Source organism: Pecten maximus, chromosome 6, assembly GCF_902652985.1.
Source record: "Pecten maximus chromosome 6, xPecMax1.1, whole genome shotgun sequence".
NCBI classification, from domain to species: Eukaryota; Metazoa; Mollusca; class Bivalvia; order Pectinida; family Pectinidae; genus Pecten; species Pecten maximus.
Window position 1 is genome coordinate 41,405,694 of NC_047020.1, and position 144,179 is coordinate 41,549,872.

Sequence of the window (144,179 nt, forward strand, 5' to 3'; positions counted from 1 at the left end):
TTTTTTGTCCTCGATTGACAGCCATATTTAAACTTCCATAATTCTGAGGAATGATGGTTCCCACTTTCATCGCATCATACGGTATCTATATTCTTTTCTGAATCTAATAAGGCAGCCGATTCTTTTGTAATTTCTTGTTAGACCGGTTTAAAGCTCAAAAATATATATCGTGTATAAACGTGCCTCCAATTGCTGCAGAATTCCTTGAAATAAGTCGTTGTTCATGCTAATGCAATTTAACGTGGTTACCGGAAACATCGCGGCCTTTTAAGCAAGGAATGTAATGGTGTTAAAGTAAAGTTCGCGTCACTGTTAGACTTAAGTCCATGATATATGGGCGTTTAATGTGGTAACGAAAAGTTTGGACGAAAGCGTCTCCTCTGTCGAGAAAATTATCAACGTTTCTCTCATGTTTGCGTGCTCGTGCCTTATTCAATAGAATGCAAGAACTTACAAGACCACGATAGATAAAAACGAATGCCATTGAGGAACAATAAATCTTCCAAATCTGTCCAATTAAAATCCAGTTTGTGTTGCTATTGTACATTGTGACAGTCCTTCCCCCCTGCAGGCTTCATCGCCAGACGATATAATCAACTCACCCCATCTCACGGTCAGGCAACAAAGATGGCGTCCGTAATATCGCGTGCGAATACACTGTAAACTGTCGGTGTGAAAGTATCAACAATTGAAAACGATGACTTGAAATTATAAAATAATAAATATACATATAATGTAGGTAAGCCTTTTTGAATCGACATATCTGTATAATCTTGCACGACCTTGCGTTCCCAATATGACCCCGTTATTTTGTTTTCAGTATTTACATAACAATATGGAGAATCTAAAGTAGTCGAGTGTTCATTGATCTCCCCCCAAAAAAATGTCAATTGCTCAACGTAAAGTTGACTTAAAAAAATGTTTATGAAAAAGCAAGATTTTGATGTTGAAAAGGAGATGACAAGTTGACTCTGCAGCATATTGGATTTCCGCTTTATTGTCTGTCCATTTCCTACAACATACAGCGGTTATATTCGGCGTTTCAATTCCTCATTGGGAATTCAATGTTATTTATTTGTCTGGGGAAGTCGAAAGATAAAATTAATGTGTTCTACAACCAAAACATTGTTCTGAAGTTAAACACATCCGTATTTGTTTATTGCAGGTTTAGAGACAGAGTACGGCCTAAGTTTGTATTTTTGTGTGATGTTTAAAACGCAAAAAAAACTAGCATGATCAAATCCAAGTACATAATCAAATTTTAACACATTATTGCGTTGGTGAATTGATGCAACAAAATACTCATTGCAACGGTATTTTTTTTCGCAGCTTTGAGCGTTGGGTTTTTCAATATTTTTTTAGATTGTTTTACAGTCCATCGACAATTTGAATCTCTGAGTCGCAAAAAAAAAAAAAAAAAAAAATAAATTAAATAAATAAAAATAAATAAATAAATAAATAGATAAAACAAAAGATCATTAGAAATAAAAAAAAAAAAGCAAATTAAAAGATTTTGTAAAGATAAAAAAACATTCTCACAAAGCATCATATCTAATGGAAAAGACAAATTGCGCGCACAATAATAACATATGCATAAATTGGTTTAGATTAATATTTATTTAAGTGAACGGGTGACTGACCTGTTTGAAGTCAGAGCATTCAATCATACAATGTCGAAGTAAAAGGTTGATACAGGCATGGCAAAAATGATGGTCAACTGATGCGTAAAAACGGGTTATTTGAAACAAAAAAAGTCTCATTAATCGAATGGATATACAATAATTATGTCAGTTAGTTTTTTTCAATGTATTCATGTTTTGCGTCTTTTTTCGGTTCCATTAACATATGTACATTTACAGTACATTTAGATAACAGCTAATAGAAAATAACGACGTGTACAGGAAATCACAATAAAAATTCAAACTTGATAAAAAGAGGATATATAAACATCTATGCAGAAGAAAATTGGAAAAGTACAAGGAGGGTTAGATGAGGGGTTCTCCCACGATTTATCTCCAGTTTTAGACGAGAGATTTCTCTTTCAACCCCTAGGATATGACAGATTGCAAGTGTTAACCTTCTGAACCGGAAGTTCTTTCGGAACTACTTTTTGAGTGACGTCACTTTAGTTCCCGCGTTGTTATCTAATGCTAAATATGCGTAAGAGACACAAAGATTTATGAAATGACAATGTGTACTGTTGTTAACATCAGACTAGTATCACTGATGCCTTATTCTGTTTTGATAAATGTTATGAATTAATTTTAGACCATGTTTTCTTGAGTAATGATATTGGTACGTAAGTTTACAAACAAACATTGATCACCGATGGGACATGTAATTATTCAAAGAAAAATAATCGTTCTCTACCTGGGGAGTGTGACAAACAAAGGTTGGACATTCATGAATTCCCCACGGGTTGAGATTTCTTTGTCACAGCCCCAAGGTAGGGAAATATTCTATTATTCCTAAGGACATCTGTCTTCTGCTTCATATAAATCTAGGTCAAATCCAGGGAATGTAACGTCTTCAAGATAAGAACCGGGGTAACGACAACACGAGTACTACATACGTATAGCCAATCGACAGCTCTCTTTGAGGGCGTATGTACTTATATGATAAAGAGAACTACAGGATATTAGCATCTTTCTAAAAAAAAACTGAGAGTTACATACAGTTAGTTGTTTCGTACGTCTAGGACATGTCATTTGTTTGCTGGGTTTATTGCCTCGAGAACAGCCAGGGTCATTTTTTGGCGGGTTCTTCTTGTAATAGTTAGTGACTTCTTCACTGAACAACAAGCAGGAGCCGATCGCATGCGAACCAGAGCAATTAGTGTGTATAGTGTCTTGCCTATGGACACAACTATGACAGCACAGACCGGAATGTTTCTCAGCTTCTCGGGAAACACAAACCGAAACAAGCAGGGAGCGTTGATAAAAGCACATCAGATCTTCACATGAAGTTAAGTAGCCGGCGCTTTAACCGACTAAGATATCTGAGTCTGGAGTGTTAGGTGTAAAAGACCAACTATTTAATAACTTTGTGTATTTGCCATACATTAAATAGTTTTCAATGTTGCATTTCAAAATACTTTAAATACATGTGAATATTATGTAATTTTTTAATGAATTAAAACGTGACCATTAGGTCACGATAAACATGGGTGTCTGAAAAAAATCCACCTATATTGTCTATCTCCTGTAAGTAAGCAGTAATTGATAAAATGTCCATTTTTAGCGACCTTTGTACTCTTATCGCTTTCATAACGAGTAGAGGAATTTAGAACGACCGGAAAGCAAAGCCGGTATCAATGTCAGTTTAAAGTGACACTGAAAGGCTTTTCTGCACTCGAACGCTATGCGTTAAAGGGATCTGTTTGTTTCAAGTGTTAGCTGTACTTCTGCAGAGCTGTCAAATCCTAGACTGCGCTGTTGAATGGCAGACATCTTAACGTAAGAGGTACATTCTTTAATATCGGGGCCTGATAGTCAAACCTCTTCTACCGAGGACTGAGATGTATTTGTCTTACCTCAACATAGATTTAGATTAACCTGCAACCCCGTAGCGATTCTAAATTCTCTCATTCAATGTAACAGCCTCCTAGTTGTCAACCCTTTAAGTCCCCAGGATCACCGACGAGGCCTGGAAGGAAAGACAATTTTTATGGCGCATTTTAGTTTATTTTTGGCACAGTTATATCTTTACTTATATTGAATGGTGCTGATATTCTATGTGTCTTTTGTACAATCCAGCTGCTGAATCTTATCATGGGAGGAAATAGGTAAAGTGGGACCTTCTGCCGGATAGGATTTCTTCTGTGATTTCGACAAGCTAGCCATATCGAAACACCTGAAGACATTTTTTTCTTCTCGATCCTGTCTACCCTGCATGAGGTTTTCTTGTGTTAGTGTCCCAACCAGACACTTTTCCTCGTATGAATCTAGTTAGTCCACCCTGCAGGAAAGGCGTTAGAATTGTGCCTGCTGTCCGCATTGCATGATCGTTAGAGGCGACTGAATTTAGGATCTTACCTTTTCTCTTCTTTACCAACAATTTCTTCTGCATAATGTCTCCCTTGACAGTGCCTCACTTTTAGCCTTTAGTTGAGCCTTCGCCCCTGTGAGTAAGGCTTTGGGTTCTTTTCCCTTGCCGAGACATCCCAGTGTCTTGAAAATAATGATAGTTGCTGCGCCTGCCTAGCGCTGAGCATTTTGGAAGTGGGACGACTGGTTTGCCCGTTATCAGTATAATGTGACCAGGTGGAGTATCCTGCTGGGTATCTTCGACAGTATGCTTCAGTGAGGTAGCACTATAAATCGGGAAAAGGCCTGGACTATTACAAGGAGACTTAACACCAACACACAGCCTCCCAAAACACACATACGCACTCACCATACGCATGCATATCGCACGCACGGGAGGCCGTCCTTAATTGATCTTATTACTTGTTGATAGGACGATAAAAAAAATTAAACCGGAACCAACTCTAGTTGGTGCGATGACGTTTTCATCACACTAGTAAATGATGCTGACACTAACGGAAGTTTTTATAGTGTCATCACATTGAAATATTACACTTGGTCATGGAACCCACTGTCACATTGTAATGATACCGTGTTAACCAGTCCCAACTGCAACCTGAAAGCCGACAGCCTGGCAGAGAGCAGTGTTGCTAATTTTATAGACTTTGGTTTGTTTCGGTAAGGTACAGGTAACCATAACCTTCGTGAACTATATTGATTTTACAGTAATTACAAAAAAAACCTTTAGAAACTTCAAATAATTCTTGTTTGCCCATATAGAAGCGCGCTTACTGTAGGAGGAAATCGGTGTATCAAAAAAAAAAAAAAAAAAAAAATCACGTGACCACATACCTTTTAATGTCCGATCGGGGAATAAAACCCCAGTCGTCTAGGAAAAAGGCAAGTGTGTTACCACTCAGCTACCCGACAACCCATGGCGTTCCTCGCCTTGATTAGAATTATTCAGTGTTTTCCATTTGTCGGAACATTCTAGAATGTTTGATCTGGCCTACTTAATTAATTAGTTTGGTTCCATTCATTTTCGAGAACGTACAAATTTAATAATGAAATAGGGAAAAGAAACACTTTTAGCGATTCCGTCATAATATCTGAAGGGCAATACTGAGAACTGCCTTTATTTTTAGTTTTACTCACTAAATCACCCCGAATCAATATCAGCCTGATAGAGATTAGCACATCTTTGCATTTACCAATACGCAATATAATGAGCATCCAAAACGAACATTTATATATGCTGCATCCAACTTGGTTGTACTCCAAAGGTTGGAAAGACAGAAATTGTCTCATATATGCATTATCTACGGATACAAATACATAGACATATACTTCTTCATAGAGTAGGCTGTAGAGACTTGTGTCCCCAATAACTAACCAGAAAATCCGGAGATTCTTTCAAAAATGCGCCAGCGATTTCCCATCACGTGTAATTTTCAATCACAGTCTTAATCACTATTTGTGTAGAGTACTGAACATCCCTTCTTTACCAAATTGCTATCATTGTACTTTGTAACCTGACCCAAATTCCCTGCATCATAAGTACGTGACAGAGTATGCTATGTACAAAATGTAATTACAAACTATTTCAGTGGCCATCCAATACTGTATGTATACCAATATTCAACTTTCGCAGGGTTGACATTTTTAGGCTTTCTGTTCGGGACTTGTTTGCGAGAATTTAATTTTGCGGAACACCGTCCTATTGAAAATGTTCAATACGGAGGTCAAAGTACCTGCGTTGATATATATTAGGTACATGTACAGCTACAAAGTATTATCTGTGTTTTTTTATCGTTGATAGTCGCTGATATAAAAAAAATGTCGATAGTACATGTATATACATATTTAATTCATTTTTTTTCGTAATGTTATCGTACAATTCTACGCATGTCTCGTAATATATCGTAGTTGCTTGTTTATCTGTTTGTTTGTCCAGAATTGTATTTCCCTACATCCTTCTTTTAGGATCGGGATGGTATAAATTATGTTTGTTTAGATAAAACAAATTACAAGAAAATATAAACCTGTAGTATCACATTACTAATATGTAATAGCAATCTTAGCGTGCAGTATTTCCTTACAAAGTGCGAGATTTTCTTCTGTTTCTTGTACTAATGTATTGTTTTCCATTGTCGTTTTACATTGCTGTTTTCCATTGTTGTTTTCTATTGTTGTTTTCTATTACTAAAACAATTTGCTGTATTACGTCATCAGCATGATACAGACATCTTGGATAATACATTCCCCTAACTATGTAATGGCTGTTCGATCTGGTCTGGCTTTAGCGTCTTCGCTGACCACCAGAATAAAATCTTGACTATTGACATTAAACCAATTTCTCTTATAATTTTAATACTATTGTTATTGCTTGCATACGTATGACTAAATAAGACAGGTACGATGCTGCGTTCCTTTATCGGGTTTGTACCAGTTGTACCGGTACGGATCATCTGTACTCGTAATGGAACGTGCTGTACCATTAGAATCGAACCTGTTCTTGTGGATCGTATTTAATTTTGCAAACGTGCCTCTTGGTCCAAGATGACGGAAATGTGATTTTTGATTTGTCGTGCAAAATTACGTTTTGTTGAAAACGATACCGGGACTTTTGCGATGAAATTGTTTAAATTATATAATGTCAATGTTTGAGGGAACTATTCAGGTATTGATTTTGCATCCGTTAGTTGTAAAAAAATAAATAAAAAAAATAATCGGTTTTTATGTTTGGAGCGACGCAGCCATCTTGGGAAACTCACGTTAGATTCAATTGCATTCCGTTATATAATACCGTACCTATATGGTACAACCGGTACGAACACGATAAAGGAAGGCACGGAGGCAATATTGTTTAAACGACATCTTACCGTTGTCGCGTTGTCATAAAATGAGATCCAAGTTAATCACTGACTAGAAAAGCAATCATATTAAGTAACAAGTGCGCAGACAGATATACCTACAGAATAGCGACAACATAATTTGAATAACTTCTGCTCAATCGTTTGGAGTCTAGCGATGATTTATTATGGTAGCTAACGAAATTTAATTTACAATGTTTACTCGTTGTGTTCGTTTCAATTATTGCGGTAAATTGGCCGTCTAATATTACTCCGCATGAGTACTTTCTTCTTGCATCCAATCTTGATATTCTTCCGCTGGAGTAGGCACTACAAAGCTCTTAGGATTTATGAGTGTAGAATTTATCCCAGCGGAACGATGAAAACTTATGAACGTTGTTGATCTATTGACGTCTTTACAAAAATGCATAGTTAGTGTTGTCTCACTTCTATTTTCTTTTGATATATGTTTCAGTTCTTAGAAAATGTGGTCATTGACGCCTCTGGATACGTGCGCTCTGGATGGAAATGTGCTATTTATACGAAGCGCAGTTTCAAGCAGTACCAACAATCATATGTATCAATAAATAAAGATACTATGATATGATTAATTGTTTATTGAAATACTTTCTCCAGAAATTTTAACACTATTATCATTATATTAAATACTGCATGACCACACCGAAAAATATATTATGATACCACTTTGTAAGATATTTCCCCCATTTACAACTAACGCTTTTCACAACAATAGTACACACTAACGGTTGTATTAGTTCGAAAAAACACTTACTGGCACAAAAATAAACCATAATATTGTTGAACTGTGTTCAGATATTGTAAATCACTTATGTTTCGAGTGGGATTTATTTTCGTGTTCATACGCGAGGATAACCAATCGCGTATTTAAAACCTTCGCGGTTATTTGTACGAAACACACACATTGAGATGGCGATCAAGCTATGGCTTACCGATATAGGGGTCTCGCAGAGTCCACGACTCTAGCAACCAATCATTTGCGAATTGAAAATCATTCCTAGGTCAGTGTTCGCAAAACGTATAATCGCAAATTTGTCTGAAGAGTTAAGTTCGAGAAATAAGGTATTCGAGAAATTTAAGAGTATATCAATTTAGTATATCGCGACTAAGAGACTTAACTTGTATCATGACGGAGAATGCTCCGAAAGCGAGACAACCCCCCCCCCCCCCCCCCAAAAAAAAAAAAAAAAATCTGCCCCACTCCCCCTCCCCCTCAAAAAATAAGAATAAAAATAAGAATAAAAATCAGATTGATCTACACTTACCACAATTGACCTTTTCCAGTGTTGATTTATTCAGTGAAACGTGGCCTTTACAGTGGTTTCAATAAAAATGCACCGTCATTAAATTTCATTGCTGAGTTGATATGGCTATAAGTAATCGATATGCTTATATGATAATATAAGCCATTGTATTCAGATGACACCCAAGGTATTCGTTTTCATAGAATATACATTTGTGAAAAATATTTTCTTTTCTTTTTGTACCTTACATAGCCTATATTACAGATGTATAGGTTTGCTTTCTAAATGACCATACTGTTCAGGCGCTGTTATTCACTCACCTTTGTACAAAGCTTAAAGGGACATTCCTTTGTTTGAATATAAAATTGTTGATATGTCTTCATAACAACATTCAGGAGACTAAGATGTACAACGAAGATTTTGTTTACTCGAAATGTTCCATATATATGTATTTTATGACATGGATGTAGACGATGGAGACGACTTACCCCACCAAACGAGAGAACATTATTGCGTCTTAGGATGAATGAAGATATTTTGTTTGATTCTATCTCCTCTTTCATGGATCAATTCCAGGACATTAGAAGAACTAAGCTATGCGATCGCCAAGCCATTAGTTGATTAGGAGCAATACTGTTTGGCGGCTGTGTAAAAGACATTGGGCTATGACCTTGTCTGTTGAAGAAGAAGACCTTTACACGAGTTCATCTGATCACGCTGCTCTGAACACAAAGGGATGTAGAAGAAACTTTACAAAGTCCATTTGACGCGAAGAACCCTGGCGAAATAGACAGCTGTAAATGGCTTTATTTAATTGGCTTTTTGTATTTATCGCCCGGTACAGGTATATAACCATTGAGATTTGGAATAACCATCTTTACTGTGTTCAATTCCGCAAACGAAGAAAATCCTTTTTATTAACCACTGGGCCTACTATGTTGATAGGATTTGCTTATTCCGGTAGATCATCTCCTTACGAGTCTACGCAATAAATGAACTCCTCAAACTGTTTTACAAAAGTACACCATTGACTTAACAGAATTAGGCATATATAGATTATCTATTTGGCTACCACCGAAGGAACCACTCTACTAAAATGCTGATTATATATACTGTACATATATATATATATTGCTAGATAAAAGACATTGCTTGGTTATTCAAAGACTCTCAACAAATGTGACTACAAGTTAAAAATAACATTGGCTCCTGCAACTCTGGTTATTTTGTGGCATCGCTTTTACAGTGTCATCACACCGAAATGTCATTTTCAGAACAAGGTAGCATACTATCTCAATACAATATGATGATATCGGGCCAACCGGCCCTTATATCCAATTTATTTAAAGGTCATGGCATGCAGGCTTAAGCGTGAGAAATTCACATTGAGGAAAATTATGATATAACTAATGTCCACAAAATCATCTCATGTAGAATTTTGCAATCATTATCAAAGTTATTAACGGTACAAACATTATGTCTGAGTTGTTAGATATCTTTGTTGCCGTTAGAGCTACTTTCTCTGTATGTAGTATTTCAAGATATTTTTAATGACGATTTATGTTAAAACTGACTCCTTTGAACACAAGTTATTATAAATGGTAGATAATTGATGCATACCTCAATTGGCGATTCAGCAAAAGTAAGAATGCAGAAAGAAAATTAAGGTTGATTACGCAAACCATGTAACCAGAAATAACAAGAGGCTTAATGATCCTGTATAGCTGACTAGTTCTACTCCTTATATGGTGTGTAGTATTACAATAATTTTTGTCGTTATAAAGTGATGTTCTCTCTGATAAATGATATGAAATACTCGTCATTGATATATGTCATCTTGAAATCGACCTATTCTGAACAGTAAACAACGCATATTGATTCTTATTCGTTTCGGACCGATTTTACACCAATAACTTAAAGTGACGTCATTATGAACTGTTTCGCGAGATGTGGTGTTTGGCTCTATGACAAATAACTAGGTAAACGAAGACATTTTATTTAATATACTTAATTAAGCAGCGTATACAAGAAAATGTCAGTTGTATGCATTTTCAGACACAAAGTCCCGTTAAATCTACAATAACCCAATGTGTATCAACCCTATAGCAGAAGTCGGCGTCGCATCCATATACATCACTGATTGAGCAGAAATTCGTGTTTACGTGCCGTCCGCCAATGTTCGATCAACGTTTCGGTAATTGACCGACCATAAATCAAGTGTTTCACCCCCGGATGGACACACGTCTGCGTGCTGTGATTGGTGGGGAAATGATTTGTGGTCGCGCAGTGATACATGTGGCTTCTGAACCATTTGAGGTCAATGTAAACATGCGCCGACCACATCACACTTCACATGGGTTTCACCTCTCCGCCGTCTCAACATCTTGAGTAATTGGCGAGTGTAGCAATTTATCGAGATGTAACAAATTACTTATTGACCAGTAAGGAACTGCTGGAGGCTACATCAGCTTGATGACACGTGAAATAGACAATTAAACCGGCGATATTTTCATACTTTACCTGGAAACAAGCATGTTCATGTCCTTGCATTGGAAATTGTCAGTTATATGTCCTTATATCCATATTTTTTTTATATGTTCCTCAAATTTTGATTTTTAAGTTCACATCCCTTTGGTATCTTTACGTTATAGTGGTGGATGGGGGTTTGGTAAAGAGGTAATGCATATATGCAAAAAGGGAAGACACCATGCGTCAGGTAATGTTTGTTAGATATTCATATCGTGAGTATTGAGCTGATGGATTTTATTTATATCTAATTAAACGCATTAAGATTAAATCGTTTTTAAGATCCTTGTTCTATATCAATATGGGCATTTAACGTACTTTGAAATGTGAATCGTGCAAGAAATACTAATGGGAAAGATGACCAAGACAAAAGCCAAATATATGGAAATGAAACGTTAATGAATATGACTTCATATATAATGCAATGCAATGACTAATTAGGTAGAATGTTAAAGGTGCGGTACCATTAAAATCTTCGACCATTAGGGACATGAAGCTGTAGATGACCACTACACAAGACAGAGGTCCAAGAGACCCTACTTTGCCTGTCGCAGCGGACACGACCTTTGCGTGACTGGCACGAGAAGCCGGCTTGACAGATCTTCCTGTCAAGTGACAGTGGTTTGGTCAATTCTCTTACAGAAATTAAATGGGGGAAAATAATTATCGTCGGCTGGCTGGAAAGCTCAGAAAAGTACACCTTACCAATGAATTAAGGCGCGGGTTCTGCTTAGATTATCTGGAGTTCCTGTAGCATTTAAACCGAGATATACTTATGTTAAAAGTTACTGAGACAAATTGTACGTATAGGGATATATCTTTTAAACGCAATATCTTACACTCGTTCAATTAATTATATATTCCTTATAGTTCTGATGTAATATTAAATTATTTGTCTTTCACTAAATCCACGTAAATACATTAACTCTTAAGAGTCATATGCGTATATCAGTAGAAAGTAAAAGCCTTGTTATATTGTCTCTAGCAAAGTGTCGATTTCTATAAGAATCTTCATGAATACCTTACTCTCCGAATTTCCAAGATTCTTCCGATAGATATCAAATATTGGCGACAAATTTTCCACCACATATGTCATGAGATGTAGGTTGATGCTACATGTACCATATCATTATTCTTCAGCCAATTAAATAGAAAATTATATAAGTTTTAACAAATTCAATAATATTGATGCATTCATATTTGTTAAAGAGTAATTTTTCTAGTGATGTTTGAACCAGTAAAACTCCAACTTGTAAAGGGTCGTAAAATAAATAAAAAAAAACCACACAAAAAGATATTTGCCTTGTCTGATTTTCATTATTGTCCCTGTCGTTTCGATTCATATGAAACATTAATTTACTTAAACATTGCGGTAAACGAACCGTTAGTAAAGCAGAACATTTCAAACCGGAACACCTGTACCTGAAACCTCTTTCAATTCCCTCTCTTGAAAAAAGTCTTTGCTACTATATTTTGAAAGTTTCTTCGATTATGTTTCCTCCAAAATTGCAGTGTTGATAATAATTCTGTATCATTGTGTTTTCGTCTTTGAGTTGATATGCAGAATATGTTTTTTCTCTAAAATTATCATGGATAAGCTGTCATAGCAGAGTCAACTGGAATTCCCGTGTAGACATCTTTTGTTGAATGCATGAATACATATTGTGTATTAACTGAATATTCTTTTATGGGACATTGTCGTCGATGTCATCGACGACGAATATGTTTATTTATTTTGAACCCTGTGTCATTGATTTTCCATTGATACTATTTATATTCACGGAGCAGCTTCAATGACCTACACTGTCAGATGATATGACGTGCCACAGGATGATGGGATAATTTAGGATCATTTTTGTCAGTATAATACATTATAATTGTATTGTTATTAGATGCATATTTTTGTACATGTTTTGTGTGTGGTAAAAGATTTGATGATAAATTTGCCTTTATATCATAATTAGTTATCCGGGAGTGCCAAAACAAACAGAATTGCAATTAGATTCTTTATACGTATAATGAAATGCATTATTGATCAGTAGCAGGTGCAGACTAACGCATTCTGTCATGTTCTGCTGGATGATTTGTGATCTATGTTTTGATAGAGACACTCTCTCTCATTAAATTACACCAAAAACATTAATGAGATTTACAAAGCTTTGTTGTTTCCTTATATGATATACAAGTTGAAGTCCAATTACTTTTAAGCGATGATTTACGAATATTTTGCACACTGTGACGTAACCGAAACATAGTCTTTTTGCTATCCGTTCATTCGTTCTGATCACGAGAGAAACCATAATATGCTTCTTTGCAACTTTATATGGGTTTACTTTACCTGTGCAATGATATTTCATAAGGTATTTTGCTAAGGTAACATTTTTTTATATTTTAGGTCGTTGATGAATTAGGTTGTACATATTTCAAGTTTAGATACCAAATGCAATATTTGAACTGTTTTAGCTCAACTATAGCACGAAAGCGCGTGACACTTCTATTTAAATCATTGTCTTTTTATCCCTGTTTTTTTTTCTGCATGCAAGGAATTGTTTTGTCAATAGTTTTCTATTGTTTTATTGAAAACAATGTTTTTTACTAGTCGGCATCCTTATTTGTATAGTGTTCAGCGGAACAAATATGTATATTTGTCGTGTATTTTTGTTTTTGTAGAAATAGCTTCATATAGTAAAAATGACATGTTGTCTAGACAAGCGTTTGTGATTCAAGACAATAATACTGATGAGACTCTGTATCTAGATAGGAAAATAAATTGATGTTTCTCCGGTTTCCCAATCAACCCCATGCTTCCCCGTCACATCTCACGTTCCGATAGTTCGTTTCCGGATTCTGTCTCCCATCAAATTAGATTGATCAGCAGAGTTTGTTATTCAATATTCCTCCACAGTTAAATAACAAGGATCGTATGAAACAAAATCAACAGATACGATTATTATTTTGATTCTTTTATTAAGAAATCCAGAGTAATATCATTTCTCAACATATTAGACTTTCTCTAATGTATTGGATCAATAAAAATAATTTGTACAACTACCATCAAGTTACGTCCACTATCAATACTCGGCTTTACATATCTAGCAAAATAACAAGAAAAAGAAGTGAGATCTGATTTATACCTTACATTCAGATGAAATGAAATATTACCGACAGGGAAAAGGGGAATTTAAAATTACGTAATTTGCGCTTGTTTAGACAATAACACAGAATCAGTTTACCAGATTTGTTTGATGGTGACGCAGTCAGATTCCCATAAATCACGTGCTTGTTACAATGTATCTTTGTCATATTCTATGATTTGTATTGGTTTGAGTTCTCAATTTATAGTTAAAGCACGCATGCTATTTTTCACTTTCACACCGCATCCATCAAATATCTGTTTCCAAACCAATTGATTTAAACGGTCAAAACCAGACGATCGAACCTTTTTCGCCTACTAAAACAACACCAATCCCCTGGTTTTCCATCATGTTGACTTATTTCATAACAGTACACAATTGTATCAGGCCTAGCTTGCAGAAATGCAGCATATATAATTTTAGTATAGCACCGGAAGCATGAAAGGATGAATGACGCCAGAATGCAGTTTTTAAACATTGCGATAATTATCAATTATGGACCTTTATTGAGGTCAGTATACAATATGTATTGTTATACTAATCTGGTTTAATCAAACATTGACCTACGCCTAAGACTGATGTCAATGTTTTAAATTCTACCAGATCAGTGTTTCTGAAAATAGAAACCTTATGTCAATATCTCAAAATACCTGTACTTGACCATGACTCTGCAAATGAAAATTGGGGAAAATGGGACCACATCTAGACTGGCCCCCTATCTCTACAATATTAAAATTATAAATAAAATTGAGATTCATTATTTTGGTCCCTGGGATATGTCTGATTATAAAGCTTGGCAATTTCTGATGAAAAAACTTAGGGTCAAGTATTGCAAACCATTTAATTTGTTGATGATATATAGTGATTTCCCGTTTAATATTATAGCTTTCATAGGTATAACAGAATATCTATAAAATATCGGTATATACTATCATGCGAGTGAAATATTCATGGAAATTATTAACGGAAAATTATTACATTTTCACTGTACTTACATATAATACACAAAAAAAGTGTGCGCCATAACAATATGCGAATCTTCGACGGTTGATATAATATATGGTGCAATGCGTAGTGAAAAGACTGCTTGTTTGAATTGGTTTCTTAAAACGATTCCAGCGTTTTCGAAAGTTACCTGTAAGACTTGATCAGTTATCAAAGGTGTACTTGATTAAAATAAGTCTTGCATACAACAACAATGCAAGGAATCAACCTCCTTTTATAACTTAACATCATTTTCATCTGAACAAAAAATCATCTTCACTGACAAAATTGTGAGCGAAAAAAAAGTTCTGTTTTGTCATACCAGCAATATTACCATCGCTAATTATGATATTAGCTGTGATGGCATACGTTTTCATCAAATTAATCATTTGTGATATTTAAACATGTATACATTGCTAAACATGTACTTAAACGACAAAAATACATTAGAATTGTAAGAGATAGATAGCATTTGTATAAGAAGGTCATCACACTTTTCCAAATATGGTTCAAATATTCACATTTTTATCAAAATTTTGTAGTAAAAGGGATGTTTTATGAAATTTGGAAACGGCCGAAAAAAATCATCGATGCTGATAATTTATCTCTAATTATGATGTTTTCAGTGAATCGTTGTCCCTATTGTCCATTCTATCTTTCCAAATATCGAAAAGATATATATTACCATCGCATAATAGATAGACCTGTACAATTTCTACTACAATACCCTATATTATTCCAGCCTCAAAAACTTTGTGTAAATCTGTTTGCTAGTTAACACTCTATTGATTATGATCTTTGTGTTTTTTATGCTGGGAAAATGAGTCCACTGTTGCTTTAAAGTAATTGATTGGAAAATGGCTTATTTTCAATTTTAAACGTATTTTCAATTTTAAACGTAAGTCCAACTAATATGCATTGACAATATGGATATTCTGAATGTAAATGCAAATTTTGGAATATGTCAAAGCCAGTTAATGGCATTTCATATATGGGTTACACTAATGTAACGAAATATTGTTAACAAGAAATTTTGTATTCAAATCAAGTAAAACTACCAGTCGTTATCTAATGGTATTGTTAAAAAAACTAGGTCACCTGACTAATGGCTGCGAAGTAGGTAGTTTAGTCCTTTTGCTAGTTAAAACTTTTACGAAAGAATACCAATAAAGAAAATAAGACCTCAGTCATTAATATAAAAAGATGGGTGTCTGTGAAATAGTCCAGAATATTTGGCACGAGGTACTAGTAATGACCGTTGTTCTATTGCATGAGGCCGAAGGCCAAAGAACACACTTAGAATCACTGAAATCTCGACTTTCCTATGGGCATATAAGTCACCATGACTGTCGCCTGGAAGTGTCGAAATCTGAGTGTCTCAGACGCTTGAAAGGGTAGGCCTAAATTCCGAAATGTCATTGGTGTTCAATAGTTCGCACGTGACCAAATTCCGAAACATCACAGGTGTTCAACAGTTCACACGTGACCATGCAATAGTTCAAAATAAACTTTATGCGTAGAGTTAAGGAAAATTAAATGCATTAAGTAATAAAATGAGATAATTGACATCTTCGATAATAAACTTATATTTAATTTAAATAGACATTAAAATCCCCCAAACACACACGCAAACAAATCAGTTAAACTTGGTTTTGCATTTTTTTGTACAACGTACAAAAAGGAAATAAGAGTATTTCATTTATTTTGGGTTGATTGAACAAAGATATCTTTTTGTTGACATCTTTATCCTCTTGTGAATGTTGATGACTTATGTTGATACATATATATGATTTTATATGGATGTTCATTCATACGAAAATCTCTATACACAAAGCAAAATTATGACTTAATATGGTTCATAATACATCAGATATACATTCAAATTATCATAACTATTTTGACACTTGTCAACAAGGCATTTGAGCAGTAAAATATGTAAACTAATATCACAGTTTATGCACATTTAGTCATCCAGCAATTTGATGCATGTTACACACGGTCAAGTGTTATTCACATATAAAACATAGATATATGTATAGTCTTGACATTAGATGAGAATAAGTTAAATGATTTGCTAAAATATTATTTAACGGTCAACATTTATTATACGTACATACATTTAGCTCTAACATTCCTAAGATTGTAATGGTAGCGTGGTGATTGACTGAATTGTACGTCACTATTACATGACTAGTAAATACACATAAATCAGTCATTTTAAATGTCATACTGAAGACGAACAGGTACCCAAAAGACTAAAGTAGAAGTATAATTCAGCAGAAGAGTCGCTACTCTCTTGAGATTTTTCTGTATTTTTGTTTTATATCTACAGCCCGACCTTATTCTACTTGAACTTTGTATATCAATGTCGTTGATTAAGCAGAAGACGCTTACCTCTCAGGAACACAAGGTCCAATTGCAATTGTATTTTTTAATAATACCATTGATTTTTTTCATCATATGCCTGTTCGTTTGATTAACTTTTCGTTCTTTTTGCTTGCTTGTCTATGACAAAAAAATGAAAAAAAAAAAAAATCTAATAGGGTCCTCAAAAAGAGAATGCCAACATAATAAACATGAAACAGAAGAAACCACAATTTTCACTCGTACCCGATACAACTATTGGAAATATGAACAAAACAGATTTGCATGGAGTCCAGTTAAACAGTTAAAATATTCCTGAAGAGTAAGACCATGAGTTCCGGAAATATAAGCGTCGTAGCAAAAAAAATTTCCCAGGATTTGTTTGCTTTAGCGAATTCACAGTACCTATTGACCAGAAGTTGGTAAGTCCCGCTCCGCTTCCCTCGGTTCTGTCCGTTTGGTTAATAAATGATTAATTAATTTCTTAGAGATTAAATCTACGGTATTCAAATCTGCCGGGAAGAAGATAAAAATTATTGTGTAAATTTCTGTTGAACTTTCCATGTTGGGATTTTCACGCAAGAAAATCAAATATTGGTTGGAAATGTTGTGGATGTTAGACTGTATCCTTTCCCATATTCTTTCAGTGTAAATTGATAAAAATGAAGCACGGCTAATACTTACGCGGGCCAATATATAGATTCATATTTGATACTTGATTTCTGTGGCGGTATTTGTTACATAACGTGAGCTCGCTTGCCTAGTCAATGCGGCTATGAGATCGCCTAAACCAAAACATCAACGCTTTATGATTGCTACCCTTGAAGCTGTGATTTAAACTAATGCGTTATTTCTCCTTTCCAGTGTCTTATCATCCACATGACGTGTGAAATCATTTTCTTTCTAATGATTTTTTTCTTCTGGAATATTCCTTATTTGAAAGTTAGGACAAATAAATAAGTAAATGAATAAATTCTTGTATGTAATATTTGTTTAGATCTGGTTCATGTTCATAGCCAAAATATGTTTGAGTTGGCTGTTTTGATGAGTAACGCATATTGAAATGATCAAAGATATTGTTAATATATATATATATTGATGGTAAAAAAAAAAAATTCAGAAAGGGGGGAAATTGACCATTGAACTCCCCCACTGCCTTGTCCTATTGCTCCGATGTGATTTATTGATTTGGTAATGGTATTATGTTAACTCTGCGATTTAAGCCAGAGACATAAAAGTCTCGCGCTATCCCAAGAGAGCGACAGTGCAAGTCAATATGTTTCAATGCATACAGCACTCTCTGTGTCAAGAAATGACATCTATAGCAATAATGTTGACATAATCGGTGAAGCTCTGACTTTCTCCAAAACGGTTTAAAATGAAATCGTTTTTTTTTTTTTGTATAATTCAAATTAATTGATTTTTACGAAAACACATTAGATGTCGGAAACGTTTCAACTAGGGAACACATGTACCAGGTAATTGAATTTAGACTGTTCTGACAAATTCACCAGACAGGACAACCAGTAATGAAAATAGCATATGCACCACGTGTTATCGAAATAGTACGGTCGTCTGCTGTACATTATTGGGAATATCCAACACAGCGATCTAGAAGTATTTTAAAATATATGTCGCCACAAGCATTTGGCTAGCTACCAATTCTTATATTGAAATACGTCAATACACATCAGCGTATATTTCCCTGTACCGCACACAATAATCACGTGATCGTGATCGGAAGTGATATGTCGTAGACACTCATATGACTGCGGGGTGACACCGTCACTCGTTCGTTTTGTCATTAAGGGTGTAAGGGAACTTGAAAAGTGCACCACAATTGTATTTTCCTGCAGGCTGTAGCCTCGGGTCTGTTGACGTGATTGCCTTTGCTTTTGAGTGAGCACAAGAAGCCCAAAGGGATGCAATACTGTTGGTGTTTTACTACTAAACCTGCTCACACAAGCCTCTTACATAATAACATGCATGCTAGATCATATGTACCATTGTGATGTGCATACATTATTCAAACTGTACGGCCTGTTCTTGTGGTTGTAATCATTCCATTTCTAATCCCTTCTGAGCTAATCACATTGCATTGGTACATGTTCTTCTTGTCCATTGAAACATTTTTCTATGTAAATTACTACTTTTTCCACGTCTCAGCTTACGGCACATACACAAAAAGCGTAAGGTTTGGTTTCCGTTCTCTGGAAAAATGACTAGTTATTTGATGTGAACTATACACACTAAATGTATAGCAGACTGACACACATTTCAGATAACGACAATTATACTGAACTATAATCCTATCTCGATGAACGACTTCCGCCGGAAGCAGTCGCCACACTTGTTGCATAGTGTATCTTTGGTTGAAGAGGAATATTCTTGTAGTCTTATATGCCTCTTCATGTTCTAAAGTTTGAGTTTACTGAAAATTAGAAGAAAACAATTTCATTAATGCATGACATTCATTTATGTTCATTAGGTTAGAATAACAATATTTTCGTCATACAGCGAATTATTTCAAAAATGTGTATGGATGCATATGTCTGTAATATATCGAGACAGTGTTTTTCCATACTTTTACATTCACCTCGAGGCTATACATGAAAGCAAGTAGATAAGAGTGTATTTATCTTTAATTTTGCTTACCAGCTTACCAGCACACCTATTATGCATCATATTTCCTACCAGGGCCCAGTTGTTCAAAAGGTGATGAGGCTAATCACAGTTTAACAGCAATATTAAAATCCTGATAAAATAGTTTCTGGTAAAACTTATTTGACAACATTTTCTGAAACTATAACACCTATCAGTCTCTTTATATCTGCTGATTTTGAAGAATATAAACACATAGGAATTTAGGTAAAGGAAAAATGAGATTTTCACTAATCAAGTGATTAAGCTAATCACCTTTTGAACAACTGGGCCCAGAAAGCTAGAGGGAAATATCGATACTTACTGTCGTAAAATATATCTCTTTTCATGCTACATAATCTTGACTGTAAACAAAACAGAATAATATGTTTAAATCATTTAAAACCCACAAAACGAAAGATAAAGTTATATAGATGTATCAGGTCAGTATTACGTATTAGTATAGAACACGGACAATCAAAATTATTCCCGAGTGCTTAAATTAACAGTTAAAACTTCTTTTTGAGCAATTATTGTATAGAAAATATCTTGATACTATACATATATACATAACAATATGGACAATTTTAGGAACAATTAAAATCGCCAACAGATTAAATCTTAAAACGTCTCTCGACAGACGAATGAAATAATAAAACGTTTTGAGTGAATTGTATTGTCTGTAATGTGCGAATGAACTCTTTAAGACATCCGGTGAGTAATTCCCGTTCCGAATTACATAATACAATGTACATATTATGTGTTTACAACTCATGCTTTCGATAATATGCACAAAACGTACGTATATGCCTCAGCTGTAATATTTTATCACAGACACACAATATCTATAATATATTTTTGATGTTTTTGCATGTTATAATTTTTGTGTTTGAAGAAAAGTTCATGTAAACCCGATATGAACATATAATTCATTTTACAATAATTTGCCTCGGGGTTTCATAAATTTCATTTGTCACCAGCGGGCCTTCGTTGAAATATGGTATCAATTAGTTTCAACAGATTTATGTATTTCATTAGGCACCAATGGGACATCTTCCAAGATTTATAGATTTTTAATTTGACATTTACATGTATAGACTTTCGTAGTTATGACATAATAAATTATTTCCTCTTATACGCAAATATAACGTTGCAGATTATTTCTATACTATTTTGCACCGCATAACTTGACAATATTATGTTCTCGCTTTTGATAAATGAATAATCACGCAATATAAAGACATTAAATATCGCGAACTTACTTGTTTTCTGGAATTAATATTGGTTCGAACTACTCGATGGTTGAGAGGCATTGCCGGTCTGACATTATCCCATGGCCAAGCCATACGTACGTTCCTTAACTCCCTCAACTGGAACATAAAAATACTATTAACGTTTACGAAAGGTAGTTTTAGGTAATTCTACTTAAGGTTGTTAATTTTACAAATATAACAAATACACTGATTCCACCTCATTAGTGGAATCATCACATGTATCTACGACACATTTGTTTAGATGTGACGGTGATTGTTTGTCTAGCTGTGATGTTGAATGTTTTGTAAGTCTGTGATGGTTTAGAGAATTGCTTTTGTTCGCTTTTAATGTCGTTAACCGGTGACGTGTGTTGTATTTGTTTATTTATGATACTGAATCCTTTTGTCTACCTGTGGTGGTAATTATTTTTGTTTATGTGTGACATTGATTGCTTTCGTTTAATTGTTACGCTTTTTATGCTTGTTTACACGTAAATCTGGTTGCTTTGCTTGCCGGTGATTAAGATTGTTTTTGTTTGTGTGTATTTACCTGCGATGAAGATTGTTTTTGCTTGTTTATTTACCTGTGGTGAAGATTGTTTTTGCTTGTTTATTTACCTGTGATGCAGATTGTTTTTGTTTGTGTTTATTTACCTGTGATGATGATTGTTTTTGTTTGTGTTTATTTACCTGCGATGAAGATTATTTTTATTTGTATTTATTTACCTGTGATGAAGATTGTTTGTGTTTGTGTTTATTTACCTGCGATGAAGATTATTTTTATTTGTATTTATTTACCTGTGATGAAGATTGTTTGTGTTTGTGTTTATTTACCTGCGATGAAGATTATTTTTATTTGTATTTATTTACCTGTGATGAAGATTGTTTTTGTTTGTGTTTATTTACCTGCGATGAAGATTGTTCTTGTTTGTGTTTATTTACCTGTAATGATGATTGTTTTTGTTTGTGTTTATTTACCTGTAATGATGATTGTTTTTGTTTGTGTTTATTTATCTTTGATGAAGAATGTTTTTGTTTGTGTTTATTTACCTGTGATAAAGAATGTTTTTATTTACCTGTGATGAAGTTTTTTTTGTTTTTGTTTATTTACCTGTGATGAAGAATGTTTTTGTTTACCTGAAATGTGCATTGTTATTGATTACCTGTGATGCTGTTATATATGTTGGTTTATTAAATATTATCCAGGTAACTGTTTCCTGACAACTTGGTTGCGTCATCGATCCGTCATAAGTAATATAATGGTCAGTACGGGGAAGTAGCTCCGCTATAGAAAATGAGTTTATCTGTACAATGGAATCTGTAAAAGAAACAAAAGTAATATTGATTATTTTAAAAAAAAGAAAAACTTTCAATTCTCAGAAATATCTTGAAAATATATTTGTTTTTGTTACCATCTGACATCCATAGACTTATTGAAGCCATGAATTAAGCATGATAATTTGTAAAAAATATATCAGATGTGTCCATCTGGAGATAAAATGGAGCATATCCATTGATATTACTATGCATCTTGTGTTCATTTGCTTGTCTAAAGCTACGCCTCCTTGAAACAACTTCCGTTTGTGGAGGGACACCAACAGAGGAAAATCAAACAGTGGTTTAAACAATAGAAAGGAAAACAGAGAAAAGGCATTCAAGGTTCCGACTGGGACACAAGATTATAAGTGATCTCTGAAATGTCCCCTAACTAGAAACTATGAAACTTCACTTCTGTGAGACCCCCACATTAGTCGCCTCCTTGATCAACCTTTGTCCGTGTACATAAGTCTTTTCCCTTCGATTCTGAAATGGATTTAAAAAAGACGACAGCTAAAAAGCAGTCCCTATCTTCCATTTGGCCAAAGATCAATGGTTCTTTAGTTTGAGATGTTTTAAATGTCTATCTATGATCAGTTAAATTCTTTTAGAACTGATCTTGATACTTTTTTTTTGGTCTGAATTTCATAGTCGGAGACCTGCTAACGGTATGCATCATTCCCGGACAAAGATAAATCCGTTGAAATTAATCAGGTCTCCATGCCCTGTTTTCTTTCTGATTAATTTTCCGAAGGAAATTACTTTTTCATCCATGTATAATACATGCATCATGTTCGGTTTAGTCTAATGGAGTTTAAATTAATTCCATTTTGACTACAACATATTGTCCCGTGGAAAAAATCGATGATCATATGATGTATTTGGGAACACAATCTCAAATTGGCATATTTTTGCCAACGCTTACAGCTGGATTGAACGGATTTGCTTTCGTTGAATATCCAGTGGAATTTGACTATTAAAGATCAGGGTAAAAAGCAGATCTACCATCTCATCCAGATCAAATTTCCGAGATGCAATTTCAATATGAAGACAATTGACATTAATGTCTACCTAAATACCATATCTGGAGACATTTATATCCGGTTCTGTAACTCCATTAACCATAAACCGTAAAGCAATGTATACCACACTCAAAACAATACTGGAAGTGCACACCACTGAATGTCTTACTGTTTTATATGTGATTTTATATGATATACATTGATCACAACAGAGATTTCAACAGAATTTCTTGTGAGATTCCACATAGAAGATCACGGTTCATGTTTTGCTTTGATATCATTGAATTGTTTAAAAAGGCCGCTTTGTCCAGTTTTGGATTCGAGATATGGAAAACAAAAAAATAATAAAAAATACCTGACCACTGTGTGAAGCTGCTGATTCGATATTAAAAGAGTTTTTTAATGTAAGTGACATATTAAGTTCAATCTAAGTAACATAAAGCTATTCAGCCTTCCTAAGCTGATGCTGAAATATGTGGAATTCCTTTTGCAAGGAAAACATTTTCGTTATCGAACACATCTTTCTAGATGTAGGTGATATCCAAATTTTGTAATGGGGCATACGAATTTGATATTATTGAATTTTACAAAGACAAACTATTGACTAGCCTCTAAATATGAAATTGGCAATAGAAACTGTATATCCATATATCCATTATATTGCATGTAAAACTGTCAAATACAAGTGCTTGTCAATAATGCCCAGAAATGGACATTCAGAACGATTGTAAGGTCTATAGATAAATAATATCGCATGAGCATACGGAATTTTAAATCATCGATCGATCATAATATTTAAAAGTGTATCCGAAGCTAAAATACGTTGGGTCATCAATCATCATTTCTGTCAATGCTGTTTTTTCTTGTTGGTTTTGGCATATCGTCCACTACGCCACAGTGAATGACCATACATGTCTTCAGAGATACCGACGGCCGTAGCTAAAATACAGGAAATGGAGTAGACAAACAAAGAAGAACAGGATCAGTCATAGTAATGTATATCCAAATGGGACAGGTATCTGGAAAGGATATCGATTAAACATCGTTTAAGTCCTTAATGGGCTAAGGCCTTTCATTTTCCTAAGCGTGTTTGAAACGATCCTGATTAAAAAAAAGAATCTTCGCTATGCAAGCTATGCATGCGTGATGCTGTATTCAATCTTATGATTAGAAAGTTTGTTTTAAACAATAAAAAAGAAAATTCGAGGTTTGTTATCGATCTTGTCGAGAGAAACAACCATGGATAAGGATTTGAATTCCCTCGTTATTGTTAGAGAGTATTCTTTTTTCGATTGTTATTCCCAATCATCCAATTTGGACAAAAATGTTGTGGTTGCAAGCTGTTTATTGGAGCAGCGAGCTCGTCCCGGGGCATATTTACTCAGATATCCCGAAAAGGCAGACGACACATTTTATTCGAAAATGGCGTCCTCGCGAGTAGCGTTCCATCCGTCTTCTTATCAAGAGCGGACAAACAATACCTACTGAAACTAGTAGGAAACAAAACTAATGTCACACGTTGTATTGCGTTTTAGAGGAAATCAAGAATCTTAAAAATTCAAAGTTGAAATGTCGCATAATAAAACATCACATCCAAGTAAGGTCCTTGATGTATGGTAATTTGAAAAAATATATATATGGACCATCCTGATAGAACTATTGAAAATAATTGACGAGGTAATTAGGATTTTAATAAGGATGAAATATATTAAAACTTAAATACGGTTGTCAGTACGGCGGTGCGGTTTAATTATTAGCTTCGTAGCAATCATACACTTTGTCAAGACCGGTATATCTATGTGCTGTATTCTAAGTGAAACTGTTAAAACTCGTGAGAAGGATTGCATAAATAGACGTTTTAATGATGGAATGAAGCAATAAATTTGATTTTCCAAGGACGGCACAAGTTAAGTTAGCAAACTCATTGAAAAAAACAAGATATCCTTATCTGCAATAAACTAACACCTACACGGTGATTGATAGGTTCGTTTCCTGAATACCGATATACATGCAGTAAAATCCAATCCCAGTTTAAAATTTCTGACGCGTAATAAAATACAATGTCGAACGTATGCATAGACTAACTGATAGAAAAATTCCCTTCATATCCGCCATAAAATGTTGTTTTCGCTTGGCGTGGTTTAACATCGAGTTCGCATGAGATCGGGAGTCGGGCAAACACAGGGATGAAAGGAAATGATGAAGACCCGAAGGATTTGGAACAGCCGGCATTTATCCTTTCTGCAATGGATTGTTCAAAGGAAAAATTGAATAGCATATTCAAATGTAAATTTATTTGATAAAGAAAACACTACATTTATATGCTGAAAAATGTGAAATGCCGTTGACGAAGCAGAAGACGCTGACTCTTCCGTAGCACCTGTTCTTAGTCTACTTATACGTTTTCATTGGTCTCCGTGTAATCTATATATATTTTGCACTCTTTGTTCCGTTGGTTTTGAGTTGAATTCTGGTTTCGATGATATGTCGGTGTATTATATTGTTTTATATCACATCATACCTCAGTGTCATCAATCAACAACACGGAATCAAAAAAGGTAGATATAGTTAAATAAAAATGAGACTAAACGAATTTTACCATATAGAGGTTAAACAACCCAGTAGTAGTTTTAGTCATATCATACGAGCAATTTGCAGTTAAATGCTATCAACCTTACCCTTAGCCTTTCACTGTCTCCTTATCAGAAGACACCGATGATACCATGTCACACCTGCAAGGTGCCTCCCTCCCAGTTGCCTCTTATGCTATGGGAATAAAGGACCGTGGTATAACGTGATTTAGTGGGGCAGAAATTAATATTTGTCTCTTCAATGACCCCTTGTAGTGAGGTAACAGCTCGATAATGTATAAGTCATGTTTGTGTTGACTAGTAAGGTTGCATTTAGTGGACGGAGATTATAATTTTGTGTTCTATTTCATATTTAGTTTGCAGAAGGATAAGAGCTTTTTCCAGCGATCGGAGAACGAGTTACATTTCTTAACCCGATACAGCTCAAAATCCAGTTCCCATTGTCAAGAGTGCAATTAACCGCTATATGTTGTGTTTGGCTTGTCTAATAGTGTGAAAAAAGGACCCGCTTAACTATAAAGCTCAACAAATCCCGGATGTTGAGTAAAGGAAATGCATTGCGTAAGCCTCGTTTAAGTTATTTGTTTTCCTCTTGCAAGGTCTTACATGTTACTGCTATCAATCAGGCGACGTATAAAACATTTATGACGCCATTGTGATGAGGTAGTAACTTTTCTCTCATAATGATAACTCGTTCAGCAGCCGTGGGTAAATGGGCTATTTATGAGTTGTCTTTGTTTGTAACAAAACAAAAAACAAAAAACAAAAGAAAGAAAAATCGTTAAAACGACATTCTGGGGAATTCTGAAAATATTTCTTACTATTTTGCTTCAAGAATGTAATACTTAAACTGAACAGTATACCTTTTCTACTGTTTCTACGTAAATGTATATTCCCCTGTAAACAGCGAGAAAAACCTAAAACAAAATAAAATAACAAATGTTTCTTGTCTTGCTGAGTTCAACGTACTCGCAATAGAGCAACAAACTAATAAATCACAAAGAACGAAAATAAAAATACAGGAAAGAATGGAAACAGACAGAAAAGTTCGGAGAAAGACTGGGATGAAAAAGAAAAAGATAGAAAAAGAATGGAAAAGGACAGGAAAGTACAGATAAAGACAGGAATAGACAGAAAAAGAATAAAGAATAAATTAAAAAGGACAGAAAGAGTAGAAAAACACAGAAAGAGCAGAGAAACAAAGGGAAGAACAAGAAAAAAACAGGAAAGAATGAAAGAGACAGGAGAGAAGGAAAAAGACAGAAAGGAAAGGAAAAGAAAAGAAAAGATGAAAAAAAGATGTGGAAGAACAAGAAAAGACAGGAAAGAAGGGATAAGATAAAGATTTGTTTCGGTTTTTAATTTTTTTAGAGTTTTAATCTTGTTATATAGAGTAAGGTAAGTTAACCACACTAGGAATTTCTTAAATACGTACTTCTTTCACTTATGGCTTCCAAATTACTTGTAAATATTTTTAAGGCTCGATTAGGTTCCAGTCCTTGTGGTTGTATCTGTAAGAGAAACAAATGCAACTATTGAAATAAAAAAAATTCACATGATTTAAATAAGGGTTGATACCTGTTGATATCCATTACCTGCCACTACACTTTATCAAATAAAATCGCCTATATGAACTACCCTGACTCTTAATTTGAGGACGTGAGGTAACCTGGATTTTACTGAGATTACCATGGCGAATGTAATCATGACGCGAAAGACGCTAGGCTATCTGGAACATCTGTGTATCAACATAAATATATATTTTGCTTATATATTGTTTAAGCGATCTTGTTTAAGAATTTCGATTTCGCCTACATATTCTGTTATTTCTAACCACTGTTAAAACGAAAATAATATCTCCTTAAAGCATTCCTAATTAAGCGGTGTCAAGCAGATCAATACTTTACGAATGACGTCAATCTTGTATATTGAAACACATTATTATCTCTGTAACGTGCTACTCTGAATTCCGCTAAGGAAAGATAAGTGTCAATTTACGCGTATAATTAAGTATCTGGAGTGGTAACTGTATATGTCAGATAGGTTGAAGAAACACAATGTAAATTACACGACAAACACAAATTTCTAGATTCAACGAAAACGTGATAACTTCATTACCATAGTGTGTAATTCCAATTGATTTAATGAGGGAAGTTATATATATAATTTGTTGAATTCTGGGAAATTCTATCGAGGGGTTCATAATGATGTCTAAAACAACCGCCTGACGTATTCTCACATGATCATATAACTTCCGCGAGAAGTTTACGGGGTGCATTGTTAAGCTTCTGTGTTTAGGGATTTGAAACTTTGAAAAGATGCTTCATTTCACTACATTAGAGCAACGTCACTTGACAATCGCTATCGTAATGTTATTAGTACAAACAAGAGTCTTTAGAAGTATGTCTAAAGGGAATAGGGTTTGATTTACGGAAAACTACCGAACAACCTTTCTTCTCGATCCGTTTGTTTGTTCCCATATGGGCTTTCATAAATGTTACTTAAACATACTACTCGTGGAAACGTCAATCTTTAATGGTGGCGTGCTGAGAACTATGGATTGGAGTCACATTAACAAAGAAGAGGATTTGTCTTTAGATGTACTTGTTAAAATTAAGAATAAAATGCAATTAGGAATGCAGACATTTTTTGCGCATCCCATATGGGAATATCTGGTCTTTGATTTTCTGGAGTGTCGGCTTGTCGTTAACATGGGATGCATGAGCGGGCCAATTAAGAGAAATAAATGTACACGGAAGGGCAGAATTTTCTACGTAGATGTTCAACATTACACCTAATTGTCTAATAAGATAATTTTGTTTCATTTTTGATAAGCTGGTTTTATGACTTTACGAGGCTACATCACAAAACCCAAACCTAATGGATCGGACAATTTTACACAAATCATGCGTGCAGAATTGAGCCATTTGGGCTACAGGCAGTCTGGCTTTAGAAATTTATTTCTTACATGTCTTAATATCACCAATTACTAACGAATGCCGAAGCTTGAATTGGAGAAAATATCCCCGATAGAAATGAAAAATCACTTTTAAATGATCTTGACCTCAGTTAATCATCTTAGCGAACATGTAATGCACGTGAACATTCCTGGTTCATTAGTAGATATATTGCAACACGCACCTACTTCACTGATCCGTCTATTAAAAACATATTCTTCAAATTGAAGCATCAATATTTTGAATATTTTGGGACCAACGGAAAGAATTGCACATGCGATATTTCAATCGCAATCCATCGTAAATACTGCGATATCATTGGTAGATACAATATGATATGAATTAGCTACATATACATCGTCATACAGTCACCTATAGGTAAACAACGCGCAAGTTGAAAAACCATCCGCGTTATGCAGTACTACGGCTGTATGTATGACGTCATATCAAGTGTTTATCTGATATCGCTTCGCAGAGGAGCGGGAGTATCTCGTAGAGGAGCGGAAATTACAAATATAACTTTAATCAGATTGATTTAATATCACTACGCGCGATACGAACAAGTTCTTTATGAAGACAGAACAACATATGGTATATTACTCCGCCCTAAAACGAGTGCTAGTAACAAAACAGAATAGTAAGAAATATCAATAAGCATGAAAATTCATTTAAAATTGTAATCAAAGCAATAGGTTTGTGTGTATCTCAATGTGGCAAATTAAAGATATGAATGGCTATCAGAGACACAATGACGAACCGCGGCAATAGCTTGCTTTTCTCCTATAAAATATCACTCGAATCCTGCTACATGCATGTACAATTATGATTAACGTAAAAGAAGCCAGTATTTATGATATGACATTCCATTTCAGATAGCATTGCCTGTAATAAATCATTGTTAGTTATAATACCAGTTGATAATTGGGCCGATTCACGGATTTTATGATTACCAGGGTTATTTATTAAGCACATACACTAATTATTAAGGATGGTTAACATGGAAAAAAAGATATTTTAAGCATGACTCATCTTTAATAATGACTGAAATCCAGCACCCACCGGTATGTCTTATGGATAAATGGTTTCACAGTTGACAACATTTTAAATATTTCATTCTCAAAGTTTCTATTTCAAGCGAGCCTAATATACGGGTACGCTATTTAATGAAATCAAATTAATTACAAAGCATCAATCTCCGTCTGAAAAATAAAATAACCCGATGTAACAATTTTCAGAAAATAAAAAAAACTAAAAAAAAAAACTTCCTGTTGCTAATCTCACACAGTCATATGCTAGTCTACGGGTAATTAATTGGCTCAAACTTGCAAGCATCTGTTGAGTTTAAATTTCAAACAGTTTTAGGCCATCATCTTGTTCAATGTCACTGTCACTGTCAAATTATTAAAGGAATACTGTTTATTCCATAACTACGTCCGTTTCACAACTGATATGTCAGGTGATAAATTTCGTATTGGTTGGTTTGCCCACCGTGGTGTGTGATCACTTTCAAAGCCTGCGATTGGTTGTCTCTAACCTCCAATAATTCTGATTGGCTAACCTTTGGCCTTTGACCACGGACTACTTTTATCTTCGCGTATTCTTTTTGTTGTCGTCTGTCAAACAAAACATCAACATGGCCACGTTTATGATTTTGCCGGCGGTCAACATCGGCTTAACTGGTTGAGATGATGTCGTCAAGGAAAGATAGAATAATCTGGGATTTGAGTCGTATTAAATCGAATTTGATGGTAGTGAAATAGGATTATGATGTATTAACCGAAATTCACCCCTCCGTGATTTTCGAAATTCAGTGTACCCCAATAGTTATGACTCATCAAAAACAAATCACAATTGTACGACGAAATGTTTCAGTCACTCACATCGTAGTCATTTGAATGAAACAGTGGCAATATCTAACGCTGGTAGGCCTGATTTTCCAGCTTCCCTTGTACAGTGCTAGGTCGGTGTCACTCGGTACGAATATTGTCGCCGAAGGAACACAACTTAAAATTACTTTCTAATCATTCCGCGTAGCTTAATATCCCCAACACACACACACACACACACACACATAAATCAATTTTGAACACATGTCTTGTGTCATTGAACTAATAAAGAGGGTTCATGTAAACACTACGATTCATGTGAAATACACATATTGCTCAGCACTCTAGCTCTGTTTCCGAAATACAAGTATTTGTTGAAATGTGTCGTGTTTTGAATGAACAAATTTTATTTAGAGTGAGCGTTTAACAATGATAGCATATCTGTTATATGAAGGAAAGGACCGATGATTGAACCTTTTGAATCCGACAGTGATTAGTCTAGTATTCAGCTGTAACGTTCGATGTTACAGTGTTGTCATTGAATATTTGTGCAGAATCATTTAAACAAGTGTTTTTCAATAAAACACACAAACGCTGTTTTAAGATTTTAATTTGGAAACCTACATAATTTACAAATATTTCATAATATACATTGCAATATTCATTAGTCTTTCATCTTGAATAGATATGTTTTCCTTCATTACGAACTATATTTTGTCGCGTAGTGATTCGGTTCACAATTTCAATTGCTACGTTGGGAGAACTTGGATTCGGTACTTTCGTAGGTAAAGAAGTTATGGGATAAACATGTTCCCAAAGGATGACGGTTGTTTCTCGCGTTTATTTAACTCTCGTTAGTTTATTTTTAGAAAAAGGCACGAGCTTTAGTGAGTGTCTTTCCTAAATTAAGCGAGTGTATTTCCTAAATTGAGAAGGTATCTTTCCTTAATTTAGCGAACGTCTTTCCTAAATCTAGCAAGTGCCTTTCCTAAATTTAGCGGGTGCCTTTCCTAAATTTAGCGGGTGTCTTTCCTAAATTTCGTGAGTGTCATTTCAAAATTTAACGAGTGCCTTTCCTAAATTTAGCGAGTGTCTTTCCTAAATTTAGCGAGTTCCTTTCCAAAATTTAGATGGTGTCTTTTCTTTTAGTAAGTGTCTTTTCTAAATTTGAGAAATAACTTATGAGAGTTAGATAAACATGACCTTCCATCGTCACTTGTTAATATCTATAGATAGCTGTTAAAAATCACAGGCCTAACACTTTGCAGTTGTTCTACTCGGATCTAGTTCACAGGTATTATATTTCTCCCATCCATGTTTTGTGAACATTTTTCATTATTTCGCTAAATCGGGATAAGCCTCAACGGCCTATCAAACAGGAGTATACATGTTATAGACGGATATCAAATACGATCCACTACATAGTTTGAAATAAAAGGAAATATTATTTGTAATATATTGTAGAGCAGGTTGACGGCTCGAATTTGAATTTTCCACAAAACGTGTTGAACTACGACTTACCTCTAAAAATGTGGAAATAATGACGATTCCATTTGAAGAATTTTCTGCACGAGACATATTCTCATATAGATCGCCGTTATATCCTATTATTTGCATCTGAAAAAAAAGAAGAATATATACAAGATTATACGTGTTAATATATTTTTTATGAAATATATGTACTTTATATTAAATACTCAAATAATTTCAACTTGTTTCATACAACTGTAAGTAACTGTTTCTGTGTGTTTTATATAAAAAATGCAGAATGTGAGAAATGGGCCTCTGTGAGGAAGTATTAAGGTATTAGCGGAAACATATATAAATGAAACAGGTACTTTTTGTCCTCTACCTTGACGTTCGACTTAACAATTTGTACTATGGACTGGTTTGCCCCTTTTCATAATAATGAAACCAGGTTAGGCGTTGTGATACCATGTCCAGGCGTGGCATTTCAGTATGATAACACTACAAAAGCGTTCACCAGAGTTCTTATAAATCGTAAAGAAGACCAGATTTTAATACGTTATGGTGTGAATAAGTTGTAAAACAATGCAAATCAAGCAGAAAAAGCCTGAGATGTCATGCCAGGCTAAGCTGTAAATAAACTTGCAATCAGATTATATTTTTCGTGATTTTTATTTACTGATTTTGTGAAACATTTTCCTGATAAGATGCAAAATAAAGCCCAGTGTATTATGACAAGCAGAAATTTCGTTAGTCCTTGATGTTATACAATATTCGTAAATCTTTTCTCTGGTCTGAACATACAATTATGCCGCTAAATAGCTAAGCCTACAACCAAGTTTCGATATAAGTATAAGATAAGCACACATCTGCTAGAAATAATTCCAGTGTAACGTTTGTGCCAGTCGCGCATAAATCTGATGACTTAAGTCTTTTTCCGGATGAATCTCGCTCACATTTATGGAGGTATGCACATCTATTCCCGCAGAATAACAGCTTACACGATAAGCTATCGGAAAAAGCCTTTCAGAATAACTGTAAGTGATGTACACGGTATGCGGACGTTTTCTGGACGTAATGTCCAATTTTGGACCATAAATACTTATTTATGATTTACGGGCTTGGACCAGACATTCTGCGTCTGTACAGATACTGTCAGTATAAGTATGATGGCGGTTACGTCTTCGGGGTTTATCTCGGATTTTTGCAGTACAAAGACATAACTTTTCCATATTTACATTCATAGAGTGAACACCAGTATACAATTATTTAAGCTACGGGATTATATTCCAATGAATTTTATCTCAACACTATTTATATATGAAGAAAATGTCTATCAATAATCAATTGTTTCATGCTTTATCATTCAATAGTAAAAAAATGGTCCATCTCGGTAAGTACCAACCATGTGCATTGATTACCGAGGCCGAACAGCTGTTTTGTTTCCTGAATACCTAATCGCTATCAGAAAGACGCTTCATCGCAATCATTAAAAGGCTTGGGCGCGTTTGGATGTACCTCCACGCCAGTCAATCGTTTTGACTGTTAAAAGGCTTAATAGGATTTCTAGCAATTATCCCGAGAAAGAGCCGCATATACTTAATACCGATATGCATTTGCATAGAGAGTCAGGTGACAATGGCGCGTGTCTTTGCTTTCTAATAATGCTCTTCACGTCATATGTACGCTTGAATTTAAGATTTTTTTAAACCATTAACTTTCTACCCGATGACTAATCTGATAAAATACTTCAATAATATATATATAAAATTAATAGGATACGTTTTGATTATTATGTAAATTTCATTATTTTCGATAGGTTCTCTCTCTATTTTCGGTAATGGAATACCAATGCAAGGAAAAACTCGACGAGAATATTGTAGACCGTTTAATAATTTTCAAACTTGAAAAAAACAAAGCTCGACAATTTCAACTATCAGAGATATAATTTTTCCCCTTTATATCGAACTTAAGACTATATATGACGATGGTAGCTAAGTCTGTACTATAGAATAAAGACTTATATTTTTGAAAATGCTCTCCATCCATTTTACATGTCGTTTCATACAACGTACAGATATCCTTATTGTTTTTGTTGTCCTTTTCCAGTAAGTGATTTCATATATCCTCATTTTTTTCAGATTATATCGTTAACTTGAAAATATTTACAGTCCAGACCGATATTTTCTTCAAATCTTGACTACATCAAAGAATATTGGTCGATCGATAACCATTATTGAAAGCGTCATTTTCAAGAAATATCCCGAAGAAAGATGCTAACAGTGGTTATTTACAAGTTAGTCTCCGGGAATGGAAAGCTTTACAAAGGAAACATATCAACACAATAGTTTGCAATGCACAAATTCTTATGTTTTTAAAGGTTTAAATTTTGGTTTGTTTTTGTTTAACGTCCTATTAACAGCCAGGGGCATTTAAGGACGTGCCAGGTTTGGAGGTGGAGGAAAGCCGGAGTACCCGGAGAAAAACCACCGGCCTACGGTCAGTACCTGGCAACTGCCCTACGTAGGTTTCGAACTCGCAACCCAGTGGTGGAGGGCTAGTGATAAAGTGTCGGGACACCTTAACCACTCGGCCACCGCGGCCCCTTAAAGGTTTAAAACCACAGCTAATAATAAGGATCATGGATTAAGATGTTTTTGTTGTGAATTTGAATAATTAAAAGCTACATGTACATGTATATATAAACTACACCATACAGATATTTCGTCAGTTCTAGGTAATGTAAGTAAGAAAAGGAACTGAAATTTCGCAAATATGGTTCGGATAATCAAAATTGACCTGAACAAAAAAAAAAAAAAAAAAAAAAAATAGAAACAGGTTGAAGTAGAGAAAATATGCATTAATCTACTAACTAAACTCGTGGATACAAGATCACTTAAAAGGAATGCGAAGAGAACGTAGTTTCTATATCAAATCACGTAAATGTTTATTTTTAGTACATTTTACGATTGGTAAGCTAACCAAATCCTACATGAAATAGGCCATTTTATATACTGTAACCCGTGAACTGTATGATGTTTTAAAACGTTTGTTCTTGGACAACCGTTAAGAAGCGACCAATTTAACACGGGCGCTTCGCACGCCATTTTAATTCAATGTAGCGAGCAACTGGAAATTAAGACAGAAAACGATAAACTCACTTCCGCCGGAAATGCCCGTCCAGCAATTCTGTGCTCTGATCCGTTAAAGTGTCTTTTACTAAAATGAAATTTGACGGCTGTCACGTGATAGACGTATGATAATGGTCCTTCGCTGATGTTGACGTGAGTTGGGAAAGAACTGTCCAGCATAAACGTGATGTCATTTCCGGTGTTCAGCAGTTTTCCATTTACCTGAATAAAATTAATACAATGGAGATTTATTGAATTTATTAATGGATCGGAAGATGTCCGTTATCAAAAGCTGATCTATCGCATTTGTACGATTTCAAATTCGATCAAATAATTGAAATAAAAGACTTATCATACAACTGATTACCCTAGAACCCAGTGTCTGGCCGTTCCTGACAGGAAAGACGCTAATTCAGACAAGAACATCAGTTTCTGTTGGCATTTATATGTATTACAAAGTAATTCTTTGTTTTTTTTTATTTTATTTTATTTTTATTTTTTATTTCTATATTCGAAAGTATTTTGCAACTAAAAATGTACTAAGGGTTTTGTCATCTTTTTACTGTATTTTTTTCAGAACATTACGGTCATTATTTGTTTTTTTGTATTTATTTCGCTTTATTTTAATTTTTTTTTTTTTTTGGCACACAATTTATTTGATATCAGTCTAGAGAGACTCGATAACAACCTGGAATAAAACAGTCTGTTGTGATCAGATAGACTTATCAATAACATAGACATGACAAGAAAAGGAGGAGGTAGAAAATGGATCCCTACAGCATCTACATCTACAAAGTGTTGAAACAGATGCACCCCGACACCGGTGTGTCCAGCAAGGCCATGTCCATCATGAGCTGTAAACTAGGAAATCAAAATTTCCAGCTAACATAGATTATGTTAAGATAATCTTCACAATGCGTTAAATTCTATTGACTGTTTAACGTTGAAAAAAAAAGAAGAAAAAAAGGTTGGTTTGCAAAAGTGATTTTTATCTTAATCCTTTCGTGAGATTGTGTAGTCCTATCTTAATTCTATCATTCTTAAGCCGTTTCTCCTCTTTAATTTTCACTGAAGCATACTCCAGACATCGTTTCTAGTTACTATTGATGTCTTGCGTGAACTAGAAGGAAATTTTCAATTTGTATTGTTTTAGGCGATTGCCCAGGGTTTGTTTCAACACTTCCGGTCGTAAAATTAATGATCATGCGCAGATGTCTCCTGTTGATTAGATTCCAATACCCGGATGACAAATAACCGTTCTAGATCGATATTAAATCTGTTTTCATCTCACAGGAAAGATTATTCCTAATCTGAGGAGAGCAAACAAAATGTTAAACGGATGTTTTATGAGTTAATTAATTGATTGTTTTTAATCTAATGGTTTTTTTTTGTTTTTTTGTTTTATTTTTGCGATAAAATGGTTTTTAAAATCTTTTTGATTATTGGATTCCTCTCATATAGTTCAGAGTGGAATTCTTTCTGCTTAAAGACAGTATTAATCTAGAATCATTTTCCTTGAAATATTCTGAGTTATGGGGTGTTAGTGTATTTAATGATTATTTATAAACAAGTTATTCAAAAATTAAAATAAATCGGTCAGTCCGACAAAACATCTTTAATAGTATTTTATGCAATTCTGAAAAAAAAAAAAAACCCAACATAAGTAAACTCGTATCATTAAATTGAAATCATTCAAATAATTATATAATAGTGTTAATGCATAATGTTACCAAGGCGCGGTTGCGTGAAATTTAATACACGCGAACTGGGTCCGACAGGGACAACCGTGAAATATCACCCTCGCAAAAATTAACGACTTTACAGTATGTCTTTGCTGTTTGAACTCTTATGCGAAATAGCAATAACTGATAGCTTGCCATATCCATTAATCATAATTTCTAGTACATACAAGTTTAGGCGATGCCTGTTAATATTGCGAGCTACTTTGACCTTATCGACCATACATACATCTCTGAACTTGAAACCAAGGGCATCACATTTCTTTTTCTACATAAGCCGCTTACTTCAATATTTACTTTGAACATGATCAGCATAGACGACTTACCACTAAGCCACATGATAAACCTCACGATTCCATTTTTTTTTCTATTTTGTAGTTTCGTTTTCCTAATTGTTTACACATCACTCTTCAGATCGTATATGTAACAAATCTACAACGCGGCCTTCCGAGAGACGAAAGCTTATCGCGACCTTATTGGAAATATTTTACGTCCTTGTACAGCGTCCTTGTGGCTTACTCGTTTCTCATTTTCAGGCCATGACACGGCAGGGATTTGACCCAGATCTGCTTGACGGATGTGCATCCGACCCACTTAGTTTTTATTCGGTTCAAACACATTTCTATTGTTATGTACATGATGATATTACTGGTCTGTGAGATATCTTACAACATTATTCCATTCCGGATATCGCTGTTTATTTCCATTTTTGTTTTATTAGTTTGTACTTGATTCCGGATACGTTGGTCCGATATATGTTTTTGAGATTAGTTGAAGGAAACGGAGGAAACACGTTGGTCCTCGCATCCAAGAATTGTGTTATATTTTCCTCTCACAGCCTGTCATCAATGACTTACAACACTATTCTTAAATACAATGTATAGCAACATTTGCATATGCTTCAAGAAGAGAGAGCGACGGAGGACAAAATGAAAAGTTGACCTAAATGCCATGTTGACCTAAAATCTGTTGCTGGATTAAATCAAATTTTAATTGTATTGAAAAAAATGTTGCCGTTTTGTTCATCAGATAATTGAGGAAAACCCCAGAGAATTACATTGATCGTCACATAACAATAGCTGGAGTCATTAGCAAATATCATTATACTCTCTCTTCTGTACAATATATAATAATAAAGCAATGATATACGTTTTCATATTCATTACCACATGAACAGATCATAGTTTAAGCTACAACAAGCATGTCATAATCTTGTGTGAAAAACATTTAACTTTCTGTTTCCGGTTAGATAGTAAATAGGTAAAACATCGCGATTGTTTTATATTAGGACATAAAACTACTAATTATACTCTGACTCTGACTTCAATAGGTAAATCATTCTAATTGCTGACATAGGTACAGGTTAAATTATTTTGGAGTTTATACATCATTAAAAATTCCGACATTTTCTTCTTTACATAATAGTTTGAGCTGGGATTCTAATATACATTAATTGATTACTAAAGAAAGATGGCATGCCGGTAATAATCCTTTCAGCCTTAACTTATTCTAGTTTATTTAAATCTGGCAGAGATCAACCATTCCATACTCAACAAGCATATTCCAATACAGAAAAAAAAAAAAAAAAAAAAAAATACTGTATAAATTCAAAATCAAGATTTCCAACTAAACACAAAATTGAATTTACTTCATACCGATACCTTTTTTATAAGTTCTGCTACGTGCAGGGACCACTTTGCAACTAAACTGAAAGTCACGCCTAAATGTCTATGGTTATCAACTATATGCAAAGTAAGGTGCAAGGGTGGTATCTTATTCTTTTGAATTTGTAGTTAGCAATACATCAGTTTTTTTGTGGATTGACTTTAGTGAAGAAGTCTTGGGACCATTTATTTCCTTTTTGCTGGTCTTTATTAACAGATCTTTGAATGTGTAAAAACATTAATGTCGTGTCAACAACAAATAGACGAGATAGACTATTCATATTATCAACACCTATATGTATATATGATTTGTATTGTGATCTGTGAACTTGAATGTTAATAAAATATTGTTTAAACTGTTCTAACACTTTCATTCTTGCATATCAAAAACAAAAGGGGGCCCAAAACGCTTCCCTGTTGTACGCCAGCATTCGTGTAACTTGTATTGGAATACACATTTTTAACTAAAAATTGTTGTTGAGGATTAGAAATATAATTTCAACCATTTTAAAGATACAATACGCGTCTAATTCAATAAAGAAACCATTGTGCCATACACGGTCTTTTTTGAAGGTCGTTTTGTACATTTTTCGTTTGTTAATTCATGCAGTTTCATTTAGTTTTTTGAAATAGAAGTAGTAGTCAGTATAAATAATGGTATGTTTTAATGTAAATGTATACATGTATAACATCCGTCTTATCGAATTTTTTTTTTTTTTCAGAATTGGACAGTATTTCAAAAAAAAAAAAAAAAAAAATATATATATATTATATAAGTTCCATTATGAAAGGTAGGTAGCGATTTAATCGATTTCATTTTTCATTTCATTTATTTTCTTATTATACAAACTAGAGGATGGACGTGCATTTAGTAAAATATCGGGTATATCTATCAGACAACATTCACAAGTCAAATGCAAGGGAGTTAATGCTTGATTTTCTTATTGACAATAACCGATTCTGTTTTAATTTTGATAAGAATCCGAAAAGTTTCGTCCAGCCACTTTCTTGTCAAAATAATATTTTCTATATATGTTAGTAAATATAATATCTAGATTGCCATACACGTTTAAAACAATGTACACACATATACATTGTCTTCTTGTCCTCTCCGATTGGCTTTATCGTATATGAGGTGTTGGTTGGTCGTTAAGTTTTTTTTATGAATCAATCTCTGTTTGGTGTTGATCAGATAACTAACAACAGTAATGCTCTGAGTTATTGTTGCCATCTACTTTATTTATATATATATTTTTTTGCAAATATTTGTTTATTTTTTGTTTATTTATTTATTTATTTATTTCTAAAACTTTTGTGCGCGAAAGAATTAAGAAAGAACACAATATACAAGCATTAGATGAACTGGTCACTAAATAAAACACACACACACACGGAATATGTTCCATTCCTTCGTCCTTACATTAGTTTTACATACGCAAAATGTGTTAACATCAGATGTAAAACCCTATGTATTTAATAATGGAATATTCCAAAGTGAAAGTGACAAAACTCCATCAAATTCAAAATCTGATACAAAAGAAGAAAAAAAATCAATTTATCATATTTACAATCAATTTGCTTTCAAAATGAATCGTTTGCAAGGCGGGACAGGCGCCGATGTAACAATGAACCGGAAGGCGACACTCCAAACACACACAGTTTTTATAATGTACCGGAAGTCGACTACTCACGTGAGAACTCTCCACTTTGATATGTTTCAGATTTGGGTCGAATAGAAGCATATCCGGGTGTATGTCTATTGGAGATTGCTGTTTCCCCCAGGAGCACATCCGGTACGGTCCAGTAACGCCCCAGTTGGCCGGACCTATGAACGAAACGTAAAAATCAAAAGAAAACCTTTCACGAATGATGTAGTTTACGTCAGTAAGCAATGAGATAATGATGTGAAACGTCTAATTGACTTTGAAAGGTAAACCTTGGATTAGGACCGGAGTCAACGTGACGATAATGCTCTACATATTTACAGTAATGGAAATGTGATGATTGAGGTTATTTCAGAAGCTTTGAAGTTTAGATATACACAATTGCATTAGGAGCAATATCAAACGAGTTAATCATTTTAAAAGATGATATTTTCTTAATTTTCGCTTTTTGTTTTTTGTTTTTGTTTTTTTGTTTTTTATTTTTGTTGTTTTTTATTTCATTTTTTGTTTTTGTTTTGTTTGTTTATTTGTTTTTGTTGTTTTTGTCCTTTTTTTATTTTGCTTTTTTTGTTTGTTTATTTTTGTTATTTTAAGGTAGAATGAGTGAATATAATTTTTCAAAAGTAATATTCAGATTTCGTTTCTTGGTTCATTGACCTATGACAACAACTTCTTTGTCACCGAATAAATATTGTGGCGTTTCAGCTGTTTATTAAGCTTTGATCATGGTATTGATGAACAATATCTTAACAATATATGGATCAGTTGATTGATATCCAGTGGATAAATATCACAACGATTAAAAACATAGAATTTCGAAAGTGAAAGGCATCGGATATGATTCTTTCTTCAAAAAGATTAAACACATCGATATAATTTGCCATGCTTGCTTCTAATTGCAATTGCTTTAATCCAACATATCTGATATTAAGATTGAAAATCAATGGCATAAAGAGCCATGGGCACAGGCAATGCCATTATGTTTTATTAACATTAATGGTAAGTGGCCATCGTCTTGTAAGGCACCGATAAGTGTTTGTAGTTTGTACACAGATTAATATGTATTTCATACTAGAAAGACAACCAATATGTACGATGTAATTTCAGATTCATTTTCCGGAATTTACTGTTCGATAACCAAATGTACTTTGTGTGACTTATTGATCCTTTGTAATAAATGACAATAGATTAAAAATATATATATAAAAAAAAACAAAAAAAAAAACATTCTTTTTAATAACATATATCTATAGTAGAAAACAAATATCAATACCATAATTTTTTTTATTTGAAACTGGGATGATTTTCATGTTTACGGATTGTACAAAATACTCATAAGTCACTCTTCGAAATACAGTTCACATTCCTGGCTAGTTTCCATTTTGATGTAAACTATGCCACATTATCAAATTTATAGCAAAATCACATTCCGGAACGAAACAAATCGGAACTCGGAACAAAAACTAAGTATATCGTTTCCCCTTCCGGCTGAACTAAATGGTTTGATGTAGTGACAGGAATGTCGTCTGCGATAGATAAGTACAAAATGTACGCTCTGATAACACAACTAAAACTACATCAACGTCACAAGGGCGAGATTATCAAGAAATATTACAAAAGAAATATGCTGTAACATCATAGAGGATCATACACACAATCCCACATTATGTGATTAATAACCGACATTACGTCATAACACGCCGGCTATATCGAAGCACCTGATTGTTGAGAATCTCTGTTAGAATAAAAAAGTCTGACAACATTTGTCTAGCAAACAATTGACATTATATTGATGGTTAGTAATATTTTGAGGGCAGTATATATAAAAGAAGAACAACGCTTTAAAAATATTTATTACCTTATTTTGATATGGTGACTTAAGGCTGTATCTTACATTTTGCATTTCTATGAAATTGAAGCTTAAGGCTGTATCTTGCATTGTACCTCTCCGGGATAAGGAGACTTAAGGCTGTATCTTACATTATACCTTTCTGTTCTATGGATACTTAAGGCTGTATCTTACATTATACCTCTCTGTTCTATGGATACTTAAGGCTGTATCTTACATTGCAACATTCTGTTCTGTAGATACTCAAGGCTGTATATTACATTGTAACTTGCTTTGTTGTGGATACCTAAGGCTGTATCTTACATTATACCTTTCTGTTCTATGGAGACTTGAGGCTGTATCTTACATCGTTCCTCTCTGTTCTATGAAGATTTAAGGCTCTATCTCACATTGTACCGTTCTGTGTTATGAAGACTTAAGGCTGTATCGTACATTGTTCCTTTCTGTGTTATGGAGACTTAAAGCTGTATATTACTTGTACCGTTCTCTTCTATGAATATATTTAGGTTCTATCTTACATTGTACCTTGCTGTGTTATGGAGACTTAAGGCTCTATATTACATTGTTGTAACTTTCTGTGTTATGGAAACTTAAGGATGTATGCTATCTCATTGTGACATGGAGACTTAAGGATGTGTGTTACATTACTGTGACACAGGCCTGTCATTTTTCGAACATCACTATAACAAACATGTAGATAAATATATTTTATTCATTAAGAATTTAGGAATTGCATATCAAAAGATGAAAAAAGGATTTTCTTTAAAATCTCAACCATTTTCTGCTGAAAATTGCGGACTGTGGTGCCGTGTTTAATAGATGGTAGAGAGATAGATAAAAAGGGGAAATAAAGTGTTAAAAAATCGTGACGTCATCAAATTTCATCAAGAACATATGTTTTGTTGTGCTATACACTCTTATCGGTACAACTTGATTAACTCATAGTTTATCTATTGTCCCGAACGGAATTAGAAGCGCACTAGTGGAGTGCAGGCATAGAAGATAAGTTACTCTTTCTTCACACTACTAAAGGACCTCTCTCAGATCGAAGACAATTTCTTTGTAAGCATTAAATGATTTCTGACAAAGCAGATAACGCCTGTTAAGGGTAGTATCAGATTTAGAATTGTTGAAGGTTAAATATATACCATTAAAACGTTCAAAAAGGGAGAAAAATAGAAAATTAAAGAAAAATATTTGTGGATTATCAACGTCACTTTTGGGTACACGGAAGGTAATTTTAGATAAAATATCCCGAGAGAATGTATGAAATAAGATTTTACTCGCACCAAACCTACTTCATCATTCCTAATAGTTGATCGATTTTGAAAATAAATGTAGTAAAAGAAACGTTTTTGAGGAACAGGCTTGCTATATTTGTTCTCTTTTTATTAATTCCACTTCTGCAATATACCAGTATCACAATACCACAACGTCTCTGCATCTGTAATAGTATCTAGAATTATTCTCAGAAATTGGAGTAAAGACTTTTTAAGCAACAAGCCAAATAAATGACAAAATATTATGGATTAGAAATGTACGACCCTTGTAAAATTTCAGAATTAAATGTAAACAAGATGTTTCGGTAACCGTAACACATAATCAATCTAGACCGGAAGTTCTTCTTTCTAAAAATTAAAACGTGTGTTACGGATGTTTCCTTGTGTATCAAGCAGGCCGTGTTCTATTGCATGATGGGAATTTTCAAACAAGAGCCCGGATATTGAATGTACCGCGTCATTAACAAACAAATGTCGTCACGTCGGTGTTAAAGAATACATACTTATTACTTTCGGAAATCACGCACGATTACCCATAAGCCCCGCAGTTTAAAACGCGTTATTTCGTTGCAGGCAGGAGTATCCTATAATCGATAGTCCAACAATGTACACAAGATGGCTATTATGATGAACTTGTCTTCAAATTACATTTATTGAAAAAAAAAAAAAAATTATACGAAATAGGTCAATGCTCCACATTGAAGAGGCGGATTTCACGTCTTGCAGGATTACATGGAACATGCATTTCAATTACGTAGCTAACCACCACTTAGTAAATACATTTGATTGTTCATCATGAAATCATTTGTTTTATGACGTCATTAATATATAATATACATTTTATTTGCCAAAGTGCGGCTAGTTCTTAACACAGGGACTTGATAATTTTTACAGTCCATGTGTATTTGAACCTTCTCTGGTGTAATTCGGGGTTTAATTTTAACACAATTTAAATCTAGCACCCCCCCCCCCCCCCCTCTCCCCCCTCCCAAAAAAAACAAACAAAACAAAACATCCAACAACTTATGTCTAAGTAGGTCACACAGATGTTGGGTCAATATCACGTGATTTGATGGATAGGCTTAAGTAGGTAACGTAGGTGTCAGGTGGGAGGTCAATGGTGCGGTCAAATGTTGGTCAGATTGGGGTTAAAAGACACCTTTATTACTGATAATCACGTGACTTTTACATAATCCCTGTCATAGCGACAGCTTTTTACCTCGACTGAATTTTAAGATATGGATTATATCTAACAGTGTCTTGAGTAATACCAAATATATTTCACGACTGGGGCTATTATTTTGATATTCATCATGAGTGCGTTGCACAAGTGAAAAATATCAAAATGTTAGTCACACGAGGGAAATATATTTGGTATTACTAAAGATATTGTCGAATATTCTGTTTATTATATATTTTTGTTTTACATTTTGTCGTTTGTAAGCAGTGCTTTGATTGGTCAAATCAGAAAAAGTGATTTTTCCAGTTGTGAAATATATCAGAAAAAAAGTGATATTTTTCACTAGTGAAATTTTCTATATTTCATTGGTAAAAATGAAATGAAATCTATGTTTACATAAACCGAAAATTATACTGCACATACATCCTAATGACGTCAGCATGTAATACTGCCACGTAATCACAGTCACAAGCACAATAACAAACGTGTAAATAATTTACAAATCCCGAATGACTGGAGGGATTTCACTGCGATATATATTTTTTTGTATTATGCACCCATATATAGGCAATGTTCAAAGACGATGACATGTTAAACACTACACCGCTTAATTTAAATCTAATCACAGAAAAACAAACTAGAAATATCGATTTTAACTATCTTCAAAGATTCACGTAAGCGTCGCGCGCGTAGGTGATGATTTGTAAATTGACATTTTATATTTTGCTTTTACAAAAATAATCGACATTGCGGGAAACCGATTTACGAGTTTGTCACGAATTTAAGCCTACTTGACAAAACGCTGCATAGACAACCCACGCGGGAGATTATTATCGTGTCGGGAGAGCGGCTATCCCACCAATATCGGAGGCGAGGACGCACGGGGACAACTTGCAATATCAATGCCACCTTCCAATCATTACTCGCATGCCGAAACGCTTTTTAACAGGGAAAAAATGCAGGGTAACATTTTCAAATGGATAGTGATTTAGTGGCATGCCGTGTTTTGAGGAAAAGTGTGGATAGACGATCTCAGAAGAAAAGAAAATATTGATATAAAACGTCTTTATGGATTTGAAGTGAAAAACCGAAAAACTGAATGGTCCTCAATGGGATTTGGAAATGTCTATTTTTCCTGATAGACATGACATATTGGCGGTATTTGTACAGTATCTTTGCCGGTTCAACGCATGCCCCCTCCTTACCGAGACTTCAAACCATCTCTACATAAAGCAAACATGCAGCATACTGTTACACATGTTGTTGTTGACGACGACGACGACGACGACGATGATGATGATGATGATGATGATGATGATGATGATGATGATGATTAATGTTAATGTCGAGGTTTTTTTTCGATTGTTTAGTAAGAATAAATGAGTCTTTCATGCCAAACTCGCTCTCGCGGAGTTTGTACATCAACTTCAAAAACAAATAAGGTTCAACAAGCAATCCATATGGTTGTATAACAGAATAAAATATTTAAAGAAAAACAAACCATATTAATTGCATCAAAAGACAAGATTTTAGCAAATTTCAATAAAAGTTCATTGAGATACAGTATATTGAAAATGAATAAAATGCATCATATGTTTGCCTTTTCTCATTCAGGAAGTTGTGCTAAAGATACAGAGTGTTAATGCTTAAGAGGAGACAGTGGGAAATAAAAACATATAAAAAATGTCAAATTAAGGTAGGAAGGTGTAGTAGTCCCATAATTTAATAAATTTCATATTTTTCGAGATGTAATCTCAAAAGAAATACAATAATATGTTTCTATTCTGAACCGTGCAACTATTTACATGATTTCAAAAGTGACAATCATGTTTCAGCTGTGTTACCTATTATACTTTCTTTCTAGAGGCTGCAAGGTGGTCTCTGCCTGCAGAATGAAAGGTTTTCTAGTGTGACTCGATGAACTGCCTTTATAACAATCATTTGCGACCTCTATCCTAACCTTCTTTTCAATACACTTTATATTATGCATCTTTGTGTCCCCTATATACTCAAACTGATAAAGGACCATGGTTGTTGTGTGGACGCCAAGCCCAAAAGAAGGAGAGAACCAACGACTCACTAGTTCAAAGAGAACACCATAAAATGATACCCAAAACTGGAAAATTTAATGATACCTAAAGATTAACTAGTTATTGTCAGCAGGAATGAACGCTACATCAAGGAGATATTTTAACAATGTAAATTGGTTAAATGACTAATTAGAACCAAATTTTCAAGTTCGATTTATTCTAACATTAACTTGCAAGGTAATTAAGTATTTCAAAATTTTATTATCAGTTTAAATTCCTGTTCAAACTTAATTTGATAATTGAATAAATGGCTTTGATTGAAATAGGTCAATGTGCTTTGAATTAACTACGGTTTTTGCAGAACTTTTGTAGTGAAATAGAACAAATGGGGTATCGTACATGTAAGTACACAAGGACGAAATACGGAACCAATCTTCCACGGAAAGACGTCACAAGGAAGCAGGGCCCTAGAGAATGAGGCGGTTTCGTCTGTGTCATACACAAACGAGACAATGAAAGACCGATTTGAAATACCTCCGCCACAACAAGATCTTAAATATGTTTTTTGTTTGCTCTCTTGGTGTCTTACCGGTTGCAAATGGCCATATTGTTTGCTTGGGGCTTTGCATCTTCCCAATATATATCGCTTTGTGAGGACTGTACTCTTTAATTAATTTATAGGTCATCCAAAGATGTAGTTACAGAACGTAAAGATGCATTTACGGAATGCAACAATCCATTAACGTAATAATGTATTTACAGAATGTTAATATGCATTTACGTAAAGATGCATTTACAGAAGGCTAAGATGCATTAACGTAAAGTTGTATTTACAGAATGTTAAGATGCATTTACGTAAAGATGCATTTACAGAATGCTAAGATGCATTTACGTAAAGTTGTATTTACAGAATGTTAATATGCATTTACGTAAAGATGTATTTACATAACGTTAATATACATTTACGTAAAGTTACGTTTACAGAATACTAAGATGCATTTATGAAAAGACGTATTGATATAATGCTTAGATACATTTACGTTAAGATGCATTGCGGAACATGAAAAAACAACATCAACGCAAAACCCCAGGCAAGACAACTTGTGCCGCATGTGGTGCTAATCGAGGTATCCTCTGTTGAGTTTTCAACAAATCGGTCACAAATAACCTAGAACATCGAGAGGCAGTCCTAACTATTGTAGACATACAGTTCTCCTGGGGAAAATCGAGCCCAAATAACGAATATAACATTCTGCAAAGAAGACAAACGTCTCGCAGGAAAACCTGTCTGAGTTGTTTATTGCACAAAAAGGACGCATTGACATAAAGAACTTTGATGTTTAGAGCTGACTTTTAGAGAAGTACTACAACGATGTTCTGTTGTGTGGTAAGTGGGTACAGGAATGGTATAATGATGAAAGTAAATTCTATGGCAATGCTTTCTATCTTTTCTTTTTTTTCTTTATTTGGTAAAAGGGTTGGGTCATAGTGGCTTTAACATAGTGTTAGAAACGGTCTCTGTTACTCAGCTGATGGAGTGGGTCAGTGTGGCTTGTACATAGTGTTAGATACAGTCTCTGTCACTCAGCTGATGGAGTGGGTCAGTGTGACTTGTACATAGTGTTAGATACGGTCTCTGTCACTCAGCTGATGGAGTGGGTCAGTGTGGCTTGTACAGAGTGTTAGATAAGTCTCTGTCACTCAGCTGATGGAGTGGGTCAGTGTGACTTGTACATAGTGTTAGATACAGTCTCTATCACTCAGCTGATGGAGGGGGTCAGTGTGACTTGTACATAGTGTTAGATACAGTCTCTGTCACTCAGATGACGGAGTGGGTCAGGGTAGCTTGTACCTAGTGTTAAGCATTGTTTCTGTCACTCAGCGTACGGAGCCTACTTCTCTGGCTCAGGAGGTAGAGCCACGGGTTATCACTCGGAAAACCCGGGTTCGATTCCTGTCGGGTTTCCCCGGTTGAACACATTACCATCAAGCAAGGGAAGATAAAATTGTCGATGAAAGAAAACAAAGGAAGAAAGTAGGTTTATATAGAAAGATCGGAAAGGAAATGAGGCGATTTATCTTTGTAAATTACAAACCGGCAGTAAGTTTTTACCATACATATGTTTGAATGCGAAAGTAATAGCAAATAAATCTATCGTGAAAGACATTCCAAGTGCAAAATTCAATACCCATAGTATCTTACCCTGATGGTCAATATTTGTATAAGTGATGGTTGGCTGTTTCATTTGGTTTGGTTTGTTTTTGTTTAAAGTCCTATTAACAGCCAGGGTCATTTAAGGACGTGCCAGATTTTGCAAGTGGAGGAAAGCCGGAGTACCCGAAGAAAACCCACCGGCCTATGGTCAATACCAGGCAACTGTCGCACGTAGGTTTCGACCTCGCAACCTGGTGGCGGAGGGCTAGTGATAAAGTGTTGGGACACCTTAACCACTCGGCCACCGCGATCCCAGGCTGTTTCATCATTGTGGGTATAAAGAGACATATACCATCATCCACTACTGGTATTTAAGTAAGTGTAACAGAACAACTAAAAGTCATTGATATTGTCTTTTCATTCCTGACAGACCCTTGTCACATAAATAAAAATCAACAACGCTAATGATGTAATATATAGCCATAAACCAATCCTATATCGTTATTTCATTAAACGGGACTTCGGCGTAAAAGATTGTATGATTTCCTTGTTGTTATTAGGAGGTTCTGAAGCCTCTGTATTGATTTTGTCTGTACAGTTGACTTGTTTACGCGAACAAACGAGACAATATATCAGAGAAGAGGAATTAATGATTGTCCACAGAACCACATTGAATGATTGCATCATATGAACGTAATTATCAATTTCTAACAATCTTGTAGTCATAAAATAGCAGGACCAATTACTATTTGTTTAATACATTCTGTAATTGCGGATCACGTTCAAGGACATTCTGACAAAAAACAGCTTCATTTTAAGTTCGATTTCTTCATCGTTGTCAATTGGAATCAAAAGCATTTGGAATTCAAGATAACAATGTAATACAAAACTGTTATCTAACTCAGCTCTGATTATTACATTTTAAATCACATTCCCCCTGTGTAGTGGCAATGCAGATAATGCATTGTAAGATTAAGGCTAAAACTGTTGAACAGATTGGTCATTTGTTTGTGCTTAACGGCCCCTGCAAATAAAACCATTTGACCAAAAATAAGATAAGTTCAAAACAGAAATAAAATTATAGCACTATTTTATTTCCTTATGTTGTGTATAAATTCCTTATTTACATTTATTTGTTTATTTATTCATTTTTATCAAACAAGTACTTATCTATATTTATATTTCAATAAATCATTCAAGAACCATTTTAGTCCCTTGCAACTTACCAATAAGTATGGAAATGCTGCTCTGAATACAAAATTTTGTCTTCACCTTTAAAGTGAATAACATAATATTGACGGAAATTTCTAGTCTAAGTCAAATTACATCCTCTCACTACTGTGTGATGAAAGCATTGGTACCGCTCCTAACAACGACGTTGCCATTTTTTGCATTTAAGAAATAATTTAAAGAATAACAATACTTTGATAATTGATTGGTTCATTTGTATACGATACATTATTGGGTAGATATTATTGTGTATATATTTCATATGAATTTCGGTATTCAAAATATCTTATTTCAAATCCTCAGGTAGGTTAGGTAATACGATAAAAACGTAGCAATATATTCGATATATTTGTCATATTCAAAGAACATACCGAGTCAAAACAAAATAAAGGCCATTCTACATTCGAGTGTTGGTGTCTTTTTGACACCCGGCCTTAAATGAGTAAGGCTGTTGCAAGGATGTTAAACCTCGAAACAAAAGGAAATATTCGAGTTTAGGAGCACATGCAAATTTATCGTCAAATCCCATTGCTGTTGCTTTAACAAAATGTATGTAGCATGTCATAGCATAACCAAACGTACGAAAGCATGTCCCACAAACACAATAAAACAATATTATACATGTGGAATATTTAGATTTAAACACAAAAATGATATCAACGATCACGTCAACTTCACTTGCAAGGAAAAATAACCACCTATAAACAAGACATATAGACCAAGCCATGGCAATGGTCTCGAGAGAGAATGAAAAGTACAGCTTAATCAGTTACGGTTCGACGACTTGCTGGGATTATCGATTTATTTTCTTTTTTGGATATTTTCAGTGCGAATAAAATAAACTCAAAATCAGGCAAACGTTGCTTGAAATTACTTTACACAATGGAAAACCGAGCCTTGCATGGCCTACTGTGGAGTGGATGAAATAGTTACCCCTAGTTGGACAGAAACTAACATCATTAACAGTGCAAATTAGATTGTCAATTTTGTGGAATGTAATCCTGTACAAATGTTAGAAATGTCACCCTGATGTTCGTTTCATTCTCCGCAAAACAAACCGCCAGTGTAGAACCGTTTCCCACGCTGGCTTAATTTCCCGAAAAAAGTCCGAATTTCATTTGTCCTTGTGTTTTTACAATCAATTATTTTTTTCTGGAAAAAAAATATTTGTCACGAGTTACTCATTGTTATTGAAGAACTGAGAAAATGGAGGCTGGTCGGCAAGCCATGCTACATAGTGGAGAGAGTTTTTCAACTTTTTACTTGAAATGATGATCAAGCTATATAGTTCAGGTTATGTTAAAATGAAAACAAAACAATTATAATAATAAAAAAAAACCTAAAAGATAACAAACAAAAACAAAAAACATCCCTCCCCAACCCCCATCCCAACCATTCAACCCCCCCCCCCCCCCCCCCCCCCAGAAAAAATCATGTAAGTCTATTTTTACATACTTATATACTATGTTCAAAATCATAGCCGCAACATTTACTATTTTCCCTTGAATTTTAAGTTATTTTAAAGCAAAATTAGTCAATGACCATGTAAGGGCATAGGAGGATGGCTTCCACCAATGTTTTAGTGCTGTCTTGCTGAACTGTAATACCTGAATGCACTGGTACTGTACTGATATCGGACTAATCAGCCCTTACCGTAAAAATGTAATTGTAGTTTATATTACGAAATAGAAAAATCCTCTTTATATGCATTCAAAAATATTTAAAAGGCATTTAAAATGCAACAGAAATCAACACATCACAGATGATCTAGATCTGAGACGCATAAAATGTTTCCCTTAATCATACTGCAAAGGAAATAAGTTCGATGATGCCTTCTTTCAAGGAGACAGATCTGTTTATTGTTTCATTGACAAAACAATGCTGATTTAAGAGAGTTAATTTCATTCGAAGAAATTTCTTTCAGCTGATTTTCGTAACGAGCCGTGTTAATTATTTATTAGGGTGAAAATTATCTGCTGCCACCGATAAATTACACGGGCTCTTAATCCTTCCTTCCTGTCTGTCTTCCCTTTTTGTGCTTTGTTTTTCCTCTTTCGGTGACTATACACCGGACTTCACATGGCTCTGGTTGATGCTTTTAATGCACGTCAAGAGTGACAAAATTGAAGGACATATCATCCGTTTGTTATAAAGGACTTAACTCAAAGCGGTTGTTAAAAGCATCCAACATGATCTCGTAGGGAATAAAACATAGTTTTATTATGTTTTATTCATTGATTTTGAATTCAACGTTTTCATGAATATCCCTTCATCGGAGGCTGATATAATCTTTTCACCGCACTGGTGGCGAGACAGGGGATCTCACCTGAAGGGGGAAGATTCCTAATTTGCCAAATACGTGGCTTGCCGAGTGTTTGACAGCTTAAGAATCTTACTCTGAGCGTGCGATCCTCCTGTCTCACTTCTAAGAGGCTGCTTTATTTTTTTCTCTTACCCTGTTAACGTTTTTATGTATATTCATTAAATATCAATGTAACATCAATACAATACAATGTCGACGTGACGTCATTATATTGTTGCCGCGACGTCTTCCAGTTGTTGTGAACGGTGAAGAGCATATGTAGCTTTCTTAACCCAATGATGAATTTAATATAATCTTTCACCCCCTTGAGGCTTGCCGAGTGTATGGCAGCTTAACGTTACGTTGGGTAACAATGTCGTAAATAATGACGTCGACAATTTCGACGCACATTTATACGGAACATTGTAGATGGCGGGATGAAAAATGTTCATAAAAAGCAAGTATGCGAGAAAAATAATCTACCATGGGCCTGTTTCCGCGAACAAGGATATCTCAAGCTTCGTGTAAGAGTTTTGCTGCCAGCACTTGTCAAACCTCGTACTGACTGGCCATACTCTTACACTCAGGTTGAGATAACAGACCCATGTAAGAGTATATTATTCTATATGATATATACAGCTATGTGATATAATATTTATCTTTTTAATCTGTGCACAGACCAGAATTCGCTATATGGCGCCTACCCCATACGACAACAGGTACTGGGGAAAACACCAGGAAGAGTATTGGTTTTAAGAAGAGTGTCAACATATGTTCTAGGTGGGCGATAATGCGGAGATAATATGATGTAATATTTGCATTACAGCAATAAATCGAGAGAAACTGACACCAATCAGTTCTCGGTGTGTCTATCACTGAAGTAGAAACTCCATATTAGGACACCACTCGGCTACCTGGTTCAGTGTCAATGTGTGCTATCCATATTATCACAATTCGACCGTCAAACCACAAACAAAACACACCATTCAATATTATTATGAACCTGCAATATAAACGTTATTCCCATGAAATAGGTGACTATATCAATAACAGCGATTAAACACTTCCGCATTTCATCAAAGCACTAAATTTGATGATACAATTTTTTTTTTTTTGCAATAATAAAGTTGTTTTCTTTGGGATGGCTGTCAAATGTCAAGTTAGAAATATTGCTGATATTTCTTTAAATTTGATAGAAAAGACCTTGTCTGTACTAGCTTTTGTCACTTTAAATGCTTTGTCTATTGTTTCGGTGTCCTTCAATTGTCATTTTTTGTTAATTTGTTTTTTCAAGCCGACACATCACTTTAATTTTTATTTCTTTTTATATTGGTTTGCATTTTCAATAAATTGTTATTGGCATCTTATGCCATATTGTATTTTAAATAAAGTTGTTTTATATCCAGGAAACACGCAAAAGATATTTTTGACACTCCGCATATAAAGTTTTCTATGCAAGGCCTTGCAACAGAAGGCCTTGCAACAGTAGGCCGAGTGCAAATGATCTATTCAGGAATGTACTTGCAATGTGTCATTTCCAAATGTGGTTGATGTAAACATTGTATGGTCACAAAACATGAAGAACTGATAATACAACAAGTATTTATCGCTAAACTGCCCATTCTATACAATAAAAATAAAAAAGACATGTAATATCGATAAAGTAGGGCTTTATAGAATGCCACAGGATATTGGCACCTTTCTGCAATATTGAGTTTTAGATACAGCAAATAGCGCAAAAAAAAAAAAAAAAAAAAATTAAAATAAATAACTGCACCCTACTTCAGTGATGTTAAGGCGTTTACGTTTGGAAAAAGGAGACAGATACTTTTCTCTTAATTCCCATGGTGATCTCATGATTGCCAGGGATATGATGAATCGACCTCACATGTGGTAGGGAAAGTCAGCTGGCACGCGCTATGACGCCGCTCACAATAGCGTAACGTCATCATTTTATGTAGCGTAACAACGTCAAAATGTGAGAAAACGTCATCAGTTTCAACTGACATTTCCACGTGGCTAAATGAAAAAGACTCACAACAACTTACAACTTGTTATTTTTATATATGCAGTTTATGAAATAAAAAAAAATCAAACATTGGCTTATTCCGAAGACAGTGATATCTCGACCTTCGGGTGAGAGTTTGGCTGGTCAGTACTCGGAAAGCCTCGTGTCGGCCAGTCAAGCTTTTACACTTTGGTTGAGATATCCCTCTCCGCAAACCAAGGCTCATGTAAGATCATTTTGATCTCATGATAGGTAGGAAAATGTCAAAATGTGGACCGGGAGGTGCAAATAAACTATATTTCATAATTCTATTGCTGTTTTTCAAACAAATGGCATGCCGGTTAAGGTAAATCTCGAGGACTGAAATACACTACCAATGTCTACCACCTCTAAAATTCCAAGAGGATTTCGCAATAAACACGAAATATATAAGCTTCCAAAACAGATGAAAGCTTTGAAACAATAAAACAAAAAATTAATTAAGATGCATCAATTCTGATATGTTATTTAGAGACTCACAAATAACCATTAGGAAGCAGTTTTTCCATTTAAAAAAAAACCCAGCCCGGATATAAGTGTGTTCTATCTTTCTGAACTAAATTATTTTACTGGCAATAAATACCCAAGTTAACACGACATGCTGGTTTCTCTAGCCCCCAAGTCATGGCCTTTTGATAAAATGGTCAATATTGGCTTAACAATAAATCTCATATGCGCTATAACACATTGATCAGTTATGCTGAAAATTAATTGAATACGCATTGTTTATATGTAAACGAAGGTTAAAATAGAAAAAAAATGCACCAACATTTCGGTAAAAGTACGCTAGACCCTGTATGGTATTTAGCGTCCTCACAACTACCACTGAGGGCTATTTTATTTTGTGATTCTGCCGGTTTGATGACCGATAAACAACGGTGAACAATGTTATTAAAACACGTTCTACACCATAAAGAAGGAACGTCCCCATGATTTTGTTAACAACACAATTAATTGCTAGTATTTGAATACAATGTACTGACATTTATAGAATCCGAATTTTATTCTTCATGGATGACATTTAAGAGAGGAAGTTTGCCCATGGTGTTATTTCTCAGACGGGCGTAGAGTGGGGGTTGAACTAACCTCCTACGTTAATCAATTTGATGATTTTCTGATGTTAATCAATATAGAATCTTCAATGAGTTTTATTCATTTTTTTATATTTCATATGAGATTTTATGAAATGAAATTTTTATTTTTGCGACCTTTGAGACAAATTTCATCAAACCTTATATGAAACAGAAACAAGTAACAATGCTTTTTATCACATAACTCAGAAAGTAATTTTTACAGATTTTCAAATCAAACTGCGAAGGGTTTGATCAAATTGTGACATCCATTTTGATGTGCCATTCACAATTGTTGACGTCACTGTTCGTATTATGACATTACAATGGATTTCTGACTGGACAACCAATCAGACATGCTTCGGGTATATTGCATCAGAGACATAGACAATAGTATTACACAGGTAAATTCACTGCAGGTTACCCCCCCCCCTCCCCTCCCCTCCAAAAACAACAAAGCAAAAAAAAAAATTCTCCTAAAAATACTCCTCCTCCAGTAAAGATTACCGCCCAAAAATATCCAACATAATAATGACTATTTTTATTTTTAGTTTATCAAAAAATGTATACATATCAATATTTAAAACATTTAGATAGAGATTTCAGATTTTTTTTTTACATTTCTGTAAGATAATGATCAGTGGATTCAAATCAAAAGTGCTCTAGAGCAAAATGCTATTCGAAAGGAAGAACGAAATATAAAGAAAGCATATATGAAATCACAATACAATAAAAACAATGATATATATCATCCTTTGTCTTGACTATGAGCAAAATAATAATATACCATTTATCTAATGCGTTTCCTTACTTCGGTTTAACGTCACAATCATAAGATGTCTATATTTAAACCCCTTTATTATAAAGCATTATAATGTCAATCCAACCGATATAGCTTCCATTATAGAAAACAGCTATTCATTACAACTTATAAAGTGCCTTGTCTATGATATATTCGTTTCCAGGAAGCTATTGTTCTCAGACATCATTCATAAACAAAACAAATATATAAAAAGTTCAAATGTTATGTACCTTTCTTGTAATATAAAAGTGAATGATGGATCTGTTACAGCATGTGCTTTATATGAAGACCAAATTTGGTAAAAGACGATTTAGCTTAACCACGATACATTTGATTTCATAAATCTACATCTTCAACCATAGACATTCATTATATTTCCATTCTGCTTTTAGGTCTCTACTTTGAATTTATATGAAACGAATTTCAATATCTGATAGAACGATTTTATTATACGAATTTCGTACGAATATATCGTTAAACAGACAATGCATTGCTGATCCCGAGTGTGGTTTATCGTAGTAGTAAAGAGCGTCTTGATGGATTATATGTGTGACTGACCCTCATTGACACGGGACCACCAGTATATGTCCCAGGTCATTACCCCTATTGTGTTCTCAATTACACTTGTGTACGCCTTCAGATGAAGGGCAACAATACAATGATTCCTTGGGATAAGACATTACAGAAGCAAATATAAACCTACAATAATGTTTGACAATATTCCACCTCCCATTCTTAGACAGTAGAAGTAGAGGCATTTTTATTCGGTCAATAGGATTTTTGATTAAGAATCCATTACTATACCGGTCTTTAGTAATACAGTAGATGGTACCATTCAATATTTGGCTAGAATTAGTAGCTTTGAGTAGGAACTTACTATGACCTAGTTTTTTCAGAATAGCTAAAGATACAAGCAACAGACTTAGAGAATATATACACGTGCTTTTCACGATCATCAAACACGAGTCATAAGCTATATGTTTGTCACGTGCTGTATTAAAAGGAATATAAACATGATCAAATATAGACAGTTTATGAACAAACTTATTTCACTACAATTTATTGCCTATACTTATAGCTCCCCAAATACAAAAATAATCCCAAATAACTAACATATTAAAACAAATATGTATTAAAGGCACCAACAGAAGATGAAACGCACGAGGTTGACCTAATAAAGGTCAACCGATGAAAATTAAAAGTACTACACACAAAAAAAGATAAATTTCTGAACAATATATTGTTGGTTATGAATAGAATGAAAAGAATAATAATGAAAAAAAATGAAAGCGACCCTCCCGTAAATTAGGCAGACCTCCATTTATATATCCTATTGTAAGTATTTTGTGGTGCTTCTTGTGCATACATGACAATGCAATTGCAAAAACGGTTTTATTATTCATTTAGAAAAGTGATTAGAAGATATCCGATCCAATGTTTTGTTTCTCACATGAAATCTATGCACACAGATGATGGTGCCTCAAGGGCCATACTATAGTATAATCTTACTGAAATAACACACTAAAATGCAGAAGCAAGGATGTATTGTTTTTAAACTTCTGTCTAATCTTATTTGTACATACAATGTGTTTAAATCAAAAACAGGGTCATAATACCGACCACTGACCAATGTGGCAAAGTTCTTACCATCTTAATTTCATTCCGAAAGCTGAAATTCAAGCAGATAAGATTCGGTACCGAGATAGAAACGATGAACCCGGGAGGCAAGCAAAAACATCGATAATGTAGTTGGTTTCCTATCTTATCAACTGATTACTTTGCCAATGCTTCCGGCAATATATTCACAACAAACGAGTTTGATGATCAAACATATTTCATATCCTCAAGATCCATTTTATAGGGGTTGTCATATTATACGGTAGTGTGTTGGATATGTTGGTTTTTTTGCTAGCTTTAGAGATTATCAATAACTATAAAGTCATTAACCGACAGTCCACGGAACCTCGTACAGGGCTAGCCTACAAACAAAAACGCTCTTAATTCCAAATAAAGTATTTAAATACACACTATGTTGCCAGCTTGGAACGTACTTCATATTTTACATGAAAATCTCGTTATTCAAGAAGTGTATCACAATCATTTGTTTTTCTTAATGTTGATTACACTCCATGATAAACAGGGTAGGGACAAGTTTAACGAACGGAATGCCAAGACGATTCGTTCCACATGGTTTACTAATATCCCAGCAAAGATGATGTTTTCTGACAACCGGAAATTATGGACCTACAACATCGTTCCGGAATGACTACGGCCGTCCGAGTCGGTGATTTAGTCGATAACGTTGTCTTCCTGTTTATGAGATTAATTGGTTCAGGTTTTACAGACCATGTATGTAAATCAGACATAAGTCAATTTTATATCCTGTTAATAACGGTGGAATATCGGATTCTATCATCGTTCGGTATGATTTATAGCTATTGAAGGTTGGCCAAGTGAAACAAGTGGTTGAAGACCGAGTACAATTAAAAGACGAACGATGAGCGAGGGTTGCCGGGTCGATATGGCTACGGTTTGAGTTACCGAATGGTCGATTACCCCTGTCTATGTTCATAGCTGAAAGTACATAAAACAACCCTAATAACATGACAGTTGTCCGAAAATGGTATTTTCTATAAAATTTAAGTCCAATCTTGAGATGACATTGTACCATACTTAAGAATAGTATGATATATCAAACCATCTAGTGATTCATATTTAAAAAAAAAAAAATGGTATTTCCTCGAAAATTTAAGTCCAATCTTGAGATGACAATCAAATATACTTAAGAATCTTTTGAGATCTCAAACCATCTAGTGATTTATTTATAAAAACAACAAACCGTTACCAAGGGAACCTAATAAGTTGTATATCAGTTAAACTTTAAGGCTGTTACATTTTACTTAGTATATAAGCATTTGTACTTATCTTGAAGATGGATTTGTTTGTTTATGTATACACGTATACTTTTTTTAATACAGTGTATTTTTTTTTTCTTTTCAAAATTTCATATCTATCTGGAGGAGGAAGTACACTTCAGATTTAATTGTGTTTTTCCCTCACTCAATACCCGGTATGTCGTTTAATCTTGCTTCACTATAAAAGTGAAATATTCAAATTCTAACCAGGTAAATCTTAATGAATTTCGAACTAAAGATTACGTACATGTATACACACTATACGGACCGACACGACAATAACGTTGACTACACGAAATCCGAAACGAGCAGGCCGACTCCATGCTGGAGGCGATTTAAGAGTTCCGATGATTCCATAACGCCAGTATGTAATTGATTGTCATAGACAGTTGAGGTAGTATTTAACGAAACAAAGTACACACACTAGAGGCGATCACAGCTAAACCTGCCACATATTGACACCAGGCCTGAACAGTAGGTTAAATGTAAACCAAATCTGACGTCACATTATTCAAAATGGCGACATGACTTTTTTTCCACTTCGATTTTTCGAATATCGATCAAAGGGCATTTGCCTGTATGCGAGTCTCTGTTTCATTGTTTTCAAATAGTCCTTAAAATGGAAGAGGATCCGAAGTCGTAAAAGGCAAATATGGATTACTTTGGGAAAAACCCGTATATAACATGCGGATAGCAGACATATTGGAGACAAGGTTAGGACATAGATCATTCTGGGGAAGAAGACGGGATATGTTGGGGGGATCCAACAGGTCTATTTCGATAGAAATGAATGTAAAACTATCACATTAAGACGTTTTACAATTAAATTTTTCTTGAGATGAATATTTTTAATTCTAGCTAATTTGTCAGTCGGCAGTGTCCAATATGTAATTTTTTTAAAACAGGCTTTACAGATATTTTCTGGACAATGTTACCCCTATACCTATGCCGAGAACTGGATGGTAGACGAGTGGCACATTAAAACGAAATGATACCGATCCTACACTGGGTTTTAATATCCAAACCGCAAAGGAAAATTACGTCTGTCTTTAAGTCGTATGTTTAACCGTGATTTATTTGAACATTTAGTAATAAAAAGTTCCCGCTATTCACTATGATATAGCCTACTTGTGACTTTACGTTTGATATCTACAGTGCATTTTCTAGTTGAGCGATCTGGACCAAATATATATGATTTAACAGTCTGTTATTGAAGTTTACAAGAACACTGAACCGGTGATGATGTGATGACAATACAGCATTATCGATTTGTGATATCGGTAGACGTACTAGATCAAAGACAACGTCATCCAGTCGTCCTAATCGGTGCACGCCTTTGCTGCTAACAATACTTAGTCGCAGTCCACTAAAATGAAACTGTATTTGAATCCTGGCGATAGGTTGCTATACTGAAGACCCCTTCTACATCTCGCTTATAACCACTGCTACATCTTCTTCATAGGATAGTTGTCATGTTCCCCCTCATCGCCATTTGAACACTCTGAATCTTAGTTTCTTTCTGAATTCGTTGAATATACTTTCTTTATGAATACATTTTCTCTTTCTTTCTTGATACACCTTCTTTCTGATTGCACTTTATTTCTTATTTCTATCTGAAGATATTTCTGTCTGAATACGTTTTCATTATAAAAAACTTTTCGTTCTGAATATACTTTTACCTCTGAGTATCTGAATATGCTTGATTTCTGATTTCTTTCTGAATTTATTTCTTTATTATTTCTTTCAGAATACATTTCTTTCAGAATACATTTCTTTCTGAATACACTTTTTTTCTGAATACTCTTTCTGTCTGATTTCTTTCTGAATACATTTTTATTTTGCTTTGATTTCCTCAATACATGTCGGTCTACACACTTGTCTTACCATGACCATAGTTGTTACGAAAACGCCAACCAGCCGGAAGAAAGATAGAAAATAATATCTGCGTTCATTTGTTGAATTGATAAGAACAATCTTTAATTAATGAAATATATTGTGTATAGAAACAAGTATGCGTTGTATTATTTATTAGCTGGAAAGTCAACAAAAATCTTTCTAGACCCTTTACATGTTGTAGGCTATTTTCGCGAACATTTGCGAAATACATATGCATTGAAAAACAGGAACGTTGGCAAACAGTCTTAAGTGAGTCATTGGACCTTTAGGACAGTATGCCAAAACCTGGCACGTCCTTAAATGACCATGGCTGTTAATGGGACGTTAAACAAAAACAAATCAAAACAAAACAAGGACAGTATGCGATCTGCGGTCTAATAAAAATGGATCCGTCTAAAATTCCCTGAAGCATAATTGAAGAAGTGCTGAAAAAATAATTTGAAGCTTAGATGGCATTAGATAACATTTTATACATGTATAACCTAATTCCTTAATAGTGAACTCGTCCAAAGAACTGCCCCATGAGTTTAAATTTCTGTATAAGAGCTTTACTAGATATATTATAGAAAAAATATACTGTTAATGTAATTTAAGTTATTAGTGGACACGAACATATTATTTGTTATCTTTACCTACACTTGGGATTGACACATATATACAAAAATGACATCACTGATTAAAATTTCCTTTCATAGAACCTGTGTAGCTATTTAAAGAACATCATATGCTTTTCAAGTACTATTTTCTTTTGTTGATAGAAAATTTAATTCCGAATGTTGTAATAGGTTTGACGAAGAAGTTTTCAGGGCATGCTGACGTTGTTGAACATTTCCTATATTGGGCCACATGTCTAAATTTGCGAAGTACTATAAATGCATTAACAGCTGTTTTCAAAAGCTTTTATGCAACATTATAAAATGAAAACACAAACCTTTCGTATTCTAATGCTTTTAATGTGAGTTATAAGAGTACGGGGGACCGCACCCCTTGGCGTTTAGTCCAGAGGAGCATGGATAATCCAATTATTTCGGGGCGGGAATATTGCAGCACCAGCCTTCGAATAATGCCGTTCACTAGGATTACCATCTCTTGAAGTTCGGCAAAACCTGACTGACTTAATAGACTTTCAAATTATAATCGACGAAATTGGTATTTTTGGTTCACAGACAGGTTATAATAGAGAGAGAGAGATAGTAATGAAATTTTTACATGCAGGGTATTGGGGCTGGGCGATGCGATGATGGCAGCCGCTCTAACCTGGGACTGTATTTCGAAAATTCTCTCGATCAGCCCAAGATTATGTTTTTTATGTTTAAACTAACTTCTTGGTTCCACGACTTACCTATTTCAAATCTTGAATCATATTTCTAATGCGACGGCTTGTTGAAATCCCGGAGAAGAATTAATCTACTTTGTCCCGACAGGTCTGTACCGTCCTGGGAGACTTATCCGGCCTGGATTATATTATCCGCTTTATTTTTGTGATATACATGTAGGAGAAACCCAAAATGTTGATTCCTGTAATAATGTGTCTATATCGGCACCCATTCCTAATGACATAAAGTAATTAAAGAGTGTATCGAATAAATATGGTTTTAAGCAGATATACACCACTATGATAAATAAAAGTCAGTAAGGTTGTTGGGATTGTAGGATTGTTCATTTGGTGTTTTTGTGAGAAATATTAGAACCGAAAGGGACATTTAAAAATGTTTTGAGTTTTAAGTTTCATAAGCATTTAGGATCATATGAAAACTTTGTCCGCGGTTTATTGCCTTTTTTGGCGTTTTATACTACAATGCAATATTCTGCAATAACACATAACTATGTTTCGTAATTCTTTTTCTCCTATATACCAATATAACAATACCAGATCTTTCCACACAAAAAAAAAAAAAAAAAAAAAATCAACTGGTATTGTTTACATTGCGTTGGTTGAGAGGCGTATTGGCAACGCACACATATTTCTCCGAGACGTGAAAACGGTATGGGGTCACCTGCACGACTACTTGGATATTTTCCAGGTATTTCGATTTCCATCCACATTAAGTCTCCATGCGAGTTCCCTTCTAGGCCAATAGGAATAATTGATATACATTGTAGCACCATTGTAAACAGTATAACATTTAAAATGTACATTTGTTAAAAATTACTGTCGCGTTCACTACACAGTAAGCAAGAGTACAAATGCATATGTCACGTGAGAGATTTAGCTGCCGGCTAAATATTGACTTAATAAAATACCGCCCTTATACTTATTTCGACACGCTATAATTGTATTGCCGGCATACAGATATAATTGTTTTGTAAAAGAAAGAAGGGAGGAAGGCTTCCGTAAAACCCATGTACTTCAGTGACACATATAATATAGGTAGCTGGGAGAATATATATTAAGACAGTTTTATTTATCGCTGGTATATATCCCTTAACAAACTTATATATATATATATATCCAGACTATTGGTTTCTAAGGTCGTTCCTTAAGCTGATGTTGAAATACCGATTGGTTACCCAAGAGAGAGAGAGAGAGAGAGAGAGAGAGAGAGAGAGAGAGAGAGAGAGAGAGAGAGAGTACCTACCATTTGGGAAGGGTTGTCATAACTGAGTTAAAGGCGGTGTGATAACTTGTTGACAGGCATTGTTATACTCGAGAGGGCTTTATATATCTGCTGCGGACAGTCATATAGATTTACTGTCTTAATTGTCACACACGTTTAGGTCAGCTGTGATGTCCATGGATTGGACTAATGGACTCTTATTGTCCGTGAACATGCGGTCAAGACATATAGCTCAAGTATTAGTTTGACAAATAGGACAAATACCGAGCATTGCCACTCATAAGAAATTTTGTTAAATTAAGTCAGAGGCTTGGCCTATTTCTCAAGACGATGTCAAGGAAAAACTTAAGTAAACGTTAAACCAGAAACTTGCCATTTTTTAATTTTGAATTAACCCGTATAAAATCGAGTGAAGTTTTCAAATTAAAGATATTTTCAAATATTTGAAATATTTTTGATATTTTGTCGGTGTTTCACTTAAAAAAAATCAAACCAGTATTAACTCTATCACAGTTCCTCTATTGCTAAGCTCATTTGATTTGTGTGTCAACTGCGAAAGGTAGAAGGAGCCAGCCAGCATAGATGAGGTAATTTTTCAACTAGCACATGGTAGACAGAGAATGTGGAACAGATCCAAAGAATGGAGGTCAAGGCAAAAAGGGGCATATCGTTGCTGCACGTACTTTGTTATACGTAATTCAGGAGAATGAAAACACCACGGGGAATATATATAGGACATCTTCGTGACATGACTCTCATCTAGCCGTGCCAATGGATTGCACAATTGCAATTGATATAAACAGAGCGTAGGAAGAAATGCAAGTTATCTTCTCAATGTTCGAATTAAGAGTTGATAATGAAATAAACATATTTCCAATTACAGTCGACTTTAATCCGACCTAATACGATTATTTAAGGATTATTGTGCATTACGAGGAATGGTGCCAACATTGGAGCATGTCAAGTCTCTTTGGACTGGATATAATGTGATAATACGTCACTGCTGGACATGTTCCGCCCAGCAGGTACTCAGTACCTGGTGAATACAGATACTTCAAAGGTCAGGACCATGTACACTATTCCGGGTCGAATGTACTTTTTGTCAATTCCTTTGAAACCCTCTCACTGTAAACATTTGTGAAAATATATTTTTTCAATTTTCACATTTTTCACAATTTTTTAAAACAATTGTTTTGCACGTTTGTAAGCGCGTGATTGGTTATTCTGTTGGAGAAACCCACGTATGATGCTAAACGTATTCATCAGGGGTTTTAAACACAATTGCGTAGGTGGCTAGATAGTAGGCGAATGCGTTACCATTACGCAAATCGGTCAGTCATGCATGGACCTTACCATGGAGCTGGCTATCATTGAAAACATCAGAGCTTGAAAGTCAATATTTGTATGTATAACAGCCTTCTTTGAAAAAAATAAGGAATATAATACCTATATGCCAACGAAAATCGATAAAAAGATAGCAGAATATGAATTTAATAAATTTTCCTGAGACTCTTGAGAAGTATAAGGCGAATAAGACCAGATGTACAGAAGACTATATCATCTGCTGCTTTGTACTTTAGCGATGACACCCACTATGCAAATCTAGTTCAAATTACGGTTTTGTCATATCCCCAAAATGATATCGATAGTTGTGTCAGTAACCAATAGGCACATCGACAAATGTCAAAAACAAAAGAATTATTCGAAAGACGTTGAGTTAAGTATTTTAAGTCTTATGAGCTTCCTGTCTACAGAGGAATGTAAAGATAACTATCTTACCTGAAGTTTCGTCATACCCCCACCATTGTTCCCATCGGTCGTCTATATCTGTAACACAACAACAATGGAAGTAAAGATCAAACAGTTCAAAACAATTCATCGTCGACTTTGGCCTCAAATGACAAAGTAACGCTACACAGATGAATACAAGTGTAGCATTGCATAGTGAAATAAAATGAAGCATGCTTGTGAATTATTTAATTTGCCTGTCAAGTAATCTTCATATTACAGGGCTGCAAACTATGTTTGTCGTGATCCAATAATATTTCTTCAATGGCCTTTTAAAATTGAAACGGCCTTGAAGCACGCTATCAAATTTTAAGGTGCATTCGGTACAAGGAGTTAATTGACTTCCAGAAACTCCCCAGGTATTTAGTTTTGAAACCGGAGGATTTCTACGTAGCGAATACGTCACTTGAGATCAATGTTAATTAAGGTTGATATACAGTGCTTACAAATGTAACATGCTAGACTTAAGCCGTGTGGCAATGTTAATGAACAAAAAGGATAAAGTTAAAAAAAAAACGTTATGGGAAAAGGTTTTCGAAATTGAAAATGTATGAACGGTTGAGAATGGGAATCATATTAGCATCATAATACTTTTTGGATAATTAGCGGAAGTGAATCGTTTTAATACCGTCACAAATTGAGTTTTACTAGCGTCTCTGAACGGGTTTGTTTTTGTATTGTGTACGGCACATCAATTATCCAGGTCATTCGGGGACAAATAATGCCGAACTAATACATTTATATAACGCATACATCAAATCAAAACTGAAAGTTTAAAGGTAACAGGTTTGTTTGTGACGAAAAGGGGACATGATTCGGTGAGTTATATGTACGTCAAAACATAGAACATACCAAAAGGAGACAATGTTTGCTGTAGATATAGCCTTCATATCGCAAGAATGTACCATTAACTTTGTAATAGTCGCAAGGCTATTTTTACAGACCATTTTGCTATTTCACATTTCAATTTCATACATTTGTAAATCAACACTGTATTTTCAATGAGAAAGAGCATGAGAGCTTTAAAGCTTTGTTGATTTTTTTAACAGCTTAGGTTTTGTGCCAGATCGAGATTCAGAGGCTCTTAAAAAGCACTGTAGGGAGGTCATATGGTAAGAGTTTTCATAAGAGTATAATAGAAAAGTAGAAGTAATCATAGGAGTTTATTGATTTGTTAAAGTGTTTAATATGGCTGGAGTGTGGTATGTAATGACTACATTTTTTTTATATTTTTTCTTCTGACAATATCAAATAGGAAAACGTAAGCTGCCGCACCGAGGAAATGCACGGCTTCCAGGAGGCCCAATGACATAAAAACAACACCATCAACGTTATCTAAGCAACACAACACCTTACATAAAATAGATGTCTCGTCAATGTAGTTCTTACTCGTCAACGTATTCGAAGATTTGTTAGACCGCTCGACTGGCCGCCATGTTTATATTTGTATGGCGTGCGTGTAAGAGTGTTTTGGGAAGTCATGTCCTCGCCTTTGGTGTCACACTGCAGCGTCCTGATTGCTTCCCCGAGACACTTATGTAGTATATGTCCCCAGAGAGGCCATGACAAACAGTCTAGTGTATGTGACCTAACGAGAACAGGACACGAGATGGAACTTTTGAGTTGTATATCTTCACCGAACAATCATCAAAGTGGAACAAGGTAATATTGCTGAGGTGTAAGTATAACACTCAAAGGAAATACGTGTTCTCTACTTGTCATTATTTATTCATGACCTACAAAGCTTTGCTATCAACAGGGATACAAATATTTAGGAAACAGCATGAAAATCCGCGAATCGGAAGTTGGTTTTCGGGAAGCGAAATACCTTTATGAAGAGTAATTGTTATTATCTCAGCAAACGGAATTTTCGTCATTACGTATGTAACCGAATAAACCAATCAGAATACCCGGATAGCCTACATGAACTTGAAAAAAGCTACGGATGATGTCATCAAATATCCCATGACGCTGATTATTCAACACACATAATTTGTTTGTTTTCACACGCAAAAACATATCTTATTTTCCACATGCCAATGTAAAATTGAAAACACACAGATATTGTTGGTTTTGCGAACATAATAATTTGTTGTATAAAAATGCAAACAATTACACAAACGTTTACTTGTGGACACAAATTCGCGACATTAAAACTTTATTTTAACATTTTACACAAAAAATTAAATTTAGATACACATACCTTTGATATTATGCATATTTTTTTTCTTTGTAAATGCAACGTTCAGTCCGCCATAAATATGTACAGCGAATGAAGGTTTGTGAAATTCGGCGTAATCATTATTTATATGTATTACAATTATTTTGTTTCTTTGGCACAAACAGTGTGAATGATACAGACCTATGTATTATGTCCTGACTTTTTACTTACCTAGCACAAACATAAAGACGTATCTCATGCTTATTTTAAAAATACTATCTTCAAATAAAAAAAAGATGATTTGTTTGTTATTTAATGATTCAATGTTCGCTACTTACAAGGTCATGTTGAGCTATGAACACACAAAGTGGTCGTTTGTTCGATATATTTAGGCCTCATGCTTCAATTAAAGAGGTCCTGCAGGTGACATCGCATGTTGATGACAAGAACACCCCTAGGTATATCAACAAGAATCGAACACGCATGACTTCATGTAACACAATGAAATAGAATATTTCTAAATGAAGTCCTGATGTCGACCATAACACGTTCTCATGGTCTTCATCAACATGAATCTCTCGAAACCTTGTGTTGTTCATTTCACAGTCAGTAGCTGACATCTGTCACGGAAATCGCGATAATGTGAACATGGAATTGGTAACGTGTCTCAACTGATTACGTTATAAATAAGAATCGGGGTAAGTGGCTGATGTTAAATTTAGAATGGCTTGGCAGAGCCGCCCAGGACAACTATGTGAAAATAAAACACAATACACATATGCATTGTAAATAGTAAAATTCAACATACATGAAATCAATGTGACTCTCAACATTTAATTTGATAGTTATTTAGTATAAATTGAAAATTATTGCAAAATATTTAAAACACAAAACCAAAAAAAAAAAAAAAACCCGAAAAGAATTTTATGTGAGAACACGGTACACTCTCGCTTCACATCGGCATCGAATACATGAAATATGATATTTATAACATAAACCTGAAAAATCTATTATTTTATTTTATAGCAATTTGTTAATGAAATTTATAATTCTGATGTATTATTTTAAGTTAATTGCAAATAGTACAAAGTCATTGCAAATAACAACTCTGTTCAGCTGAGTCAGCATATGGAAATAATGCATTAAGTTGAAAAAGTGGGTGTGACCTAGGCCAAGAACTTCCAACAACACAAAAGACATAAACATTTCTTCAACACGATATTCGACTCCTAGCAAACTGTTATTGATTAACATATGTCGTCATGGATGATAAAAACAAAATTCGAAAGATCAAAGGCGTGAGCATAAAAGGCCATAAAGTATCTGTGTTTCAGTGATTCTAAATTACACCACCTGAGCATTTCCTCTGAGGTTAATAGCTTCGAGGTGTCTTCCACGTTTGATTTTAATGACTATTAGCCAGCCCTTAATTTGAGGTAGGTACCCTTAGTAAACCCTAATTTTAGGAACAAAGCTTAATTTACCAGTTGTAAACTACTTTAAACATGTTTTGTAGGAATGAAAGGTGTTACCATGAAACGAATAAAAACGCAATAGGGAAACACAACATCCACGCACGGGCACCGTCGATCTGTGGGTGTATCTTGGTGCTTAGGTAAGAATTAATGGCAAGAAGAACATCTGCGATGACGATAAACTGATGTCAAGAAAATCATAGAATATTGTATATCAAATAAAGTTGATTTATTGCCCAACCCGCCATCTCCGATGAATACGGATCAGATGTGCTGGTACTCCACATTGGCACACTAAATCTGTTATAAACCGGAGTTACATCGTAACTCATGGTAATTGCAAAAATCTTTACAATATTTAATATTTTTATTAAAAATATTGACACTGACATATGTGTCAGGGTGATATCAAGGCGAGTGATTAGGGTATACTAGCATAAGAAAATAAGACCCACACATAAAGAAAGTGAAACCCCAAGATACCAAACGCGACAATGGAGAAAGCAGATGGGATGGAATTGTTATAGAGGACATAAAAGAACAATATGAGATACAGGTGTTTCAATATTAGTCAACATAAGTCTGTCGCCATTTTACTTAACAAACGATTAGATTTCATCATAACTTTTTTGCAGTGATAAACATATGATTTGCTTTTACTACGTGTAACGCATGATTACTGAATTTAAATCACTGTCTCCGCTTGGAATCGAACCCGGGACCTCTGGCTTCCTAGTCTTTTGCTCAACCGATCGAGCTAAAGAGAAGATCTCTCTAGCCGAGCGGTATATTGTGGCTAGTATTTACCAGGGTTACATACTCCCCCTCCATGAAAGAACTCGTCCTCGAGTTTCCAGATGTTATATAGCGATGTTTTCGCAAGAAACGCTAAGTATAATTTCCGAGTCCTTGAATGGGCGCGAAAGGAACATAGCGCATGATTAGCTAAACTTAAATCACTGCCTCTGCTAGGGATCGAACCCGGGACCTCTGGCTTAGTAGTCTTATGCTCAACCTATCGAGCTAAAGAGAAGATCTCTCTAGCCGAGCGGTAAATGGCGGCTAATATTTACCAGGATTAACAACCTTGCAGCAGTCATGGCCACAAAAAAGTGTTTTGTTTGTTGAGGAATAGAGACTTACAAATTCGTACCGCTATCCGTAGGGGCTGCGATAGCTCAGTCAGTTAGAGCGCTGGCCACGTAACCTTAGGTGAAGATCCGAGGTGCGTTGAGGAATAGAGGCTTACAAATTCGTACCGCTATCCGAGGTGCGTGGTTCGACTCTCCCTACCCGTGTCGGTTTGTGTTTCTCGTGAAGCTCTGAAACAGGCCGGTCTGTGCTGTCGTGGTTGTGTCCTTGGGTAAGACTCTTTACCCAAATTGCCCTGAAAGCTTGCGACGGGCCTCCCGTATGTTGTTTCATGCATGCGCCAATGTTAATATATCTATTTGTCTTGAATCGAGCTGGATTCATAAATCTTTTCTTTTCTCGATTTGACACTTAAATTTAGGTTAACAAATAACAAATTACTAAGTAAAGACTAAGGGAAGAAATAGAGATGTAGAAACAAGAAACATCTGCATAGTGAATTGAACAATGTTCATATCTTATTATTTGTATGACAGAACATACATTGTCAGATTGTTTTTGTATTTAGTAAGTTGACTTATTCATATTTCATAATTTGGGGAAAAAACAAAATTGCCTTGATGATAAACAGCAGACTGTCTCCAATCTCAATGACACGTACAAACATGCACCAGTGACCATCCGGTTTAGGCGATTATGTCTCTCATATGTGACCCTATGTACCCTCACAATGCTGTTTACAATACTAGTTACCTGAACTTGGACTAAGAGATCTAGACCACCTGTTATATGTGACCTTTTCATTGCCTTAGTTCGAAAGTCTCATATAACCAATTTGACTGTATATATATATATGTATTTGAGGTGAGCAAGTTAAAAGATTTTTTGCTGGGTTTATCAATAGATGTTTTCTTTCATGTCATTGCTGGTGGTGATTGGTAAACACCTATAATAAAGCACTAACAAAATGGTAGACGTTGATATTTATGTTAATATATACACGAAAACTTTTTTTTTTAAAATTTCTATGTAAATATATACGGATGGAATTAAAGGTCGCTACACTCTTTTTTAATTCCACAAATTCAGTCCCTAGCAAGTGTTTTCCGTTTTGTAATATAATGTATTAAAACGAATATTGCATTGTAAATTGTTTTGCGGAATTAAATGAACGATTACCACAGAGATGGATAGTGTTGCATTGTGGGTATCACAATGGAGGGCATAACATGTCGGAGAAATAAAGTCTGCGGAAGATTTTCTAAACCAGGTGGTCGTAAATACAGCCATAACACACTCGGGTCATCTGAATGAATTCCTATCGTTGTGTTCAAATGACCAATTTACACTTACCCATAAATGTATTATCACTGCCCCTGCGAACAAAGTATGAATAGAATGACCGCGAATGATAAGCCGGTGTAATTAAACAATCATTCAAGGATTGTATGAAAGAAAACAAATCTATAGTTTGATACAGTGAACGAAACTGCATCGTCCATCCTTCCAGGATTCGTCAGTGATGCTTAGGACCAAAAGTGTTGATAAGTAGATTTACGGGATTCAACGTCCCCGCAATAGCTTAGACTATTTCAGGACGGTTGCTCAGAAAACAGATGATAACAAAGCACAGACAGAAAGAAAACCAAGGAAAGGCAGCATAGGACACATATCGCAACTGCTCCGATAGAAATTTCATTTTGCAGTGAAACCTGTCTTCACTGACACTATATGGGACTGAGTCAATGTGTCGGATATGACAGTATGTCGGTAAAGTCAGTGTGTCGGTAAAGACAGCGAGTCGGTAAAGTCAGTGGTAGGTAAAGTCAGTGATCGGTAAAGTCAGTGTGTCGGTAAAGACAGCGAGTCGGTAAAGTCAGTGGTAGGTAAAGTCAGTGATCGGTAAAGTCAGTGTGTCGGTAAAGTCAGTGGTAGGTAAAGTCAGTGATCGGTAAAGTCAGTGTCGGCAATAAAAGTGAAGTATGTCGTCGATATGTTGAAGATGGTAGGATGTTACAAGATGTCGTTAAAGACAGCGGCCGGGAAAGTCAGGTTTCACAATACAACAATTACATAACAAAGTTAATCAACCTATAGGCCTATCAGTCACTGTTGGTGGCCCGGATGGAAACGCACGAGGGATATCACGTGGTCGGGAAATTAACCACACGCTTCTTAACGCCTGATCGGGGAATCGTTGCTACTGTTGCATCCAACCACCCATCAAGTATTACATTGAGGGCCAGCAGGTCATGTTGGGTACTTCAAATCCCCTCTTAGGAGAAGACAAGGGAGATAATTCACGATTGTTGATTATCAACATTTAGTGGTAACACTCCTGGAACCTCCGATATTCTTTATTCACGCCGTATGTGAATCTCGGTCATAGCAATTCACTGGGAAGATATCCTATTTGAGCATGCAAACGTCGGCTATCAAATCCATACACTTGGACGTAAAATCAAGTTTAAAGTGAGCATTATTGACATTGAGACGCTACCGCGTTTAAGGAATAATTATAAGTTCAATTACATAGTTTTTGTAGTCATTAAGTCAGTATGCTAGTGATAATCAAATTTCAGATTCCAGGGCCTTATTCCAACACACCAAAGCAGTGCTTCATTGTACAGTTTACATAGAAATAAAACCACTCCTGAACAATCCTTATTTAATTTACATCAAGGGTCGTATCATGTTCACATGACTCTCACGCTCAAGTCACCTTGAGGTGTCTTAGTGAAGGATGGGCAACTGCAAAAATCGAATTAAACGAAACGAAATGAAAATGATAATAAAAAAAAGTTATTCAATTTTTTATCATTCCTCTGCAAATAAAATACCGAAGAAGATTGTGCTATCAGAGAAATCACTTTTATAATGCAACAAAAACAACTTTCCAAGAAATTCTTCAGACACGTTTCTGTGTTATGAATTTTGCGACGATTATTTCATGCTTTCATGCATTTAGCTTGTGGTGGAAAGAATACAAATATGGAGGCATTGTCGTTAACTGAAGGACGCTTGTTTTATATTTTAAAGCATTTTTAGCATGAATATATATTTTAAGATTTGTAAGGTCAAATAAAAATAGGGCTTCAAAATCATAAAATGTTTCCGAAAGAAATCTCCGACGCGACGCACTATCTATGTAATTAAAAATCCATTCCAGAGTGAACAAAAACTAATTTGATATACCTCAGGCAGTCCCCTGCTAGGTGTTATTTTGTTTTAAGGTCAGGTTTTCTGTCAAGAGAGCTATTAAATTATACACAGTAATGTTACCTGTGGAAATACTTAAATTTACCAGAAATTCAAAATTCAGATGAATTTCAAGGAAAAGCCTTTCGAAATCGGTCGAAGTTCAACATGTACTTATACATCTTGTTCATCCATCATCTCTGGAAAAAATACTTTTACGGCAAAAAAACTTAAAGCCCATACCCTTATAAAAAGGGACATAACAATGAAAAAAAATATAAATAATAAAAAAAAAATAGAGTTTGTTCATAGAGCAATTGACATCGTAGATGTTGCAATAAATGCAAACGGTAATGTTCCCAATCGGACTTTATAATGGTTCTGTGTATGTCGAATAAGGATAATAAAACTATGAAACATACAGCTGTTGTTTCTATAGCTAACTCAACAGCGGTTTAAGAGCCAAACATGTGAAAAAAGAATGCTTAAAATATAATAAGACAGGATATTTGTAAGCATCTGTTTTTATACATAGTTACAGATAATCTAGTCTTGCGTATGATAAGAGATTGCATTGGCTTAAAACGTTATGTTAGAAGCCAATAAAAATGACGTCGCCGTTTGTAACGCCACTTTTGATTGGCTGATACAGCGGCTAATAATTTATTAGTGAATAGAGTCCATCAATAAAAGTAGATTCCCACAGGCATTGAATTTATCCAACTGAAAATTTAAGAATTATAAATGAACCGGTTTCTGATAACACCACGTTCTTTTTTTAGCGTTATATTGCCCAATTACATCAGTTGTATATTATCCCTTAAATTTATAGATTACATAACAAGCTGCAGACGTTTTCATTGTTTGTGGATATGTTTAGGTGTTCCGTAGTCATAAACATAGTTTCATTTTTGTTTCTGGCTGAAATTATATTTGACCTTGATTTGCCTGTCCGATGTCGTCGATGACAGCTGAAGACGCTTACTCTTTTGAAACACCTGGTTTATTTCCTTTGTACTTTTCAAGGGTCGCCATTACATCTATTTTCATGTTTTGTAATTTATTTTCGCCTTATCGATTTCGAATTTGAATTAGGGTTTCATTATCATGTCTTAATTTTCTATCGTTCATGAGCATTGAAGGTATGATTATTATCCAGAAATATGTCTACATATTGGAAATGTCTCGTATAAAATGATGCAAAATCAGTAGAGGGATATCCCATAAAAGGAACAAGGAAATCAAGGAATATATTTCACAATTTCACGGTCATGTTGTAAGTATATGTGCAACAGGAATTCATCGACGAGGGTGATATAGACTACGCTGTTGCTGCAATTAAAAGAGACATTACTTCCATCCAAAAAACTGCTTTAGAGCAGACTGCAAGGGCGTAATGAATATACATACAGTGTGAGGTGACGAAGAGGTCGCCAGCATCCTTAACCCGAAAAAAATGGGACATTATCTTTATTTATAGCTGTTTTCCGCTACTAAATGTCTTCTTACGAATCCTGAAGAAGCTGCACCTAGTGGGGTGATCACAGCTTTACAAAGTCTCCAGATCAATGTTTTTAATTCGGCTTTCTCGTTAATCGGTAACATTTCCTGTGGAGGGTCTGGCTCCCCAGAGGAAACCTTGTTATTTTCAATAAACATGTGACCTGATATAGTTTAAAGTGATTTATGGGTAGTCAGCCACGTGTCAATTTTTATCTCCAGTGTTGACATAACCTTGTTACCATTGTTTTATATGCATTTATGATCAATATATCCCGTTTCATTTTTCTCGTTAAAATGTTTAAGTACTTTTTTTTTGCACTTTCATATTAAGTTTAATGGAACCTTATCGTTTTGATTTAAATTTTGCTTCATTTTGAAATCAAATCATATGAAAATTAAAGTTCAATTTTATTTAGCTGATCGTGACAACGATCTCAATTAACGATTCTCAAGCCTAATTGACATCAGTTTGAAATTCTGATACACAGCCTAGGCATCTATTAATTTGTGTACTTTAAATTAAAACTTGTCGCATCTCTAATGTATTTAATTCTTATTAACTCCTTCACAATTTTGAATATTAAATTCAATCGCGTTGACGGAATTTGCATTAGGAAAAGGCAATTCGCGTTTTTTTCTCTTCAGGAGCTGCAATTTCTGGTTGTTTGACATGCATTCGTAATGTCAAAAGTGCACCAAGCAGGCTTTAATTGTCTTCAATTTCTTTCATTGTCTCAATTTTGGGTGATTTGAGCTGAAATTGATCAATTTAACGATAAAAGATTTGAGTTAATCACTTCTTTTACAAGACGTAATGACACATTTACCCTTAACCGAATCATCATCCTACGGGGAAAAAAAACAAATAAAAAAAATGCACTGTTGTTGAAAATGATTTAATGGAAATAACAAAAATATTTTTGTTAGAGAAACAATGTATAGTTTATTTATAATGAATAAAAAGCTGAATAGGATATATTAAAAACAAACATGTTCATAAAAAAAAGTGCACTATGTCAATTATGACGCAAATAACACAAGATTTGAACTCTTCAACATTTTACGTTTAATGTTCATTTTTCAGTTCAATTTTGAAGTTTGAATGTATACGAATTGAACACATATTAATCGTTTGTGTACCACAGCACACTTTCGTTTGACCAAAAATAGCATTATTTGATAACAATCTACAATGATAATTTCAATTGTCATTGACATACAAAATCTGTAATGTAAAATTGTCACATAAGCAAAGGATAAACGCCCCGAATGTGACTGACCGCATTCGACTACTGTATATAGATGCCCTAATTTAGATGTCAGTGATGTTATATCCAATTTTGTAAAAGGAAAAATCTGAGTTGTCTTTAACGTTAAACGAAGCACATTTATCCAAAAGAGACAGCTAGTGCAAATGTAGTATTCCGAACAAATCACCAAGACTTGAGGAAGTGTCTAACGTTAACGTCCAAGAGTCTGTTGTTTTACAAGTATTGTATACGTCTACAATCTGTAGGTTATACTAAGTTGGTTGTGGTACCGTGGCAACTATGAATCACCGGTTATACGCCGACGTAAAACAATCAATATAAGACACTTCCCAGAACACAAAGCGTTTTCAAGACCATGACGACGAGGCCACTCGTAGACGTTTGTAATGCTTCCTAGTCGGTAATTGTGACAAAGATGTCTGAGCTTGAACAAGGAAAAATTACCTTCTTACAGAAACAGAAATGTACAGGTATTGAATTACTGGTCATGAACTGCAGATAAGCGTTAACCTCGACGTACCTAAGTAAAAAAAACAAGTTTGGATTTCTTTTGATTGACGAATACAGGGGCTGTTAAGCATGTATCATTGTGTTGAGGTCTTGGGTCAGATTCAAGTTCGATCATGGCATGGCTACTTTTCGGATGCGGTTTAATTCAATTTTGCTCTACGGTATCTAAGTCTCAATTTGAATTTGAGGCAATTACAGTTCTTTGAGATTGCAGGTGGTATACACTACTGGTAATTGTTAGACCCCATTATTGGCCGTAACCTGTATGCCATCTTTAATTTATGTCCTTTTACAATGAGGTTGCAGGTGGTAGGCACTGCTGGTAAATTTTAGTCCTCATTGTTGACCATAACCTGTATGCCATATTCAATTGTGTGTTCTTTTACAATTCTTTGAGATTGCAGGTAGAAGACACTGCTGGTGGATTTTAGTCTTCATTGTTGGCCCATATTGAAATCCCATATTGATTATAACTCTCTTGCACCTTCCCGTCCAGAATATTCCGACCTATATTTATTTCTAGTTTCCTCCGGAGCATTTACGTATCATCGCTATAGGCCCCGAACATAACTTAATATTCAAAATTAGTATCTTGGTGCTTAATGCGTAAGTGCAACACGGATGGTTTCAAATATTTCTGACAATCCGCTTTTTATCAGAATATTTCTTAATTGTTTGCTGGGTTTACGGTCCTATGAACAGCCAAGGTCATTCTTAGGCAGGGGTCTCCTTGTAGTAGTTGGTGACTACCCCACTAACCAACATACGGAATGCCGGTCGCATGCCATTTCGACCAATGTAGGATGCCCAAAAACACAACCATGACAGCACATACCGGCCCATTTTCTCAGCTTCCCAAGAAGCAAAAACCGACACGGGTAGGGAACGTCAAAATAAAGCTATTTTCTCCGATATTAAGCAAAAGCAACATTTTACAGCACGGAGTTATAATGCATATTAGTCAAATTATGAAGAAAAAAGGTTCTTTTTCTGCGTTAAGTCAATAATGCGAACGTAACTATAACGTTATTAGGTTCTTAGTCTCAATGGGGAGTCCTAGAAAGGCAAATCAGCTGTATAATGGACTAAATTCATTTTGGAAGCTACTGTGTTTAACACCAAATGAATAAGTAACCCTTATATCACTCAAAATTAGTTAATTACAACTAAGTTTGATACAAGAATATCCAATATCCTCATAGTAAGTACAAAGGAATATAGGGTTCCTAATAATAATACAAGCATAGTAATATCAGGGTTGCAAAAGGCACGTTCTACAACATGGAATAAAGGAGCAACAAAAGGAAGACATATGAAAACGAGGTCGGTGTAGAGGAAAATAAACTACCCGTATACAAGTACCGGGTAAAATACACTTCCGGTGTAAGGTAACCTATGTTCATTTTGATCATTGACATTTCTTGAAAACTGCGACTTCGTACAATCCTTTGAGACGAGTTGCTTAATGTCATTGTATAACTTTAAATTGCTGTTTGTATGCGAGTCATAGACCCCCCCCCCCCCCCCCCCAAAAAAAAAATTATATATTTATGCATCAGCTCAATACATTATTTATATAGAATACGTTGTTTCTGAAAACTAATATATGTCGTTATACTGCGCTATGACCCTGTCTTACCACCAATATTTAAAATCATTCGTCCTGCAAATACTTCAATCAATTTTACTTTGATCAAAATTACGGTAGTGGTTGATATTGACATGATTCGAATTGTCATGTCAGACGTAAAGACTAATTAATGAGCACACCAGGGTAACAATCACTGAAATAGACAACTTGGTATCTAGAGTAAAAAAGTAGCGTATGTAACAAAGTCTCTTTTCGCACTTATGAAACGGACAATCAATATTAATCAAATGTCTTTTTCAGAGCTTTGATACCATCGTCCATTCGACTGCCTGTTGATCATGGCTGGGGTGTTGAATCCAATAACTGAATTGAATCTGGTTTATATTTATGTTCCAAAACGGTCTCTCGCTTTGACCTTAAATATTTTCCTATGGTTTCTTATAAACTTTCTTACGTCATGACTAATGCCCCTTTTGCATGACCGTAGGCAGCAAATTAATTTGAGGTACACATTTCCACTGCTACAACAATAATATGCATTGCAACTCTTTCGATATTTTGTTTTTTCTGTATTTGCTCTTTCCACACTAGAATGATTTTTCACACCTGTCTCTGTACACATATACTATCTCCTTACCTAACGGACACACTGTACACACCTGTCTCTGTACACATATACTCTCTCCTTACCTAACGGACACACTGTACACACCTGTCTCTGTACACATACACTCTCTCCTTACCTAACGGACACACTGTACACACCTGTCTCTGTACACATATACTCTCTCCCTACCTGACTGACACGCTGTACACACCTGTCTCTGTACACATATACTCTCTCCCTACCTGACTGACACTGTACACACCGGTCTCTGTACACATATACTCTCTCCTTACCTGACTGACACGTTGTACACACCTGTCTCTATACACATATACTCTATCCTTACCTGACGGACACACTGTACACACCTGTCTCTGTACACGCCTGTCTCTGTACACATATACTCTCTCCTTAACTGACTGACACGCTGTACACACCTGTCTCTGTACACATACACTCTCTCCTTACCTGATTGACATACTGTACACACCTGTCTCTGTACACATATACTCTCTCCTTAACTGACTGACACACTTTACACACCTGTCTCTGTACACACCTGTCTCTGTACACATACACTCTGTCCTTACCTGACTGACACACTGTTCACACCTGTCTCTGTACACATATACTCTCTCCCTACCTGACTGACACGCTGTACACACCTGTCTCTGTACACATACACTCTCTCCTTACCTGACTGACACGCTGTACACACCTGTCTCTGTACAGTCTCTGTACACACCTGTCTCTGTACACATACACTCTCTCCGTACCTGACTGACACGCTGTACACACCTGTCTCTGTACACATATACTCTCTCCCTACCTAACGGACACACTGTTCACACCTGTCTCTGTACACATATACTCTCTCCCTACCTGACTGACACGCTGTACACACCTTTCTCTATACACATATACTCTATCCTTACCTGACGGACACACTGTACACACCTGTCTCTGTACACGCCTGTCTCTGTACACATACACTCTCTCCTTACCTGACTAACACTGTACACACCTGTCTCTGTACACATATACTCTGTCCTTACCTGACTGACACGCTGTTCACACCTGTCTCTGTTCACACCTGTCTCTGTACACATATACTCTCTCCTTACCTGACTAACACTGTACACACCTGTCTCTGTACACATATACTCTCTCCCTACCTGACTGACACACTGTACACACCTGTCTCTGTACACATATACTCTCTCCCTACCTAACGGACACACTGTTCACACCTGTCTCTGTACACATATACTCTCTCCCTACCTGACCGACACACTGTACACACCTGTCTCTGTACACACCTGTCTCTATACACATATACTCTATCCTTACCTGACGGACACACTGTACACACCTGTCTCTGTACACACCTGTCTCTATACACATATACTCTATCCTTACCTGACGGACACACTGTACACACCTGTCTCTGTACACACATGTCTCTGTACATACTCTCTCCTTAACTGACTGACACACTGTACACACCTTTCTCTGTACACATATACTCTCTCCTTACCTGACTGACACACTGTACACACCTGTCTATGTACACATGCATATAATTTCCCCTTACTTACCCAACATACTGTACACATCTGTATCTGTACACATATACTCTCTCCTTACCTGACCAACACACTGTACACAACTGTCTCTGTACACATATACTCTCTCCTTACCTGACTGACACTGTACACACCTGTCTCTGTACACACCTGTCTCTATACACATATACTCTCTCCTTACCTGACTGACACTGTACACACCTGTCTCTGTACACATATACTCTCTCCTTACCTGACTGACCTACTGTACACACCTGTCTATGTACACATATAATTTCCCCTTACTTACCCAACACACTGTACACATCTGTATCTGTACACATATACTCTCTCCTTAACTACCTGACATATTTTACACACCTGTCTCTGTATTCACATCCTCCTAAATCAAACAACCGAACAATGTTCAACGATTTACGTCCTTACGATGGTCATTTCAAGACTGTTGCTTTGGATGACACGACAGAGACGAAGCGATATAAAAAGAGAAACGGAAAGATGTACATATATGCATACAATGTCTTATTTGTTAGAGGGATCATGTCTCGTGTCACCAATATTACGCTTTTGTAAGATACAAAAAATGAAACGTCATTCTCGATAGGATGTCTATGTGTATCGACCCTGATGATATGTACAAGCATGTTACATGTTTCATTCCACGAAATCCTCGATATGCAGTGCATAAAAAGGTTGAAACATTCGTTATTAAAAAAGCAAAAAAAAAAAAAAGAAAAAAAGAAAAAAAAAAAACATTTACTTTGACTATATATATATATATAAGGCGCTCATACCGAATTAGGTCAACTTCTGGTTTTGATTCTTAGCATTATCACCAAACCGACAGTACCAAATCGTTGAATGACATTATAAGCAAACTCTTATTAAATCCTCTATTGCTTCACATATAACCAACATCACTGTGGATTACACTAACTGAATGCAAATGTGAAGGAAAAAAGCTTAAATCAACCGTAAATAAATTTTCCGGATATTCCGTTTTCATAGGAGATTAATTAGAATCGACATATGCGTTTTGTGAATAGCTCATTTAACCGGATATGAGTTATGGCAGAAGATTGGTAGCGGCATTTTAGTGTGTGATTACAGTATGGATGTACAAGCATTGCTCTGGAAGAATGGTCGCGTAATAAACCGAATTTCTATCAGTATGCCGGTTTTCCTGTATTGAATTTTCTTTTTACTCCAGATACAATTTAACAACGTGTATGACATTCCCGACGATGATAGGAAATGAAGATAGCGTATACTTTAAACGGGTCTGTTACAAGCTATATGTAAGATTTTTTCTTAGATTTCAAGATTTTTTCTGCATCAATGTCATAACGATATATGTTCTGACCTTGGACCGCGTGCAGGCATGTGGACGTAAAAATAAAAGCATTATCTCACTGTAAGGGTATGGCTATTCTTGTTACTTTGCGTTTCCATAAGTTTATTTCCTTGTTGTTATGTTTTGATATACAATTAAATATATGTCTTCTGTTGAGAAAACCAATATTTGATAATAAATAGGCGTAACTTTGTCGATTCTAACCGTGTTTTACAAAAAAAAACTTAGACATGCGTCTGGACAAATTGATCAGGAACGGAATGAGAATATAATGCAAACTAGCTCCTGAAATATTTTTAATTGTTTTGACGTCGGTAGATACGGGTCGTTCAACAAGGGTCTGAAGTTTATGATGACTTCGACTTCGTCTTCAGAACAGTTATAAGTATTGGTAAATATAACTGAATTTTCTGCACAATGATTTGCTGTGTTCCCAAGTTTTACTGCCTTGCAGTTAAGGCGCAAGATTTTACCTGCTCGCCGAATCGTATGACTTGTAATTGGTAAACAATATGAAGTCTTGTATTTTCTCATGTTTCCAAGTAAGCCCCAACCCGTATCAGGTCATTAATTGAGCGTTCACGGCTCCTGTGAAGACAGTTATGGATTTTGTCTCGGCTTAATGTAAGGCTTTAAAGTTGACGGTAAGGACTCGTTCGCCTGTTATCAGTATAATGTGACGAAGTTACTGCTACAATATCCAGGTATGGAATAGCTGTATATAATGGTCAATTAATGACCTCATTATTTGTCGAAGAAACCATAGCATGTTCTATTGTTTGAATAAGATCTTCTGTAATGAGTCTCTGGATAAATTGAGATATTCTATTGTCTTTACATCCAAAAAACATGTTTTTGTTTTAAACAACACTTGGTGATCTATTCCATTAATGCTCAAGGTTTGACGTCGGCGTAAGGACGACATGACTGGCGTTATGGCTGTAGTTGAATGATTTGCTGTGCTATTTTATCGTGTGGTGATGAATCATGGTACCGTGTGGTGGTGTGTCATGGTACCGTGTGGTGGTGTGTCATGGTACCGTGTGGTGGTGTGTCATGGTACCGTGTGGTGGTGTGTCATGGTTCGTGTACCGTGTGGTGGTGTGTCATGGTACCGTGTGGCGGTGTGTCATGGTACCGTGTGGTGGTGTGTCATTGTACCGTGGGGTGATGTGTCATGGTGCCGTGTGGTGGTGTGTCATGGTACCGTGTAGTGATGTGTGATGGTACCGTTTGGTGGTGTGTCATGGTACCGTGTACCGTGTGGTGGTGTGTCATGGTACCGTGTGGTGGTGTGTCATGGTACCGTGTACCGTGTGGTGGTGTGTCATGGTACCGTGTGGTGGTGTGTCATGGTTCGTGTACCGTGTGGTGGTGTGTCATGGTACCGTGTGGCGGTGTGTCATGGTACCGTGTGATGATGTGTCATGGTACCGTGTGGTGGTGTGTCATGGTACCGTGTGGTGGTGTGTCATGGTTCGTGTACCGTGTGATGGTGCGTCATGGTACCGTGTGGCGGTGTGTCATGGTACCGTGTGATGGTGTGTCATTGTACCGTGGGGTGATGTGTCATGGTACCGTGTGGTGGTGTGTCATGGTACCGTGTGGTGGTGTGTCATGGTACCGTGTGGTGGTGTGTCATGGTACCGTGTGGTGGTGTGTCATGGTACCGTGTGATGGTGCGTCATGGTACCGTGTGGTGATGTGTCATGGTACCCTGTGGTGGTGTGTCATAGTACCGTGTACCGTGTGGTGATGTGTCATGGTACCGTGTGATGGTGTGTCATGGTACCATGTGGTGGTGTGTCATGGTACCGTTTGGTGGTGTGTCATGGTACCGTGTGGTGGTGTGTCATGGTACCGTGTGGTGGTGTGTCATGGTACCGTGTGGTAATGTGTCATGGTGCCGTGTGGTGGTGTGTCATGGTACCGTGTAGTGATGTGTGATGGTACCGTTTGGTGGTGTGTCATGGTACCGTGTGGTGGTGTGTGATGGTACCGTGTGGTGGTGTGTGATGGTACCGTGTGGTGATGTGTCATGGTAAGGTGTGATGTTGTGTCGTGGTGCCGTGTGGTGATGTGTCATGGTACCGTGTGGTGGTGTGTCATGGTACCGTTTGGTGGTGTGTGATGGTAAGGTGTGATGTTGTGTCATGGTGCCGTGTGGTGATGTGTCATGGTACCGTGTGGTGGTGTGTCATGGTACCGTGTGGTGATGTGTGATGGTAAGGTGTGATGTTGTGTCATGGTGCCGTGTGGTGATGTGTCATGGTACCGTGTGGTGGTGTGTCATGGTACTGTGTGGTGGTGTGTCATGGTACCGTGTGGTGATATGTCATGGTACCGTGTGGTGATGTGTCATTGTACTGTGTGGTGGTGTGTCATGGTACCGTGTGGTGATGTGTCATGGTACCGAGTGGTGGTGTGTCTTGGTACCGTGTGGTTGTGTGTCATGGTACCGTGTGGTGGTGGTGTGTCATGGTACTGTGTGGTGGTGTGTCATGGTACCGTGTGGTGATATGTCATGGTACCGTGTGGTGGTGTGTCATGGTACCGTGTGGTGATGTGTCATGGTACTGTGTGGTGGTGTGTCATGGTACCGTGTGGTGATATGTCATGGTACCGTGTGGTGGTGTGTCATGGTACCGTGTGGTGATGTGTCATGGTACTGTGTGGTGGTGTGTCATGGTACCGTGTGGTGATGTGTCATTGTGCCGTGTGGTGATGTGTCATGGTACCGTGTGGTGGTGTGTCATGGTACCGTGTGGTGATGTGTCATGGTACCGTGTGGTGATGTGTCATGGTACCGTTTGGTGGTGTGTCATGGTACCGTTTGGTGGTGTGTCATGGTACCGTGTGGTGGTGTGTCATGGTACTGTGTGGTGATGTGTCATGGTACCGTGTGGTGTTGTGTCATGGTACGTGTACCGTGTGATGGTGTGTCATGGTACCGTACGATGATGTGTCATGGTACCGTGTGTTTGTGTGTCATGGTACCGTGTGGTGTTGTGTCATGGTACCGTGTGGTGGTGCGTCATGGTACCGTGTGGTGATATGTCATGGTACCGTGTGGTGGTGTGTCATGGTACCGTGTGGTGGTGTGTCATGGTAGGGTGTGGTGGTGTGTCATGGTAGGGTGTGGTGGTGTGTCGTGGTACCGTGTGGTGGTGTGTCGTGGTACCGTGTGGTGGTGTGTCATGGTACCGTGTGGTGGTGTGTCATGGTACCGTGTGGTGGTGTGTCATGGTACCGTGTGGTGATGTGTCATGGTACCGTTTGGTGGTGTGTCATGGTACCGTGTGGTGATGTGTCATGGTACCGTTTGGTGGTGTGTCATGGTACCGTGTGATGGTGTGTCATGGTACCATGTGGTGGTGTGTCATGGTACCGTTTGGTGGTGTGTCATGGTACCGTGTGGTGGTGTGTCATGGTACCGTGTGGTGGTATGTCATGGTACAGTGTGGTGGTATGTCATGGTACCGTGTGGTGGTGTGTCATAGTACCGTGTGGTGGTATGTCATGGTACCGTGTGGTGGTGTGTCATGGTACCGTTTGGTGGTGTGTCATGGTACCGTGTGGTGGTGTGTTATGGTACCGTGTGGTGGTGTGTCATAGTACCGTGTACCGTGTGATGGTGTGTCATGGTACCGTTTGGTGGTGTGTCATGGTACCGTGTGGTGGTGTGTCATAGTACCGTGTACCGTGTGATGGTGTGTCATGGTACCGTGTGATGATGTGTCATGGTACCGTGTGGTGGTATGTCATGGTACCGTGTGGTGGTGTGTCATGGTACCGTGTGGTGGTGGTGTGTCATGGTACCGTGTGGTGGTATGTCATGGTACCGTGTGGTGGTGTGTCATGGTACCGTGTGGTGGTGTGTCATGGTACCGTGTGGTGATGTGTTATGGTACCGTGTGGTGATGTGTCATGGTACCGTGTGGTGGGTGTGTCATGGTAACCGGTGTGGTTGTGTGGCCATGTTACCGGTGGTGGTGTGTCATGGTAACCGTGTGGGTGGTGTGTCATGGTAACGTGTACCGTGTGGTGGTATGTTCATGGTACCGTGTGGTGGTGTGTCATGGTACCGTGTGGTGATGTGTCAATGGTACCGGTGTGGTGGTGTGTCATGGTACCGTGTGGTGATGTGTGATGGGGGTACCGGTGTGGTGATGTGTGATGGTACCGTGTGGTGATGTTTCATGCATACCGTTTGGTTGGTGTGGTCATGTACCGTGTGGGGGTTGGTGGTGTCATGGTACCCGTGGTGGTGATGTGTCATGGTACCGTGTGGTGGTGTGTCATGGTACCTGTGGTGGTGTGTCATGGTACCGTGTGGTGATGTGTCATGGTACCGTGTGGTGGTGTGTCATGGTACCGTGTGGTGATATGTCATGGTACGTGTACCGTGTGGTGGTGTGTCATGGTACCGTGTGGTGGTGTGTCATGGTACCGTGTGGTGGTGTGTCATGGTACGTGTACCGTGTGGTGGTATGTCATGGTACCGTGTGGTGATGTGTCATGGTACCGTGTGGTGATGAGTCATGGTACCGTGTGGTGATATGTCATGGTACCGTGTGGTGATGTGTCATGGTACCGTGTGGTGATGTGTCATGGTACCGTGTGGTGATGTGTCATGGTACCGTGTGGTGATGTGTCATGGTACCGTGTGGTGGTGTGTCATGGTACGTGTACCGTGTGGTGATGTGTCATGGTACCGTGTGGTGATGTGTCATGGTACCGTGTGTTGGTGTGTCATGGTACCGTGTGGTGGTGTGTCATGGTACCGTGTGGTGGTGTGTCATGGTACCGTGTGGTGATGTGTCATGGTACCGTTTGGTGGTGTGTCATGGTACCGTGTGGTGATGTGTCATGGTACCGTGTGGTGATGTGTCATTGTACCGTGTGGTGATGTGTCATGGTACCTGTGGTGGTGGTGTGTCATGGTACCGTGTGGTGGTGGATGGTGTGTCATGGTACCTGTGTGTGTTGGATGGGTGTGTCATGGTACCGTGTGGTGATGTGTCATGGTACCGTGTGTGTGATGTGTCATGGTACCGTTGTGGTGTGTCTGTGGTGGTGGGTCATGGTACCGTGTGGTGATGTTATCATGGTACGTGTGGTGAGTGTCATGGTACCGTGTGGGTGATGTGTCATGGTACGTTGTGGTGTCATGGTCGGTGGTGTGTCATGGTACCGTGTGGTGGTGTGTCATGGTACCGTGTGGTGGTGTGTCATGGTACCGTGTGGTGATGTGTCATGGTACCGTGTGGTGGTGTGTCATGGTACCGTGTGTGGTGGTGTCATGGTACCGTTGGGTGTCATGGTACGTGGTGGTGTGTCATGGTACCGTGTGGTGGTGTCATGGTACCGTGTGTGGGTCATGGTACCGTGTGGGTGTCATGGTACGTGGTGGTGTCATGGTACCGTGTGATGGTGTGTCATGGTACCGTGTGGTGGTGGTGTGTCATGTACGTGTGGTGTGTCATGGTACCGTGGTGAGGTGTGTCATGGTACCGTGTGATGGTGTGTCATGGTACCGTGTGGTGGTGTGTCATGGTACCGTGTGGTGGTGGTGTGTCATGGTATCGTGTGGTGATGTATCATGGTACCGTGTGGTGAAGTGTCATGGTACCGTGTGGTGGTGTGTCATGGTCCGTAGGTGTACCATGTGGTGGTGTGTCATGGTACCGTGTGGTGATTTATCATGGTACCGTGTGGTGAAGTGTCATGGTACCGTGTGGTGATGTGTCATGGTACCGTTGTGGTGGTGTGTCATGGTACTGTGTGGATGGTACCGTGTGGTATGTTCATGGTACCGTGTGGTGGTGTGTCATGGTACCGTGTGGTGGTGTGTCATGGTACCGTGTGGTGGTGTGTCGTGGTACGTGTACCGTGTGGTGATATGTCATGGTACCGTGTGGTGGTGTGTCATGGTACCGTGTGGTGGTGTGTCATGGTACCGTTTGGTGACGTGTCATGGTACGTGTACCGTGTGGTGGTGTGTCATGGTACCGTGTGGTGGTGTGTCATGGTACGTGTACCGTTTGGTGGTATGTCATGGTACCGTGTGGTGATGTGTCATGGTACCGTTTACCGTGTGGTGGTATGTCATGGTACCGTGTGGTGATGTGTCATGGTACGTGTACCGTTTGGTGGTATGTCATGGTACCGTGTGGTGATGTGTCATGGTACGTGTACCGTGTGGTGGTATGTCATGGTACCGTTTGGTGGTGTGTCATGGTACGTGTACCGTGTGGTGGTATGTCATGGTACCGTTTGGTGGTGTGTCATGGTACGTGTACCGTTTGGTGATGTGTCATGGTACCGTGTGGTGATGTGTCATGGTACGTGTACCGTGTGGTGATGTGTCATGGTACGTGTACCGTTTGGTGATGTGTCATGGTACGTGTACCGTTTGGTGATGTGTCATGGTACCGTTTGGTGATGTGTAATGGTACGTGTACCGTGTGGTGGTGTGTCATGGTACCGTTTGGTGATGTGTCATGGTACGTGTACCGTTTGGTGATGTGTCATGGTACCGTTTGGTGATGTGTAATGGTACGTGTACCGTGTGGTGGTGTGTCATGGTACGTGAGAAAGTTAAATGAATTTCCGAAAAAAAGAGTAATTGTAAAGCGAGAGAAAGACTATTAGTTTAACTCATGCTTTTTATGCCAAGTTAACGATGAAGGCATGTACTCATACTGTATTTAGAAATTTTCACGTGATCATTGTGGGTGGTCTTAATGTTTTTTTTCTCTTACTTTACATTCGGATTCCGTGACTTTGTCCACGTTTCGAACTCGCTTACATATCATTAAAACATTTGAGTGACCCAGAAACAGCTTAATGATCGTAGCGTGTATGGCAGCATTATGGAAACATGGTCATGCTTGGCCTTGTCCTACATGCAGTTCTTATAAAACGGTAAAAGTTGAGGACGTTTACTCTTTGAGTGTTGCAAAGACATCCTGTAAACAAAGCCATGATAATATTTCTTTTGAGAAGTAACCAAGTTCGTCTTAACGTGTCTGCGTGGCGAGGACAGCCGAGTCTTTAATCTTGAGCTAAGAAACGATCCTATCTGCAGTATCTAATCGAATATGTGTTCGTGTTTACTGATTAAAGGTGATAGCAGATCAAAGGGTTACCCCCGACACTTGACTCCTTAGTCAATTTACGCTCGTACATGAACAAGGAGTGTTGGTGTTGTCGATGGCTAAGCACTCGCGTTGTGGCATTAAGAGCTTACCTCAACGAAAAAAAAAAAAAAAAAACAACAAAAAACGAAAAAAAAAAAAAAAGAACAACAACAACAAAACAAAAAACAAATACCATAGCGTTAAAACTACAACATAAAACATAAGAAAAGGAAAAAGGTAAAAACAAACAAAAAATCTGGAATCATCTTAGAAACGGAAGTTGTGTCTAAATACACACCGTAGTTAAGTTATTTTATGAACTAAATACTTCAAAAATCATTTTTTATTTTCGAAGTCAAACAAATCGTTATGAATTTCTCAAATCTCCCTATGCCTCATTTCATCATTCGGAAAAAAAATTCTGACAATGCATGGTGTTTTCAGACTCCATTTTGGTCATAAAATGATTACTCAATTCAAGAGAGTAGAAATAGGTGCGTGATTTGACCAAGGCCAGTTAGCATCGAGACTATTAAGATAAATTGGCTGGAGTATGTGCTTTGAATGAATACTGGCGAACAATTCTTTACGATACCGAAGGGCGCCACCGTTTTCCGAAATTACCAGGACGTATGTTTTGAGAGCCGCGCTGTTACGGCTTTTGGAAGGGAAATGAGGACGGGGATTTCAGTATTGGATAATTGCATGCAATGCCTAATGTTGTATCACGATAACAGGTCGTTGGTGTCAGGTCATCTCCAAGGTTACAATGTCAAACGCTGTGGTGTTATTAAATTGGATTGTCCCTCTTTCAAATATCTTAGGTACATGTTATAGACAGAAGGCGTTGACTAGGTATGAAGAAAATGTGATATGTTAATTCATAAAACAATAATTAGATTAATGAATGATTACAATGAGGTTTTGTCAGTGTATAACTAATGTATAATAAAACAAACATTCAATGTTGTATATTTGGGGAAAATTGGAAGAGTTTGCAGTCATATCAACCATTTTTGTTTGCTTTTAAAAAGGACAACTTTTATGACGCAGACAGGGGCGAGTATAGCCAGTTTGAATATGATAAAACCACGCGAAATATACTGTGAACATATAATTAATACAGAAAGATTATTTTTTATTTTGTAATATTTACATTCCGTATTGAACAAGCTTATCTACTGTGTCTTATGTACAATCCTAACGCTCGATATTCTATGTATTCGTCATCAGGTTGAATTCCAATCGACTCTTTAATGATGATAGCCAATGCATGCTGAATTGTCCACGCTCGCAATAAAATATCATCTTTGCTTTTACTGTCGTAAGATAGCGCGGAAAATGAAGCATCGAAACGACTTTCACTTGTTGTATCTGTTTACGTTGACAGCTGTAGAATATCGATTTTACGAATATGATATCATTTGTACCTATAAGGTTTAATGTCTACATGTATGTATACATATACGTTCCATTTTCATCACAGACTAGGCGTATTATATAACAATGACTTACGTTAATGACATAGAAGCCTTAGATATACTAAAATACCGTACATGTACATCAAAATGTTTGAATTCCTGCCTATATATGATTACTTAAAATCTTACAAACACGGCCATGAGCATTTCTTTAATGGCATATATTGAATATCAGAAACCTAACAGGACGCACCTAGTTTTTGAATGAATTTAAACAGACGAACAGCGTCAGATGAGAATCGGATTTGCCGACAACATGCCATGGGTCTCAATAGGCATGCAATAGTGATGTAAGTAAAGAGAAAACATAGGTAAAATCCATATGTTCTTTGAGTACTATGCCCTCTGGCGCCAACAGGACCATAACCTCCAAAGGAACCCACACTGATCAGAGACAGCAATGGCTGGTAAAATTTTGCTTTGTGTCATGCATTTTACAATCAAAAGTTATGAAATCATATAAGACTTTCTTTTTGACGCATAATATGGCTTTATTTGTCGCCAACCTTCGCGTGGCATTATTGAATTTGAATTGTTCAGTATCACGTTTCTTATGTTTAGATAATTGAACAATTTTATTTTAGCTTTGATGCGTTTGTGATCATTTCTTCTTAGCTTTGTGTAATGTATGGGATGTTTCGGGTTATAAGGTTAAGAAATGGGTAAAATAAATGATTGTCTATACATATACACAAAAACTGGCATTTCGGCAAAGTTCATTATTTATAAATCTTAAAATCTCTTAAGGTTATGGAAAATAAGTTGAAAAACAAGTCTCCCAAATTTTTATATACGCAGATACATCTGTATTTGTGGCATCTGATTTAAAACGAACAGTACTAGCCAAAACATTGCAGAAAACTGTAAGCCGAATTATCAACACAAGACAAAACTAGCAGTTTTTGAAGAAACTGCTTTCATCTTATACATTTAGCTGGTACGCCGCTGTTGAAATGGAGCAGATTTGCTGGTTTGATTGAAATCCAGGCCATGCCCATGCATTCTTTAAAAGAGCGGGTTTATGGTAATCGATTTTGTATAATTATACACATATTCGGTCATAGTCTTGTATCAACGATATATGGAAATTGCCGCAATGTTAGCAATTCTCCAGACTCTAAGAGTCCTGATTTGTGCTATAACTGTCTGTATATATGGACTTTTTGAAGAACTCGTACATGAAGTGATGAATTATAGATAAAAGAAAAAAAATACCAGAAATGTTTTAACACCTTTTTACTAAAGGTTTCGCTCAGCTTCTTTAGCTCACAACACAAACGCCTGAAAGCTTCTTGGAGAACTCGCGCTGTGTTACTGAAGCAATCAAGTTTCTCGTGTATTGATTTTTTTTCATCTTTCGAAGTTTAATGAAAGTATGTAATACATATGTTAAATCACTGGTGCTATCTTCATGCGCAAGTAACTAAGATATTTTTTTAGATAGAGATAAGCGGATGTATGTTTTTGCTGATAAATTTTATCTCGATATTCAGATATTGTGGAACGTCTCCGCGGTCTAGTATGCGTTGCGTTATGTCTGATACGAGGAAAATTTTATCTAACACAATCTAAGATATGCCTAAAAATATTGTAAAAATGTTAAAAAAAAATGGACTCCTGTATTTGTTTCGTCTTTTAAACTACATAAGCTAGATATCTCAATTGCAATATTTTCAATTAGCGAACCAAATAAATACAATTTTAGCATCTTAAGAATTACCATTAAACAATCAAGTCTACATGTACAAATTGCATGTTCAATACATGTAGTTGTAAAAAACGCAGAACTATTCCGCTTCTGTTATCTGCATTATGGACCTTAAGAGGTGCCATGCCAACTTATACGACAAGTAATGAAATGCCACAAATAATGACTTTTAAGTTGGCCCCATTCCAATATGCAAAATTCTTAAAATTAAAATGAGGATTTGTATTTACATACAACGGTAAGGTCCTTACTTATTTCACTTGTCGATAGAAGCTCTTTATCATTCCTATTCTCAGTTACAAGTATTTCCTTTCATGATATCAAGGTCACTGTAAGGTAAATTGGTCTGGACATTGAAGTGTCAAAGTAGAGTGACCTTCCATGGCATGAAGTTCTTTGTTTCTATTGAAATCAGAATGCTGCTAGAGCCAATCAACATCCTTGTCCACTTGAACTTTTCAATAGGTCAACATAACTTTTCATGGGACCTTCATCTCTAAGGGGCCCAATTAAAAATATTCTAATTAGAATATCTGCAAGAACCAATCGATGTAGGACCAATGCAAGACGTCAGACAAAGCAGACAGCTGGCTGACCCAATTCTACAGCGTCAGTTTGGATGAATCTATTAAGGTAATACGTCATTCTAAGTTACCTGCGGATATACGCGATTCATTCTGGCAAGTTCTTTTTACAGCCTTCTAAATGCTGTTCATTTTCTTACGTCATGTAACCTCAAGCACTCTTCTGCTATCACCTGACAGTGTTTGTAAACACTGATTGCGATACATTCCGAGAAGTCGGATTTTAAAGCTCCGGTGGGACTTTTGTCTTAACTGTGCTGCCTTTAGTGTCCACATTTACTAAACCAACGAAAATTAAACTGGAAAAGTTACTGCTTTATTACGTAATCTAAACATGAGTGGACCAGCCAGACACAACCGGAGAACGACTTTTAAAATCATATCGGTAACAATGACGTCAGCGAAACAACTGCTAAAACAGTTGCAATTTTATGTGCTTGATCAGGCTATTCCAGGCTGTTTCAATGTTTACGTCCTTTTTAACCAGGACACAGTGTCAATCGTAATCCTTTCAGGGGTTCTCATGATTTTAACCATTAAGTCATTATTTCCATTCGGAGTACTACAATAATATACCCACTAAAGACTTTTTAATCAAAAGTGTTTATCATTGGGATCCCCTGTCCTCACATAGGCCCTTGGACCTTCGGTTCTCACAAAGACTCTTAAACCTCCAGTCCTCACTTTGGGACCTGCTGTCCTCACATAGACTTTGGGACCCCCGGTCCTCACATAGGCTCTGTGACTTTCGTCCTTACATAGTATTTTTGACCTCCAGTCTTCACGTATAGGACCTCAAATTCTAACATCCGCTTTGCGATCTCCAGTCCTCACATGGCTTTGGGACCTCCAGTCTTCCCAAAGATTCTTGGACATCTAATCCTCACATAGGCCCATGGGACTATATCCTCACATAGGCTCTGGGACTATGTCTTCACATAGGCTTCGCGACCTCCGGTCCTAATAAAGTCTTTGGGACATCCAGTCCTCACATATACTTTTGGACCACCGGTCCTCCCAAAGGCTCGTGGACATCCAGTTCTCACATAACTAATTAGGCTGTGGGACTCTCGCTCCTCAGATAGACTGTGGGACTCTCGTCCTCACATAGGCTCTGGGACTCTCGGTCCTCAGATAGACTCTTGGACCTCTAGTCCTAACATAGACTTTGAGGCCCCCAGTCCTCACATAGACTTTGGGACCTCCGGTCATCACATAGGCTCTGTGACTTTCGATCCTCACATAGACTCTTGGACCTCTAGTCCTAACATAGACTTTGGGGGCCCCGGTCTTCCAAAGGACTCTTGGACATCTAATCCTCACATTGGCTCTGGGACTATGTCTTCACAAAGGATTCGCGACCACCGGTCCTAATAAAGGCTATGGGACCCTCGTTCCTCGCAAGCGCTGGGACCTTCGGTTCTCACATATGCTCTGGGACCTTTGGCTCTCACATAGGCTGTGGGACTCTCGGTCCTCACATAGGCTGTGGGACTCTCGGTCATCACATAGGCTCTGGGATCTTCGGTTCTCACATAGGCTCTTAGGCCTCCAACCCACTAATTCTCACAGGAATGCCGACGAATTGATCATAACGCACTAAAGAGCTACAATTCGTCTGCATTCAGTGTGATAATTATAGGGCAATAACTTTCCAAAGATTTCAATTTCATGCTTTAGATGTCGTTGATACATTGTAACAGTAACAATAGCAATAAACTTGATTATCTATGTTAATTTATTGTTCTGTATTACACGTTGATAAGAAACTTAGAATTCAACCAGCGTATGCTGCATATCGCGACCTACTTTTTATACAAGAAGAACGGTCAGGCAAAAATTGTTCTTTCATGGTCACAATAGAAAGTGATCCACACAATTTGCGAGTATATGTAGTATATATAAATAATCTAATTAAAACGAATGACGTCATCTACAAGGCAGTTCCCTTTCCGTATATCGTGTTATTAGCTTTCTTACCAATTTACGTGGTAGTACATTATACACTATATATACTTTGGCTTAACTATGTATTTGAGAGGTGGATATGATATTCATCTACTGATGAAAGAGGGAAATGTTTCATTAACAGAAAAAAATAAAATGAAAAAAAAAAAAAAAGCTTATCATCCCGGTTCATTTTCACGAAGCTATGAACCACCTATGCATAATAAATATCAAACAAACATAAGTAAATTTAAAAAAATGTTATACACAATACAATTCATTGCATTGTTTTATCATCTGAGACTTACAGTGAACATGCGTTGTAGATATAGCATGCCAATAGTGCAACTACACCTCACATAAATCAGCCAGCAGAGTAAACTAAAGCATGATAAATATGGCGTGCCAATCAGAAAAAAAAATGAATTGAAATGTATGATCAACTTTAAAAGATAAACTAGGTTCTCATTTTTCCGGAATGCGATACCAATTATTTCTACTATCCACGAAGAACAGCTCGCTTGAGAAATACAGTAAAATCCATTAATTTTCCATGATGTACATTTAGTCGTTGCTACAGCACTTTTCACAAGGCTTTTTATATTATTTATTGCCAAATGATCTCATTTTGTCTACAAAGACAAAACATTAGAAGTAATTCATGAACAAAAACACACTTTCAAACCTCGTCACTTTAAATATTTGAGACACAAGAGGTAGGGATTAACAAGCACATACATATTAGAACGTATTGTTTCTCATTAGGAATGTTGAGGAGAATTTAACAGGCTTCCGTCTCTGCCTTGGTCGCTATACTGGCGTGATTTGAGTAAACTATTTCTCTTAGTTTAAATATGACATTGTTTAACGATGTGATTAAATTAGACTATTTCTGTTAGTTTAAAGGACACTATTTAACGAGTCATTCCGGTTCGTAAAAAGAGATTAAAAAAAAAAAAAAAAAATACGGATAAAACTGTAAAATCTAACAAATGAAGAAAACTTTTTTTATGTTACGAGCAATAATATTTGAGAAAAAAAGAGGAATACAAACAGAATAAAAATTGAACATTCTAAGTACTTTACAAATCAAGGTACAACGGTTTCAATCATTCATTATATGTGTGAATAGAACGACATCCCCAGTTTATGCCTTTATTAAGAATTGGTTTCCTCTTATGGCGGTTTCAACAGTTTCTGCACAGCAGACAGATACTTCAAAGCCAGCCTGCCTTCACCAGTAACACACCAATATGCAACCTTGTGTATTTAAGCAATGTTACGCGACATTGTGACCGTATTGGGATTGAAAATGTCGCATCACAAGTTGCGGATTGGACATGGTTGGTTTAACACAATATAAGCAATGGATCAAATTTATGGATCAAAAACTGTATATTACTCTTACCAAAAGGTTATAACCGTCATGAATTTGATATCTATACAACCAGAGTTGTTAATCTTTCTCTGCATCCGAAATACCACATTAAACGCGGAGAATAGTTCAGTATTTCCGAAAATCCTTAAATGGTTTTATTATATACAAATTTTAGAAAAAAAACGAGATTTAATCTATTTCGTAACGAACAAAAAATCCCATCAAGCCAGTTCGTCATAAGAGAGTTTTGTTCCCTAACGCCATTCTTGGCAAAAAAAACCCAAACGCTGTTGTTTAACCTTGACCAAAGGGGGAAAGTTTAGCATTTTTATTTCATTTATTCAAAATCATTGACAAGATATTTAATAGTCAAAGTCTTATCATTTCTGCCCTATATCAAACCAACTGACCTATATCTCAAAGATCTTGAGGATAACTTCACGATTTTTATAGTCTATTCCCTTTGACATTGAGTTCCAAATTGTACCATCATTAAAAGAAGTGTAAGCGTATGGTTAATTTATTTGAATGAAAAAATGTAAAGAAAAAAAATTGACATGTACTTTAAAAATATATATATATTATGGCGTCATGAGTATATACTATATAACAAGCGCAATCAATGTCAGAAAAACTCTTTGAAATCTACAATATTTAGTTCCCCAAGAGGCAGATATTCAACACGGATAAGCCAGTCAGTCCGGTCCTATATATATCAGCAGCCATATATAGTTATTCTGCGTTCAAGTGTTGAGACATGAAAGTTAAATGGAGATGTATTTATTGCAGAGACTCCTGACGAGGAGGTCACATGACCGGTAAAACCCGGACATCGCCAGACCACACAATAAATATTGCACCCTAGTAGACGAGACACATAAACAAGAGTTAGCTTTAAGCATTTCATCGATCGAGATTGAGCTTGGATGTCGGATATGATGTCACTCTTTGCCTATATAAGACTGCATATATACAGAGCTCGATGGATACCAACTGAGAGACAATTCTTCCTACTTAGGAAATAACACGCTAAAATTCGTTTTGGAGATTCAATTTATAACATTATAATGATATACTAAACACAAGCTTTCTGCTTTTATAGGCATTTGTATTTTGAATGGTAAGATTTACTCATAGCGGGAAATACTAAAATGAAATTGCACTCCAGGTCCGCCAGGAAATTGGGAAAGAAATCAAATAAAAGAAGTCTGTTTTAAATTCCACCACACCAGCTTTCAAATTATCTATTCTATATTCCAGCAGATAAAAATAAAAAGATGGTTAACAAAACAAGGTTAAGACCAATGTAAATCCGTTTACATATTATTCTTTGCTGACGGCTCTTCTAGAGATCGCTCAAGGTAATGTATTCCTCTTCGATCTTACTGTAAAACTTTTATACATTAGGACGTTAAGATAAAAATGAAAACGTAATTTTAAGTCTTGATCTTCTCTGGAGACACTCATAATCGTTCATGTGAGAGAAAGGCTGATGATATTTTCAAGAAAAGCCATATGTATATAAAGATATTGATTTATGTTTTGGGATTTCGCTAGATGAAATTTCAGAAGATTGCAATATCAACATATCATTTTTTATTAGAGTTCTTCTAGTTAAATACAAGAAACATGTAAATTATTCAGAAAGAAGCGTAGGCGAGGGTAACTACTTGCCAGACCGATGGCCGATAGGATGCGAGCGATTGAAGTGGTATGCCACCTTATTCAGCTTTGTACATTTCATTAAGACAACACTTTAAAGTTTCCAACAAGTGTATTTCATTGAAAGGAACACAAACAACCATAGTCATTGATTGGCGAGTAATCCATGAATGACATCTTCATATAAAAGTAGTTGTTTTGATGACATCATAACCAAACATTGATTGGTGAGTAATCCATGGATGACATCTTCATATAAAAGTAGTTGTTTTGATGACATCATAACCAAGCCGAACCTCAATTATGAACTAAAGTAATATTTTCAGACTGTCTGGTACTTTTGTTTTATTTATCATATATATCCCTGAGTAAAGTTTTCCTTCCGTGCTTTTAGTCTTTTAGCACAAACCTTTCGACTCGGTTTCATCATGTGCCGATAATGCGGTTTGCTTTGTGTCTGCACCCTCTTCAGACCTTGCAATTTGTCATATGGAGACGGTGTCTATGAATGATGGCGCAACATAAGAACATTTTAAAATATGTGTTGAAATGTGATAATCTGGACACAGTAGCATGATATCACATACTTTGTGTGTATGGTCACATTTCTTAGGCGACATATATCTATCTGAAGCTAAAATTCGACGATTGAGCTAAGTTTTACTGACTGTATAACGGTTAGTAGGCATAACTCGTTACCTGTCACAATGACGCCCTGGTATATTTCACTTATCTTTTATGAATCTTATAAAGGCAACGCAAAAAGTGAGGTTTCCTTATTGGTAACACATTCTATGGAAGTATGATTAGCTAACGTTAACCTTTAAGCAGATTTTGGAATCCCCAAACCATTTACCATGCAATTGTAAACGGGGAAAATCGTAAAACACAATTTTACTCGAGAGCTTATTTCTATAATGATTTCTTTATCGAAAGATTTATGACACCGACCTTAAGATTAACAAAATATATACATGTATCTATATAACGCGAATGCGCTATAATACAAATGTTATTGCAAATTAAAAAGAAAAAAAGAAGAAAAAAAAAAAAGGATTTCTCGTGCGTCTAGTCTTGAATCACCATACCACTTTCCCGTCTTCCATATTTAGTCGGAACATACAATATATTGAAACAATTCTGTTTTTCCTTCATAGTGCATAGTCTAGAGATTGGAAAAGAAGAGGAGACGGCAGCTTAAATGTCATGAAAAGGTCAGCTTGTGCATCCCAGACGGACAATATACATACAATGCTATATCGGTTGCATGCGGATCACAAGAAGAAGACAAGTGTTGAAATAATACTCCAGACTATACATATTGCATACGTACGAATGTATTACTTTTCCGGACAAGCTTTTTATTTGTTACCAATAAACCACTAATAACCTCGGCATTCTGCAAATACAAATTCCAAAATTCGAAAAAAGTCGTTGGAAAGGGCACATGTACCTTTGCAAAATGCCAAAATCTTTAAGACATAAACAGCAATAAGGTCCAATAAATGGGCTTATACAACTAACGTACAAAATGTACATAAAACAGATAACAATTGTAAATGTCAGATGTCGCAACGGCCATAATAGGTACAACTTAAAAAACCAAAGTTGCGAACAGATACATAAAAACACTCCGAAACATCGTACATTGAACCTTTACAGCTAGTTCCTTTTCTTTGAGCTGATGTTAAGGAAATGTACCATTTTAGTTTGATGTAATTTTCTTCGATAGAGCTATTTTTGCAGGTGCTGTTTGACCAATACTGACTTTGATTGTCATTGGCCTCAAATCAATACAAAAATGATATCAAAGCAATTCAGGACAAATTTATCTATATGCATTTCCGACTGGCCGGCGTGTAAATAGAAAAAGGTATTATCTGAGATTATGCTCTACACCTTGAAATCAAATATCATGCGTGAATGTCAACGTAAGTAAAAACCAGATTGCATGGTGTTACATGGGTAGAAACCTCATATCAAAACAACCATTAACATACCCCCTTATTATCCAAGGCATGGCTCTAGGTTGTGACATATTGTGGAACCCTTATCACAAATAAAGATTAATGTAATGATCACATTCTGGGATCATACCACACTCTGAAATGTATTCGTTGCATGTATTGTAATATTGGAAATATTGACTATCGTTTCCTGTCACTCATATTGATTTACATCTAATACCTGAAATTGACACTTTGAATTGTTGAAAATCAAAGCATGGCCTTCAGTGCATGTGCGATGTTCAACCTTGAATAACTTCTGGTTAGGAGTGGTAGGTCTGATGTTAGTACATGTGACTGGGTTGAATATCGTACGGATGTGTCGAAGTTATACTCTCAGTGCAAAGGTACTTAGAATAACACTAAAGTGGCCATTCTTTTACTGGCACCAGCTTGAGCTGCCGATAGCTGTTATGGGGACGCTTACGTTCATAACAAAACAATACTTTCCCATAAAGTGTATAGTAGGATGAATATGGTGGCTCAAACAATTTCTAAGTAAGCTTAAGAAGATAGTCTTGTTTCTGGGGAGTCTTAAATGTCAAACTCTAAAGCAGAGAATCTCTCGAATATCGTTTCAGAAAGTGTTAACAAGTTTATAAGCTTAATATAACCAAACCTTGATCATAGAGGTGTTATTCTCATTAAGGATTCATTTAAATGTATTGTTGATGTTATAGAGGTTTAACAAACAAACAAACAGACACAAAATACCCCCAGGTTTTTCTCTGTGTTATAACTCCATCTCATAAAAATACATCCAACTCTATTGATGGACTCTATTCCTTACAAATCAATACACCGCTCCATCCACCAATCAAAAGCGACAATTATATTACTTCTTAATTATTGATTAATAGTTAATAGGTCGCACATTTATAATAAGTCCACTGACTGCCAATTAATGATTTACGCCAACAACTCATCCAGTCTTTGTTTTCAAGGAACTGTCGCCAGAGTCTAATTTTCATTGTGTTCTTGAGTACCTTTAATAAGAATGCTCATAACCCATGCAAATATAGTCAGTTGGAAGTTGCCATACATTTTTCATAGTAGTGAGGTTCGCTGACGCTATGAATCCAAATCCAATCTAAGTGGTCGGATGGCACGTTGGAAACAAATTTGCCTTTGACCTAGGCGACCGGGTTCGATTTCCCGACCGGATATAAACAGATATGGGGTCACACATTAAGGCTCCTCGTGCGCTTCCGTTCAGACAAATGAGGGTGATTGATATCGGTTGCATGAAATTTTAGCCTCATCAAAATACATATATGACTCCACAATATAAAAAATATCGATACTACAATCAATAAATTGTAAATGCAAAAGCACACAAGATAGTTATCCGGAATGCCATATTTTATCTTTCCCTTGTCTCTCCCTCATCTAGAAATAGCGTATGTGCTTTTAGATGTATTGTCATATAGCTAGATTCTGACGGACTGTCTACTGGCGACCTTTTGGTACCATTTTAAAACACTGAGCCAATATATTGAAATGAATCTAATGCTATGGTCACATAATACATTTATAGCTCTAAAGAAAGCCGGTCTAAACATTGACCCGATTTATATAGAAGCCAATTTAATATAAAGCTTTTAGGAAAATGGTTCCCAACAGGAAGCTCGCCCCTTTTGGGTCCGTCAGTGTCAACAAGCATAGATATTAATGGAATCCAATACTATAGACATCAAAGAGAGGAGAACATCACAGCATTCAGTTGAATCAGACCGGCTAGAAGGCCTACACATTCCAGATGACAATGGCGAACATTTGTAATTGTCTTCGCGGTTCTATCACAACAGCACTTCATTAATCGTGATTGTGTATAGAATTTGTAATCCACATTTATTTCTATGGGAATGGTAATTTTCCGGATATATTGTTCAGATTCGGGGTCAACTTTTAGTGTCATTAAACCTGATTACCAGTGCGTTTGTCTGCAGGCAGTATATACAGCGCATTCACTGTAGTTCAATGAAATTCATACGGGTAGTATGAAAGATCTACCAGATGTGACAATGCGATTTGAATTAAGAATATGAGCCATGTTTAATCTAGATCAACTATAATCACTTGCATATGAACATGTGTAATTACATTGTTTATCAGAAATCTACATAACGTTTCAGACACCTGCCAGGTCGGAGTCTATATATAAACTAGCCATATCAATTTAATCGTATCTATGTTTAAATTAATAATAATTATAAATACATAAATAAATAAATAATCGAATTCTAAAAATAAACAAAATTTAAGTGAATGGTCTGAATTTAGTCTGTTCCCGGTATAATCTGTACACATATATAAAGTCATTATGTTTGGTGCTGAATGCGGGAAAGCAGCAGGGATATATTCGTTTTAGCTACGACATTGCATCAAAAACAAAATAAACAGTTATACGAAAGGAAAACGGATTTCCCAAAGGTAGGAAGAGGGGACTAGGCGTCTACCTGGTATGAATTACATTGACAGGGATTATTCACGACCGTATTTGCTTCTGGGTTTAACGTCCTCAAAATGTTCAAGGTCATACATGCGTTCCAAGACGGTGTTCCCCGGAAAAATGGAGCAAAATTTGAAGTCAGTGTAATAGTGGGGTTAATCACAATGAAAGTCCATTCCTGAAAACAGTAGCTAGACATCCTACCCAGGTTTGCTAACACGAATACATACTTATTATTTGCAAAGTACAACAGCTATTCTTCACTTGCCGATAGGTCGTAAAATAATACAAAGCCTTGCATTCTTCCTAATCAGTTGTCCTTTCTGCGAGCGTTTCTTGTCCTTTAACAGAGGCATAATAATGTTACATGCAATCCCAATTTTAATGATTCACAAGGGATGACTTAATTGGGAATATATTCTTTCCTTCCAATAAAACTGTTTTCTTCCTTATGTCTCCCTGTAGGCTGCCTCAGACATTTGTTGGCCCCTCAGTTAAGCGTTTCGCCCCTGTGCGACAATAGGTTCTGTCACCAGGTCGCATCACACAAAAGTCATTGAACTCCTGCTGCTTCAAAGCTCAGAATCAAAATCGGCCGTTCCGGTCTCGGTTTAATAGATTGGTAGATATGTGATGTTAGTGATTTTTTAGGACGTTAAAGAATACCGGTAAGGAACAAAATCAATGACTTTTCGATTTCTATATTGTCACCGAAACCCCTACTCATGTTTTCATATGACCTGACTGTTTCAAGGACGTTAAAAGCAAATCAAAAGATGTGTCTCTATATAAATGATGTGTCTCGGATTTCTTTTTTTCTTATTTGCTTAATTGACGATCATTACATGTATGGCATCACGAGGCTGTATTACTGAGTAACCATAGTTTTCAATAATGAAGTGATACTTTTAATAGATCAATATTGAATTCGTTGGTCGTTACACATACATATAATGGTACAAAATATTTGTCTATTTAATGGGATAAAATAATGTATTTTAGGTCAGTATCTCGTCTGATTTAGTGATTAACACTAGCTATATCCAATATAATACCCAGCGACCGCGTAACACTGCAGCCATTAAATGCTACACCAATGTAAATCAATGCAACACGCCGGCGATATATAGGCGTTAGGTATCCGAACGGTACTACAGAAAATAACACGTGGTATCAGAGAGATCACAGCTGGGAAACGCCGCATGCATATAATCGCGTTACCATCTTCCGCGAGTACCTTATCCCATGAGATAGACGTGTAGGCCTGTAGACTGATCTGAAATAATATCATCTATATCTATTGGGGATAGCAACATGCGTGATCGCCCCTACAAAGGACGCGGGTCACAAAGGAGGGCATAAGAGCTATCTAACATTATCAACAAAAGTTATTTCATATAATTTTATCGTTTGGTTATTGAACTGCTAGTGTGTCAAAAGATTAAGGGATACACGGAATGAGAGTCTTTCAAAATACACCAAACTCTCATTCTGTATTCAGCGATAACATGAAAAATGCAGAATAATGCACTTTTCCTCAACCCTTGCTTCTCTGGTTTACATATTTATCTATAATTTCAAAAAAAGAAATGATATAAAAATACTCAGTGTATCATCCCTGCATGTTTGCGACTTTCTTAATTTGGGGATAAGAGATCATTAAACATTTACTATATTCAACTTTATGTTGATCGCAAGAGAAGACTGAAAGTAATGCCCACGAAAATGTATGCTCTTCTGTGTTCTCTTCCTATTATGGTATTAAAACAGTCCTATACTTGGTACATTTATGTTTCCTTTTCCTCCCGTCTATCTCCTTTCCTCTGCTTGTGTCTTGATAGCCATCAATCATCATATGACCCATGACTATAGTCATAAGCTGACAAAATCTCTGAATTTCTTGTCAACACTCACGTTATGTATTCTTTTGATATTGTCTTCTTTTGCGAATTCTATGTTCAACAAATTGCATATTCTTTCTACGAATTTCATGTTAGGTCTGTCTCCTTTTCCTCTAGGCATCGTGGCTGTAAATTCTAAGCATTTCCGGAAATAAATAGTCCACATTCAGAAAGTTATTGTTAAGGTCCTTGTTATCGCAATGAAACATTCATAAAAACGCTATTGAAATTCTTTAAAACTTCCTGTTATTGGAGTTTGCTTTTTACGATGGCAATTGTTAGAGTCTAGAACATGGATCAATTATTTTGTTTTAGTGTCTCTGACTTGTAAAATTCTACCAGATTACAACCAGCATAAACCTACCTCAGAAACCAAACAATGTTCTTACCGTGTGAATTGTTATTCCGTGAACGCCAATATGCATAAAACCTTTCTTAAGTGAAATCTGTTATCTCAAAATAATATAATAACTTTTGTAGAATACTTGTTGTATATGAGAAAATCAAATAACATAAGCCCCGGCCTAATTATTCATCGATTTCTAAGGCAGAAATTAATTCTCGAAATAGAACAATTAAATTGTGCATTAAAATGTTTGTTGACTATTGCATAACATGATAAAGATATTTTTTTCTTTAAAGTATTGCCCATAAAAACCGAAGATGAACTATGTTGCCTGTTGCAAAAATAATAATCTAAAGTGCTTTTCAATATTCGTTCGTTTCAGTGTTGCATAAGAATTCGAAAGTAACCAATACAAAGAGACTGAAACAACAACGTAAAATGCAAACTTACAACGGAAACTTCAATGGTAAATTTAATTAACTCTTCCAGTAATGGAAGAAATACCGGAAATGCATTCGATTCTTTTATGGTTCTTTGTTTTTCCAAGGTACGTGCATATGCATGAGATTCGTACAGAGCGCTGAGTGGAGGCATAACTTGGAATATTGATTCCTTAGGGACTTTAAGTAATTAGTTCCAGGACCTGGACATACAGCTTTGGGGCGAACACAAATTGGTCAAATTACTGTTAGTGGCATTTCGTTATTACTCGAATTAGTAGCTAGTATAAAAAGGAATTGGATCCGTAAAGACGAGGACAGACTTAAGATCGAAGTGACTGAAGCGTTTGTATCAGATAACATATAAAACAGTTTAACATGATTTAAGAAATTACCTTAGATTAGTCTAATGAAAAGGACAAATTGACAGCGTGGGCCGATCCCTGATCGAAGAATTTCAAGGTTTCAATTGATAATCATAAAGAGTATAACGCATATACCATCTGTAGCCGTTTACCCGTTCAAATATTTGAAATTTGGTGAACTTTCATTCTCTACACTTGGTTTCGGCCCAGGTTTTATTGACTTTTTATTTTGGATTTCCACGAGAGTGGCTCCAAGATAAGTCCCTGATGGACGTAGCAGTTGTATGATGTACTCTGACATGCTATTTACTTTCTGACGTGTAGTGTATCTATGAGTTAAATGACAACGTTCAGTGTATCAACATGTCGTTCTATTGCGAGATATACAGGACAAGCAAGCAGCTATCCTCAGCATAGGGAACCATTTTGTATTTTGAATACAGAATATATAACATGTTGAAAATACTAATCAAAGTTAGAAATATCTATTTTTAAAGAAACGAATGATATAATATCGCATACATGCATTTTTAAAAAGCATTGTTCTCTCCACAATAATCTGCTTTTCCAATACAACGTTTCCTATAGAATATATCTTGTGGCTTTTAAAATCTGAATTTGATACATTGTTTCCATGAGCATTCCGTTACTAGTTCCTTAATGACTCGACAATTTATCACTAGCCATCCACGTCTGGGTTGCGAGTTCCAAAACCTGGCACGTCCTTAAATTACTCTGGCTGTTGATAGGACATGTAACAAAAACAAACATACCTTAATGACTTGCATCGTCAATAGACTGTTTAAAATTATGCACAAACTATTGAGATATTTATTCCAATTTTCTGAGATTCATTATTAGGTGCGATGTCCCTTCCATATATTGGTTTTTAAAATGACCCTGGTTGGTACGAGGAAATAAATCCCAAAGGAAAACAAATGAATCATAATATTATTGATATTAGTGTTGTATGTGCTTTAAATCACATCAGCCTTACCCCAAAAATGTTTTTTCGTAAAGCTTCAAAGTACATTGACTTGTTGCAAGAACGTAATACATGTAATATGCAAAATTAGAGTAAACAGGCAAAAAGAGCTTAAAAGTATCTAATGTTACTCCCAAAATAAAACGATGTGTCCCGCATGTTTTAAGAATTAATTTGGTTTCACGGTAAAAACTCTTAACATTGTACGGAGACGTGAATGATTGAAAAGTTAACAAAATTAATATAATCTTTACAACCCTTGAGCGGATGACATTTAGAAGCACATTAACACTGATCAATAAAATGGAAAGTATATTCAAATAACAGAGTCTTAGGACGGTGATTTTTATGTGATACTTATCGAAACTAATCCTTCGAAACACGTTAAACGACCAGATAAGTGATTCGTAAAGTGTCAGTCAGGCTCATCTCATGTCATTGGACATGGCAGACTTCGTAACTATTTTCTCGTTAGAAAATTCCAACATAAAATAACTATTAACAATGAAGACTGTGTTGCAGCATGAGTTAGCATCGGGAAAAGCAGAGAAATTATATACTTTTGGGCCAATTATTAAACATCTGAGACACTGCTTGCATATTACGTTAATGATCTACGCCAGGTGCTTAAGTTGCTTCAATTTTTTGTCTCGGTAAGAAAGGTCATGTGCCCTTTCCCTCGACTTAGACGAAGTTAAAGCTATAAAGTTGATAATGTATGCTGTCTGACTGACGTTAGTTTCAAAGATGCCGACAAGAACAGGAGCAAACGTTGTGAGTATGTCATGCAGCGTCTGGTGTGCTAATCTACCGTGTAAGGTTGACATTTCAGTGTGACGTCACTATAAAAACATACCTCAGTTGTCCAAATATTTGGCGGCACCGTCGTTAAATGATCTTTCTGTATAAATATGACGTCAGCAATATCACACATGATATTCTCTGTCTTACTTTTAATTCTTGGTTTTCCATACTATGAATTTCCAAAATTTTGATTATTAAGCGTTTAATTTAAGAGGGATTACCGGTCCAAAGTTAAATAGATGCTATATAGTAGGAATCAAATTAATGTACATACTTTGATAAAATATTGTACATTTGTCATTCCTAGTAAGATCTAGATATGCAGCCCATCGTGCTTTTGCAGACAATGTTTGCATCATGACTTCTAAACACAGGGGCGTTAAGACTCTAGGATGACACAAATGATTTCCATGCATATGCGAAATAAATACTGGGAAAACTAACTCATCAAGAAACGTTTTGATTCAATATCAAGGTAAATTATGTAGTTTTAGAAATATGAAGATGAATTAGTTTAAGTCATTCAGGTCGGGAAAGGTGAGACAAATATACTTGTCTATTTCACAGAATTCAGTTGTTACCTAAGGTCAATGCATAAGAATGGAAAATGAATAACGGCGGATTTATGTTGCTTTTTAGTAAATTTAAAGTATATTTGGAACATATTCAAAATATATACGTAAACAAATAAGAACACTTATACTGCAATTGTAGATGTTATAGTAATGTTACACTAAAGTTGTACTAAAAAGTCCCTATTCTCATTTTGATGTTGGAACATTTCCGTGATCAAGTCAAACTCATTGGCATATTGTTGGCCAAAAAGTGATAATGTGTTAAATGTAAGAAGTATGTAATGGCCGAATGGTGTTTGTTTTCTGGTCATGCCGGTATGGACATAAATACATCACACATATAGTAAACCATTCTGTTAGTGCCGCACTGTCTGTATGTTTACATTCTGAACATTTAGCTTTCAGTAATTAAAGTAAAAGCGTGCTCTAATCATTAACGCGTTTCGGTCAATAAAGTGATGTTGACGAAGCATCAGCACTTCCACAATGCTATATCCTTTGTGCGATTGATTCTAAGCTATTCACTAAGATATTGGAAGTAGAATGTCAAGCGTTACATTGACAAATAGATAAATGGGGATATCACAAACAAATCACGTGACAACAATTGTATTAGTAAACATGGTGGGGGTTACTTAGTATGCATTTGATAGGGGGCTCGAGTTGTAAAGTGGCGGCGCCCACTGAACACTGAACACAACTTCATTTAAACGTACATAAATGTCAAATTTTGTCATGATTTTGCCTTGCATACGGTGATATGAACTTTGTATATAGCCAGCGCCGTCCAATAGCTTTCATTTTATTATGTAATCTGCGATGACTCTAATATCACCTACTATGTCTAATAGAAAGTGCCTCGACGGCTGACCATTTGTAAAATGTATACCAACATATGCTAGGAAATATACAAAAAATGAATATTTGATATGCCTTAAAGAACCATATTTTCAGTTCTAGATGTTGGCGATGACATTCTAAAATGCTACACTGTAGGTCGCCATCATATGTCGATGACATAATTCCCCACCGTGACAATGCTATGATGTCAAAAAGGTATCCTGGATGAGACACAGTTAAACAAAAACAAAAAAAGATAGAAAATTCTAGGAATCCGCAATGATGATAGTGGTCTTAAGTGTTTATACCTATGAAGCGACTTGGGAAACTAGAAAGAAATGTCAAAATCTTCATGCTTACATTCACTAGCCTATACTTTCATTCGTATTCCAAGATATGTGCATGAACCATCCACGCATGAGCTTCGCATTTAGGCATTTTACATAACATGATAACACACAGTTTCTAGAAGGCATAGTACAGTAAAAAAAACCTTCATATGTATATTCTTACCTCCATCAACCTAAAAGGTTACCCCTGTCATTTGGTAAATTTGACTAGGTTTAATGATTGAGCTTTAATATGGCAGCAAATCATCGCGAGGATGAATACTATCTAATATCTAAACCAAATGAAAATTTGTGTGTTTCATTGACCAGTAACAATAGAATATCTTGTTTCATAATGGAATATTTGATTGTACTATCACTACTGAAAATAAGAAAAACGTGGCGTTGTCGACTTCCTTTGTGATGTTATAAGAGGCACGTTAAACGTGCCTGAAATCAAGGATTGACTTAGACAAATACTGAAATAATGTCGAGAGAAGTGTTCAGTGCTAGCAACTGCTAACGCTTGCATCATGTACATGTAAGTCTGTTCTATTTATATCATCGCCTGGTGTTTCTAGAATAGCTGCATCTTGGCTAAACTCACTTAATCAGTTCTTAGGTTGTTAAACCCGCCTTCTTTAGATATCTCATTAACGTCTGGTAAAGGCTTTGTTCAATTATGTCAAAACGTAGGCAGTCGTAATCGTTTTAAACAAACAGCAAAATAAAAATGTTTTTTCATCAATTACGTGGAAACAATTTATAAAAAAAACTTTAAAGAAAGAAAAATTACGTAACCCGAGAAAGTCATATAAAGAAGAATGAAAGTTCGACTGAAGCACCGGAAGCTAAGCTCGGTAAAAGCAATATTGCAAGAGAGATAAAAAAAAAATGGAAATGCCAGCTGCACTCGGCATCACCAATCGCGTATGAACTGTTCAAGGCACCGTTGATAGGAAGCTCCGTGTTAGATAGGCATCGGGAACGGTTGCTAGGATAACTTACCAACATGAATGAAAGGTGTGTTTGTTTCAGTAATTATATCTTGATAGGATCGTGCGATTAGTTTGATCAGGAAATTCAATGTAATTTGATAAATTACTACTAAGACACGAACTCAAATCAGTTTTGATATCGGTATTTTTCCCTTTTACCTCCTGCAGTGAATACAAATCTTTGATTTCCAGTAATTAAGAAAATTAAATGTATGCAATACGCATTCGTTACGTGAAAATCGGACTATAAACACGTGGAAAACTTTTAAAACAAAAATAAAAGAGCCGCCATACGATTTTCCGTTAGAACTAGCAAGGATCCTTTACACTGAATACATACTATCCGTCCTTTATTAAAGTTCTAAAACAATTATAAAACGGAGCAATTGATTCTACATCTGATCAAATAAATAGGAGCATCATTTGGTGTCCAGATATATGACGTTGATAAAACAGATCTACGTAAGCAAGCACTTCCTTTAGTTTTAATTATATTGGCCCCATCAACTATCAAGTCAGAACTGCCATCGCAGTAACAAAATGGCGGCGCGTTTACTAATTGATTTCGTTTTGATGAGATAAATGGAGTTGAAGTGAGGATGACTTTGGTGTATAATTCCCGAGGCAATACTACTCGCCGTCACAGTACCTGTAAGGCTCAATACACGGCGAGAGTACACCTGCATTAATGATTTCCTTCAGTCTCATCAAACTCTCCCAGTAGGAAGTATGTTATTTCTACCTTAGTAGAACACTGGGGAACTTAGGTAATGGAGATGTATCTTTATAATTTCCATATCTGTTACAAAATACATAATGTGTTTTACTACAATTTCCCGTTAAATTAAATGTAATTGATGTAACTTTATTGTCTTCCTTCTACAATTTTAGAAACCATTAATCATATATTCACTTTTGGAAATGCGATACATAAATATAGAAATTTAATGCATTTTACAGCAATTACACGCTGTATCATATCTTACGCAGTTTAAGTGATACATATTATTTTACGTGACTGTTTAATCGTTTTTGAACAGGCACTTGTCGTAGTAACATTATTGCTTTTCTAAAGTGATGTTCATAAGCATTGTTACACAGACGTCACTCAAAAACACCCACCCCTGTTTGCTCTTTTGTCTAATGTCAATATTTTCTCTCTTGTATTATAATGCGTCCTTCAAGCAAAATCAATGAGTTCAGACGTCCGTGTCATGACATTGAAAATGGCAATCTTCCCTATTAGAACGATTTGTTGTCAGATCAGGCACTCGTTAGCTATTATCGTATTATCTATCCGCACAGGTATAATTTTTAGATATTCTAAAATATTTATCGACATATTAGATCTCAATATAAACACTACCACAAGGTTGAGAACAGTTTACAACTGGTCGTGGAAATTTGACTTTAATTTATATATCATAAAGTTTATGAAGCTTAACGGATACGAGAGTCTTGGTTCAATAAACAGAACTCTTCCTATGGCTATAGATCTAGAATATGGTTTTACACCGAGTACCACTGTGAAATGTTATATTATTAATTGTGTTTTATAAATAGTATAAGTTCCGGCGTTGAAACGGAATATTTAATTTACCATTATTGATATGAACATCTATCTCTATATATGTACATAATAATTATGTCCATATTGATTTCACTTACCGTTATAAACATATACACAACCTGGTACCAGTATGCCATCTTCGTATACGTGAAATGTTTTGTTTCCTTAACGTTAGTTATTGCTGGCTGCATTCCCCCTTCTCAGGATCTTTGATACATCATGAAAACGCTTGTAAAACCCCATGCTAACATTGTATATATATTAATTTACTTTCGAAGTTATTCTAAACATTGTATAAAGACAATATAACTTATTATTTCCTATTGATTTACAGCAACCGTTTGATTGCTCATCATACCAGTACATCGGGATTACTGTATTTTGAAAGTTAGACACCCGCTTAAAATATTCCATATGTTTATTGTATGTAAAAAGTCTCATTTTTCAGAAATTTGAAGACAATTTAAGTACACAGTGGTTAGGATCACCCAAAGAATAATATCTATATTTTAAGACATCAGTAAATGAGGGCACCTGGACCAAGGCAGGAAACGCCAATAACTCCTAGGTACTCAAACCCTGGAGATAATTATTTTATTCAGTGTTTAAACCAACCTGATGAGTTTAATTCCCTATAATTTAGCTATTTATATAGGTATACGTATTATTAAATTGACACATCATCTTCTCCATTTGACTGTGTATATACGATCACAAGTGCATTTTACAAGACACTTGCCAAGCATATCGTTTTGGATACTCCATCTGTTTTACTGTCATCAGCGGAACACGACTTAATATTAATTGAGATGAAAGGATTTATTGTGTTATAGTATCGAGATGTACAGTATATGCAATTTGGCACAAGCTATACGTATATGTAATTTCACCTTACATAGTTTATAATATGCTACGATAATCCATTCTTGTGTCGTATACGTTTGCAAATATCCAATACAATCGAATTCGTAATTCCAATCAAAATATAGATTTACCGTAATCATAGTTATGTAAAAAGTAACCTTTACACATACATGCTATTTTTTCATAGGTTTAAGTTTAATATATAAACTTATGAGGTTAAATACTGAAACGTCATAAATGACTAAATGACGTATTACTAATATGAAAGTAAGTTATATAATATTTAATTATTAAAAAAAAAACTGAATCAAAACACAACCATATGTAAACCTCTATATAAAGAATTTGTATACTTACGGTCAGCGTACACAGTTACCAGTCCGGCCATTAGGTAATACCCTATACACGTTGTCCAGGCCATGTCGGTGATAACGTCGTCCTAACGAATTCAAAAGAAACATTCACCAATCCACGTGTATTTCAGTAAACACTGCTGAAGAAAATAATTCTCACGGAGGAAAGTATTTCAATACTTAATAATTCCATAACGCAACGAAGGGGAAATTCTTGTTCAAAAATAAATGTCTTTTGAAAGAGAGGGGCGGAGCTTCCCAAAGGACTGCTCTGATTAGTTGATAATCTATCAGCGCGTGTACCGTGCGCGTGCCTTTCTGTCTTCGCTGATTTAAAATGTGTACCAAACATTCATATGCTGGCTTTGATAGTTTGCAATCCGTCGGTATTATGTATATATTATTTACCAGATGTATTGTTCATAAGCGGTCCTCCAATGTAAACTTTAATAAAGATATATCAGATATCAGATAAAAAAAAAAATGGAAGCTAAAATCACTTTGTATCATCCATTGGCATATACAACTCAGTATGCTGTTTTGATTAATTACGCCGTTCTTTAGTAATATACTGCCAGGAATTAATACTCCAGATCTCTGATAAGACACTCCAAGTTTGATAACGATCCAGGAAGGTCTACTGAGACGCATACACTGAAATATAAACAATAAAAAATCTTATTTACAACTGTTTTCGATAAACACAATTAATCAAATCCTTCCAATAGGGAGACAAAATCTATCATTGATTACACAGACAAATTAAACTGGAACTGTTGAAACTCCTAGGCGAATGAGAGAGGCAACCGCCCACTATCGCTGACACTTTGGTATAAAGTGTTTGCAGTGAACACTGGTATTTGAGTTGGTACATATTTAATCATGGAACTCCAACGGCAATGTAAGGTGTATATTCGTCGATACACGTGAATCGGGAGTATGTTGACTTGTTGACATACAAAGAAAATCAATTAAGTTATTCTGTTCCTTTTATCCTAAGCATTAATAACATGTAAGCGGTAGGTGTGAAGTTTGAAATCAATACATTTTTACAATAATAAAACATGGATAGCTATATTTGTAACATTTCGAAGTCGAACCATGAACAGCTCATTGTAATGTACAGTATAAATGTATACTTAGTACAAATCCATATTCCTCATATTCCATAACCCACGGTGGATTCATTCGAACATAGCAATATCACCAATTTTGAACAAGAGGCTAACACTGTTCCACGACCTAGTATTAACCCCGCGTTGACTAAATAGACAAAGGCCGACACAGAAGTGGTGTCTATATATACTCTGAAGATGACTTACCGCTACGTGTACACGCTATATGGTGACACTCTGACTCGTTTCCCATGTGGCCAGGCCTCGCCTGTATAATCCGACTTGGGTGACAAACCTCTAGGTGATGCTGAAAGATTAACCCGTTTAACAGAATCGCACATGCTACCTTATCCACTACGTCGTGTCGTCTTCGATAATTGATTACAAGTCACACCTACATATAATGTTGATCACATACAATGTCCATAAGGGAGGGAAACAAGATCACAGCAACAGCACCAGGCGGTTCTGGGTATACTGATACTGTCCATAGAAATAATTTTGGTCTTGAACACCAAGGGCATATCAATTGATCTTTTGAAAGAGGTATGTTAGGATGTTAAATGAGAACAGATTGATAAGATATAAATACTGATTTTAATTAAAATGCATATTACGATTATTTTGTTTTATTGTAATATCAGAAGAGAGCATTTGAAGCACACCACTGCTACGCAATGATCAATGAGACTTTTAAACTGATACCTGAAATAGGTACGGAAGCATTCTACGTGAATTTTTCCCATCAGTTGCCAATCGATAAACAAGCTTACAACGGCATTGAAAGCGGCTTCTCGCTGGTATATTCGATCCACGTGTTTGGATTGCAGACTCTCAATATCATAAGCAAACCATGCTTGTTAGCAAGTTTTGTCATCATTCGCTCAGTGTCAGCAATCTACCGGTCTTTATCTGACAACACAACCGTGGATGCCTCATTACACCATGTGAATGGCAGAAATGGGCAAGCATTGTTTTCCGGAGTTGTTACGGAACATAGCCAGACTTTGTAAAGCCGGTGTCATGAACAGTAAGATGAATATAGCACTATGATATGACTGAACAAGCTCGAGTTTCTAATTAGCAAAGACAATATATAGAGAATGTGTATTATAATAACACTGTAAGAGACATAATTACATAGAAATAAGTACAAAATAATTTTTCATCGAGTTTATAATGGTTGTCCAATGTAAAATGTAGAGCACAGAGAATAAACCATTACCGGACAAGTGGGTAAAACAAATAAGCTCGATTTTGGTTCTTTATTTAACCAAGCGTCAATTTAAGTAACTCAGGGCCAATTACACCTCATTAGACAAACACAAAACAGAGTACATCAATCTAAAATTAAAACGTTGAAAACATTATGAAGATAATTATCTATGATATTACAATTATTCATATAACACGCCGATTCAGGATTTTATCCTCGCTTGAAAAAATGCGCCCTGGATAGCCTGGAAGTCCACAAACTTCTTCTATGTAGGAGACTATGATAAGTTAAAATTAAAAAATTGAAAACAAGATAATTATTTTAGAAATTACAGTTATTCCTATTATACGTTGGTTAAGGGTTTTATCCTCGCTTGAAAAATGGCGGCCTGGATAATTTGGGAGTCTACATGCTTCTTTTATTTAGGAGACGGTGATTAGAGAAAATTGATGTGTATCCCCAATGTATAACTTCTATATTGCTTTCCTTTTTTGGTCTGGTCTTTCTATGTTCTGTCCCTTGCTTTCGTCTGTTGTTCCCTCAAAGAACTACTCATGTTGTGATCATTGTAGTTGAGAGGACGTTAACCCTGTACATAAGAAACATGTAATGTCTGTGCAAGTTTGACATTTTAGGAACAAGAGAATAAGTTAATTATTTCATTAGCCTCCCAAGGCTAGCATGTACGATCAATTATAATGATTCTGTCACAGAAATCAGAAATGATGCTGACTTGCATACTGCTCATGATTAGATAGTTACTATTCCGTTGCCATTTTAGTTTCTGCTAACAGATATCCTACTAAAGCACACACAATTTCGCCTACGGTTGGTACTTCAGGATGACCGTCATTGAGTTGTGTTTCGTCCTTGTGAAATAAATAAGATACATTTTTTGATGTATCAGCAATTTTATCCCCTTAGGAGGAGTGGCATTAGAAACATGCCTGTTGACATAATTGATAAGATGCGACATAATTTAAGATATTTACATCTTCTAATTATCGCAAACAAATAGCTTTCCGGATGTTGCTCATTATGATGCTTTGACATTTTCCTGAAATTTGAAGTATTATTTAATGTTCTTTGCTTGATGTGCTTGATGTGCAGCACTGTGAAGGACTACAGATGTCTTGTCAATTCAGTTGCCTTCATGGTTAACAAAGATTGATGCCCCGGAAACTTATCTGCAACACAAAACTGCAGCAAATGAGCCCATGGTTGACTCCATAAGCCAAAGGAGCATCGTCCTTAAATAACCAAAATGTGTGGACTCTAAAGAGTAAACAAACATGGAAAGATAATGTTTGTTTGAAATGCCGTCGGCAAACAAATTTCATACATTTTGTGAATTCAATAGCGATTAGACAACACTTTCATTATAATTATACTTAACGCTTAACTTAAAGATGTGACTTATGCGGGACATTGTCGGTATCAGATGCAAAATATATAGAGAAAAAAAAGATAAACACATTCTCTCCTTTACAACTTAAATCATAAACACTATGTCACGTAACTGACAAACTTCATTCAGGTAATCTTGGTTTTTGTAGATATTCAACAAAAAACAACATACTACTATATTCCGTATTGTCTGGATGGCGGTGTTGTAATGTAGAAAATGTATTCCTACTTGTGACATGCCGTGTTGAAAGACTCGTTTCATGTATGGTGGAATATGTTATTCTATAATTCTATGTGAAGCATTTGCACAGTGACGAATAAGAATATGTGAAGACAAAGGGTCGTTGATGTTTATCAAGGGTCGTTTACGTTTATCAGGCGTCGTTTATGTTTATCAAACGTCTTTTATGTTTATCAAGCGTCGTTTATGTTTATCAAGCGTCTTTTATGTTTATCAAGCGTCGTTAATGTTTATCAAGCGTCGTTTATGTTTATCAAGCGTCGTTTATGTTTATCAAGCGTCGTTTATGTTTACCAAGCGTCGTTAATGTTTATCAAGCGTCGTTAATGTTTATCAAGCGTCGTTAATGTTTATCAAGCGTCGTTTATGTTTATCAAGCGTCGTTAATGTTTATCAAGCGTCGTTAATGTTTATCAAGCGTCGTTTATGTTTATCAAGCGTCGTTTATGTTTATCAAGCGTCGTTAATGTTTATCAAGCGTCTTTTATGTTTATCAAGCGTCGTTAATGTTTATCAAGCGTCGTTAATGTTTATCAAGCGTCGTTAATGTTTATCAAGTATCATTTATGTTTACCCAGCGTAGTTTTTGTTCATCAAGCACAGGCAACATCTTAGATTGGGCATTGCGAAGAAATAAGTATGATGCATTGTTTTGTTTCTTTCTCATTTAAAAAAAAGTTCTTCTGCTTAAAGCTTGTTTTCAGTAATATATACGGAAATACTCATACACCATATCATTAAGGTATAAGTTGAATGATGACGACTGAAAACAAACAAATGTTAGTTTGAGGCTATTGCTATTTTCAACGCAAAGCCAGATATCTCACGCAGCCATCATAGACTAGACACATATCCAGTTGTCAAAATGTCAGATTTATGAAAATGTCTCGTCTTCCTCTATGACCTGGGAGAGCGGTTTGCACGTCAAATAGTGAACAAAAATGATAACCTCTCACATCCCAGTCTGGAGACGATTTATGACACCCTTATCAGGGACTTCTCCTAAATGGTGACCGTTTTATACAGCCATGCTCTCCTTGGACCATTAAAATCCAATATAAATATCCCAAATCGGACAGTATCCACTCTCGAGTTTCTGAGGCCTGCAACATTAGGTGTCTCCTCTCCATTCGTGTTCTCTATCGACGGTCGTTCCATCGTCTTCCTTCTCTCGGATTTGCTGTTTGTTCCATGGAGCCCAACTACAGAACCAATTGATTATCTCTGATATCGGGGGCTTGCAACAATTTGGGGGCAAACGCGATACATCACCAACGTGCACTAATGATCTGTAGGTCTGTTGGTTACATACACACAAAAAAAGACCTACAGTAACCAATATTGTGTCTAGTTTTTATTGTTGTGTTTTTGTTGTTTTTGTTTTGTTTTGTTTTTGTTTTTGTGTATAGAAAAGATATAATAGGTATGGTTCTATCATTCATAGAATATAGCTTTTTGTGTAACGAATCACTTGAAAACGGAGTAACATCTAATCTTAAAGAATCCAATTAGTAACTTGATAACTTGTGTTAGCAACTTCAGTTAAGAAAACAATAATGTTGACATATGAGATATAATCTTTGTTTATTTAACAATTGAAAAAACACGTTAAATCAACTGATATCAATCGCTCTTGTTGGCCCTGATGGAAGCTCGGGAGGTGTCACACCGTGGATGGAAACCGCGGAGTACCCGAGGGAAAACCCACGCGGTTGGGCAGGTGACCCCATACCTTTTCACGTCCGATCCGGGATTCGATCTCCGGGCCCCTAGGTGAAAGACAGGTGATACCACTGTGCCACCCGACCACCCAATGTTACTATTTACAATTGATGCTTGCGGTTTTTTTTTTTTTTTTTTTTATTTCACCTAAATGAATACAGCGAAAATAGTTCGTAAAGCAACATTATTTACCTTATTAAAGCTCCAATTTCAAATTCGGCATCTAAGATATAACTAATATTTTGTTCTTATTGTGGTTTTTGTACACGTAGATTTGTGAATCGCGTTTATGTTGGATCTTTAATGAGATATTTATGTAGTTAAACTAATTCAATTAAATCTTACGTGGAATTAAGAAAGTTTCCTGTATCCTTTCAATATATTCGAAATTTCTACGTACTCTGCAAAATAGAGATTGAAGCGTAAAATCGATGTACTCGTTGCAGCAACCTAGCCATCAAAACGAAATAGGTCCATGTTCCTTCTTTTAGCTTAAAAAGTCTCCATTCCAATTGCATTTCTAGTAGTATTTTCGGAATATGCTGTTTTTCTATCTGATTAGGAAAAAAGTTCCCAAAATAAAGAGCACATTTTTAAAAAGGCCAAATTGAATACAGATCACTACAGTATTTGTGAAACACTTAATTTCAGTGAGGAACACAAGGAATATACAACTGGTATGTAAATTCTTGTGTAATGTCTATACTTACATGTTTGCCTAGTTACAATAGGCATAACGCCTGCCTAGCTGTCAATATTAATGAAATTGTTTCACGTGCGAGACATCAATCATGCTAAACGTTCACGACAAGTGCGTATAGAGCTTAAATTGAAATTTTGAGCAATTTCTACATGTTTGATATAATCATCTGCTGATTGACACAGAAGAACTCTCCCCTCAGGAGGTAATTTTAGCCTAACCCAGAAATCCATCGATAATTGGTGAGTTTAGTCGACGTTGGTTACGTGTTTGCAACCGGTATGAATGACACTGCTTACAATTCCCAAGTTCCTTGCTTCAAGTGTGCCAGTAGCTCCTGAATCTTTAAACCGGTTCATTTCAATAATGCATAATCATACGTAGGTGTTGCTAATTGAAATGACTATAGGCTTTGTCATTTTTAACAGACAACATTTGCACTGTTTCGTTTCAACAGAAACATAACCTTTGAAAACCACTTGGAAGTTAATCATAATAAAACTAGCAAATAATTCTAGAATCAGACATTTTACCAGGCGTTGTGCTTATATGACAGTCAGGGTTGTAGAGAAACAGGTAGGCACGTTAATTAAAAGTTAACAAACACCACGGCATTGCGTAATTGGCAATTAGGAGGCATGTGAGTGACCAAACTCCTTTCTGTTGCTGACTTTTCATCACTCGAATTTTCTAATCATATTCTTCCTTTCATGTCTTTCTCTTTCTAGTTGTCTTTACCTTTCGTTCCTGTCTTCTCATATCTTAATTGTATTGTCTTCTTTACACCTTATTTGACTCTGTCACGAGCACGTTGAACCTATGCCAAACAAACACTGTGGACCGCACGTATGTTTCTTGTATGGAGTATATGAGCAAGTCTACCATAACACTCATAAGGTTTTCATATTTAGTGTTGAATATAAACACTAAATACGCTTAATACACGAAGGTCATTTAGCAGCGTCGTTTTGTTATGTTTTGCTATCTATAATATATCAACAAAAAAAGAGAAAAAGTTCATCGACCGCAAAAATATTCCCGACGCACATACTGTATTTCTCGAAAATGCAAAGCTAAACCCTGCGTGAATAACCACGTATTCAGCATTTGTTTGACAACCTTTAAACACGGACGGAGTTGAAAATAGCTTATTCAAATTCCAATAAAAATACATGGTTAAAAAATTGACATGTTTTAGTGTGACCAGTTGACTTGCTTTTAACAGTTAAAATTTTACTTGCGTTCGATGTTTTTGTATTTTGATTAATTATACCTGATACCTTATTACAGGGAAGATGTAAATTAAAGCAAATGTTTATAGACCATGATTGTAATGTGACCAGATTGTAATCACGTCCGTGATTCGATGTAAACGCACTTCACAGAACCATAAAAAGACAATTCGGACAAAATTCGCAAAATAAACATATTTACCTAATGCGTATGGTGTTCGTACTACCAAGTGCATTTTATACGACTTGACTGAACTGTGATTTGAACTAATCAGCACCACAAAAAAATCATGTTTTCATTCATCAAAGACAATTTTAAAATAAATGCACAGAGATAGTATTGACCGGGCGTGTGGTGTGATATTTTACTTATCAAATAGGAATGCTTGACGAAACAGGCATACCTTTAGGTAATGACGGACTCTGATGAACTGACGGGGTCAATGGTAGACTGGGAGACTTGATTGTTGCGTGATTTTTCTGGTCATCGTGTGGCGTGAGCAAAGTTGACATGGCGTCATGGTAAGTTCATTTAATTGTATTGGCACTCCGTAGTCTCTCGTCTTGCGTTTAATTGAAGGTTGGGCTGGGATTATTCACTCCGGTCGATTCAATGTCTCGCCAATATTGTCCATCAGTGCATTTCGCTTTGATGGTCGGATCAGTTTACGTTCTGCCTCGTTAATTGCAGAAAAAAACGAGTGAGAAAGAATGACACACTTCCAGATATAGGATTGTTTAGGTTCATCATTCAGAGTCAAAACAAGTTGCCCGATGTGTGAATAGAAGGCTGTAATTTATCTTTTCAATTTCAAATATTTTTTTTTATCTAAGCTGACGAACGAGCAGAAAACACCCATTTATACGTTATTTATAGCATCTTTCGTCTCCATACAGCGATACATACTTGTAGCAGAAGGGAAAAAGACTTACACGTTACATTATTTTCTTAGAGCCATAGATGGGGAAATAGTTTACGGTCAATCAGCAGAAAATTACAGAGAAAGGTCAATGAGACACCGAGACAAAACAAAATATAACGATGGCATCAATATATAGCAGGGATGTAATTTGGTTAACATAAATAAGGAAGAATATGTAAAGTTTGAGAGAAACAAACAATGCTTATGTAAGATAAATGGTCAAAGCCAGAGACAGAGGTACAAGTACAGACAGAGAAATGGAATAATTGGTAGAAGACGAACTAAATCGGAATAGGAGAATTGTATAACTTCACATAATTATTTATGCATCCATTAATGAGTAATTTGACTACGCTGTTCCTTTTATACAAATGAAAAGTGGGAACTCAGTACGATACATACTTTTCCTTTTCTTGAATTAATAATTTACACAAAATAAGATTAGAAATTGAAAACAACACATTTTGAAAGAAACAAAAATTACACTGCAAAGAATGTCGTAATCTTCTTACGGCTTCCAATTTGATAATTGTGTAATCTCAGTTGCAAAACAATCCATAAATGTCGAGTTCGTTTACCAAAGTGAAAGCTTTTCAACATATTCCCATTTTGAGCTCGGTAATTGGATCCTCTCGTATAGTCTATTTTAGCTTAAAATAATAACATCAGATGTTAAAAACGAGTGGGTGTAGCAATTATATTCAATTTTAAATGCATGTCTAAAATAAATTCTTGGAACTTAATCGCTTACCTTGATTCACTGTTTTTTTCAAAGCAGAGATAGATTGGTCTTTGGTAATAAGGTAAAATTACCATGCTCGTCTAGGCTTCATTTATAGGTCTCCCTGTGCCATTCATATACTACACATTAAACCATCATGATAGCCGGGTTTGATTGAAGTAGTGGAAATATATTTGCACCCATTGACGATCAAAACGCCAGGCGATGTGACAATCGTTCAAGCATGAAAATTGAATAGACAGTTGTATGATATTGCATATCAAAGCTCAGATTTGAATTCAGCTGCCGTGCGGCCGATTGGTTATTTAGAAATATCATGAGGGTCGTCAAATTGGATTCAGTTTGACAAGTAAGATAATTCAATGTGCAGCTAGCTGAGTTGTAATACGCTTGGATTAACGTAGCTCAGAAAGAGTCCTCTATAATTTTCATTAGGCTAAAGTGATCAACCAAATAAAGTTGGGAACCAGTGGAAAGCAATGACATTTTAAATATCCACCAATTTCATAATGATATACTTATTTTATTTTTACCTTTTTGTGACATAAGAATGATGCTATAACTAAAACCAGATGCTATCTTTCGCTTCTGCTTAAGATCAGTATGAGGAGTCGACTGTAAATACCGATGATAGGTGGTTATGAGAACACAAACATGTAATTCTAAATGACGAAAATAGCTACTTTGATATTTCAACAATTTCATAATTGCATATTTGTGTTGTTTGACGTTAAAATAACGCTTTATCTAAACACTGATGTTGACATATATCTTTCGTCTTTGTTTAATAGCAGTGTTTGAAACTTGATTTGGACAATGATGACGGGTGGTAACGAAAGCACCAAGATGTACTTCTAAATGGAGGTATGGGACCAGAATTAATATAACATTTGTGACAACAAAGCTATATTTATTGATGTAGTTAACACCGATTTTTTTTCAAAACGACTGCTACAAGAAATACTTTTCTTACCATAGTAATGCTATTTGAAAAAAAAAATTATACAAATTTATTACTTTAATTTGTTCAGCTATTGTTGATATGTAATAACAATACGTCCATATAATATAATACTATGATATTATGTTTCATAGTGGTTGTTATAGTTCAATGACCGACAGCCAGTTCAGTTTGTGCCACACGCGATGACCTTGAGCGACGTTTGTCGGGATTTTATGTTTTTTGTCTGAGGCGCACACTATTAAGAGCGGTATTTCCAATTCCGAAATGTCATGACATTGATTTGACCTTGTAAATAATTACTCTTCACTATTGTGATATCTGTCATTATATTTGGCATAGAAGTAATGACTAATAGGCTGTCGTGGTCTGCGGAACGATGAGGTTATGTGAATCTACAGATGGCGTGCCAGGAGCTGACTGCTACATATAAAAAGAGACATTGGTGCCCACACACGGACAGATATGTCATAAGAGTAATTCAAAATCTACCATGGTATTTATAACTAACTCAGGGTCACAATATTCCACGCCATCATAAGAGGATAAACATGAAAAATAACACAAAAGTAAAACAAAAAACAAAAAAAAACATAACAGAATTTGTGTAGTTGAAAATTATGCCACAATGTCATTAATGAGGGAAAACAGATTATACGCCTTACAGGAGATTAAATTTAAACTAAGGCTCCTGTATGACACTACATAAGGCTCCTGTATGACACTACATGAGGCGACCCCCCCACACACACACCTCAATGGTCGGGGTAGTTTCCCATCTGTCTTCGGAATGGGGGTCATTGAAGAGAGTCCATGAATAATGCCCGCTGTATCAAACCGCAAGTTGGTCGTAGAAAGGCAACTGTCCTCACATGACCCTAGCTGTTGATTTGACCTTGGCACCCGTCCTCATATGACCCTGGCTGTTGGTGTGACCTTGACATCCGTCCTCATATGACCTTGGCTGTTGCCGTCTCCTTGACACCTGTCCTCATATGACCCTGGCTCTTGATGTTACCTTGACACTCGTCCTCATATGACCTTGGCTGTTGCCGTCTCCTTGACACCCGTCCTCATATGACCCTGGCTGTTGATGTGACCTTGACACCCGTCCTCATATGACCCTGGCTTTTGCGAGGACGTTAAACCCGTAAAAACAAACAAAGCAAACAGACTAAAATGTTTGTTAAATAAAATAATAATAAAGTCGTTGGACAGAAGCCGCAACATTTATGGACCGAACGGATATGCAACACAAATAAACCTTTCACCTTGCCGTTTGTATATGATTACCTCAATGCGTCACAAAACAGTCATTTTGGACCCTAAGTGTGACAAGAGATATCAGATGGATCGCGAACTATTGTTTTATCTGTAATGGTTCGTGGAAATTTGGCCTTTGTTCCTTCTATCTGCTTCATTGTCTAGAATATCGGCATTATCAATCATGCGTTAATATTTCAAATGTCTCTTTTAAAATTGTAGAATACCATACATGGACTAGCTATGAGCAACTCTTCAACTTTTATTTCATTCGAACAGTTTCATGAATACAAAGATACACGTGTGAATGGAGATATTTTGAAGTCCATTATTGGAGATTATGTCATTTATTGAATCGAAGGGCTACTGACCTCCGGTGTGAATTTAGACTTTCTGTCAACGCCTAGGTAGCATCACATAAGGCCCCTAGCGCTACTAACGAATCCCCGATAAAGGAAACAGTTTGGTTATGCAAATGTATTCATTTTCGCTCAAGACAAAGATCCCAGTTGTTGCAATGACGAAAGCAGACTAATTTCGTTTAAAGACAATAAGAAGCCGAATATTATACTAGAGGTCATACTATGAAATAACATATGGACGTCACGAAATCTCCCAGTTGACCAAGGGTTATATCCAAGTATATCTAACCTAATTAAGATTATATATCAATATATCTGCCAAACGTTATAAGACCCGGTAAACACGCGATCTCGCGTTCCTAAGACTCGGACTGATACCATGGAAACATTTGTCATCCTCTCTATTGATACTAAAGATCGTGGATAATGCCATTGAACTGAAATTAGTTGTAAATGCTCAGTACATGACTTACCAATATCTGCTCCATTTATACGGAAACATTGTCCTCTAATCCAATATAATTAGGGATATTAATTTCCATTAGTGAGGTCAATATAAGGGCGGATTGACCCCGCCAGTTATACACGTTATCTAGCCACTTATCGGTCATACTGAAGAAGTGCATTGTTCAAGCTGCCGTCTGGTATATTACAACCAATTCAATGATATTTATTTCAAAGATATGACCCCAAAATGAATTAAATTGTGTGTTAAAGGTGCCGTGTCCGAGTCTGTCAATATGCAGATATTTAATATGGTAAGATTAATGAGCTTTAACGTTGACAGTGATGTGTCGAGGACGACCGAATTGAATGTTATTGATCAATGATGCGGGTGTTGAAAGATGTTAAATCGTCCAATCTGTGACACATACTTGATTATATTGGATGGTAATGTTACCCCATTAATAAATCTAATTATCAATTACTCTCGATTAAAATACCAGCAACCCTTCCCCTATATTCGTCCTTCACGATGACGGTATGATGGAAAGGAAGACATAGCATACCACTGTGCTTACGACATGACACGCCATTGAAACAGTACTAAACATCGAGCCTCGCGTTTATCTAGCCACTCTATAAAGCTAACACTTTGACTTTTCTCGGAGGTTAAGCAGTACCAAACCGCCAAAACAACAGAAAATACCGACAAAATAACGAAAAAATCATTCTAGTTCAAAATCAGTGAAACGAGGGCAAAATGTTTACAAAAAAATGGATTTGAATGGAGACACTTAAAAAAGGATTAAAATGCGTCAAGGCTGTATGGTAACTCTTCCGTTTATGATTCATTACATATGGGCAATGTTTCTAATAAATATTTAATACGCACCATCTGAGACTTATCTAAATCACAAGGCAGGTAGATGGCTTTGAAATTGCAATCGATCGTTAATGCATATAGAGCTATTCTATATGAAATATTCATAGCATTTAGCAGAGACGGTACATAAGACATCGGTCGAACTCATTGCAATAGTCTTCACACTCTGTTAAAACAAATTGGAAGAAAATGTGTTGCTACTTCAAGATTCCTACTGGAATTTCACAGAGGGCGTTGCTTTATTGACAAAGTGAGATTTCTGGCGCGATATAGCTGTGATTTATGATAAAACGCCCTATTTATTTGATGAATTTTGAAATAAAAACAGGAAAACAATTCCATATGTTATCCTTCTGATGATGAAATACAACGATAAAGCTTAGAGAGTGGGTTATCTATGACTCCATGCCCCCGACAAATATAACTGAGGCTCTTACTCCTTTGAGACAAACGACTTGACTATCTTAGCATGCATGCAAATAAGAGCGGTACTCTTCGCATGACACACTAACGACAACTGGTTGTTTCCTGAACACCAAATATAAGTTATATAAAGGAATACTCATTGCAATTTATTGTTAAAGCACATTGTACCCAACCCGCCATGCTGCCTCCAGTGCAGTGCAGACAATTATGCCAGTCACAATCAATCAAACTTATTTTGCTTTCCTTGAAAATCGTCTTGCTGACGACGGTGAATTTTGATTAGTAGTTTCTTAGAAAAACCCTACTAATCTATCAATTTAGAAGGGATATGTAGTATGGTCATACGCCTGCACGACACGTAAAAATTTATTTTGTTTCTTTGAGAGTCCATGGCTCAAACAATCAAAGCTATTTTTGGTCAGATAAAACCTCAACATCAACATTTTCAAACAGTGATGCATCAGAAATGAAAAGAAAGAAAGAAATCAAAAAAAACCAAACAAACAAAAACCAAACAAAAATAACCAAAAAAAAAACCCCAAAAACAGCAAAAAAACATACAAAAAAAAAACCCAAGAAAACACAAAAAACGGAAGGGGTGTTTGGGTGGGAGGGTGGGGTGGGGTGGGGGGAGGGGGGGGGGGGGGGGGTACACTTACTTTTTTGTCTGTATTTAACATTAGAGCAATATCCAGGGTCATTTGAGGTGGCTATTTAGAAGACGGCGATACGATTATTTACTTGTTACTTAATAGACGCAGAAGAAAAATACTCTATCCAGCAGTCTCCATCTACGACATTACAACTAATTGATTGTGTTATCATAAATATTGTTCCATCACGTTAAGTACTGCAGTTAAATACAGAGCGTCATGATATGCATACTTGAGAGACAAAGAATTTGCTTGCCAAACAACAAGACACGTTTCAGAAATTATATTAAATATTTACATATTTTTCATTTTATTTCAAAACATACAAGTAAATATTTATTCAACAAAAAGGCATAATCGAATCCAATTAATCAACTGCTTCCTGTAATGGTTTATGATAAGTGCACAATGGTTACAGTTATCATTGACAACGATGCAGCGTTGAATAATTCGAACACTTGTTTTTAATTAAGATAAAGTTTGACCTTACAGCACTACATGTAGACAATATACTTGCCGACGTGCTCAGACAATGGTTACGGCTACACGACAAAACCGAGATATCTTTACATACCCGTTACGTCCATGTTCATACCAATGGGGGCCGATAGTCTGCAAAGGAAACAAAACATTTTTATACACATTTCAGAGAAATTACAGAAAATTGATCCTGCAAATGTGACCTCATCAACAAGTGCAATGTTAAAAACTGGTCTCCGTTGAGGCGGATTCTGCCTCCAAAATCAACAGAATGTAATCATGGTTGCTATTGTGTAACGTTGTCTTTGTCGACATTCTGCCGAGTTCTCACACAGCTAAACGCAGTTATTATCTGATTGCGGATTCATCTCGGGAGCCAATGGCAAATTAATATTACCATAGTTGAAAAGCAATAATAACACGAATTGAATTCCACTTAAACTTGCGCTTGTAAAGCTTATTTGAATTCGATTCATAGCATCAACCGACCTAAAGCAATCGGTGATATGGCGTTAGTTATTATGCCTCTTGTGTAATTAATTTTAAAATATACCCGATATTTAACATTAGCATGCCATCTTTTTTTGTACTTAAATGAAATAATAGTTTACACCTAAATTAGCTTTATGAACTTTAAAGAAATGAACGTAATCTAGCCATTCGTTCTATTTTGGTTGGTGAAAATACGCCATGTATAACAGAACCACAACATGTTTGATTGGCGAAAGAAAGACTTTACCTTTATCACTGCACATATTAAAGGGACATCACGGTAAAAACGTTTCAATTTTCAATGAATGTACGCCTTTTGTTCATTTCCAGTTATGTTTCTGTGCTGTCCCAATGTTCACAGTCGATCCTCATGTCCAGCTTGACCACTTGATTTAGTTGGGAATCCCCCTCTAAATTTAGCGCGGAAATTATTTTTAAATCATCACGTAACTGTTTTGAAATCGAGGCAACACAAACACACGATAGTTTACAAGGCGAATTGGATTAGTTGGACAACGATATTATACAGTGGTTTAAATGTTGAATAACACGTTCTGTATATATTCCGGCACATATATTTATGTGTAAATAAGTGTAAACACCGTACATATACAGTACGAGGAGGGTGATTTGGTACTCAAACGCTCACAGAGCGTTTGCGCTGCGCGAGCGTTGGGGATTAAACCCCGCTGCAAACCCGCTCTAATCCCGCGCAAGCGATGTCGCTGCGATCCCGCTCACGCAGCGATTCCGCTCTGACAAGGAAGCAACCCGCTCAGCCAGCGATAAAGATCCGGCAGGCCTGCAAACCCGCTCACGAGGCGATCCCGCTCTGGCGAATTAGCAAAACCGCTCAGCCAGCGACCCCGCTCCGGCGGGCCACAAACCCGCTCACGACGCAAACCCGCTCACGAGGCAACCCCGCTCAGCCCGCGAACCCGCTCACGAGGCGAACCCGCTCACGAGGCGATCCCGCTCCGGCAGGCCAGCAAATCCGCTCATCCAGCGATCCAGCTTCTCTTGTCGCTTCCCTGGAATGGGCATAAGGAATCCTGTGTTTTATGTTACGATGAATAAGGAAAAATTCACATTTCTTCCACCAGAAACGTCTGCAGAATGTAATGTAACGTTTACAAAATGTGTTTCGTAATCACTTGCTTGAGTGATTCTGTAGCGTTAGTGAAGAAATTGATTTGACAAAAATACATTTGATATCTTTGTTATTGTAAAATCACAGAAAATGGGTTTAACACAAAGTTATTTCTTTAAACAACATCTTAAAATCTAAAAGTGTGCATTAACGGTCTCAATAATAATAATGTTCATGTAGTTATGCGACAACGGGCTGGTATACATCGTAAATGTACATTGTAATGAACGATTTCGTCCTTTGTGTTCTGATGGTGTCGGTGACGAGTATCATTGTTTATTTATTTGTAATTATGAAATAGTATGCTAAATTAGAAATGTATACATTCCAAACTATCATTGCACATTTGTACATACCCAGATCTGGCAAAAGAGAAAGGTGATTAGTTTCTAAATACGTTAGTGTTAGTAGAGAGTGGGTAACATTTGCTGTGTTTCTGCCATGTGTAAGATTTGCTTTTAAGGTGATGCTTGATCAATTCTAATCAATTCATTTGATTACTTTCGGCTGAAGGGAATAACATACAAATGTATGAAGACAACAACATTGCATAAACTTACACGTTGTAACACACATATATACGTCTGAGCAGAGACTTGCATATACATGTACATATATATGTCAAGTAGTAATAATGACAGTACAGACAAGTAAATTGTCGAATTTTCGAGGCAATCTGCTCCTTTATCAAGACACAGGTAAATCACATACGATCACATATAGACATAGAACACGGAACAGTTACACAAATATAGAAGGTAAAAAAAAAATCGTAATGTAAAAACAATCCCCCTCGGCCGATATGTAATTCGCCGAGGGCCTGTTGTGCTTAATTAGGAAACATCTTAGGTGGTGTACAGATGCTAAAAGTAAATAAATAAATAATATAACTTTAAGGTTTGACAAAATAACATTGCAGATTATTACGATGTGACGGCAGCGCGTGCTGTGTCGTGAATGTTTTTGTTATTGTTTTTTTCCCGCGATATGTACACACACATATATATATATATAAATATATACATCTCCGGTCTGAGAAAGCTAAAAATCTAACAAACGATGTATTTGAACGATAGCGCAGTGGGGCAGTGCTGGTCGAATGAGAAGGCTGAGCACATTAACTTGTAATCGGAGCCACTGTAATAAGCGCATATGTACATGTATAACCTCACCTGTGACACTGCGATACATCTTACTGGAAATTTCCTGCGATTCGCAGTAAAGCAGGAAATGTATGTATGTTTGTTACGAGAGTAGGGTACTGTAAATGATGTAGCTCATGGCGAAGGAAAATGAGTAACACGTGTACAATTGTACACTATTCATACATGTATATATCTACAAGCTATGAAGCATACAAAATATGAATGACTTATATACGTGTACTAGACGTCTATATCTTACAAAATATCACGCACGCCAAGAAGTACCGGGGTGCCTCGTTTTTATAACCAGATGACACAGAATTCGACGCCATATTGTATGCAATGCCTCGTAGCGTTTCGAAATACACTGGTATGGAACGCCATAGCTGCCTTATGACCAAAGGTCTTATATCATCATGTCACTATGTTATATCATCATGGCGACATAATACTATAACGTGATGATATAAAATGATATAAAACCTTAAGTCTTTAGGCAGCCACATGTATGGCGTTCCATACACTGGGATTAAAGGCCTATTTTGTGGCGAAATAGACAGAAATTAAACGCAAGTCACACGTTTGATTTCTGGTTTGGTATAATTTAATAAAACTGTGTATAGTTTGATATTATGAGAGGGAAAGAGGTATGGTCCTTTTCCGCTTATCCTGACCTAGGCCACGTACAGCGATAGTCTGGGCTAAAAATACAGGTGAAATATCACGTGACTCCAGTGATTCCCTCAGTACCAAAATAGATCGTCATGGTCCATTGGCGCGCTGTGTGTTGTGAACGGATTATGTAGTCAAACAACACCATATGAAATAAAGTTTAATCGACATGTTAAATAGGAATTAGAAAGTTGCAAATAGCTCGCTGATGCAAATTTACGGCCATTTAATGAAATATCCATTGCATTAAACGAACATTTTTTTTTTGCAAATAAGAATGTTTACATGATAGAGATGTAAGGTTTGTATTCAAAAACTCGGTTTTTAACATTTATTTTTTTGATTTTTAAAACGGTCACCGTTAGGTCAAAACAGATCAATATGCGCCATACCTCTTTGTCTTCAAATAAAGGTCAATGATCAAAATACAAAATACTTGGTCAGAGAAACCCAAACTGTCTAGGATACTCTGTGTTTTCTAGTGAAATGAAGTTTTATCTGTTGAATGCTCTATTTTCTTTGACATTTCATACATTGTTGTTCTTAACTTCAAATCGGTCTGACGTTTAGAAAATTTTTTTTATTTTATATCGGAAAACGGACACTTTCACGTTCTGAGGAAGGCACAAATTTCGCGCTACTACGCGATGGATCGAAATAACCAAAACGCTCCTAATACAATTTTTCCAGTGGAGCGATTATGTTATAATTGTAACATTGTTGTACACTTGTTTGACTGCTTGTTACACACCCTCAAGTCTGTCAGGAAGTAATACAAATCTTAAATGTTGAAGTTTTATCTGCTAAATGATATATTTTCCTTGACATTTCACAAAGGATTTTTTTCAATTTCAAACTGCTTTTTACAAAACACCATGTTTTATATTAGAAAACGTACACATTCTAACAAAATTCGTTCTAATTTACCATAAAATTGATTAATTGTGAAAGCACCTTAGTAAAACATGCTTCTGCTTGTTGCGTCCACAGACTGGTGTAATAATCGGTCAATCACCAATAAATGTATATTAGTTATGTGTTTACCATTTCTTACTCGTTACCAAAGAAAGCAACACAGCATCAACATTTTTAACTAAAATAATGTGCCATTTCATTCGCAAATTAATATTCAAATAAACATACCAACAATACAACAGTTCTGGATACTCTGGTTTGTGAGAAAAGACGAACACACGTACAGTAAATCCAAGCGTTATATTCTATACAAAACCCGCTTTAGTCATGAAGGACACTTAATTTAGAAAGTAATATATTATAATCATCATCATCTACAATATACTAAATCTCTCTCCCGTATGAATACCAGTGTTAAAGTCTACAACAAACTTCTACATATACAGATTTTATCCCTTATTTTACATGTCGCGGTCTCAGGGATCAAAGACGATTAAATGCTTGAGAAAGACATAATTTATATACGATCGTTGTCAGTGAAATTATATAAAAGTGAGTCGCAACAATTATAATATAATTGATACTTTCTGTACAGGTATAAAGCATAGGTACTTATCAAAACCATTATTTTAGCTCCGTTTTTTATGATAAAACACAAACAATTTATTTCATCGAGACTAATCATAATTTATACTAAAACTTATAAATTCGTAATGATTTTCGTGTATGATTTTTTTTCCTCCAAATTTTATGTATTTTTTGCTATTATTTTTGTAATTGTGTCATTATCATGAAGTGATCGAGACCCTTGTGGTTTTGCTTTCAATTCGTGTCGCAAGTCTTAAAAAAGGACTTTTAAAAGATGTATAAACATGTTCGGAGAATTACGAATTCTCAAGTTTTAATTGGTTAGTATACCGCTAAACCATTACCAGGTGTGAAATTACGGTCCACAAGCTCGTCACACCTGTCACTGCACCACAGGTGTCCGTGATTTCTGGTGTTCTAATCGGCACACGCCGATAATTGCTTGTGAGTTCACGCGTTTGGTTTCTGTGCACTTCAAAGGAGTTCCGAAGGCATGCTTTTACAGGTTGTTTGTACATAAATCGAACTTGAATTTTATTAAGAATTGCGTTTATACTATAGGGAATACATTTTCAAGTTGTTGAAATCAAACACATTATTTTTGGAATTCAGTGAGTTTCGTTTTCCATACAAACGAAAAAAAAATCATATCTCAAAGGTTTGTCTATAGAATAATTAACCTAAATTACCTCATTCATATATATATCCATGATGTTGAAATTTACTCTATGAATCTTGTCTGGGAGTTACTGATCTTTCATGGACAAAAATCCCAAATAACGGTATAATTTCTCTTTTGGCTAATAAAAAACCCCAAAATGATTAGCATTTATTTCACATCTTGAATGAATTGAATTTTTAACTTGTGTTACTAGAAGTATTATAACCGAAATCAATACTGGTACATTTGTATGTGACAAACCTGTCATGCCCCCATAATAAAGGCTATATGATGTAAGTCATTATAAACGGCCGGTTATTCAAATGTCATACATGTTACAACGACCCGTTAAAATAAAAAATATAAATAAAATATTTTAATATACATGTTATATACGACCTGTTATAATAGAAAATAGGTAAGATGATGCATGTTGTATTTGGCCCGTTATGATAGAAAATTAGTAAGATGTTACATGTTGTGTATGGCTCGTTATGAGAGAAAATTAGTGAGATGCTACATGTTATATATGGCACCGTTTAAAAAGAAAATTATATGTCCCTGGTTTCGGTAGCACTTGTTATTAACTAATTCACAAATATAACTCAGAGAGTTTATTCAGCACTTTCCTTTTTGTTGTCTTATTCGCATTAATTACAGGCACGTGTTCACGTTTGTTTCTATATATTTCCTATATATTTCCTATATGGCGGCTCCGATCGTGTTCAACCTGTGACGTCACAGGTCAGAGGTCACCAAAACGAGGTATTTCAGGTGTGTTTTTGAGAAAAATCACAATTACTCGGAAATGGGTCGGCCGATTTTGATGCGGTTTTCTGCATTCTTGTTTATTAATCAATACCAATAACATATTAAAATAGAATTTTTCGTTCAGGGTATACTTTAAAGTAGAATGAAGATTACATAAGTGTATCTCGATATGGATTTATATAAGTTTTGCCTGATGTCCAATCATTTTGACTTTAACGTCTCGCCTATACTGATAGGCTGTATGGCCTAAAGCGAATAAAAAAAAATGAATCAAATGTGTCGAAATTAAAAATATGGATAAACCTGTGTACAGTTCATGTACAAGATGTACATAACCGGCGCGTGGGACAACCCTCGCTTGGTAGACGGGATATTCGCAGGAATTATAAGATATTGAAGCTTTCAATTAACTTTTAAAAACATGTCCATGTACCGTATATTTTTAACAAACTTGGTGATTATGTTCAATGTACAAACATATAATTGTCAATGAAAATAAATACAGAAACAATAATCGGTAATTTCGAACAGCATATTAACAAAATTGTACATTTTATACATGTACAAGTACATGTCATTAAGATCTAGAATATCTTCAAATGCTGTGTGATTTCCGATAAATAATTCTGCCAATAGAGCTTTAAAGCACATTTCCCCCCACATATTTCAGAACAAAATTATAGATTGTGGTTTATTCACGATATCGAAATGTATCCTGCCGGGTCAACATCCTTTCATATTAGTTTTGCTGAATAATATGCATTTAGCTGTTTTTAATCACTCACTCTTATGAGAAAGATACATTTTTATCCAGATATTCTTTATGTAAAATGTCATGCTTAAAAAGCTATACGTTGGTAAAGTATTAAAAGTAACATCAATACCCCAGTTTCCGTGGCACTGTCATCATTCATGAACTTCCTAAAATATCATCAAAAATTAATACTTAAATCAAACTTTGAATTCTTTCAATGAATGAAAACGGATTTAAAAAAAAAATAATATGACGTTGAAATTCAAAGTAATCTGTTAAACCAACACGGTTGATCAAAACAAGGTTATGAAGAAATTAAGGAAAAATTCATAAGCAAATATAGACAAACCAAATTATGCGATATGTACAAACAGTACGTTCGTTAGATATTTTGATAGGGTAAATATCAATATAGGCAGAAAAATTATCTAATGAAAGTGACGGAACACAATTTTGTAGACAGATTCATTTATCACAAATCGTTACACTCCTCAGAGATAAATACAATCCAATGCAGTCTACCTAAAGGAGGCGTGATCTATTAGCAGTCAAATGATACATTTACAAGTATTTATTCAGCCCCGTACACTAAATGACGGCTATACCCAATATTACTGGTATATACATGAAAAGATCTATCCAAACTGTAATAACTAAATTATTTCCCTACAAATAGTTTTTATTAAAGTGGGCTAACATCAAGTACACTGTTATACTGTACATTAGTGCGAATATCATTCAACTTATAACTAAGCGGTCGTGAGTATTAAAGTAATACATTACACATATGAATTTGTATCTCATAGTTGAGATACATTTTCTAATTAATACTTACGATGGACTTCACAACTAAAAAACATATACATGTTGTTGAAAGTCTACCGTCATCACTGATTGAGCGGGTCCGCTACAAGTCCGCTCGAGCGGGTCCGCTACAAGTCCGCTCGAGCGGGTCCGCTACTAGTCCGCTCGAGCGGGCCCGCTACAAGTCCGCTCGAGCGGGTCCGCTACAATCCGCTCGAGCGGATCCGCTACAATCCGCTCGAGCGGGTCCGCTGCAAGTCCGCTCGAGCGGGTTTGAGCGGACACGTAGCAGACCCACTGGAAGCCCGCTCGAGCCCGCGCACGAACCCGCTGCCACCCCGCTCGAGGCCCGCCCAAATCCCGCTGCAAACCCGCTCAAATTCTGAGCGGATGGCTGCGCGGATCAACGCTCTGTGAGCGTTTGAGTACCAAATCACCCTCCTCGTACTGTAGTATAGTGACAGTACCGATGTACTGGTACAGACTGTATAAATATTACCGAGTTTTTGTAAATATTACCGAGATTGTCATGACCTACTATCCAGCAATCAAGCAGAATACGAGCAGCGTCCGCATTACTGCTGTTTTCATGTTTGAACTGTATTGTACTGCTTCCCCAGTTTAATTCTAGGATTGTGTTTGACCCATTTTCCAATTATTCTCTTCATTGCGGAAGCTGTTATCGTTTTCAACCGCATTCGATTCACATTGGAAGCCATTTTTGTTTTCAGGTGTTTTAGTGTGTTGTGCGCATGCGTGTTATCGTATATGTCACAAAATTTGCATATTCAGACTATTGATCAACGAATTGTGATAACCTTTTTATAATTAATAATTGATGTTTTTTATATACATATATCATCAAATTCGAATGGTTATTGTTCATAAGGATATTTTTTTTAAAGATATACCCAATAATATGAAAAAATACAAAATAAAAATTGGTTTACCGCGATGTCCCTTTAAGAGGTGGGTAATTATAAGTTTCCCCTATAGAGTCAATGAAGTTTTCTCTAATGTCGTTTTTTTGTTTTGTTTTTGCTGTTGTTTTGTTGTTTTTGTTTTTGGTTTGTTTTTGGTTTGTTTTTGGTTGTTTTTTTTTTGTTGATTGTTTTTTATTGTTTTTTTTTTGTTTTTTTTTTGTTTTGGGGGGGGGGGGGGGGGGGGGGGGGGGCACCGTTACAAGATGCAAAGGCAAAGTGTAAGTTGTATTCTGGTGTTGATCTGAGCATAGGAAGCCGTGCAACAGTCACTATACAGAATCACGGATCTTCCGTGTCTCCTATTCATCGGAAATTTAAGATACTAAAACTGATATGACGGCCCACTGCATTTCATTTTCCTTTCCTCCTTTTCTCTCTTTCTGTTCTGTCTTTTCCGTTTCTCTGCGTGGCGCAATGTACTGGTATACATATATTTTTACAGATAACATTTGAAACTAATGCGATCCCGTATTTAACAAATAAATGGTATAAAGAAACGATCAAACAAACGCAAATTATGTATAACACCACTGGAAAATTGTTAAAAAAACAAACACAAAATCAAACTGAATAACCTGTTATATATATATATATAATTAAAGTAAATAAAAGCAGAAAACAGAAATGAAAAAAAAATCATCACACTTAGACATATAGCGGGGGAAAAAAGGGTGTTTATGGATCGTTAAAACGTTGTATAACCGGCAGTTCAAGGTAGTTTCAACGAGATTAAAGGACCATTTATATTCTTATAACAGTAATAAAAGTAAACCCGTGTTTGTTGAAGGTCAATGAAGTCCGATAAAAATATGTTTTACAGTAAATGGGTCAAAACATGCTATTTCACAATCAAAATTCATTATATCAACACTTTAGGTATGAAAACGCTATTCCCTGTGTGCATTTGATGAGAGTTGTCATGAATTTTTCCAAATACCTTAACCACAGTTTCCAACATTTAACTCAGCGGGCAAACTGCGTTTTGTATTTGTAATGACATTGAACCTTTCAAATAGAAACTATGATTTTCAGTTAGAAATTCCCGATGGGCAATAATACAACTTACTTTTTCAATATCAGTATGATGGCAGTTTTTTGATGAATCCATATTCTCCTTTGGGGGGTCACAAACATACGCAACGCTATCGAAGAACAATTAGAGCTGTATATTAGAGGTTTTACGACCTCGCCAAGGTTATAGGAGGACGTGTTTCCCAAAGGAAAAAAATTCTAGGGGAAAAAAAAACGAAACAAAAGAAAACACACAAAAAAACCACATACCCAAACAAAAACAATGCAAAAAAAAAAAATCAATTAAAAAAAAAAAAAGGAAATTTTTTTTATAGTAAATATTTAAAAGATAATGAGTTCAAATGTTGCTCTGAAGGCTGAATATCGATTTTGATCTAATTTTTTTTACAAAGACGCTCATTTTAAAACGAAATGGAGACAAACAAGGTCCCTATGGTTTCCACGGACCGATTCATAGAAACTTCAGGGAGAACATGAGGTTCACGAGACTCATGATAAGTAATCCAAAATGTCATCCTTATGGTAATGTAAGCTTTATCTATCTTTGATCGAATGCGAGTTTTACCAACTCATAATTAATACTCGCGTTGGCCAAAATGGAAGTGCGATAGTCGTCTTGTTCCTTAGGGAGAAAATCTGAGTACCCGCAGAAAACCCACGTTGTCGGGCAGGTGACCCACATACCTTTTCTCATCCGATCGGGGAATGGTTCACACGTCAGCATTATTTTTGAACTTACTGGTTTGTTACGGTTTTAGTCAAGAAGTAAAATGTTAGAAATTTTGAAAAATCCATCAGAAATGTAACCATAGACTTTTTTTTTACCTCTGTATGAGACAGAGAAGGAATTAAAATGGGTTGTTTAGATGTGTTGCTTGAGAAGTCAGGTTGAGGAGTCTTAATTCATACTCCGTCAATAAATGGTGGACTTTTCGTCACAAGGGCACGTCGCACGCGATTACGTCTATTTTCGATATAAATGTCAGATTTTGTTTTCAATCTCGCAGACGAATATTCACACAGTCAGAAATGAGAAACTCGTGTGTACATAGACGGAGTGTATTTTGATCATGGTTATAAATCGAATTCCTCTAAAAGACACGGATCTACGTGATTAAATGGTCGGTCTTTTCACCTATTGCGATAAGATTTTGACTATTTATAGCGTGAGGGCCTTTTAAATGGCGCGTGATGCATTATATTCTTACGCTATGACGTGATGTATTCATACGCCGATCTATTTTACAAGTTGATGACCAGCAAACACGAGAAAAGGAAGCCGAAACCATTGATTACATCAAGTTGACAAGTGGATGACTGCAGAAACCCGATATATAGCCACTGGTCGAACCATAGCATACAATTCATTATATGCGATAGAGCTTAAAGACGTCGTGACGGCTTGACGGCTGGTCTGCTCAATGGTTGAAAGATTCGATTTTCCTCGCAGCCTTTATAACAAATAGTGGGCAATTATGCGGACGCAATGCAGATAAATGAAATATTTGGCCGAGGTTACATTTAATCATAACTTTTAATCTTACGCTTCATTTACATTGGAGACGTAACAAATGCTAGAAGTTGTTTCCTGTACAAAGGTGTACATTAGTGGACCAACAAACGCCATTCATATCCAACCACAACGCCTCGACCATCTAAATTAATTTTCTCTGCAGCCTCTGTATCTCAGCACATCAGCCCGAGCGGTTGTTGTAGCGTGTAGTGTCCGCATTCAAATTAACCTTTTAGCTTTGTTGGTAGTGTTACTTGCTCGACGACCGTTTATAAACTTGATATATCTGCCCACATCTCTTTTTATTACAGAACATCCATTACAACATTATTGCTTCTCCCGAGATAGAAAACCAATAGAAATTTACGCGGGAAAGTCGTTTCCGGTGCTGTATATTAAAACAAACATGGATAAGTTTTGAATTTACTGGCAATGTTGATGCATTGTTTTAAAGCATATTCAAAACTTTCTCTTTTTGTGTAAAAAGTGGTGATTTTTTTTCCTTTTGTTTCTTCAGTAGCAAAACGAGTACAACTATCTACACAAAAATCAAATATACGGAATAAGCTTATGTTGCTTCATAATTGTGTCAGTAGAAATCATTTACTATTATGTAGATGTGCTTCCCGAAATGGAAAATCTCCCCCTAAACGCTGAAATTACTCGTACGTTAATTAAACGTTTAACTTAGCAACACATATACATGTTAACGTACATCATGAAGTGCCGATATAACGGTCATAAACAAAGACAGCTAATATGGGGGACGGGACAACACACGCCAAACAACTGTATGTAGAACTGTAAAATATTAAATTTAATTTATTTTTCCAAAAAATATGAAACAATTTTAATCGGCTTATATCAATCACTCTTGTTGGCTCGGATAGAAATGCGCTAGTGGTTTCACTATGAAAGAGTCCGCAGTACCCGGGGAAAACCCTCGTGGTTGGGGAGGTGGCCCCATACCTCTTTAAGTCCGAACGGGGTAACCGGACGCCGGACGCCTAGTTGAAAGTGTGTTACTGCCGTTCCACCTGACCACCTAAATAAAAACGTTTAAGTTACCAACACGGTTTATCCGTGTGTGGTTCAATCGTTAGTAGTATGTACAAGTTATACCCAAAACTTGATCTTCATATTTTAAAAATGTTCGAATGAGTTTGAATTATATGACCATTTCAAAGACAAGAGAACTTGATCTTCATATTTTAAAAATGTTCGAATGAGTTTGAATTATATGACCATTTCAAAGACAAGAGATAGCAACTAGTTGGAAAACATGCACGATATGTACCCATTAAAAATTGTATTCGTCAAATGTCGCTATTTAAGATAAATCTGGTAACTTACCCTTTTGTTAATTTATTGCATGTCTTGTTTATCTGCCATTTTACGAAGACGTTGTCCATAGATGATGTGACCTCTGGGTGTTTTAAGGAGACATTTTAAACAAAGGTCATCGTGTGGAATCGGTAGTAGCAGAGCATTCTAAATGTTTTTGTCCAAGACTAGGCATTCCTTGACATTTGTGGAAGGAATGAGACGGAATGACACGAAATGATTTATGATTTGTTTCAATTAACAGGGGATACATCAAAGAGTACATGTACCCTTCCAATAAATGCGTCTGGTGAACTTCATGTAGTTTTCATTCTAAAATGCACAGGGATTTGTCACAAATTGGGAACTCGTGCCAAGTATATATGGACAGTGGGTTGGCAATCCACGCCAAGTCCCTATGCTAAAATGTGGAGACGATATACACTTTGGCAAAGAAATAGTGTCTTATAAAGTAATATGATTTGATGGAAAAGACTGTAAACAATTCTTTTAAACATTAGCTGTAGTCATTAAGGACGGCCTGTCCCGTGTGCGAGCTGCGGACGGTGCGTGTGTTTTGGGAGGCTGGTTTGGTTGGTTTTTGTTTAATGTCTTATTAACAGCCAGGGTCATTTAAGGACGTGCCAGGTTTTGGAGGTGGAGGAAAGCCGTTATACCCGGGGAAAAAACACCGGCCTACGGTCAGTACCTGGCAACTGCCCCACGTAGGTTTCGAACTCGCAACCCAGAGGTCGAGGGCTAGTGATAAAGTGTCGGGACATCTTAACCATTCGGCCACCGCGGCCCCTTGGGAGGCTGGTGTGTACAGGGGGTTCAACCTAAATCACACGATACGTCCCTGAAGATCTTATATCGGTCTGAACATATACATCGTCGAGTAAACTTTCGCAGGTTTTCAACATACCAATTTTAAATGGCTTAAATGATATTATGGTTCGGACCTTGAATAATTACACTATTTTCCTGCGTACTTTATTTCAGAATTAAAAAAAAAACAATCTTTTGAAGAAAAACTTGCGCGTTTAAATGTTGAAAACCCGCCGAGTCAACATGTTTTCGGTATTGTTTTGATTAGAGGATGGTTACATCCTTCTACTATCAGGTATGAGGAATTAAACTGATATCCAATTCAAATAAGATTTACCTTATTTTCCTAAAAAGTCATTTAACAAATATTTACATGGCGGAACTTCACGACCGTCCCGGTTTAAGACATTTAAGACATATTTAGTCCGTTCGTTTGACCTCAATTAATTATGTATATACTACACGAGTGGATACATGGAAACACAAATATCCGATCTTGATAAAAGCGTGAAACTTAGCACCCATGTGTCAATCGGGAACCGTCGGCACTTTCCGTAAACGAGTATTCGTCGAGTATTCGTTTACGGAAAGTGCCGACGGTTCCCGATTGCCCATATATATATCGTATTCCATAGCCGGGCTGGAGATTTCTCTGTCCTACATTCGTACGAAGTGAAATGATTTATTTCTCTGTTCCTTATCCTTGCATAATCACATGAAGACAGAAACTAGAAAACGCTTTGGCTGACGCAAACATGGGAAAGAATATAATATCAACCATGCAACTATTTTGCAGAACACGGAACTCTGTCTAAAAACTGTTTACTCACCATTGTGTATCGAGACGTCTCCAATCCGCCATTTTTGCTGTGGTATACTTTGTTTTAGCCCGTGTCATACTGTCTATGACAGCCTCTTTGTGATAGAGCAGAACTGATGCCGAGGTGGAGGGCTAGTGATCATTTGTTCGATTCCCCGATCGGACGTGAATAGATTATTGGTCACCTACCCACGCTGGTTTTCCCGAGGTATTCTGGTTTCCTCCCACACTAAGACCTATCGCGCGTTTACATCCGGGCCAAAAAGCGTGATTAAGTTGGTATATCTTGATTCGAAATTGTTGTAAAATGAATCAAGTTTACATTATACTGACAACGGGCGATAATTCGAAATCGTATGCATACAATTTAAGACATATATATCCGGTGTTGTCATCGTAAGCTGAAATAGGAAGACCTCGAAATAATGAGGAAAGATTTTAAATGCTTTATCACAATAATCAAATACCTGTTTGATTGTTGTTCTAGAAAGCCGAATCTTCCCCCGTGACACAGTGATGCGATTTCCCTGTATTTGACGTTCGATAGCTGCGTGGGTTTCACAGTCTCGCAAACCCTGTAGCTGTTAATTATAGTTACAAGGTAAGTTTTAATGGGCTTGTTAAAACAAATCATTCTCCTAGAATTATGTTACTTCACACAACGCACGACAACGAATGGTGCCTCACACCTACACGTACATTGCAGATGATTTCGCTAATAACATTAGTACTTGTTGCACTTTGCTTGACAATTAGTTTTGAAGTTGGCAGTTCGCCCATTGCCAGTATAACTTTACCGATTGTGGTGATGTAGGATTGTGGCCTAGGTGTGGCGAACAGTGTGACGTCATTTATAAGAAACCGCCAGTAGCCTCGTAATTCAATGACATTACCCAGTTATCCTAACATTCGTGGACATCAGCCTTGTAAGCACCGGACAGTGGCCCCAATATTTATAGACACCTTCCTTACAAGCATCCACTAGTGGTTGCAACAATCGTGAACGTCATCCTTGTAAGCGTCCGTAAGTCGTTCCAACATTCGTGGACGCCGTCCCTGTAAGCGTCCGTAAGTCGTTCCAACATTCGTGGTGGCCGTCCTTGTAAGCGTCCGTAAGTCGTTCCAACATTCGTGGACGCCATCATTGTAAGCGTCCGTCAGTAGTTTCAACATTAATTGACACCACCCTTTTAAGGGTCCGTCAATAGTCTAAATATTAATATTCGTGGACACCTCCCTTGTAAATGTCCGTCAGTGGTTCCAACATTCGTGGACGCCTTGTAAGCATCCACCAACGGTCTAATCATTCGTGGACAGCGCTCATGTAAGCACTTGTCAGCGTTCCTGCCATTTGTGGACGCCGTCCTTGTCAGCGTCCGTCAGAGGTCTCAATATTCGTGGGTATCTCCCTTGTAAGCGTCCTTAAGTGGCACAAACATTCGTAAACACCACCCTTGTAGGCACCAATCAATAACCTAAACATTCGTGGACGCCCTCCCTTCTGGCAAACTCCCGTCCATGGTCCAATCATTCGTGAACACAGCCTTTGTAAGCGTCCGTCATAGGCCTCAACATTAGTAGACAATGCCCTTGAGTGACTTTATTTACTATGTCTAACAACTGCCTAAGAAAAATAAAATCACTGACAGGCGCTTTGGTAGTACCAGAACATTGAAATGCCACATCTGTCACGGAATGGTTTGAAAAAGAAAAGAAAATATCAAACAAAACAGGCACTTCTTACGAATTACGCAATGGGGAAAGACTAGAAAAATCGTATACCCTAACTGCAGTAAACTTCATACAGTTAAATTTAGATGCGGATTTAACCAAAACTCCAGGGAGATAACCCGATACACGATTGTCACTTTAACCAGGTAACCTGTCTTTATGAAAAAGAATGTTTTAATAACCAATGACGTTAGAATGTGTGACAAAATGATGCCTTGATGACACGAATCAGGGCGCAAACTGTAGCATATTTCCATTTTATTTATTTATTTTTTTCTTGTGTAACGAGCTGACATATTTTATTTTAACACTTTATGCATCGCGTTATCGATTTAGCACTGTCATTAGGTCATAAAGGTCGCACGTAATTTCTGTTTGTGTCTTAATAATCCTATTTGCCCGATCTGCTCACCACCAGAGCATATATGATGTCTCCGTAGGGTAATATATGTGTTTAAATGATGCTTTCAGAGCGAAATTTATGAAGAGGTTCAGCCATAAGAATACATGAAACCACCAAATGAAAATTCGGTAGTAGAAAATTAATTTGGTTTCATTAGTCAACACGGATTGGTGATGATAAACGTTTTTGTTTCACATGGCACACA

At 36.2% G+C, this 144,179-nt stretch overlaps 1 protein-coding gene across 1 annotated transcript; it reads right to left on the reverse strand.

Moving 5' to 3' along the window:
* Nucleotides 1-19,437: 19,437 nt before the first annotated feature.
* Nucleotides 19,438-113,679, reverse strand: LOC117329807 (carbonic anhydrase-related protein 10-like). Its single transcript, XM_033887959.1, has 10 exons — nt 112,624-113,679; nt 65,533-65,580; nt 40,467-40,600; nt 35,403-35,594; nt 32,296-32,391; nt 27,427-27,502; nt 22,225-22,379; nt 21,071-21,178; nt 20,134-20,173; nt 19,438-19,599 (listed from the first exon to the last, which is right to left on the reverse strand). Exons 1-10 carry the CDS (start codon nt 112,685-112,687, stop codon nt 19,577-19,579), a joined length of 936 nt encoding a protein of 311 aa, XP_033743850.1. The 5' UTR covers nt 112,688-113,679; the 3' UTR covers nt 19,438-19,576.
* Nucleotides 113,680-144,179: the final 30,500 nt, after the last annotated feature.

Excerpts from the sequence above, each read along its gene's own strand:
- LOC117329807 (XM_033887959.1), bottom strand. The coding sequence starts at position 112,687 with ATGGCCTGGACAACGTGTATAGGGTATTACCTAATGGCCGGACTGGTA. Across the intron at positions 40,601-65,532 it reads GGGGTATGACGAAACTTCAG|GTCCGGCCAACTGGGGCGTT; the intron begins GTAAGATAGTTA and ends TTTCGTTCATAG. Across the intron at positions 19,600-20,133 it reads AAGAGATATATTTTACGACA|TAAACTCAAACTTTAGAACA; the intron begins GTAAGTATCGAT and ends TCTAATTTTCAG.